Genomic DNA, 144,179 nt, shown 5'->3' with positions numbered 1-144,179 from the left:
GATCGATTTATTAAAATTGGACCAGCATTGTGTCACTACAAAGGCATATTATATACCTCTATATAGGTAAATACATTATAGATTACCTAAATTGAAAAAAAAAAACAAGTAATTTTGGCTTTGATGTGGTCGGGTCAAAAATGTAAATGTAATGCAACAAGTCGTTCAAGTACTAACAGAGAAATATTTATTTATTTATTTGGTTCACAGGCAGATGGCGGACCTACGTAATTTGGTCGCGTTATTTCAAACTCAGCCGACCACGAATTACATTGAATTGACATAATCCGACCAAATGACTTAGGTCTGTCATCTGACTATGAATACATTTCTTTAATTGTACTTTATAAGGCAAATAATAATTTTTTGACTGCCGTCAGTCCCATGTCGTGCTATTTGGTAATGCAGCTTGCTATTGTGTGACGAACAAACGGCTTGATTAATCCCAGACCTAATTGAAGGCATGAACATACATTATAGTGCTAATTAATTAAATTTGGTACAGCGCTGGCTCCGTAGTTACTAGCTTTGAATTCAGAGTAAAATAAGCATAGAATTTTATACCGCTTAATTGAAGACTTAAAATTCTAATTTTAACTTTTGTATCAAATAATTTTTAGTAGCGTTTATTTCAGATACTTTTAGATTTTTAAAGTTATATTTTGGATATTGGAAATTTTGCGCACTGTACTCTGGAACGAACTGTCACCAATAGTATTTCCGAACCTATACGACCTGCAAACATTCAAGAAGAGAGCGTATTCCCTCTTAAAAGGTCGGCAGCTCTTCTGATGTTGCGAGTGTCCATGGGTGACGGTAGTTGCTTTCCATCAGGTGACCCGTTTGCTCGTTTGCCCCCTGATTTCATTTAAAAAAAATAGATGTTGGCTGATTCTCAGACCTACAGTAGGTATATTCACACAACATTTCTACGACATCGGTCCAGCTTCTTGGCAAAAAAGTTTGAGAAATTATTTTTAAGGTTTTTTAAGCACGCCTTACACGCATAAGTATTTTATCGACCACCAGTCTCCTTTTATCTACATTTGGACTTTATTTCTATAGCTATAAGATCGAAAAGTGCTATTAATATTGCGTACCGTATGTCGGTAGTCGGTACATCCCGGAACCGTGTTAATTTCCTGTGACGTCACACGGCCTAAACGGTCCCCCGTATTGACTCCTAACAATAACCCTCTCTGAATAGGATCCCTGTGAATCCAACCTAAAATAATGTCAACAGGTCATTTCTACCGTAAAAAGGGGTTTTGTAATTGAAATCTTTTGTGAAATATGAGTATTATTGAGAGCCCATATCGAAAAGGATACGATGTACTATCGAAAAAAATGATTCAAAAGCTAAGATTGCTTTCTTAAAATTTATTCTAGCTAGGCCAGGCTACGAGGATGGCTGTCTCAGTTTCAATGTTAGTCTTGATGTCAGACTCGCGTCGTGTGTCGTGGCTAGGTTTGTTACGCGACACACGATTTAAAATTCTCAGATGTAATGTGTGCGTTAATGCTTTAGAGTTAAGGTTGGATTTGCTATGTTCGGTTTTGATAATTCCGTCGCGTATAATGTGTTGCTATTAGGGTTGCTGAGGATTCCTCTTCCGCTTCCTCATAATGAGGAAGTTCCGCAATATTTTGGGTTCCTCAACCGTTACCGCATCCTCATAAATAAAAATAAAAAAATCCTCTTCCGCTATCGCTTCCTCAAAATTTAAGAGGAATTTATGAGGAATTTCACTGCGCATGCGTGTCGCGTATCCAATCATGGCAATGCACACGCCAGAGCCAGAGATATTATTTACTCATCTTTTTTTTGTGTGCGTGGTGTGTTGTGTATGTTTTTTTTTTTATTGCTGAAGGCAGGTCATCTATTGTGACTCCTTCGCATTTAGAGTACCGTCCCCAACCCAATGCTGCTCATAAATTGAACGATGTGGTTATGGTTGGTGCCACGAATTTCCTCTGTGGACGAGTATTCGTAGCGACCAAGGTGCCTGTTCCTGCTCTGTAGTAGAGCAGGACAGTCAAGGAGAAGGTGTATAGGTGTCTCATCCTCCTCCTCGCAGAATCTGCAAGTCGTTAAGCTACTAACACCTATTCTGTTAAGGTGCCTATTGAGCTTGCAATGCCCAGTTAGGCTTCTGGTAAGGATTCTTAATTGATTCCTACCCATGGTGAGCACTATTTTTGACAGTTTCTTGTTAAAGCCAGCAATTAGTGCCTTGGAGTGTTCAAGGCCTGGGACTCAACCCATTGCTTTCTGCTTAGTTCGCGAACCCATTCCTCGAGCACTTGCTTTGTAGTACTGGGAGATATTCCGCAGACCGGTTCTGGGCCATATATGAGACTCTCGGCCTCAAGCCTAGCCAGTTCGTCTGCGGTTTCGTTGCCGGGGACGTTACTGTATTGTCCCTCCCTAGCATGTTCAACGTCTCAATGCATTCCAGAACCAATTTCGATGAAACTTCTGCAGCAGTCAGTGCTTTAAGTGCAGCTTGACTATCAGAGAAGATAAAAAATATTTTTGTTAACTAGTGCCATCTCTAGGCTTTCTAGTAAGCAACCGATGATTGCGAAGACCTCAGCCTGAAACATGGTCGCAAACTCCCCCAAACTGGCATGTTTGCCTCTTGGTGGCTTGCCCCCGTAGAATCCGGCTCCCGCACGGTTCTTTCCTTGATCCATCCGTGAACCAAACTATATCGCTAGGGCGAATATTAATTGGGATATTCCTCCATCTGAACAAGCAGAGGAAGCGGAGTTAGGTTGATCAGGGCCTCGAGGGAAGCGGTGGGTATTGACGAAAGCGCACCCGTGATTATTAGGCATGCCAGTCTCTGGACGCTGTTCAGATTTTTGCGACAGTTTACTTGTTCAGCCTTTTTTTGCCACACTACGCAGCCATAATATGCGGTAATCGGTCTCACTACGGCTGTATAAAGCCATTGTATATGTTACTGAAATCCTCCTTAATTGCTGGACCAATTTTGATGATTCTTTATTGTGTGTGTGAGAATGGTTCAGATTCATAGTTTGGTCCACTGGAAAATGCCCTTTTAATTAATTTTTGTGTAATGTATGTACCTAGTTATGTACAGACAGAACAAAGACTTTTGGGTTGGGTCCGCTAGTATTTATAATTTCCTATCATCCTCTTCCTCATCCGCTTCCTCTTCCGCTTCCTCATCCGCATCCTCTTCCTCAAAAAATATCCTCTTCCTCATCCGCATCCTCTAAATTTGCGCGTGAAAATTCCTCTTCCTCCTCCTCTTCCTCATAATCACTTCCTCAACAACCCTAGTTGCTATACAAAACATTACCGCCGAATCGCTGCCGAACTTTACGCTCGACTCGGCTCGACGGAAATTCGGCTCGCGACGGAATTTCGGCATAGTGTGTCGTCTGTCGCGTTCCGTCCGTATTTTGTATGCGTTTGATAAGCGGCGTAAACGCGGCGAAATTTACGTCGGCGTAATTCAGCCTAGTGTGTTTAGACACTATGAATCAACTTCTCTGATAGTACATTGTAAAAATTGTTTGTTGCTTAGAGAAAGTTTACTTACTAGTAAAAGTTTCCAGAAAGCAAATAACTATAGTTATTTATACAAGATCATGACAAACAAATTTAGATGACCAGAGGGAAAATAGATATAATAATTGTTAATTACTTCAAACTTGCATAAAGTTTTGGTATAATAAGGGGGAAAATAAATATAATAATTGCGTTGTCATTAATTATTTCAATGAAAAAAAATGTAGGGGACTCGGAGCCCGCCGCGGTAAAGCTATTGCATAACGTTTTTTGTCAACTTATAAAACTATAATTCACATTCGTCTAGTCGCACGCACACAAACACCGTTACCCGTGCCGAATCTGTCGATGCCGAAATCTGGAAACGCCGCTGTGCCGGTGGGAGTGTTAGTTTTTTTTCGTAACGGAATTTCTTGATTCGGTCGCCGCGCCCAAAGCTCGTGATAAAAGTAAAGCCTAAGCCCTAAGGAATTTATACTAATAAAATGGGTTGGTATAAAATGATTTAGGAAATGTATACGTGGGAGAGCCATGCTTCGGCACGAATAGACCGGCTCGACCGGAGAAATACCACGTTCTCACAAAAAACCGGCGCGAAACAGCGCTTACGCTGTGTTTCGCCGAGTGAGTGACTTTACCGGAGGCCCAATCCCCTACTCTATTCCCTTCCCTACCCTCCACTATTCCCTTCCCTTCCCATCCCTACCCTCCCCTATTACCCTATTCCCTCTTAAAAGGCCGGCAACGCACCTGCAGCTCTTCTGATGCTGCGAGTGTCCATGGGCGACGGAAGTTGCTTTCCATCAGGTGACCCGTTTGCTCGTTTGCCCCCTTATTTCATAAAAAAAGGAAAACTGTGCCCTTAGGCTAATAAAGAAAAAAATATTTTTCTTTAATTTTTTTTTATATCGTTCTACAACTCTAGAAGTAAAGTGTAAAACTAGTATATGCGGGAACGTGAACGAACTATCAGTGAGAACCAAGAAAAATATTTTAAATCCCATTCTGACTCGACTCTTAAATAAATTCTGTAAAACAAATCTACATTTTGCGAAATTTCGCTACCATTGTAAGTTGTATCCATGTGGAATATTAAGCAGATACTTAAGTCAATGAACTTTAGAGATACCTCGAAATTGAGCAGAAAAGTAATCAATACCTACACACGTCCAATTCTACTAATAATTAGTGCGCGGCTGCAATTCTGAAATTGGAACTTAAGCTTAGAACAATCCTACGCGTCAGTGACGGAGTGTCAAGTTGCGTCAAGTTATCAAATGTGTTTTTGTATACACACATATTTTGACAACTTGACGCAACTTGACGCTCAATCACTGACGCGTAGGTTAAGCCTCAGCTTAACGCTGCCAGCCCATAAGCGTCGCTCAAGAGGCAGATATGATCAAAACTGTACGGTTACAGCATTACCAACATATTTATGGGTTAAAAATCAAAATACAAAAGTTTCCTAAACTACTACCTACCAAAGGTTTCCGTCTGTTATTCCGTCAAGTTTTGTCATAATATTATGACCACAATAGCTGATATTTAATAGTATTTTATATAGTTTAACGTATCAATAAAATAATCAACTGCATAATTTCCATTGCAATGACACAGTTTTTAAACATTCTGCGTACCTATTATTTCATACGCTCTGCACACGAGTTCTAATGACATTTTTTAATCGAAACTGCTTTCCGCGGTTATCTCTCTGACTATAACAATAGAAGTATGAACAGAAGCGTAACTTTGTTGTGTTTTAAAATTGCAATACATAGACAAGCTTTACGCGCACGACGTGATAATAGGTATACTGTCAGAGAAGTTGATCCATAGGCAGATGGCGGACCTACGTATTTTGGTCGTGCTATGTCAAACCCAGCCGACAGACCACGACTAACATTTTATACAGTGTGTAATAAAAATAAGTGATAATACTTTAGGGTGTGTACGTGTTCCTTGTAGAGAGTTCACTCCGAAAGTTGCAGCGCTGAAAGACGAAATGTTTTTTTTTTCACTTTTGTATGGGCAAGGGCCCGAGCGACACGATTTTCCCCATATAAAAGTGAAAAAAAATTTTGGTCTTTCAGCGCTGCAACTTTCAGAGTGAACTCTCTACAAGGAACACGTACACACCCTAAAGTATTATCACTTATTTTTGTTACACCTGTATAGCCCGACCAAATGACGTAGGTCTGCCATCTGCCTATGTATCAATTTCTTCGATGGTACATTGGTCTGCTCTCTAAAGTTATTTGAAATTACGCTTATGTGTGCGTGCACCCGATCCGGCCGGTCATGAGAAGATGTTCTACTGTATGTCATTAAACTGTGGCATAACACACGCAAGTAGGTCACCATGTCAAGCCGACTCTTTGTACATAATATCATTTTCCCGTTGCTATAACAGCACCGACGGCGAAATAAAAATTATCATTTCTATGGAAATTGCGATAATTAATTCAAAAATAAAATAATTTTAGTTGATTTATTATATTTTCATCGGTCACGTACAGAAAGACAAAGCTCCTTGGCCAAAATCATAACTAATGCCGTCAGCCTATAAAATACTAGAGAGACAGTGTTTGCACACTATCTCCCGTTAATAAACTACAGTATTACATTGAGTCAATGTCTTGTAAGTTCTAAACGTTTCTTTCACTTGATTTTGGTTATTTTAGATCAGTTTACACGCGCGTGCTAACAGCTTAAGTTTCAAACTTAGAAGTACAATAGATTACCCCAACTTACTCAGGGAAACACGAAAAAAAAAGTGAAGTGTTTTTGTTTTGCGTCGCGATGCGCCTTGTTGACCGTACTTGTTGATCATCGCAACAGCGGAGTAACTTGTTGATCACTTTCCGTGGTCTAGTGACCGCTTAGGGTAGATTCAGACCGCAACGAGACGAGGCGAGGCGCGGCGCGGCATTTTGTATGGATTTTCAATTGCACAAGACATCTTGCGAACCTGTCAAATCCATATAAATTTAGAAATGCATCTACGCGTCCTGTTGCGGTCTGAATCAACCCTTAGGGTCAATTCAGACCGCAACGCGACGAGGCGAGGCGAGGCGCTTTGATGAAACTTTGGTTGACAGGACAATTTTTTATTTATTATCATAAGAAACACATAATTTCCTATAATTACTCCATTACTCCATAAACCACTAATCAATTCAAAATGAACTATTCAACAGGTGTTTAAAATCTAAATCTTTTGTAGTAAGACCGACATTCTTTTACACATGATAATATAACAAAATTAAATATTTATAATCACTACATAAGAACACAAAACATAAAACTATTAAAATAAAATTAAAAAAAAAAATTCAATTACCAAACCATTTATTACATATTTTGGCAAAAGTATATTATATACGAGTAGGTTCTAAACTAGTCTGAGCTTATATGTAATTGATTGTACCGTTGGTTCTTGGTGGAAATGCATGTTGAACACTAATAAAACAATATTTGCGTGCACTTTTTCCACTATATTAAGAAATTATTAACATATTACACGACCGGTTTCGAAATCATCTTCAGGTGTACTTACTTTTGTACAGTACCAGTAATTCAGCCGTGCTTGCCGATTTAATATATGTAATTGATTGTACCGTTGGTTCTTGGTACTGTACAAAAGTAAGTACACCTGAAGATGATTAATTTCGAAACCGGTCGTGTAATTTGTTAATAATTTCTTAATATAGTGGAAAAAGTGCACGCAAATATTGTTTTATTAGTGTTAGCCTGAGCTTTGTTAAGAAAATGACTTATGTACCAAGTGCTACTCCCACAGCAATCAAACTGGAATCCGACTATCAGTTAACCCTCAATTTACCTACTTGGTCCGTGGGACACACTGGCCACTATTTTGAGCGCATAACTTTTTTCGGTTTGTTCCGTTGGTGTCGCGCGGCTTAATACCTTCATTATTTGTCGCGCCAAACGCGGTGGCGAGCAGACGTGTCGGCACGCGGTTTGGATCGGTTTTGTACTAGTTCCAAGTGTGTCCATGGGACCACAGCGGGACACAAAAATCCACCGGGTAAACTGAGGCCTAAAATCATACCCAAGATATATACAGCGGGGCTAAAATGGTCGCTTTGGAGAGTCATATTACGAATCATAATAATATGATTCATTTTTTTAAAATCGCAAAATGCTGACTGTACTTGCAATTCATATATTGTCTAGTAATTCGCACAATAATTCTATTCGTCAGTATGACAGTTTTGACAATTCATTTTCTGAATTGATTTGAGAGGAATTGCAAAATGTGACCATTTTAAGTCCGCAGATGTGCATAGAATTATTTACACTTTGATACAATAATGATGTGTGTATGCAGCATAAATTAGAACAATCTTTTTAACCGACTTCCAAAAAACGAGGAGGTTATATATTCGGCTGTGGATATTTTTTTTTGTATGTCCAACGATTGCTCCGCCGTTTGTGAACCGATTTTCGAAATTTTTGTTTTGTTGTAATAGGTTTCACTCCAATTTGGTCCCATTTTCACAAAAGCGGTGACCTGATGATGGAAACCATGAGTAATCGAGGAAACTCTTCGAAATTTATATGGAAACATATGGTGATTTTGGTTTTATGAGAAGCATCCTAAGCATATGCTACCAAAACGCAAGATTTTGCACCGAGGTCCGGATTCTTTATAAATACAAGTTTGGGGGTTTAGGCACTGTTTTAAGAACTGAAAGCATATGCTACTTTCCATATAAATTTCGAGGCCGGCCGTGCCGCCGGTACAAGCCGGCGGCATGTGTAGATACGCCATTAGGCCGGGTGCTCACCAAACCCACCTTAACCTATATCCGTACCATTATAAAGCAAAATTAGGCAAAAATTTGTGTTTTTTGTATGGGAGCCCCCCTTAATTTTTTATTTTATTTTAATATTATTATTAAATATTAAAGTAGACATATAACTAAGGACTTTCAGAAAAATTCAAGTACCTACCTGTTGCCATTATTGATATAGAGTAAAAAAGGCCAATAAAATCACGTTTGTTGTTTGGGAGCGCCCCTTAAATATTAATTTTATTTTGTTTTTAGTATTTGTTGTCACAGCGGCAACAGATATACATAATCTGTGAAAATTTCAACTCTCTAGCTATTACCATTCCTGAGTTACAGCCTGGAGACAGATAGACAGACTTACAGACAGACGGATAGACGGAAAGACAACGAAGTCTTAGTAGTAGGGTCCCGTTTTTACCCTTTGGGTACGTAAGTACGTAAGTTCAAAGAATAGTCGTAGTCTTAGCATTTCTTTGCAAATATTTAATTAATAAGAGTATTTCATTAATAATAATAATAATAATTAATTACTTAGCTATCAATCTATTTCAAGTTTACAAACTTGAAACAGATTGATTAGGAATTTTAGGATAATTATTAGTATTATAATAGGTCTTCAAATATATTTTTTATGCAAACTTCAATTTACGATTACGGTTAGTTAAAGACAAAAAAAAACATCGATAGCGCGATGCAGGTGCCCAAAAGTGACATCTCGACATTAGAGTGCATTAACAATACGTATATGAAACTGATCGTTCTAGCTATACCGCGATGTAGACGACCAGCAGCGACATCTATTATTATCAAAAGGAAATAATAGCAAAAAATCACGTTTGTTGTATGAGAGCCCCCCCCGAAATATCAAATTTATTTTGTTTTTAGTATTTATTGCTATAGCGGCAACAGAAATGCATAATCGATGAAAATGTCAACTCTTTAGCTTCTACTGTTCTTGAGATACATCCTAGAGACAGATAGACAGACAGACAGACGGATAGACGGACAGCGGACATACATCGAAGTCTCAGTAATAGCACAAAGTACTATAATACTGGTAATAGGGTCCCGTTTTTACCCCTTGGGTACGGAAACTTAAAAATAAGGTGAAAGTTTATAATTTATATTATGATAGTCGGTCACGACGGCCGTCGCTAGATGCATGAGTTGGTTGGAAATACACCAAAAAAAAAAAATGGCCCAGTGCCAGTCGGACTCGCGCACGAAGGGTTCCGTACTGTTATACAGCGAAAGTAGGTAATTTTTCGATTCTTTCAATTGTTATACACGTTATTAAATAACTCACCTACCAACATAGATATCAGAAACAACAGCCTACCAATAATAAATCATAAAGTTAATACCTACAGGTACATTAACTTTATGTAATAAATACTAAAAAGATTATGGGTAAAGCTAAAGTTGTGTAAAGATAAATAAGCTTTAAAATTTGGTACTTACTTATAAAAAAGTTTAATTAAAAAATATATATATTATGTGCACACTGCACGGCTGTTTTGGGTATTTTGATTTAAGGGGTACCAGGGTTTTGACACCAATTTTGTTGACACCGCGCGCTATAAACTGAAGTCCACGCGGACGAAGTCGCGGGCAAGAGCTAGTGTAGTTTATATACATTTTAGGATAAGTACGTTTATTTTAATACGGGAACTAATTTTTTGAGCAGTTATTTAAATATTTGAGATGTTATTATAATCAGTTAAAAAAATATATTGAGCAGTTATTTAATTTTATGGCGGTTGATTAATTATTGCGACTGTAAAACATGGAAAGTAATAAAAAAATAATTGAGCAGTCCAATAACTGAATGAGAGATAAAAATGATGGAATGAGCGGTTCGATAACGACTTAACAGAAGGCCTACTTAACCACGGATACCGTAGCGTATAATATGAACTAAAAAGTATTAAATAATTTTTCCTATCTAATAGTGCCTTTTTTCGTATTCGGCTAAAACTCAACTATTTCTGTACTCAATCTTCATCATTTTGAAGTCGGTACCAGATATAGCTGAATCTTCAGTCTGCCAGAATATTTGAAACTTTTGTAACTGGCACCGACTTCAAAATTATGCAGATTGAGTAGGTACAGAAATAGTTAAGTTTTAGCCGAATACGGAAAAAGGCACTATTAGATAGGAAACATTATTTAATACTTTTTAGTTCATATTATAAGGATGTTATTATTGTTTTTACCCTGGAAGTCGGTTTTAATTTTTTGTTAAAAATAATAATCAAGTTTAAAAGTATCTTCAACTACAATATTTTCTTTTAAGAATTTCTAATTCAAATAAAATATATTTACAGAACACGTTTCATATAACTGAACACTGATATTCAATTGGGTCTTCGCTGGAGGAGTTTGTAACAAACTTCAACACACTTGCAACTCCACAGGTGTGACACATGCAAAGCATTGTTGGGAACTATTCGCTCAAACTACGGAACTTCCTCCATCTCATTGGATACAGAGTGCAAACTCCAGGAATTTGTTCACAATTATAAAGTTACAGTCAATTTCAGGGTGTATTATTTTGCTTTATAGTGTGTGTCTAATTTTTAATTGTGTGAAAGCAAGGACAGAATATTTCAAGTCTATAATATACTTTTGTACTGTCTTCCTGTCAGTCTGTAAATTGATTTGATTCAAAGGTATGGGAGAAAGTAGTTTTATAATCTTTCAATGACATACGGACTGTTTCTTCTATTAAATAAATAGTAATTATTTAAATGAAAATTACTTGTTAATTTTGTTATTAAAGTTAGTAGAACGGCCGGGGCTGTATTGATTTGGCTAATCTTAGTCTCGAAATGTTTGTGAAAGTCCTGAGCAGTTTTTTTATTAGGATATTAAAAGTGATACGAAGTTTACCGAGTCATCCGGTTATTTAACTTATTTCTAAAACAAGCTTACTACAATACAAATTGCTATAGTTACTCGTGCGTAGCACTATACATTTTTCCACGCGAGGATAATGGCTACTAATTTGTATCGTAAAATATGAGGTAGGGTAGGGTATAGGGTAGTTTAATTAAAATGGATACCTCAACCCGACAATGGGATATCGTATAATGGGACCGCTTGAGGGTTATAACGTGCGTAGCTGTTTAGAACGCGGTCGTAAAGACCCACTTGTAGATTTGTCGGTGCTGATTATGTTTTACGACGTTTTCATACTGATTTATGTTGGCTCTACAGGTTGGAAGGTTTAAGAATCAATTTTTTTATTATATAATATGTATAATAGTGAGCAAGGTATTATAATACTTTGAGGATATCTAATATATAATATTCTCGTGTCACAATGTAAGATAGCGTACTCCTCCGAAACGGCTTTACTGATTTTAACCAAATTTTATATGCATATTCAGTGGGTCTGAGAATCGGCTGTACTGGGTACTTTTTATATTGATAAGTGCATTTGTTGAATAAATTATAGTAAATTATTACAACTCGAGACTAACGGCGACCATTGTTTGTGCAACGGGATAGCGATGGACGTTGTCATGGTGACATACTTATTTAGTCACTTCAATAAAATAATATGGGTGAAATACACACATCCATAAGTCTAGCTCAGTCTTACCTACATCGCTTATTTTAGAATTATTTATATTTAAATTCCTAGCAAAGCTCAGACTACCAGGAACTTCTCTATATACCTAACATGTCAATAAACCACGTTAACTTTACTTTATCCTTATCAAACCCTCTCATATTTCGTAAGGTCCTCTTAGTAAACGGCATCCTTAAAAGTGACAACCACGATTTATCGCAAAATCCCGTTAAGGAATTTGAAATAAAGGCATAAGGGTTAAAGATATAAAATATTTATAATGTTATTTATTACTTTGCACCCCGATGGCTTCTCGCCCAATAGCTCGCGCTAAAGACACGAAAATTCCATTTACCTTAGGAACACCAACAAAAGCCTTTGTTTGCAAAAAGGTAAACGAAATTCTCAATGGGAATAGCGTAACGGGATATTTTCATATAATTCTTTTATCGACGTGCAAATTTATGTTCTCGAATATTTTAAACGATATTAGCGGGGATGAAGGTTAAAAAAATATTGCAAATTGGCCAAACGACAAAGTACAAACGTACAACGTGTAAATATTGGAAGAATATTTATTTGACGTTAGTATTTTTTTTGCTGTTCAATATTTGCAAAAGTTTATGTAGTTTCTCTGAAGTTGATTTAAAGGCAGGTTTTTTTATAAAATAAAGCGGCAAACGAGCAAACGGGTCACCTGACAGAAAGCAACTACCGTCGTCCACACTCGCAACATTAGAAGAGCGGGTGCGTTGCCGGCCTTGCTATTTGGTCGGGCTCTATTGAAAAAGTCCTGTCATGTCAATTTACCTCTGAATCAATTTCTCTGAAAGGTCATTGTATAATATTTTCATTTTCATTACTTAAGATATCATTTTCACTCTGAATTCTACAACAATGATAGAAAATGATTCTCCAAACAAGAAAGTCCCAAGTTTGGGAATCTTTTGTTCGGAAATAATGGGCTACGAAAATTGTAATCCGTAGCTAAGATACGGGCATTCGTTTAGTGTTACTTACATAAATCTCAGAGCTGATGATAGCACTTTAAAAAAAGTAGTAGCCGGCAGAAGTGAAATACGAAAAAAGTAAAAAAAAGAAATACTTACGAATATTAAAAAGCCTTTATAAACATACGAACAGACGCACAACAAAATGCTCTTGTGTTTAAATTTTTCTTCACGAAAACATAAAAATGGTTCATAATTTTATATATTTTTAAATTATGTTTTGTAAAATTAGCGTCATAGTTTGTCAAAGCATAGTGCGGTACGCTGGAATATTTTCCCCGCAGCATAGTTTATGTGTTGGCTAACCGCTCAAGTTGTAGTTTGAATTTTTCTATACAAGTTACTGCTGTTTCAAGTTTATACGAGTAGATAAAAAAGCACTGTTTCGCGCTTAAAATTAGGCATTCCATACATGATAATAAGATATTTGATTTAACGTTGGGCTCAATGGAATGGCATTCTTTCTATCCAATTACGTCAGGAGGGTTATTGTTTCTCACAGGTTGCAAATGTTTTTGCATATTTTTATATTTTTTCCCAGAACTCTAAGTATTCCCGTATCAAATTTCATCATGGAAAAGGTGCCACTTCTGGCAGACAGGCAGGTAGAAAATATAGTATTAGTATGAACTTATATGCCAAATTCTAGTTACATTCTCAAGGATCTTTTTTTTATGAAATAAGGGGGCAAACGAGCAAACGGATCACCTGATGGAAATCAACTTCCGTCGCCCATGGACACTCGCAGCATCAGAAGAGCTGCAGGTGCGTTGCCGGCCTTTTAAAAGGGAATAGGGTAATAGGGGAGGGTAGGGATGGAAAGGGAATAGGGTAAGGGATTGGGCCTCCGGTAAACTCACTCACTCGGCGAAACACAGCGCAAGCGCTGTTACACGCCGGTTTTCTGTGAGAACGTGGTATTTCTCCGGTCGAGCCGGCCCATTCGTGCTGAAGCATGGCTCTCCCACGTATAAATCTCTCATATGCACACATTCTTTTCGTCATGTGTAATGGAATTTCCCTTTTGTATCAAAGTATATACATGTTTCTTTATAATTTATGGTGTAACAATGAATTTTCACGTCCTTTGAAGTCCGTGCGTTACCCGCCCCGGCATACACCGTGAAATCGCGCAGACAGGTCAGTGCGCCTGCCTTACTCGGTAACAACCTTTTCAGAAAAAAAACAATTCGTAGTTCTTTTATAGTTAGCTATTTGTAGCTATTTGCAATGAGTTTCATAGAATATCATTGGCTATTTGAGTCTTTATTAGTGTGCACGAGGTGCTACTTACACAACTGTTAGAAGCGGGATCATGTTTGAGTAGTTTTTCTTTGGTCTAAAAGATTGTGACTTGCGACAGCAATACAACAGGTGATAGACGGCAGATTTTGTGAAAAAAATGGCCTGTTGCATACCTGTCGCAAGGTACAAAATAACTCTGCGTATTTGAACTTAAGGTACGAAAAGCTGTCTCACTCTCCGAAATCAAATGCCGATTTTTTTTTCAAGAGTCACAATGAATTGAAATGTGTTAGGTTTTTTTATCCATACTAAAATAATGAATTCGAAAGTGTGTCTGTCTGTCTGTCTGTTACCTCTTCACGCCCCAACCGCTGAACCGATTTTGCTGAAATTTGGTATGGAGATACTCGGAGTCCCGGGAAAGGACTAGGATACTATTTATCCCGGAAAAATTAACGGTTCCCGCGCAATAAACTAATTTTGGTACAAAGGAGTTACGGACGTCATCTACTTATTTATGTTATCGTTAATAGAATAAAACTTAAATCAATAGAAACGAAAATATCCTATTCTTTATATTCTCAACAGTAAAACATCATAACGGTACGAATGAGCCGGCTCGACTGGAGAAATACCACGTTCTCACAGAAAACCGGCGTGAAACAGCGCTTGCGCTGTGTTTCGCCGAGTGAGTGAGTTTATCGGAGGCCCAATCCCCTACCCTATTCCCTTCCCTACCCTCCCTTATTCCCTTCCCTTCCCATCCCTACCCTCCCCTATTACCCTATTCTCTCTTAAAAGGCCGGCAACGCACCTGCCGCTCTTCTGATGCTGCGAGTGTCCATGGGCGACGGAAGTTGCTTTCCATCAGGTGACCCGTTTGCTCTTTTGCCCCCTTATTTCATAAAAAAAACGTGTGAAGCGTATAATATCTGATATAGGAAGCAAACTTTACAACTTTCCAATTTTTCTCCCATCCCGTAAACCTTCGGGTAAACTATAAATCAATTCCCGTAAAATCCCGTAAATGGTTCGATTATGCAGAATCATTTGTATCCGCCCGGACCCTACCCTATGTGTTCTTTATAATGTAAATGAAGATTTTATGTTGCTTTTATTTTGTTTCTCTTCCAAATGATTTCGCTTTTAATATCTCTTTTGCATATTTATGTGATGTCACTTTGATTTACATACATCAGTATTATCTTATGAATACATTTTGTTGAGCCAAGAGTTTTTAGGCTTTCAGGCGTTATTTTATTTAACGAGAGAGGACGCCTCAAATTCACCCAAAACTGTACATTTTTTTTCGGAAGACACTTATGTAGTTTTTTGGGATTCCAAATGTCTTCATAACAAATCATCAAAAGTCAGAAATTTTCAATTTTAATTTAAGAATGGAATGAATATAACTGCTTTTATTTTAATACTTAAATCCATTTGTAATGGACGACGTTCTAAAATAATATGTTAAAATAAAATCCACCTCTTAGCCTACGCTGATCCGATATATTAATATAAAAGCCAATAATCTCATAATGTTAGGATTATCGTGAATCTAAAAAGAATGTATTATTGAATGTTCTTTTATAACCGTAATTCATGTACAACATATTTACTAAACAATATTTTCGTATTAAAATAATGTGTTTATTTTACATTCTCCTGTAACTTTAAATTTCTAAAGCTTCAAATATTAAGTATTTAGAATTTTAATATTCCTGTGAATGTTCAATAGGTATTCATAGTTGTAATATTATTATTTGTCTACGAAAATAAAGAAAGACTTAAAAAGTAACTGTCCGTGGTCTAGTAGGTAGACATTTGGTTCACACTCGCAGAGCGTGCAGGTTCGATCCCAGGTCAAGGCGTGTACCAATGAGATGATGATAATACGGAAGAAAAACATCACGAGGAAATCCGCAGATGAAGTCCCAGGCGTATTGACCTGCTTATTTCTCTGGAGTCTGGACTAAGTCAACTATGTTGCTACAATGCCGTATGTGCTTGGGCAACTAAACGGACGTATTTTAATTCATGTCCCAGGACTACAGTATTTGAAGAGTGGTTACTTCGCTTAGAAGGTGCATACTAATATGCGAAAGTGTGTCTGTCTGTCTGTTAACTTTTCACACTCGAACCGCTGAACCGATTTTGCTGAAATTTTGCATGGAGATACTTTGAATCCCGAGAAAAGACATAGGATAGTTTTTATCCCGGAAAAATATACAGTCTGGGCGTCATCTAGTACTGTATAAGTCATCCACAATGGATGCAAAGTCCTAGTTTTCTTCAAAGAATTGCACTCAGGGAGTGCTAACAGAAGCAAAAACAAAACATCATGAGCAGGTAGGGGGGACATTGCTTCCACTACTACGCCGCGCCGGTCTACTCTAAATCCGTCTGACGAATTTTTAAGTTTAACATTTTCTAGCCCATTCCAAAAAAGATACACAACACCTGCACTAAACAAGTTTTTAGTTCAAAACTTTTAACCTCATTGAATAAAAGACTCATAACTTTTTTCTGATATAAATGTTTATTCGAATAAAAAACCAACCAATAGAGTCACGCATACGAGCGAATGAAATAAACTGGTCTGAATGCGTTAATGATGTCGTTACTAGCGGTAAAACCATTTTAATTGCCGCACCAATATCGATCGTAATCCTTGCGGTGTATGATACATAATCCTTTGTGCAGCCATGGCAACTAATTAACTAGAGTGAATGCCACAGAAATGGTTCAAAGCAGCACAAAGCTTAATAGCTCAATGACCAAACCAATAGTTTGCAATGTGTATTGATTTACATCTGCTATTTAGTTTCATTAGTGTGATGTTGGATATTGAATCAACCTCTAGTAAGTATGAGCACATCCATACATATTCATACTAATATTATAAATGCGAAAGTGTGTATGTCTGTCTGTCCGTCTGCCTGGCTGTCTGTCTGGCTGTTACCTCTTTACGCCCCAATCGCTGAGCCGATGTTGCTTCCAGGTTTTTCTAATTTTTGTGTCCAGGGAAAGGACAAAGGATACCTATAGGATATTTTTATCCCAGAAAAATGTACGGTTCCCGCGGGATGAACCAATTTTGGCACCACGGAGTTGCGTTTACATAGTAAGTATAATATTATGCCACTCAAGAAAACTCGACATGTCATTGACTGTAACGTTCAACACCTTGACTGAACGTCATTTTTGGCTACTATTGAAACCTACCCTGGCAGAAAAGTGGCAAGCGATTATCGTAAACGCTAACAAAATGTATGCGATTCATAAGTCATCGCTTCGCTAGCGAATACTAATGTCAAATCCCATATATTTTGTGGCGTTGGCGTTGGCGTTTACGATAATCGCTTGCCGCTTGTCTAGGTCCTCTGGCCTAGCAAGACAGGAGTAGTGTATAGTGCCTGAGTATAAATTATGTGTAGTGTAGTATATGTGCAATGTGCAGGCTTCGGGGAGACTATTAAAAGATGTTATCTTCACGGTTAACCTTTATTGAGTGCACTTACTAGCTACTTAGCCTAACTTATATAGGGGGGAGGTGACACATACACTACAGTAGTTCAATAGAATACAATCTATCTCTTTCTCTCTCTCACTTTATTCTCATAACTCAGTAGTGTAACTGTATCCGATATGACCATCCAGTTCATTATCGACATAATGAAACTTTTGAATAACATGTCCTTGATGCGGCAGTCAGACACACGACCTCCGAGTCAAAAGCTATGTTCTAAGGCCTAACCCTGGTGTCCTCCAAAAGCGGTGCCGTCATGCAGCGGCCGCAAATGAGCGGTGAATGACGTCACAAGAACATTGTCCCATGTAAGCAATTTGGCGCGGTTTCCTAGAGAACGGAACACCGATCTCTAGGAAACCGCGCCATACCGCCCACATAGAAAACGTTCTATTGACGTCATTCACCGCTGCAACACGACCGCTACACGACGGCACCGCTCTTTGACGAAACCAGAGCTGCTACTGTACTACGAAGGCGTTGACATTATAATATCTAATATTATACTTGTCTCTAGAATTGTTTTTAAAGTAATTTACATTTAGAAAATAGAACAATGTTGTATTATACGTGATAAAAATATTGTATCTGTGTTTCACGGACTTTATCACGGCTCTAGAGCTACTGCAGGACTGATTAGACAATCCATAATGCATACGAATTTGACTCCGTACTTTTTCAACCGACACAAAGAAAATATTATGTTATGTACTATCAGAGAAGTTGATTCCTAGCTAGATGGAGAACCTACGTAGTTTGGTCACATCAAACCCAGCCATTTAACATTGAATTGACATGATCCGACCAAATGACGTTGGTCTGTCAACTGCCTAGGAATCAATTTCCTCGATGGTACAAAAAGGCAACTTAAATTAATATTCTCATAGTAAGTATAACATTGCCCTAAAAATAAAAAACATAATTGATATTTTGCTGAAAACATCAAACAATGTAATCAAATTGTCATAACCGAAAATTCCCGTAAAACCTAGTTTCATTTGCAGCTAAAAGAATTTTCATTCAGAACCTTTTGTCATGAAAAGCTTTATCTTAAAAACTATTTTCATTTCACATCGTTATGAATTCTGTTATAAAACAGGTAGGCTTTCAAATATGAGCTTTCAACCGCTATGCACGCAGCGGCACTGTATTTGAAATGCATATTAGTAAATAGAATTCTTCAGTTATTATCATATTTTAAATCACACTAATAAAATTAACGCAAAGTGTGTATGTGCTTTTGTTATTTATTCAAAGAAAAAACTACTAAATGGATATTAATCAAATTTTCCATGCCAATAATTTAGATTAAGTATTTCAAAATTAACATCGACAGTGAGTGGTTTTAAATTACATTTGTTACCTAAATTTTATTTACACAATTCCCGTCGAGTAAGTACAATTTAACAATAGTAATTCAAATTAATCTAGATAGATTACAGCTGCTCATTTTGGTACTAAATAGATGTCTCATTTTCTAAGTTGACAAATCCTCTGGGTACTAATCCTAGAAGAAACATTATTCATATTAAGTTTGTGACAGACGCGCTTTGTTACATCAAATTTCTATATAATTGACTAGGACAGCTCCCGGCAAACGTTTCTTTGCCATATTGTATTTTGCCCGTATTATTTTGTTGAAGTGACTAAATAAATATGTCACCATGGCAACGTCCATCGCTATCCCGTCGCACAAACAATGGTCGCCGTCAGTCTCGAGTTGTAATAATTTACTATTATTTATTCAACAAATGCACTTATCAATATAAAAAGTACCGTACCCAGTAGCCGATTCTCAGACCCACTGAATATGCATATAAAATTTGGTTAAAATCAGTAAAGCCGTTTCGGAGGAGTACGCGGCCTAACATTGTGACACGAGAATTTTATATATAAGATAAGACTAGAGGATGCCCGCAACTCCTTAGTAGCAAAACTCGTTTATCGCGTGGGAACCGTACATTTTTCCGGGATAAAAAGTATCATATTATGTCCTTTCCCGAGACTTAAAGGATCCCTATACCCAGCAAAATGGGTTCAGTGGTTTGGGCGTGACGAGATAATGGACAGAGACCCTTTCAGATTTTTAGTATGGATTGATACTCATTTAAAGGCCCCTCTCCACGTTGGACAATACGTCATGACCATCATTGCAAAGCTGGCTGTAACATGCATCGACGTCGATTATGGGCAATCGTTAGCAAATATCTACTCTTCTTCTTATCTTCACCTAGCCCGTAATCGGACATTTGCCAAAAAGTTGCCTAAGGGTCAATTCAGACCGCAACGTGACGAGGCGAGGCGAGGCACGGCGCGGAATTTTGTATGGATTTGACAGATTTCAATTGCGTGAGACGTCTTGCGAATCTGTTAAATCCATCTATATATTAATACGTGATCTATATATTAATACGTGAGCCAAAAACTTTGTATCCCTTTTGACGAAAAATGGGGAATCGTAGGTGAATGAAATTTTGCACAGTTATAGTTTATATGGTGAAGGAGTGCATCGAACTAAGTAATATTATTTTGAAATTATGCTTTTATCGTACATTTTTTTAACAAATAAAACATTACACACACTACAACACACACACTAAGAAAAATGTCAGATTTTTGAGTGACAAGCCTATACATACGAATTATACTCTTTTATTTTGAAGTATAGGTTGAAGTCTGTTGACAACGGTTGAGAACAAGGTGACAAATTGAAAATGGATTATAGTCTTTTTTTCATTAGACAATGCTTACACGGCCAGTCTGAGATCAGCTGAGTCCCAAAGACAAGAGTTGAAAAAAATATGATAATCAATACTATTTTTTTTACAAAATATAGGTACTTAGTAGTCCTAATGTCATTGAAACTAAGGTCGAATTTCGACCATTGGGCGATCTCTAGTATAAATAGAAATGCATCTGGACGGTCTGAATCAACCCTTACCAATCGGTTAAGTGGTTTAGGCAATGTTGTTAAACTGAAATAATTTTGGGTACATTTGTGATTAATAATCTTGTTTGTCTGATTTATTTTAAAGAGTCATCGTTAGCATATTTATAATCTTGATATAGGGCCGTTTAGCTACAATAAAGAATTAGGAAAACGTTAGAAAGCAGTTTTGAAATAGCGCTGTCACGGGCGAGACTTCTATACCGGAGTCACAGAGCAGAAAATAACACTTCCATTTTCACACTTTGATAAGCACTTCCTATAGTTTTAGTCCACGCAAGTCATTCCTGGATTGAAGGTCGATTATGGCTGCTCTAATTCCTTTTAAATGTTTTAAGGTTTCTTACTTACTGTCTGAATAGTAAATAGTAAACCTTTAAAAAAATCTAAGTTTGTTCAATCAAGTGTATCTAGCGCAAAAATAATTCTAGCAGGAATGTAATTTCTTATTTGTAATAACTAGAGATCGCCCAATGATCGAAATTCGACCTTAGTTCCAACGACATTAGGACTACCTACTACCTATATTTTGTAAAAAATATTGACTTCATCATATATTTTTTTTCAATTCTTGTTTTTGGGACTCAGGCCGTGTAAGCCTTGTCTAATAGTGTCTCAGATTCAATAAAAAATACTATAATCTTTACAAATTACAAATTTTCAATATGTCACCTTGATGTCAACAGACTTCAACCATAAATAAAAGAGTATAATTCGTATGTATAGGCTTGTCACTCAAAAATCTGTCATTTTTCCTAGTGTGTGTGTTGTAGTGTGTGTAACGTTTTGTTTGTTAAAAAAATGTATGATAAAAGCATAATTTCAAAATAATATTAGCTCGATGCACTCCTTCACCATATAAACTTTAACTGTGCAAAATTTCATTCACCTACGTTTCCCTATTTTTCGTCAAAAGGGTTACAAAGTTTTTGGCTCACGTATTAATATATAGATTATGCGAAAGTGTGCCTGACTGTCTGTTACCTTTTCACGCCCAAGCCGCTGAACTGATTTTTTTTTTAATTCTTTTGGAACCCGGGAAAGGAATACTTTTTATTCCTTAAAAATTTACGGTTCCCGCACGATCAACTATTTTTTGGGCGACGGAGTTATCTAGTGTGTCTCTAATGTTTGAGGATAAATTTGCAAAACATAATATCATATCAAAACATTTTCCCGCTTTTACCCCTCGAGTCTTGTAGCTCGAGGGGTGGCGAAAGCCCGTATACCAATAAACAAAATAATGTCAAACTTGAACCACAATGGAGACGTTAACACTACACAACACAACCCTCTACTTGCAACTTTTTGTAATGAACTTTGTTTAAGTATTGATTTTTATCAGTTTTCTGTATATTGGGGAGAAAATAAATGGGGCTGAAAATATATAAGTAAAGTATTCTTTTAATGAGATATTATATTTACACGTGAGCTATGTCATAACATAAAAATATAATATATCAGCAAGTAGTACTGAAAAATAATACCTGTAGCCCTAGTATGATTGTAGTAGATGTGTAATCCTTATTATTTTATTACATGTTATGAGCATGTAGGTAATTTGAAACATAAAATTTTGTAGATCATTTGACATAAATTACAAAGAGATATTTTATCTCGATATTATTATAATGAACAAAAAAAATAAGATAGCTTACGAAAAATCTAAAAAATAAACAAAACAACCATCAGTCAAGAAAATTAATATCGGTAAGTGGAGATTTGGTGAATAAAATAATCTAGACAGCGGCTGAAAAACCACTACCATTAGCAACACAGGTGGGAGCTACAAATTGCTGTCGAGTCGAGACGAACTCCTTGATTTATACACTACACCTGATACTGAGGTCTTAGTGACACATCGTGAGAAACTTATCTATGCTTATAATTAAATACCTACATACTAATCGACGGAAAGCTTAGTTAGTATGTAATCCCAAAAGATATAGCCAGACAAAAATATCGGTGGTACCAAAAAAAATTGTTGAAATCGGCAAATTTTCGTACAAATGCAACGTCAGAATCTCGCGTCAGAAAAAAACCCAACACAGCTGAAGGCACATGAAAATAATAATAATTTTCCTTCTTTAAATTAACGCTGGCAACCCCTCGATCGATTTTTTTTGTTGGGTGCACCGGAAGTACAGAGCAACTGTTTTGAAAAAAATAAATTCGCTGAAACTACATTTTTTTTCTTTTTTTTTCCCCACCCTATTACACCCACACCCATCGCCGTCCGCCCACGGCCTGCCAGCTCGCAGATTATCTGAAAATGTTATTCAGGGAAGTAGCTAACGGAGTTTTAATACAGCTGAAGCCACATGACTGATTTGGTCGTCAGTTCTAAGTCGATAAGGGTCAATTCCGACCGCAACGCGAAGCATTTCTAAATTTGTATGTTTTTGACAGATTTGCAAGTCATCACACGCAATTAAAATCTCTCAATTTAGTACAAATTTAGGAATGCATAATATACGCGTCGCGGAGCCATGCCATACGCGGTGCGGCGCGGTGCGGTGCCGCGCCGCAGATTATCTCGTGGGACTACCGACAACACGGTGAGTACGGCTCCGCAACGTTTTGAAGTACCGTAGCACTAGGCCTACTACGAAACTGTTTTGATACTTAAATAATCAGACGAGAATGCCGCGTCCCGCTCTAACAACGTCATTTCACGTTTGTTAGAGTATGATGCGGCATTCTCGTTCGATTGTTTGAGTCTCAAAACGGTTTCGTGGTACAAGCCCAGCAACGGACTCGAGTTACATCAATACATGTACACCCCTCCCCGCCTCGTCTCGATTCCGGTGCGCGTGCGGTGCAGCGCCGGAGCACACCCGACGGCGCCGTGTGCCATTACTGCCACACCCACGGGCCATACCATAGAAATGTGCCAATATACTGTATACATATACATAACTCAGTGTGGCTTGTGAGTTGTGACATTATGAAAACTTTAACTAAACTTAGTTAGAAACTAAATATTATAATAAAGTGAAGGTCTGTAGTCTAGATAATTTTAAATTCTTATTCAGCACGCATTATGCAGTATTCATACCAATAATATTAAAATGCGAAAATGTATCTGTCTGTTACCTCTTCACGCCCAAACCGCTGAACTAATTTTGTTGAAATTTGGTATGGATATTGGATATTTGAGTCGAGGGCAGCACATAGAATACTTTTTATCCCAGCAGAATGTACGAATGCTGCGCTAAACGAATCTTGCGGAATTCATTGATTTAAAAACATCAAAATATTAATTAACACGAAAGAATAATCAGTGAAATCCATACTTAATATTATAAATGCGAAAGTGTGTCTGTCTGTCTGTCCGTCTGTCTGTCTGTCTGTCTGTTACCTCTTCACGCCCAAACCGCTGAACCGATTTTGCTGAAATTTGGCATGAGATACTTTGAGTCTCAGGAAAGGACATAGGATACTTTTTATCCCGGAAAAATGTACGGTTCCAGCGCAATAAACGAGTTTTGGTGCAACGGAGTTGCGGGCGTCATCTAGTAATATTATAATTATAACAGTACGAAACATTTGTTAATTATTCTTGTTATTCGGATACAAACTGGAAAGTATAATATTCGGGTCATACAATGGTAGGAATACTTGAAATTTTAAAATGCACGAACATTTTCAATTGATTAATGATCTCGAGAGCAAGCATATTTTTAATATTTTATCATGTTTCAACATGCTTTTAATTGACATAATATACGGACGCTTTCAAAACAAGTTTTACGGGGAACCAGACGTATTTATATTTCACGTTAAATTTGTTTAATTATAATACGTTTTCCCGCAAAGGCATTTCCGTCCTTACAGTTCAATCATTATTACGAAATTAACAATATGGTGGCCAGTGGTATTTTGATTGTTAAATTCTTTTGTATGAATTGTCACACTTTATACAATAAGGGCCTGTTTCACCACTTTCTGATAAAGTGCCTAATAGGCTATTTACAACTTTTTTAACAGATTCTCCATACTTGATCTATCAAGTTAATTGGTTGATAGCCTTATCAGTGAAACAGACCCTATGTGTTGCTAAATTAGACAATAATTATTTACCAATTAATATGGAAATCTTTGCGTCAAATAATAATACTATAATTGAAGACACAAGTGATTGAAATGGGTAATTAGCGGAGCCCTAGAACATTTTTTTATATTACTATCTATTTTTATGTGAGTAGCTTCATTTTGATAAGACGAACAACATTTTTATTTACAAAAAATCTTGAAAGTGATAGCTAACAAAGATAGAAAGGATTTCATACTTTGAATTGAATGTCCTAAAAATAGACTGTTTTATTTGTAGGACAATATTACTCTTAAATTGTATGACTATTAATCTATCAATATACAAAAAAAAAATCAACTCATTAGGGTTCTTTTATAGGGTTCTGTAATCAACAAAACTTGGTTGACTACTGAACCCTAAAACGGAAACCGTTTTGGAGGAGCTCGCGTACGAGAATTTTATATATATTAGATGTAAGTGTACAGATATTTTTCGTCATTTAAATGTAACGAATTGCTCCTTCACTTTCTCCAAGAATTTAACCACGGTGTTGTAATCTTATACCAGTATCAAGTTCGGGTGATGATTTAATACTCCTCCCTTCACACTTGGGCCCAATTTCACCAACGACTGTTTTTAATGCTCGAATTAGTATCACGTTACCTCTTTTGTTCTTCATATAAATTAAAGTAAAGACATGACTTTTGAACAGTCCGATAACACTAACAGTCATTGGTGAAATTGGGCCTTGGTATTATTATATTATCAGTATACGGTTAAGATTTTACATTAATATAAGACACAAAAAAAAATATAGCAAAGCTTACAAACCTTTTAAAAATCCATTTTATGTTATCATAGAAATATATTTTTATTTGAATTTACATTTCATGTTAAACGTTAAATTACGGTTTACGTTAACATGCCATCTTTGTTTTGTTCATACATTTAAACCATTTAAACTGTCTCTTAATAAACCCCAATTTGTTATTCCGTGACTCCCGGTTTACCTAGTTCCAATATAATAATAAAAATGTAAAAAATATGAGATATAATAAAGCACAATATTTAAAATACCTTAAACCATAAACATTTTAATAAAACGTAATACTTTGGCTGTAATTAATTTACAAACTCACCTCCGACAAAAATCTATTTTATCGAAATATAAGTATTAACTAGGATATTTATTTATTTATTTATTTATTTATTACGCTTCTTGCACATTGTACAATGGCGGACTTAATGCCATATGGCATTTTCTACCAGTCAACCATTGGATGGTAACAGAGACAAAACTAACATCACAAGTGCTTTCTGTGTAGAAAAAAATGAAAACATTCAGATAAAACATGATAAAATATACTTTATACACTTATAAATATTATAATAAATACTAGACCTACTATAAATCCGGTTACACATACGCTTACATATACTATAATACTACAATATATATTGTCATAATATAATATATAACTTAAAACCAAAACAGTAATTTCAGAATTTTCTATAGCTACTCTTACATCGTGAGTAACCTTTAAAAGAGCAGAGGTCGTACTATGTCCAGGTCTGAATCCCGATTGCAGTGGAGATAAAATGTCATTCTGGTTAACAAACCTGGACAGTTGTTTAAAAGCACAGGCTTCGAGGATCTTAGAAAGATAAGGGAGGATGGATATGGGTCGATAATGAGAAGGATTAGTGGGATTAGGAATTTTTGGTAAGGGAAGTACGTAAGCCTTGCGCCAATGAGATGGAAATTCGGGTGACATTAGAGAGAAATTAACAATATGGGTTATAATGGGCAAAAGCTCTTCTTTAACTCAGAAGTGACCATTTGTCGGCTAATCTCATCGCAACCCATAGCCTTAGAAGTCACAGACATAATGGTCTTATTGATCTCGTCTGTGTTGATTGGGGAAAAACGAAAGGGAGATGTTATATTACTTGGAGGTAAACTATTTAAAAAACTAATGGTCCGGCACTGGGTTTCAATATCAAGCTTGTGAGTTGTGGAGAAGTGTTTGTTGATATCTTCCAAACTAATTGTCAAAGGGATTTCCTTGATGAGATATGCCTATGCCGGAGAATTTTAGGAATTTCCAAATATTTGCAGGTGAAGATGACAAATTTTGAAGAATATGGCGGCGTTTAGCATTGCGTATCATTTGATTGCAGCGATTTCTAGCTATTTTGAAGTCCATCCAGTTAGATTCGATTCGGTTCCTCTTAAATTTACGATAAGCACGATCCCTACGTTTCATTGCATTACGGATATCATCCGTCAACCATGGAGCAGGATGCTTTTACTTAATTCTTTTAACAGGCGCATGTTTATTATAAAGTTCAATAACATTTTCATTAAAGATCCTGACCTTTTCATCAACAGAAACGGCGTCAAATAGCGGGACCCAGTCGATTTTTCCGGCGTCTGAACATAGTTGATCTATGTCCATTCGCGCAAAACAACGTCTGTATACAAACCGAGGAGGTGGTTTGGGAGCCCTTAACATGTACTAGAGAAAGATCAAGTCGTGATGAGAAAAACCTGGAGCAGGGAGTTGACCGTGGTTGTGAACAAGGTATGGATCGGAGATGAGGATTAAATCAAGCCAAGTATCATCACTATCAATGTTGTGATGAGTAGGCTGTAGAGGTAGAAGATGGAGACTGGAAGATCTAATTAAGTTATTTAGCTTAGACGAACGGGGAGAGGAATGGTTGGAGAGGTCAGTGTTAAAATCTACCATTATGATGTGGTGCGCGTATTCTGAACTCAATGAATTTAAGACCAACTCGATATCAGAGAAGTAGTCGGCGGTTGGTGGGCAGTAAACAACTCCAAGGGCCAGTTTAGTCCCTCTAACCACGGTCATTACGGATCAAAACAAGACCAGGTGTCGAGAAGGGGGTGGACAGGAGGTGAGGTTTAAGCCAGCTCTCGGAAATCAGTATAGCGTGAGTGTTATTTCCAGAAAACGTTTCAAGTATGTCACTGTAATGACTTGGTATGCTTTGCGCGTTTATGTGACATACGTTTAGGAGTCTACTGTTCTGTACGTTAAAATATTGATCTAACGTTTCGCCCAAAGTTTTACCTACAGAATCAAAACTATCATCTGTATCTGTAAGTGATCCTAAAGAATCGTTGGCAGAATAAAAAGAATCATCTGATACTATAGACATACTTAAATATATTATATTATAAATATATATTATTTACAAAATATGATAATATTAATATTTAATAAAAAATAGTTTTTTTTTTTTTTATCTAAGAGATTCATGAACGAATATGATATTAATTATTAACCAACAAACAAAAAAACTGAACAAGTTTGGCATAGAAAAATTAACACGATGTTTAGGCCTTAATTAGTATTTAAAAAAAAATGACAAATGTCAAATGTCATTGTTTGACAACTATCTCTAAGGTGACATTTTTGATTTTGACAACGGTACAAACAAACAAACGGTTCGTTGATAATGGTTGATAAAATTATGCTGAGAAAATGCATGCTTACCCTGAAAATCGTGAATAATGTGACGTATAATATTCTACAAACAAGCAAACAAGTGAAAAGTACTGTCTACTACAAACATATACCTACCTTAATCAGTGACTACAAATTACAATAATAGCGAGTTACTTACTAGGTACTGAGAAAGAAATGTGTAGGCAATAGAAGGTTAAAAACAAAAAAGATAGACGAATCACTAAACAATTATTACATACCGACTCGCTCAGCTATTCTACATTATATTAAAAAACTTAGGATGATGTCCCTGAGGATGCCTTAGGGTATTTCGTCGTAATGGTCTGAAGCTCTTCAATAGTGAACACCTTATGCCGCTTGCCATCTGAGGATTTTATGGTGACAACTCCATCTTGCGTCCAACAAGCCTTCACACCAAAGTGCATCCGTGCCATATTGAACATTTTATACATATTATACATTTTATCTGCATAACTTGTTAGTAAATCTATATTAAAATATTCTGAACCGAACAATTTTGTTTCTTAACATTTATTTCCAAAGATATTTAAAAAAAACATGAAAAATAGAGAAGGTCCGCCCCTAGTAACTACAGTTTTATGCTAAGCTAAAAAGAATTTTATTGCGATGCGTATAAGCTTGGTCTTTGGTTGTGTGCAAGGTTATCGTTTTGGATTGAGATTAATCCCCGCCTTAAGTATTCGGGTTTTTTTTTCAAGCCTTATCTACACAATTTCTGTGAACTTGTAAATAATGGAAGAATATAATATTATATACTTAAATTGATTTAAAACATACTTAGAAACATTACAGAGTAAGTTAAGGGGGTGACTAATAAAAAATTTCGATTTTATAATTCATTTCATACTTACTTGAAAATAAGCTGCGAATTGTTTCATTTTCTAAAATTAGATACTATATTATATTTCCGAGAATTCGATCTGAGCAAAAACACGATATGTTATCTCGATAGAAAAAATCACAAAGATGCATCTAATCTTAGATGCATCTTTGTGATTTTAAATTGCCATAACCGTGCATTGAACTCAGTTAACATTAATTTAACACAATGTATAAAATTTTATCATAGAGAAACCGACTTAGCAGCTTTTTAAAATGTTGTATATTTATCGAATTATTAAGAAAAAACTAATTTGGCGATGAATCCGCGTCGACCTTTTCCACCTGGCATAAGAAAGACGGACATGAGTGTGAAGAGGGAAGGACGATGTTTGATTGTTTGGGTTAGTCGCCCTCTTAAATAAAAGCTTTTAAAACGAAATGTCATAAGAAAATTTCACCTCTTAAATGTGTACTCTCATACATAAACATCTAAATGTTTTAGATTCTGCTAACAGAATTGACCTACTGATATTTGATAAGTACATAAAAATAATCACGACGAGAACCCGAACGATCTAAATTAATAACGTTACGGCGTACTCCTATGTATTCCCCTAATTAGTTTCTTTGAACTGATGGAATCATGAAATTGCTCTTATTACGGTTACAATCTTGTAGTTGGTTAATTAAATTCGTGCTTTTGGGCTTTACCTCGAGCTTTGGACTTACACTAGCGTATTCTAAACAAAAGCTCTTCATTTTCAGTTCTATTCGCTTTGATCCTGTGTGTTTACGACACTCGAACTAAAGAAATTATTTACTTAGCTTTTGTTATTTTGTTTCCGTAAATTTCAGGTTTGAATTAAATTCTATCACTTCATTTATTTATTTATTACGATTCATCAACATATCATCTGGTACATTAAAATAAAAGACAAACAATGGTAACTTATAGGTTACGATGACTTCCAATGACAGGTGAAATACAGCACGCAATAGCGACCTAAGAAAATGAGTTGAGATGAGAAACGACTGATATATAAAATTTTAACTTTTAAAACAATATTTGGGAATTTATTCTACTAAAATGTATTATAATGTGTAAATGTATAATGTGTAATATAATGTGTAAAATGTATAATGTGTAATTTATTCTACTATAATTTTTCCGTGGTCTAGTGGTACAGAGCGCAGCTCTTGACTCGGAGGTCGTGGGTTCGATTCCCGCGTTGGAAACATGTTATTTCCAAGTTTGGTTAGGACATTGCAGGCTGATCACCTGATTGTCTGACAAGTAAGATGATCCATGCGTCGGATGGGCATGTAAAAAGTCGGTCCTGCGCCTGATCTCTCGCCAGTCGTGTCGGTCTTCCGTCCCACTGGGTTATGAGAGTAAAGGAATAGAGAGTGCTCTTGTGTACTGCGCACACACTTGGGCACTATAAAATTACTCCTGCGTAGCTGGCCTGGTTTCAATGAAACCGGCCACCGTCACCGAAACCGGTGTGGGAGCTATTATTATATACATGAGGCAGGCATAGGCATAGAGGCAGCAGCTATTGGCGAATAATAATACTATTTTGTTAGCAACTAATTGTTTTAATGACCAGCAGATGCCGTTATTAAGTAACACGAAGTCAATGCGTGTTTGCTATGCCGAGCAAAGCTCGGTCATCCAGGTACTTAATAAAATAAATGAGCTTTTATCTCTACTTTACGCGAACCACAAAGCGTAGTTAGGCCAATGAAAAATGTTATTGTTTAAATCAAAGCTAGAAAGGCTCCATAAAAGCACAACTTTACCTTTATAGCTTTGACGTTTAAGTTCAACAATAAAAGCAACACACTTGCAACTAATTTTAATTATTAAAAAGGGAATAAATGTAAGCTTCTGCAGGGTAACCGTTTAGAGCTTTAATCGCTAACTTTGTTTAAGTCTATTTCATTTTGAAGCTTGTCTTTTCATTAAATTAATTCTTTGTTAAAAGGATCTCATAATAAACACGACTAGGGCCAGCGGGATAACTTAATATTCTCTTTGTCTTAGAGGCTATAAGCAAAGTAAAACAAATCTGAAATATTTTTAGAAATATTTTTTTAAAATAAGTATTTGCGTAGTTCGTTAACGTGTGACTAAAAGTTTAAATATGTGTAGACCTGATTTGATTAACTTTTATGGGCATCAGACGGAGATTGAAGTCATCAGTTTTTTTTTCAATACCAACTGAATTGGATTCCGCCAAATAATGTCCTTCGTTTTAACACTATTTAGTTTTTGAACTATTATTAAATTATAATCTTCTAATACTTATATAAAATTCTCGTGTCACAATGTTAGATAGCGTACTCCTCCGAAATGGCTTTACTGATTTAAACCAAATTTTATATGCATATTCAGTGGGTCTGACAATCGGCTACTGGGTACTTTTTGTATTGATAAGTGCATTTGTTGAATAAATAATAGTAAATTATTACAACTCGAGACTGACGGCGACTATTCTTTGTGCGACGGGATAGCGATGGACGTTGCCATGGTGACATACTTATTTAGTCACTTCAATAAAATAATACGGGCGAAATACTTTATATGGCAAAAAAACGTTTGCCGGGACAGCAAGTATTAGATAACAATTCCAGCAGTAGTAGTAGTAGTAGATATATATTGCCTGCAACTCCGTTGCGCCAAAATTCATTAGTCACGCGGAAACCGTACATTTTCCGGGATAAAAAGTGTCCTATATCTTTTCCTGGTATCTTCATACCAAATTTTATGAAAATCGGTTCAGTGATTTAAGTAAAGAGGTAACAGAAAGACAGGCAGACAGAAACACTTGCATTTTTAATATAAGTATAGGATTTAGGAATAACACATGTTCTGGCCATATTATGTTACTGTAGTTGTTACAGTGTCAATTTTACGATCAATAATGAAGTCGTCCACATGGTACATACAAAAACTTTTTTAGTATTAGAGCCTGTTTCACCACTTTCTGATAAAGTGCCGAATAGGCTATTCACAACTTTTTTCATAGATTCTCCATACTTCACCTGTCAAGTTAAGTTGTGGATAGCCTATTCGTCACTTATCAGAAAGTGGCGAAACAGGCCCTTAATATAATATTACAGCAGTAAAATAATATATTATCATTATTGTATATCCCACAACCTGAGCACTTTTGTCGTACACTTTACGGAAAAACTATCATGCCTATTAATTTGTGCTTTAACATAGTAATTTTTATTTTTAAGTATAACGTGTAGATGTTATCATCGGTCATTTAATGTTTGGTAACGATTAAAATATATTTAAAAAACTGCCTTTTTTTATGAAATAAGGGGGCAAAAGAGCAAACGGGTCACCTGATGGAAAGAAACTTCCGTCGCCCATGGACACTCGCAGCATCAGAAAAGCTGCAGGTGCGTTGCCGGCCTTTTAAGAGGGAATAGGGTAATAGGGGAGGGTAGGGAAGGGAAGGGAATAGGGGAGAGTAGGGAAAGGAATAGGGTAGGGGATTGGGCCTCCGGTAAACTCACTCACTCGGCGAAACACAGCGCAAGCGCTGTTTCACGCCGGTTTTCTGTGAGAACGTGGTATTTCTCCAGTCGAGCCGGCCCATTCGTGCCGAAGCATGGCTCTCCCAACTGCATATTATTGCAGAACTACGTTGATTACTTAGGTATACATGCATGGAAATAGCATAAGATTCCAACTATACCGTCATATATACGATTTGAGTGAAATCATTAGCGAAACTAAATACGAACTGAACTAAATTTTAATTAACATCAAATAAGCATTTCAAACAGAATTTGGCTGCGTGCAAATGTATTCTCTATTGTTCATTGTATTCAATAGCTTAAATTATTCATACTTAATAATATTAATGCAAAAGTGTGTCTGTATGTCTGTTACCTCTTCACGCCCAAACCGCCGAAAAGAATTTGCTGACATTTGGTAAAGAGATTATTTGAGTCCCGGGAATTACATAGGATACTTTTTGTCTCACAAAAATGTACGGTTCCTGCGCGATAATCGAATTCCCGTGCAGTTGAGTTGCGGGTGTCATCTTATATGTGTGTCATCGTAAATGTTGCAAGAGCAACATTTACTCACTTTTAGCCCAAGTAAGGATAATAGGTATTCTGCTTTTTGCTTGGCAAAGAGAGCAACCACGTGCTGGGAAGTAACGGCTGTTTTACAGTAGCCAGCAAGCCTCCCAGCACGAGGAGGAAGCGCAAGGCTCCCTCCAAGGCTCGGCCGCGTAAGCGGCCTGGAGCCAATAAGGCCGGGGCGAGTGAAACCGCAACCCGCGATGGAGGTTTAAGCCTAGGCCTGTGGGTGGTTGATCGGGGGATCACCGCCCGCAACATAGGCCCCGAGGAGAAAGGCTCCCCCGATGCCCGGGGAGCCTCTCGGTGCAGACAGGCGGCGGCGAAGGCTGCTGCAGCCGAAGAGGTGCCGGAAGCGGCAAGCGCTGTGGAGGACGCGGTTGAATGCACTGCGATCCCGCTCCTTTACGTGTATTGGGGATGGGAATGGGGCGAAGGGAATTGGGGATGATATTGGGCCTCCGGTAAACTCACTCACTCGGCGAAACACAGCGCAAGCGCTGTTTCACGCCGGTTTTCTGTAAGAACGTGGTATTTCTCCGGTCGAGCCGGCCTATTCGTGCCGAAGCATGGCTCTCCCACGCATAAATGCATTTCCCCTCCTTAAAAAAAAGTATTCTGCTTTCACACGAAGCAAGGTACAATATTCCTGTGAGATATATTTATTGAGGTAATAAGACTTAAACTATTTATTAACTAGGTAGGTACTTCGTTCAGTAGTTTTGCATGCGTTGACAACGATTTTGAATTTCCGATGATACAGTACTTGAAAAAATCAAGTAAACTACCCCAAATCAATTACAAGACAATAATGAAGAGTGGAAGAAGCAGAAAAGTAACAGTTTTGTTTTAAAAGTTTCATAAATGTAGGCTTTGGAGCTAGGAAAATGATTTGATCAAAATTAAAAAAAAATTGATGTCATGCGAGGTGATTAAGTAGGTAAGTTACAAGGTTTCTTCAAATTATAAGGACAAAAATAAGTTCTTGTCCTTATGTTATAAAATGTTAAGTATCTCATTCTTTCACTATCGTCTTTAATTATTTCTAGCTGTCCCGGTGAACTTCGTGTCACTTTAAAACCTTCCCTGGGCTTCTACGAATATTTTAAGACTAAAATCAGCCCAATCGGTACAGCCGTTTTCGAGTTTTAGCGCGACTAACACATTTGAAAATCCATTTTTATATATAAGACTAGCTGTCCCGGTGAACTTCGTGTCACTTTAAAACCTTCCCTGGACTTCTACGAATATTTTAAGACTAAAATTAGCCCAATCCGTTCAGGCGTTTTCGAGTTTTAGCATTACTAACACAATTGAATATCCATTTTTATATTTATAGATAAGTACTAATCTCCACTATCTATCGAACGATCTACTCTCGATATTACATTTCTATTAAAGTAATTAAGCGGGAACCGACCACTAAAACAGACTACAATAATTTACATCCATCCCAAACCAATAAAATTACACTTAACGCTTCTTAATAGAGCCTTATCGGCGTTTTATGGAGCTAAAATTGGTGTTTAGTATTAACAGAATACGAAAATAAAATAATGGTTTTCATTTACCTAATAATAATGTAGCCTAAGATAAAGTAACCTACGCTGTCTCTTATGAGGGCCGTCGAAACTTTTCCTCGCTAGATAAGCTGATAGTGGCCTAAGTTTTGTAGCCTATTATAATATTTTTGCAAAGAGCTTTCAAGAAAAGAGCGTATTCCCTCTTAAAAGGCCGGCAACGCACCTGCAGCTCTTCTGATGATGTCCATGGGCGACGGCAGTTGCTTACCATCAGGTGACCTGTTTGCTCGTTTGACCCTTTTATTTTATAACAAAAAAAAGAGCTCCCCTAATGTATTTTATTACTTTTTTAGGGTTCCATACCCAAATGGTAAAAAACGGGACCCTATTACTAAGACTTCGTTGTCTGTCCATCTGTCCGTCTGTCCATCAGTCCGTGTGTCCGTCCGTCCGTCAATCTGTCTGTCTCCAGGCTGTATCTCAAGAACCGCTATAGGTAGACTTCTGAAATTTTCACAGATTATGTATACAGTTATCTGTTGCCGCTATAACAGCAAATAAGTACTAAAATAAAATAAATATTTAAGGGGGGGTCCCATACAACAAGCATGATTTTTTTGGCTGTTTTTGCTCGTAATCAATTATGGCAACAGGTAGGCACTTGAAAGTTGAAATTCTCACAAAATCTTCACTTATGTCTGCACTTTAATAATTAATAATAAAATTAAAATAATATAAATATTTAAGGGGACTGCCACAATTTTCGGCCTATTTTGCTCTGAAATGGAACGGAACCCTTCGTGCGCGAGTCCGACTCACACTTGGCCGATTATTTCTCGTTCTGTATTATGTGTGTACTATGTATAAATAATCGCCTTAATGTAGAGAATAAATTTGTACAAAATTGAAAATTAATTAATTTTGAAAATGTGTACATACAGGATCTTTTTATTCGAAGATAATATTAAGATGAAGTAAATTGAGTATTTTAGTAAATTTACTAAAATACTCAATTTACTTCATCTTAATATCTTCGAATAAAAAGATCCTGCATTATAATTATTTTTTCATAACTGACAGGTAGTATTTTATACCCTAGACCAGTGTTTCCCAACCTTTTTCAGCTATGGACCCCCAGTAAGTCAAGCACGGTTTTCACGGACCCCCTTAATAAAAAAAACAGCAAAAAATCGGATTACGTATGGTCCAGAGATGACACCGCGGACCCCCAAACAAATACTCGCGGACCCCCAGGGGTCCGTGGACCACAGGTTGGGAAACACTGCCCTAGATTGTATTATTATTATTGCTAATTAGTTTTCACCCATGACACCTTGTTACTAAACTTGTAGTTATTCTGACAAAAAATTAATTGTATTGTTTTTTTTCTTAATTACAATGAAATAAAATTAAATATCAGTTCTTCTAATTAATTGTAAGTTCGTTTATATTAATTTCATTAAAATTATAGTAAGATAAGCATTTCTTATGACACACTTCTAGTAACTTATTTTTAATGTAAGGAGCAAATACCTCTAAAACAGTTGCATACGCCTGTAATTAACTATTGTGTTAGGTTAAAACAAAAATGTATTAGTTTTTAAGTTATTTATATGTTGTCACAATATGTTGTTGGTGTATCTTTAAATAAATAAAGTAAAATAAATAAAATATTTTTTCGTAGCATTAAATCTTATGGTCACGTTATATTTTTTTTTAAACACTGCCCTATAGATAACTGAAACGTATATAATATAGTGTACAGTCTGGAATCTGGGTTTTGTATTAGTAATGGGCTTAAGATATACGCAAACAGTTTCGCCAGTAAATTCTAAATACATAAATAGTTACATAGAAAGTAAATCGTCCGATCTACATTTTAGTCACGTTGCCACACACATCGACTAGGCAAAACATATCCGCTGAAATTTATGTCTATCCCGGATTAGATGGAACGATCAATAAAACCTTAATATTTGTGGGGAGATTGTTTCACAACAGACTTTCTGATACTATCATCGCTACTATAATCGTCTTTAAGGCGACGCCTTGATAATTTGGCTGTACCGATATCGATTTTTCTCAGCAATGACTAAAGCTAAGAAATTAAAGTGCATTGTCAGTATTCATCATGTCTCTATCTTTGAATTACCCAGAGCATAACACGATTGGTCAACTTTTATAACACAGAATAATCAATCAAAAATACCTCTGTAAAAAAAGGGATTCTAATTTTGCCAACAGACGAGAGTGATTAAATCTTCCAAAATTTGTACATAAATTGGTTCAAGCATACACTTTAATTTGCCCATAGCTTATATGAAATATATTTATGGTTTTTAAATTACGCGACAAAAACCATTATTTCGCTTACGCCCTTTCCATTTCTTGCTGTTCTATTGCTTGTTTTTTATGAGAGGCCGGGTCTCTCATAAAAAACAAGCAATCTAAAACATATGCAACACGATTTTTTACTTTAACGCGGCGTCACCTCAACACTCTATCTCAGCCCTTAGACATTTAAAAGGGACTAATAAGTTGAGGTGAATTTTTAAATTTTAGGGTGTTTGTGCACTACACCCGTTTGTGCGCCACGCCGGACGGTAAAATTCCGTGTAGTGCAAAAACGCCCTTATTCTATTATCTTTTCAACATTTTTTTCCAGAGTAGACGGAATTATAGAGTATGCCGACTTAGAACTGATGTTGAAATTTTTAAATGTTACCTACGAATTTAAAACTATGACATATTTGCTGGACGTGTTCCTCTTTGGTCGTATTGTTGTTTGTGTTTTGGGCTTTGACACATATGCGATTAAAATTGACAGAATCCAATTTTGAAATCTTTATTTTAAATACTTAAAAATAAATTATATCAGCCAGCACGAGGCACATTCCGTTCATAATCCTAGTGAAAACCGACGAATTTGACAGATATTGAAACCTGTCCGTTTCTTTGCAGTCGAACTACTGGTAGTTATGTCTATTGTGGTTTTTCCGTCTCGGATTTGACAATACTTATTGATCAACTTGGTTTAATTTCATTTACTTTTTAAAATTGAATTAGGCATTGGGAATCTTAGCTAACATTAGAGTAAAGCAATGCATAGTAACGTCCCGCTCACGAAAAATTCGCCTCTTTGTTGCGAGTTTTTCATTTCAAGCAAGACAGCTAAATTGGACCAAGACTCAAGTAACGCTTCTATAAATATATTTCTAATATAACTATGTGAAGTGCGTATTCTCAAACACACCGGATCAGAGTAATCCAAGATTAACGATTCTGCGATTATCTGACGGTTTATGAAGAATCCCAAAACAGCCTTATTATTTAATCCGAGGATGTTTTCTTTGTATTTTGAATGAAGACACTGCGTAAACAGGATAATTATACTAAGCAGTAGCTCGTGTTGCCGCCTAGAGCGAAAACGTTGTTTTCACTTTAACGGCAAAGTTTCTGTCAATATTCTGATATGACGTGCAATTTTTTTTTAGTCAAATAAAGGGGCAAATGAGCAAACGGGTCACCTGATGGAGAGCAACTTCCGTCACCCATGGACACTCGCAGCATCAGAAGAGCTGCAAGTGCGTTGCCGGCCTTTTAAGAGGGAACAGGGTAATAGGGGAGGGTAAGGAAGGAAAGGGAAGGGAATAGGGGAGAGTAGAGAAGAGAAGGGAATAGGGGAGGGTAGGGAAGGGAATAGGGTAGGGTAGGGGATTGGGCCTCCGGTAAACTCACTCACTCGGCGAAAAAATGGCTCACAACGCGTTGTGGTCACAGTGAAACAGCCACGGCGCGAAATTCGCGTCGTGGCTCTAATGAACACGGCCACGATGCGTTCTGGCAATCACAAAAAGACCATAACGCGAAATTCGTGTCGTGGCTGATATGCTATTCGTTTTTATTCTGGATTTGTTCTTGATTGATTAATCGTCCATAGTTATGGAAGATTATACTTATTTAAATTACCACGCGTACTACAAAATATTTTTTCTTTCACTAAATCACTGCATAAAGTGTTTCTCATTATTATTTGAAAATATCCATAGTTCCATAATATACGTGCTAATATTATTACTGTCTATCTGTCTGGCGCAACGTGTTATTTGTTTGTTGTTGTTGTTTTTTATAAATATAAGGTAATCTGATCTTAATAAATTATAAAAATTTTGCTTTATTTTTATTTATATAATTTAAATAATAATACTACTAGTTGATGCCCGCAACTACGTTGCGCCAGACATACAGTAATAATATTAGTACGTATAGTATGGAATTATGGATATTTTATAAATAATAATGATAAACACGTTATGCAGTGATTTAGTAAAAGAAAAAATATTTTGTAGTACGCGTGGTAATTCAAATATAATCTTCCATACCTATGGACGATTAATCAATCAAGAACAAATCAAGAAAAACGAATAGAACACGAATTTCGCGTTATGGTCTTTTTGTGATTGCCTGAACGCGTCGTGGCCGTTTTCATTAGAGCCACGACGCGAATTTCGCGTCGTGGCTGTTTCACTGTGACCACAACGCGTTGTGAGCCATTTTTTCGCTCATTGAGCGATTTCGGTCTTTGAGCGTAACATAATAAAAATGGATTTTCATTTGTGTTAGTAACGCTAAAACTCAAAAAACGGCTGAACAGATTGGGCTAATTTTAGTCTTAAAATATTCGTAGAGGTCCAGGGAAGGTTTTAAAGTGACACGAAGTTCACCGGGACAGCTAGTAAAATATATATTGTGGATTTTGTGGATGTAAAGCTAGATATATTAGCCAGATGATGAAGTAGTAATAGATGAAGTATAAATTATAAGGAAAAAAGAATACTTTTGCCTTAACGTAATAAAATATTGGAACGTAGTACCATATCGCGCGTTGCGCCTTGGGCTGGACTGAAAAAGTTGTAACGACACTTTTTTATTAGTACCTGCATGGTAGGGGCAGAGGGCGTTATTCATGTGCGTCAACTAGATGGCGTTTTGTGAGAATAAACAGCGATACGTTGTCAGTATTCCTGGGCGTCAGTAGATGGCGTTTTTTTAATATATTTTTGAGTGTATATGTATACAGGTTTTTTTAACATTAGAAATAACTTTGTTCCATTCGGGTGTCCCTTGACACCTTTCAAGTTTTTTTATCCTCTTCATCCATTTGCATTTTGCATCTTCAATTATCAAACTCATCTTGTCTGGTTTAACTGCTACAGTTGTGTTGATGATAATGTTCGTCTAAATACTCGAAGTAAAATCCAAAGCAGTAACGGATGTAACATAACGACTTTGCTTAGTCGCAATTAGTTTAGTTTTGAACAACATTACTTAACGATCCAACTGCCATGAATACCAGGTAATTTAACCACTTTTAAACTAGACTTTGAGCTAACGCTATTAAAGTTACGTTCTTTGATTTCGAAGGGTAAATACAACCTGATAAATGCGATATAATTTTATCTTTATCATAATGGAAGATTATAAAATCGAAACGTTCTTAAAAATTTAGTTTTAATTAAATATATTTTAAGTCGATACATAAACTGTATCACCAAATTAACTTAAGATGCCCGATGAAGTCGCACGCGCGTAAAACGTGTGTACCTATGTGTTGAGCGAGTAACATAAAAGACATGGTTATAAAATATTATAATCGTGTCTTTTATGTATATAAATAATCTACTGCATAAAATTAAGGCTCAATTTACACCGCCGTGGAATTGAACGGAATGGAAGCATCAATTTGCGAATGAATTGGCAACGGAGAATTCTCGAGAATTCCGTGGAAGAGGCGCGTCCAATTTTTTGGCTCGTATTTAATTCTTTCTTCAATACTTTGTTGAAGTAATTTTTGTAATATCTTTCCTTATACAGGCATCGATTAGTTTTATAACGTTTTCGTTACCTACTTTGTTTTATAACACAAAATGGTAGGTGGAATAGGTACTCGAAATGATCGCCTATCAAATGCGTTCACGTTCAAACTTGTTCTATATGATGTGTATCCCCTTTGATAATCGTGGAAAAACCGACACAGGATGGTTCGCAGTGATCATGTTTGTATCGCGAGATAGTATCGTGATACAGTATCAAAATACATCCATACCACCGATGCGTCCAAACTACCGATCATGATACGTGTTAAAGCCACGCAACGGTGATACGATACACCGAAATGCTACAAATGTGGACGCAGCTTAATATTATCATCCCACGTGACGCGTAGCAATGATACACGTGTCACACTTTTGCGTACTTCAAGTTAAATACCTCATTTAACTTGAAGTATTATTTTTAACATTTCAAAGAAATACTTTATATCTATATATTAATACGTGAGCCAAAAACTTTGTATCCCTTTTGACGAAAAATGGGGAAACGTAGGTGAATAAAATTTTGCACAGTTATAGTTTATATGGTGAAGGAGTGCATCGAGCTAATATTATTTTGAAATTATGCTTTTATCCGACAGTATATTGTATATAAATAAGTCTATGCTTTTATCATATTTTTTTTAACAAATAAAACATTACACACACTACAACACACACACTAGGAAAAATGACAGATTTTTGAGTGACAAGCCTATAAATACGAATTATTATGGTTGAAGTCTTTGACAACAAGGTGACAAATTAAAAAAGGATTATAGTTTTTTTTTATTGAATCTTAGCTACTATTAGACAATGCCATGGCCAGTCTGAGATCAGCCGAGTCCCAGGGAGAGAGTTGAAAAAAATATGATAAAGTAAATATTTTTTTATAAAATATAGGTAGTAGCCCTAATGTCGTTGAAACTAAGGTCGAATTTCGACCATTGGGCGATCTCTAGTATAAGTAAATTACTAGATTATGCTCGCAACTCCGTTGCGCTTAAAATTGTTTATCGCGCAAGAATCGTACATTTTTCCGGGATAAAAAGTATCCTATGTCCTTTCCCGGGACTCAAAATACCTCCATGCCAAATTTCAGCAAAATCGGTTAAGCGGTTTGGGCGTGAAGAGGTAACAGACAGACAGACACACTTTTACATTTATAATATTAATACGTAAGTACAAGTACATGTACATTATGTTAAAAACTGGGGATTAAAATTAATAGCAAGTATTTCACATTTAAGCCACCATTGTTTTGACCAAATGAGACCAATTTCCTTAAGCAAAAAGTTAAACATGAAAAGGCAAAAAGTAAACAGACGATGATGTTCTTTACTTAGGTCTCATTTCATCCTTTACTTTATATGTATTAAAAAAGTTGCGGCCGCCTCGCGTTAACAATAAAGGCAAGTTTTTTATGTCTTCGTACTTAAAAGAAGAACACGAAACCTTAATAATGTCACTCAGAGCTCGCCCTGAAGTTAAAGGGACAACCTTATTAAAAAGAAAATGTTTACTTCAAATCTACTGGCAATATTAAGTTGGAGAAATATTACGGTTTCACGACAAAAACATTTATCTTGTTCTGTATTTACTGAAAGCTATATTGTTCTTATACGGGTATTTCTATTTACTTTGGAACAATTCTTGGCTATAAGTTCACAATAATTTTGAAATTGAGTTTGAAAATAATTTTACTTTATTTTCGACTAGAATAATGTCCTGCTATTCGAATGTGAAAATAGAAACATGAGAACCGATCATTTTCTACAACAACCTTATATTTTTTTTTTGATTGATTGATGATTCAATCCATATTTATATTGATTTAAGAATTTATGTACACTATCCAACAAAAAAATTACGTTTAGGATATAAATGCAGTTATATTTTTTAGATTACTTAGAACAAGACCGCGTTCAAAATTTAACAAAAAAATTGCGGGTTACTACACAAATGCTAAAGAGCCACCAAGCTTAAACCACTGCACTGATTTCTGAAGAATGGGCATATAATTTTATCCTGGAAAAACGCGAGCAACGATATCGCGGGTAAAATCTAGTTTCAATAATTATAAGAAGCTGCTTATATAACCGAGATTGCAATCTGTTTTGGGTCGCGGCATAGATTCGAGAATTCATTTCTTCCTCCTTTGTTACAGATGCTGGTTCAGACAATACTCTTGGAGTAAGATTCGGTGATATTTTTTATGAAAAATGTAAGTATATTTTCATAAAACTTCTTTTATAAAATTTCTTACTTATTAATGTATGTACCACAGTCAGCGTTACTTTAATTGATAATAAATTAAAACGAAGAGAGGTTGTAAGGGCCTTTCCACACGACGTATTTTTTGGCGTACTGACGACGCGTGTTCCTGATGCGCTCGTCTTCTGCGCGTTTCCATCGCGTTTTGGTAGATATAACGGTTTTTCCACACGACGTATTTTTTGGCGTACCTACTGACGACGCGCGTCGTGTTTTGGCAGATATAAAGTTTAAAACGTGTCGGCTTCCTTCCGTTTACTGAGCGTTCAATTTGCGTTTCTATCGATACAAACGAGCGTAAAAAAACGTCATGTGGAATGGGGCCTTTGATGCGTCTTTTACAGATTTTTTAAGACAAATCTGAATTTCTGAAATTAAAAATAATATAGAGGTAGGTAAATACACTTTTCGGTAAAATGTACAATAACACTTACTAATACACTTTTCGGTAAAATGTACAATTACTAATAAAGAGAAGAGATATTTACGCAACTTATAATTATTTAAGGTTCACTGTCTTTCTCTGTAGAGTGATTTTTCCAATGTGCCAGAAAATATCAGAAACCTTGAATACAAGTAATAATAATTCGTTGTGTTATTATTCTTATTAGTAATTAGAGGTCATTATTTAATGAATAATGAATTTATGAGGAAACAACAAATCACAGAATTTTTATGACACTACAAGTTAACATCATTATTATACATTTCATAACAAATAAACTTACGATTACAATAATAATAATTTATGTAGATTATCTTTAAATTTTGTTGATGAAACAAAGGCAGTAAAGAATAAGACTTTCAAGTGGTCTGGCGGTGGGAAGAAAGTATAAAAAATGTCCGGCCATGGAAGGTGAGATTCATTTTACACAGTTATCCCGATAAAAAGAGATTAAAAATTGAGCTTCATACTTTAACGAAAGTAATTAATACCTCCTTTTAAAGTTACTTACTAATAGTAACCGCGACCAAAACTCCATAGTTGCCGTTTACATCTATTATTATAGGACATGTACAGAAAAACGTTCAGGTCTTATAAATGATGAAGTTGGCTCTTTCTTCCTCTAGGCCAGGTAGACACGTACATAAAATGATCAAAATATTTATTTTAAATATACAAAGTTAAATACAAAGTTTTAAAATTTAAAAACTTATTTAATATTATACAATATACATGCATGCGGTGGTCGCGGTTTTTGGTCCCTACCAAAATACAATAAAATATTCATTGTTTCGTATCCAGTGTATAACAAGTAAGATATTATGCTTTTAAATGTTAATCTGATATGTAAGGTAATATCGTATGGTAATACTTTAAAAGTTTATTATATATAAAATTTCTACTCGAGTTTCATTGGGATATACAAAAGTCAGCTCACAATATTTTGTAAATACCCAAACTTTATTTATTACGTGGGAGAGCCATGCTTTGGCACGAATGGGCCGGCTCGACCGGAGAAATACCACGTTCTCACAGAAAATCGGCGTGAAACAGCGCTTGCGCTCTTTCACGCTGAGTGAGTGAGTTTACCGGAGGCCCAATCCCCTACCCTCCCCTATTCCCTTCCCTTTCCATCCCTACCCTCCCCTATTACCCTATTCCCTCTTAAAAGGCCGGCAACGCACCTGCAGCACTTCTGACGCTGCGAGTGTCCATGGGCGACGGAAGTTGCTTTCCATCAGGAGACCTGTTTGCTCGTTTGCTCCCTTATTTCATTAAAAAAAAAGCTATTGAACTTGACTGTTTCGTCGTAGTTACATCACAATTCTTACGACAGCTTTCGAGCTCAACACGACGAGCTGTTTAGGTTTAGACTTCAGAGCGGGATAGGCTAGATAAAAACTTGCATTTTAATATATACAGTCTACAGTTTTTTTCTCTGATAAAGTTCAGTGCACAGGTATTATAGGTACACTATATTATTATCATTTAATGGCACTAAATACCAATCACACAATATAATTTACACAAAATATACAACAATTAAGACAAATTTACATAAAGTTCCTCAGAGACGATCTTTAACGTAAACGCTAAAGCAACAAAACGCCCCCAGACTCGCAAAGTAAACGAAAACTAGGTAATTTGAATCTGAGCGCTTCTGTAATTAAGACTTCGTTAGTAAATATATACAATTGTAAATTATGGTCTTATAATTGTAAAAGGGCTGAACTTACTCATTTAAATTCATTAAAATTGGCTTATAAACCTTTAGCATAATTTACCACAATTTCGATTCATTAACTTTCATTTTGTTAGTCCTCTTGTCGAATTTTAAAGAGCTTTCTATTTAAACATGTTGAAGCATTTTGAACTAAAATGGTTGCACAAATGTTTGAAATTTGTAACGGCTGGATCATAACGCAGAATATTATACTATAGCGGCTATACCTTAAGGCCATCCCCCGAACAAACGACCTTGACCATACATTTAACGCGTTGCCGAGATCGTACCAAAATCCTATTTTTTTTACTTAACTTAGTTCAAAATTGACATAGAAAAATTCAAACGGGGAATATATAGCAAATGAAGTTGTCTATCAATTGTCGTGTGTTTCAAATAATAAAAGTAATTTGTAAATACTAGGGAGACGCTGAAAGTACGCTTGAATTTTGATAAATTGGTATTTCTTTGGAAGCTAATATCATGCGTATAATGAACAAAAATAGTAAATTAATAACGTGGTAAAGAATGTTAATATACTGAATATTTTTGCTGTATTTTGATTATATTTTTGTATTTTTCAAATTATAATTTTATAAGGCTTTAAAATAATTTTTACTTGATCAGATACCTACTTACTTCTTTTTTATTGTATTAGTTTTCTATCACACAAAGGAAGTAGGTAGGTAGGTAGATCTACTTTCCCTCTAGAACATAGTATAAATAAGATAATGTTTTATGTACTTTTGATCTGTCAACTAATTTGCCGCTATTGCTTTGTTTACGTAATAGTAATTTGCCGATTTCTCTGTGTCGTAGACTGTATATACGGTAAATTACGGCATCTCCGTGGGGGGAGCGCGTTAAACAAAAAATAAAACATCGTCCTTGTCTTTTCACTGTTACGTCCGTCATATGCCAGGTAAATAAGAACGATGTGGAATCGGCGCTAACGTAGTTTTTCCGTAATGACTCTATAATTAAATGCCATATGTTTAAAAAATGAAATAATACATGGCTTATTATCAAGTATAACAATGAATTATACAATCGTTAATTTTGCTTTCTGCGCCCTCTGAAGTGCTAGGCCGACACAAGGGCACTTATGTTTCGAAGTATTTTTTTAATACTATTAACAATTTTTATTATAAAGTCAGAAAAAATATGAGAGCTTTAAGTTTCAGCAGTTATAAAATGACTGAAAATTTGGAAAATATTAATGAGCGATATAATTTTTCGCTAACGTTCGGAAAGGTTCAAAGTTAGCAAAACAAAATATGAATGTTCCATTGCGACCTTTTTCATTCGGAAATGAGAGATTTCTCCCTTAATTAAAAATATTGCTCATGTTAGAATTCAAATTGTCTATTTTTTAGCACAGCCTGTTTTTAAATATGTATCGCATGGCTGGGTTTGTCGTAATTAACAACTTAGTTCGTCCATGTTTTTATTGCTGAAAGAATTTTAGATGGTACGACAGAATATATTGTTTTTGTACAATTAACAACGACAAAGTTCTCGTTACAATAATAATTGTAAGGACCTTTTTGTTCGTAACAATCATCACCGATGAATGGGATACCTAATAAAATATTGTAGATGAAGAAAAAAAAAACAGATTTCAGATTAAGATATTATTCGATTCTTTTATTTTTTGCAAAAAAAACAAGTTTATTTTAAATAAATTACTTTAAATGTATTGTAAAGGTAAAGTTAAAATACACCCACGCATAACTACGATTAAAGTAAATAACATGAAACAAAATTATTATTACATTTAAACTATTATTAATATTTTTACTGTTTTCTTAAACATTTTCGCATTGTAACAAATTTTTTGAAAAAGTAGAAACAATTGAAGCCCGTCCGTTTGAACCCGCTCAAGCCCATCAATCAAAACGCAATCTAAATTGGACAATATTTCATTTCCGCACTCAATTTTTAACTTTGACTTTGAAAATAAATTAATTTTCGCTCATCGGCTGGACGTGTTTGCCTTGGCTGTAAATCATTTACAATGGAGCAAATTAGGAAGAAGTTTTTTATTTCAATCAAATAAATCCCTTTTTGATATGTTTTATATCCCCAAAATAAGCCTTATTATGCAAAATCTATATATATAAAACTCAAAGGTGACTGACTGACTGATTGACATAGTGATCTATCAACGCACAGTCCAAACCACTGGACGGATCGGGCTGAAATTTGGCATGCAGGTAGATTTTATGACGTAGGCATCGGCTAAGAAAGGATTTTGATAAATTCCAACCCTTTTATACTTTTATACTATACATATATTTAAGATTTTTATTATATCATACACATATTTAATACACATCCAGACCCGGGAACTTTGAAAACTCTTTGTTTCGTCGGCGGGATTCGAACCCGCGACCTCCGGCTTGAGCTACCGAAGCGCTCACCACTGAGCCACAGAGGTCGTCATGATTGCAAATATTTATTGTATAATTAGTACAATATGATAATAATATTATAATATAAAACGAAACTTAGCACTTTAAGTACCGAGAAAGAACAAAAGTATGTTACATATTGTATTATAAATATATTATATTCATAATTTATACTAGTACTTATAAAACATTACCGTAAGAAGAAGCAGCGAGCAACATCTCGTTTAAAATAATCCTAAAATCGCCTGTCCTAAAATGACTCCGACGGCTTTTTGATGTTTGAACAGTTATTTAAATTGGTAATTGGTAGAAATAGGTACTCAATGAAATCGAGAGGCCCTCGTTAATAGAAAACATGAGACATTTTATATTTTTATCAGAAATTTAAATTGAAAATATTGAATTAAATAATATTTTTAGTGACATTTTTTACTGTAATCGTTTTCTAACACAATTAAACTCTGCTTAGATAATAATAAATGGCTGCACTCTATCCGTGTGACAACGACCTCCATACCGATATAGAGCAAAAATACACTAAAAGTTGTGTTTATTTTTTTACTTTAGTTTGATATCTTATCTTATCTTATTCTTATATCTTTAAACGAGCAATTCTTGTATATTTTCATGAAATGTAGTATATAGGGGGTTTCGGGGACGATAAATCGATCTAGCTAGGAATCATTTTCAGAAAATGTCTTTTTATTCGTGTTCTATCGATAATCGATAAACTGAAAAATATGACTCTTCCTGACATCTATTGGCAAATAATAATACTATTTTGTTGGCAACTAATTGTTTTAACGACCAGCAGATGTCGTTATTAAGTAACACGAAGTCAATGAGTGTTTGCTTATACCGAGCAAAGCTCGGTCATCCAGGTTCTTATTATTAAATATTAAAGTACATAATAATGTGTGAAAAATTCAAGTGCCTCTTGCCATTATTGATATAGAGCGAAAAAGGTCGAAAAAATCACGTTTGTTGTATAGGACTTGGGCCCCCCTTAAATATTAATTTTATGTTATTATAATCTGAGAAAATTTCAGAAGTCTAGCTATAACGGTTCTTAAGATACAGCCTGGAGACAGACAGACAGACAAACAACGAAGTCTTAGTAATGGGGTCCCGTTTTTACCCTTTGGGTACGGAGCCCTAAAAAAGTGCTCTGAAAACTATGAGAAAAATCTCGTGTAAACCTGAGAAGTATCTACAGTACCAAGTTATGATCTGTAACTTTAGTAATGAAGCTCGGTGCACAGCAAAAATAATTAAAATTAATGACACAGTCAATGAGGGTGTTTGATATTTTATTTGCCACCGTGCCGCTATATAGTCTAAGGTTGGGTTGCACCAACTTACTTTAACTATAATTGTAACTTTAATAACTACAATGCAAAATGTCAAATCTTGGGTTAAGGTTAAAAATGGACGCCATACGACGCCATATTTAACCATAACCATAGAGTTCAACAAGGCTTTAAATGCACGTGGCGAAAAAAGTAACCAACGCTGTTATCATACAAAAACGCATTTTTGACAATTCTCCTTTACCAGCTGCAGCAGCGCCCCCGCCCACCCAGGCCAGCAACGCATTCTGTCAAATTCTGTGGTCAAAGTTAAAGTTAAATTAGCCTTAACTATAACCATTACTTTGACTATAACTTTAATTACGCCTCTGGTGCCTACCCTTAGAATCTTTCGTGTCAAACTGCTGTCATAATATGTCCCGATATGCCTACTTGATAGACCCTAAGGCTACATAGCGGCACCTGGTGGCAAATAAATTATCAAACACCCTCATTTTAGTATTTCAGAACCAAATAAATAAACAGAAGCGCCATCTGTTATTGGTACTAGAAAATACAAAGGATTCACCGCCATCTGACGGAAAATATTGAAACTGTACAGGCGGCGGGAAAACCTCCGAAAAGTTTTATCCCATTTTCCCGCACAGGGTCGCTTCTATTGTAAGGGCATAGACTGAGAGGCTGCTTATTTTCAACTAGAATATCCATAATATCTATACTAATATATCCATACTTCTATACTAATATTATAAATGAGAAAGTGTGTCTGTCTGTCTGCCTGTTACCTCTTCACGCCCAAATCGCTGAACCGATTTTGCTGAAATTTGGTATGGAGATAGTTTGACTCCCGGGAAAGGACATGGGATACTTTTTGTCCCATGAAAATTCCCGGTTCCCGCGTGATATACGAGTTTTGGTGCAACGGAGTTGCGGGCGTCATCTAGTTATGTTATTAACTTCACATTAAAACTGTACTGAAAGTAATAATTTGCCTTACTTTAATTACGAGTATTATTAGATTACTTGATAAAAATATTTTCTGGATGCCTGTTTCATCAACAAAATTAAACTAATGAAAATAACAGTCACAAAACACACATATAACACTGAAATGTTTCTTTTAATAATATAGAAAATTTGAAAATTCAAACACAAACGGCCACAATTAGAGAGTTTTGATGATACTTAATTTTATGTGACGTAACTTTAATTAAATAAACGTTTTAACATAATCCGTCAAGCTTATGAATAATTATGATCTGTCTTGATTAAATTAAACAATAGAATTAATAATTAGTCAATAATATCAAATGTCTCCAAATGCGGCCGGAATTCCACACAATCGGCTACCGTACTAATTTTTATTTATTGTTTCAGATTTACAAAGTGTTTGATGTGATATTCTGTGTCGGAACCCTGCGTTACCCCCGCCCCTAATGCCCCGGCTTTCGACATGCAATCCCCATCACCTCGACTTCGCCATTACAGGTCCCCGACAAGTCTCCTAGCATGCATTATGTCCCAAAACCACAGGGCTATACTACAGCTGATGTTGCCACGATATGGCACCGTCGCGTCGCCATACTATAGTATTTCCCTATAAAGCTCGCACAGGCCTACCGCGTAACTTCATTGCGACGCAGCGATGATTGCATCGCTTTATATTAATGGACGCTGTTAAGCATTCGTGTACTAACCAACATAAAAATTACGTATTGAGTTATGAATGCAGTTATGTTCTTTAGATGATTTAGAACAAGACTGCATTCAAAATTTATCAACAAAAAAAATTGTGGGTTAGGACACTAATGCTTAACAGCGACCAGTTAGCCGTGGTGTGTTTTACAGCACGGCTAAATATTCTTAAAAATTATACGAGATATACCGCACAATACGTGGCGTCGGAACTATGCCACAATTAACTCCAGTACAATGAGATGTGACGTGTCTCGCTGCAGTGTAGTTACGCCTAGCGAGGTTACAAATTGATAGTGGCTATTATTTCAATCCAAAATCAAGAATTTATATAATAAGTGGCTAAAATGGCATACTGAGCTAAAAAGTATAGCCCAGGCGTTATAAATAACTCAAAGACGAGAAATACTTATAACGTATAGCGTGAACTAAGTCGTGTTGTGCACATAGACTATCATCTCACGCCTACTAGAGGTATAGTGAAGGAGCACATACGAGTACGAATAGTTCACATATATCGAAAATCATTAATCATATTCGTTTACTTTTTTAGTCTTTAATTTTTTTTCTCATGATTAATAGAAACGACAACTGTTTACTTACTAATCACGTTAAAAAATTAAGGTTTTCGATATTTCTTTTGCTAAAATACAGATCCTACTCCTATAAAGCGCCATCTATCTTCGTGGTTTCGGAAAAGTTCAAACATCAGTCGGATTTCACAAACTTAAAAACCCTGTTCGTTTCGTGAATAATTTTTACCATAATTTTATGTTTTCGTTCATTGATATCATCATGCTTTGTAACATGCATGACATGCAAACGCGCACGCTATCCTATGCCGTCTTCTTATTTGTCAAATGCTTAAATATTTCCCAATTTTTTTTATATAAGTGCATGATATTAAAAGGCAAAATTATTCATTACAGAATTTTGCGTTACAAAAGAAACAAATATGGCCGAATTTCTGCCTTTTTCGTGACCGGGCTACTGCTCTTTAAATTCTGTACTGACAATAATATTAGCCTTCTTTAAAGTTACTTTTATTTTGGCTTTATCGAAAGTTCCAAAACATTTATTTCAATAGTTTCATAAATCTGTCACGAATTTCTACACTCATTCATTCATACACATTACACCAATATCCATACACTAGAATCACATTAAAATCTCGTTAAATACACGAGAACAAAAGTATTTAGACACTATAATCATAAATTAGATTTTACGCTAGTAACTTTTAGCCTAGCATTAAAAAACATCAAAATATTACGATTCTGTTAGCTGAAAATTACTAGTGTTCTAAATAGAAGTACTTATGCATATTTATGCGTATATTAGCTAACCAAGATTATGGTATTAGAATAATTATTTAAGACTGATGGTAAGTTCACAATGCGACGTGATTTTATCTGATGCATTTTATAAGGAGCCTTAAAAATTGGAATAGTAGTAGTAAAAAGTGCGTTGATTGAATTTGTAATTCCTGTGCAATGAATAAAGTTCAGTTTTGAATGGCACATTAAAAATGCATCGCATTTCATCCCCTCGTCACGTTGCAATCTCAACCCTTAATAGTAATTACCATAATAATAAATAAATAAGTTTTTTTTTTTTAATTCGTGGTATTTGAAAGATATTGAAAAACTTCGGTACTTTATTTCACATTCACATTTCTCTCATTATAGTTAAGTTTCTGTTTCCATTTCGGTTCATAACCTTCTTTCCAGCCGTTACCAGATTTCTGCCCAAAAACTGTCTCAAAGTACTTCTAAATTAGAACACAATAGCACTGATTACTGATACCAAACTTATGATTGCGTTGTATTCGATTCAGAGTCATTGAGTCCGAAATTTCAAACGATTGAACACATTGAGTTTCCAACTCAACAAATAGTACATCTTCATTATTTCATCTTACATGGGTAAATGATCGGTAGAAAAAGGTAGGTATATGAAAACTTGTTTGTACTCGTAGAGGTGGCGTGAAGCGTGGGCGACGTCATGGGCGACAGCTGTTCACGGCCTCGTGCCCCTTGGATCACAAGGTTTTTTAGTTTTAATACTCAAAATATTCATAAATAAAAAGTTTCAAAAATAAATGTTTCAGTACTTATCAAAAAATTAATTCTCTCAACAAATCCGTCCTCTTGCGTCATCCATCAGAGGGCCTCGCAAGATATAATATCTTGCCCACATCAAATTTAGGTCTTGCCACGCCACTGCTTGCTTGTAGTCTTCGCGGTCACCAAAGAGAATATAATCACTACGTGCGGTCACCGTCGAGAACGGAGATGTTGAGGTGATAGGTATAATTTGTAAAGCTATAATGTAAAAAATAGATAGAGAACTAAAAATTCAGTGTTAAATCCTTGGGGATGGTGTTTATAATCCTGGTAGATTTTTTTACGGATCATCAAGTTTATTCTGTCTATAATTTTATCATAAAAGAAATATTAACTTTTCGGGATTTTTATTATTTTATACTTAAAAAGTTTTCTCTCGATCAAATATATATTTTTTTTATATTTTATTATTGTTTTAGGCGACTGAAAGTAATTAAATTCACAACTATGCATGAATAAACTTTTCAAGCACAATGACATGCAACACTCGAAAATGCTTGTAACAGTCAAGTACATATTTTCACTTGACTGTACATTGTACAAGTTATGGCTGATAACTGTACAATAATTTTTCTTTATCGCGTCGAAATTCAATTAGCGATGTTATAAATAACACTTTATTTGATGCTTTACTTTACTCAAAAAATAAGGCAGTTTGATTCAAAAATATTTCAAATTTTAGTACGGTAATGGTAATTTAGTTACTTGAATTTAAAATAAAAAATCTGGAATATGTCTTGACTCTTGACCTTGAGCGCTCAAACTACAAACCAGGCCACGGAATGAATCTAAGATTATCAAAATGTCGAAAATGAAATGTAATATTGTATGATAGTCAAAATATCCACCATACCTATGCTACTTCAAATTCACAAAAATAAACGCTTACTGACAAAAATAAAGTGAAATAGATCATACCCAAAGCTGATGATGATGAATTTATTGAATGGCATAGAGAACTCATTGCGGTGTTTATTGAACAATATATCGTCATGCATGGGAGCGGTGAGCGGTCGTTATCGGAAGGGGTACTGGCGCGGCAACAGTCACAGATAGCGCGCAGACATGTACTACACGCGCTTTCGTAACAAGGCGTAAGTTTTTCATAACGTCATTTTAGTTCTAACACCGCGTAAATCACTTTTTGACCATTTTGAAATTTTGATGCCATTCGCTAGAACAGGGGTCACCAGACGGACCGCCGACCCATTGTGTGCGGACCAAGGATGTTCTTCTTTAATTAAAAATTAATTTCAGTCTCGACATACCGTACTGATGAACTTGTAGCAATAAAAATTGTCACTTTTCTCATTGATTGATTGAATAAACACCTTTGTAATTTCCGTAATTACATTTGTTTAATAAATATTTTTTTAAATGTGTGGACCGCAAAGGTCATTTTAATTCTTAAAACGGACCCCGAGTGAAACTGCGCTAGAAAGTCGGAAGACGCATCGTATCAGCTAATCATGAAAACTTAACAAAAACTACTAAAATAATGAAAAAGTAAACCTGCTTTGGTATCTATACAAAATTATGCAATTAAACTCGCTCTCCTGAAAAGTTGATGTTTTTGAATTACGCGGTATGAGAACTTAAACCAAGAAACTTGGAGACAATTTGTAGAGATTTGTGAAGTTTTATGAGTAAAAATTATAACGAACTTAGGTAGATTAAAAACGAAATATATTTTTTTCATAATCGCACATAATATTATGTAGTTTCAAGAACACACAATATAGTAAGGAAATACGGGAAAATTAGATATAAGAATAAGTTGAGATCAGTAAAGTTTTTTGGGCAGAAATCATGACACTTAAGAAATAATTTTTTTTTTTTTTTTTTTTTTTTTATGAAATAAGGGGGCAAACGAGCAAACGGGTCACCTGATGGAAAGCAACTTCCGTCGCCCATGGACACTCGCAGCATCAGAAGAGCTGCAAGTGCGTTGCCGGCCTTTTAAAAGGGAATAGGGTAATAGGGGAGGGTAGTGTAGGGAAGGGAAGGGAAGGGAATAGTTGTCATCGCGGAGTAGTTTCAGACAATTAGCACGAATTCAAAAAGAAAAGAATTAACTTAGATCCAAATAAAACATCCATCAGATCAAGATAACAAAAACTAATCCTCTAAAAAAACTCATCCACAAATATTTGATCTGTATTCTCATCAACAGGACTATGACGGCAATATGTTTCGTGTGCAACCTGCCGATACTGTCCCACCAAGTGGGGCTGGTCTGGGCGGGCGGGAACGGCTGGGACGAGCTCACCAGGTCTACCCTGGAGGAGTCCACCCTGAGACAGCGACTGGGCAGCAGGAGAGACTCCGCTGCGCAGGTCTCCTGTCTCTCGCCGCCGGAACCCGATGTGGACCAGCCACGAGGTTTGATTAAATTCTGATGAAATACAAACAACTAGAACTAAGTTTTGATTTTTAACATGTACTTACTACCACAAACTATTAACAAAGATACTTTTTGTAGATTTTCTACTAGTTTTAGAATATGATGTATTGAATATAGTTTAATTTATTAAAGCAATTAAGTTCAAAAATGGCTAGGTACCATACGTACCATACTGAGTACTGACTACTGATATTAAAATAATTTGTAACATTAAAAACAGCTACATAAAAAAAATTGTGTTTGATACATAGTTGCTAAGTTACAAAATATGAAATATTATTTAGATAAAGAAATTCATATTATCTTTATCAAAGTTATTTAATATACGGAATTCCTTGGCTATAGTATCGGTATGATAACATAACATTTTGTCGTAGTTGGCCCTCGTCGTCGCCGCTCGTCACTGGCGCAGCTGACAGACATCCTACGCGAGTGGGGCGGAGGCGGCAGCGCGCCCCGCCGCCAACGCGCGCCGCTCTCGCGCCGAGAAACGCTGGCCGATCTCGCCAGATCACTGCCCTGGACCAGACACGAGCCCCCGCCGCGACGGCGACGCGACTCCTCCGCCGATTCCGGCATCAAATCGATGGCCTCCAAACGCCGCGATTCGAAAGCGCCCCAAGATTTCAAAACCGATTTCCCACCTCATCTCGATCGAAAAGATTCGATAGCTCACACCCGAGAACGCCGCATAAAGAGACGAAGTTCGCACGACAAGGAGAGACGAGACTCAGTCGAAGGTGGCCGCCATCGTCGGGATTCGCTCGCGGCCCCCACCCCACGAATTGTGGCGACACATAAGAAACGACGAGCGTCGCCGCCTATTAACCCTCCGCCGACCATCGTCGATGCCTCCTCGGATCCGGGGCCCTCGACGCCCCAGCCGCCTTCGGTGACGATCGTCGCCGTACACGAGCCGAGCCGATCCGATGGCGAGTGTCCTCCGATGACCATGCCGACCATCATCACGTCGGCTGTGACACCGTCACCGACTTCCCCGACGGTACCGACCGCTAATGCATCCCAATCAACACAAGCCACCCAAGCCGTGCAGGCTCAGGGCACTCAGGTAGTATCTCCCAGCGGAAGGACACCGCCGAGTTTGGGTGGGCGCCGAGATTCGACCACCCAATGCGGACGTGCCCGAAGGGACTCAAGAGCCACGGCGAGTCCCGAGCGTAGACTCGGTAGATTACAGCGACAAGCGACCGCATTCGATGATCCGATTGGTCCGCCTGGTACGAGACGAAGAGACTCCGGGCCCTCGTTAGAGCCGGACGATGCGGGTCGAGCGAGACGAGATTCCTTGAGTCCAGATTCCGCAGCGAGACCGCGTCGTGAACGAAATCAGTTGAGTCCGGATCGCGCCGGGGGAGGCGAGCTGAGTCCATCGGCAGCTCGTCGAAGGAGCCGCTTGAGAAGACAAGCATCGTGTGCTCGTGTTGGAAGGGCTCGCAGCCCCGAATCCAGTTCCTGCTCAAGTCGTGATCCGAGCCCCTGTGCGCGGCCACCGGAGCGAACAATGTTTCGGCGTCAGTCCACGACGGAGGAAATACTTATAGCGCGGGGTTTCCGAAGACAATCGACGACTGAGGAAATGATAAGATGTCGAAACTTCAGGAGGCAGAGTTCCCAAAGCGACGACGCGTGTATGCGAGCTCGCGGACGACGGGACTCCTCGACACAGATACTAGATGGCACCATCGGTACCATGACTGTGGAGACTACGAGTACCTTCTTCGACTCCAGTACGCAGACAGGTTAGTTGCATATCTAATTATTTCATACATCGTTTCAACTAAAATCATAATATGTTATAGCTTAGATTTTTTAATTTAAATTAAAATCCGAAAAATTAACTACAAAAATATATCGGTCTAAACTCTAAAGTAATAAGGCAGATAATAAGGGATATTTGGATATAATTAATATCGTCAATAAAATATAAGTAACAATTCCTATTTGCAAAAAACAAATAAAATATTAAATTAAACCACATTTTTAAGTTCATCTTCATAAAAAAAAAAAAAATTCAATTCATAAAAGAAACAATGCATAAAAACAAAACTTTCTTAAAGACTTTTGACGACCTCGACAAAAATGTTTAAAAAACTTTCAGTTTCATAGAGAAATAGAAACGTGAAATAGGACATGCCACGTGCTCGCACCCCGCCCACATTATTTAGCCAATCGATTCGCTCCAAGTTCCTGTATCTCTTTCCCGCGGTGCGTGTGCTGTTTTACCGTCAGGATCGCCTCGTGGTCTGGGACTGCTTTACCCTCGTGACAGTGGCGCCCTCGTATAAGGGCTCGTCGGCCGGGCCGAGGCACACTAGAGTGGAGCTCTAGAGATGAGATGACGTGAGGCGCAGGCCCGGCCCGCGCCCGTCATCTGTTGCCCGCTGCCATGTTTATAAAGCGAAAGTGACGTACCGTACACAACGAATAACCTCATCGCATTGACATTAAAAATAAATAGTGGACCAGTGGTTGGAGACTGTACATCGAATTGGACTGTCCCATCGAACTTGACGATTTTAACGATAATGTCCGTGTAATAGTGTTTTTGTCGAATTTTATATTCATTATTCACTGAACAACACCAATTTTTTGTATTTAATTTACTTAATAGAAATCTGAGAAATTTTACACTATGGTAAGTGTTGCTTGTAATCATTGTATTAGTGTTGGTTAATTTTTTATTGGACAGGAAGAGGCCTTGATTGATTTTTAAATCCATAATTTTTAAATCATGCTTTAAGTAGAATGATGAGCGCCAAATTAAAAAATATATGTCCCAATTAACATTAACATTAATAAAATCAGGTTAGAAAAACTACAGTCATTGAATTGATATATTTTACAATCTGTAAAATGAGAGAAAATGTATTTTTCACTGTCATTTTCAAAACAAAAAATATATTTTAAAATAAGATAAATAACGTAGTTATTTTACGTTAAAATTAAATCTGTGGGCAATTGTAAGTTTGTAATTGTATTTTTTTTCCTTATTCAATTTTCAAATACTGTAAATAAGATTTAAAATGACTCATGACACAATTAATGATTTAATGATGATCGCCAATATAGTTGTAAAAGTTTAAAATTATACAATACTAGACGACGCCTAGATACAACTCTGCCAAAACTCCTTTATCGAGTCGAAACCGTAAATTTTTTCGGGATAAAAGAATCCTATATCCTTACACGGGCCTCAAAGTATCTCTATACCTATCAACATCGGTTAAGCGGTTTGGGCGTTAAAAGGTAACAGACAGACAGACACACTTTCGCATTTATAATAGTATGGATTACAAAGCTCCTCTCTCAGGTAGAAGCACTTCACTTACTATCAGTTTACACAGAAACGAAACCAGATAAGACGAGGTGAAACGTTTCATCTGGGTGCACGGTAGTGCCCCCGCCAAGACGAGCTAAGCGAAGCTCAAGGGCACTACCTACCTTTTCTGGAAACGTTTCGTTGTATTTTTGAACCCTCGTAACATTCAATCACCAATCACTTACAATTCCGAATCAATCTTTTTTGAATCAACTACACTAAAAAACCTGTTTCCCCTTTTTTAAAAGAGAGAAGCAACAGAAACAATGTCTTAAAATAATTTGGTAATCTAATATATAAAATTCTCGTGTCACAGTGTTTGTACGTGTACCTACTCCTCCAAAACGGCTCTACCAATTTTAATGAAATTTTATATACAGTACATTCGTTCGGCCTGAGAATAGGTTTTTATCTAATTTTTATATCGATACTAGAAATTATTTATATGGCAAAACAACGTTTGCTGGCTCAGCTAGTATTATTAATTTTTAGTACTATAGTATAGAGACAAAATTATAGCAAAAACACAGTTATGTTGAGAATCAAATGGCATACCCAATTTTGAAATTATAAAAAATCATCTAAGGCACTTTTGAAAACACTTTCATAATTTTTTTTTAATTTATAAGGTTATGTTATAATTAGTTTTATATTAGTTTTTACTAAAGACTGTAGCATTCAATGGAAACCCTAGTACAGTGGAAATTCCAATGAAAAACAAAGCCTTTGCAACGAACTAATCAAGTGACACAATTATTTTCCCCACTCGTCTCGCCTTTTCCTTATCTCGCTCCAGTTTCTTCGAATTAAAAACTCTATCAGTGCCTCCCTTGTAAGAGACTTTAGTTTCAAAGTGTCTGTTTGAGTTTCAATTTAAGATTATTTTCTTTCTAATTGTTACGAGGAAAATCTTTGTAAAACGTAAAACAACTATCTAATATTTATACCATACCATACATAAATATTTTATTTCTATGTGCCATAGTTGTTGTACGAACGAACGGAGTATTGTGTAAAGAACAAGGGGCATTTTTTTATGGAACCTGTACCCAAGCTGTAGCACGTCCACATATATATCAAATGAAAGCGTTTGAAAAGCTGTAAATTTTTTATTGTATTACGTAAAATCTCTAAACCATAGGAGAAAAAAGTTAACGAGGGTAGAAAGTAAGAAAAATTACAAAAAAAAACACCTGTATTATTTGCTTCAATTAAAATGTTGCTGGTAAGGAATCATTTCTGGAAAGTAATCATATATTATGGCAAACTTGAGGAAAGTGTTGTATTTTAGTAAATTGTTTCATAATATTTTAAAGAAATGTATCAGGAAACAATAAAACCTTAAAAATCTAAAATTTCCTGGATTTTATCGTATGTAATCACTTTGGAGAAATGTTTCATAATTAACAATATGTACATAAGCGAGTGGTGTAATAATACAGGATATTTTAATTATTATTTATAATTGAAAAAGGAAGTACTACCTATATAAGACTTTTTTTTATAATTTAGCTAAGTAAATGCCCTATTACTAGTATAACTAAGCATGTGATTTTTATATCATAATAATAAACAATTGTACATTGTACATATTTTCAAAATACATACGAAATAATTTGTTAAAACGCCTTTTAGGCGTAGTACTGTAGACGTGCTACGCGTCCCTCTACATTTTCGTAGCACCTTCGTAGACAATGCGTAGCTCTTTGACGCGAGCCGAGATGTGTAATTATAGGGAAGATGCGACATTTTTATTTTTGTGTTTATTTTAAAGAACTCCATGTAGAATAGACCATAAGTATATTAAAAAATTGAAACACTGGAAACTGAAAAAATGCGGCTTAAAATTGTCAATTTAAATTTTGGCGCCAAAACGGAGCTATAGTCTGTATGACGTCACTACTGTCCTGCCCCACATTCTATTTAGCGTTAAAAACGACCAAAACGCTCAATAGGAGGCATTTTGAGCGTTTTGATCGTTTTGATCGTTTTTAACGCTAAATGGAACGGGGGATAGCAGGTGTGACGTCACTGACACTGATTGGTGTTTTGAAATCCGTTCCGTTTTTTTTTTAAATGAAATAAGGGGGCAAACGAGCAAACGAGTCACCTGATGGAAAGCAACTTCCGTCGCCCATGGTCACTCGCAGCATCAGAAGAGCTGCAAGTGAGTTGCCGGCCTTTTAAGAGCGAATAGGGTAACAGGGGAGGGTAGGGAATGGAAGAGAAGGTAATAGGGGAGGGTAGGAAAGGTAATAGGGTAGAGGATAGGGCCTCCGGTAAACTTACTCACTCGGCGAAACACAGCGCAAGGGCTGTTTCACGCCGGTTTTCTGTGAGAACGTAGTATTTCTCCGGTCGAGCCGGCCCATTCGTCCGGCCCCGTGCCGAAGCATGGCTCTCCCACGTATGTTTCAAGTTACTTTTAATTCATAATTTGCAGTGGTCCTTCCTTTATACTTTTTAAACATTTTAATAACAAAATTTTCATTAATATTATATTTGCATGTTCCCTATTGTTTAATGTGTTTCTTATATTATGTTTTATGTACTGTACTGTAGGTTCTACTTCTACGAATAATAAAAACTAAGGAAACGTAACTCCCATACTTCAACCGTTTTGAATTGGGTTCCTTTTCGCACACTAAAATATTGTAATAGCTATAAAACACTTACACTCAAATACACTAAATAAAGCCGTTGACATTAATTGTCACTTCTATATTTACACAAAATTGTGTACTGAATACATGCATAAAGTATGCCTGTATTCGGGTCACATCTTTAGACTCGTGAACAATTTTTTTGACACAATTACTCTTCCTTAGTTTTTATTATCCGTTTTTCTACTGTTATGATTATAATATACAAAACAAAATAGAATAACTGGAACGTAAACAATATCAAATAGAGTATTTTATTTTATCTAAAATCTTTAATCCTTTAATAACCTCACAAAATCTAAAAGAAATCCTCTATCACACGGTGTATAAGGTAACGATCAATGTTTTGTTACGGACAGGAATTAATAAGGAACCGGTCGCCCGGGGAACAAAAGCGTTTTAAGCTTTTAATTAAATCGGAATGAGGTGTGAAGAAAATCACATTAAAACTACCACCTCCATCCACGTATTTTTCGCAATCCTGCTCTTTGTATTAGGTTATTTTTTTTATTTGATAAAAGCTTTATCATACGGAATTAATTTTCTTTAATTTCCTACATTAGTTAAAATTTACATTCATCATCATCATCATCAATTCATCAATTTATTTACTTCAGATTTTCATCCATAGTGTTAGTAACAATAGGTCCTTACTGTAGTGTTAATACTATACTATATAGCAACTAATTGTTTTAACGACCAGCAGATGGCGTTGTTAAGTAACACGAAGTCAATGAGTGTTTGCTTTACCGAGCAAAGCTCGGTCATCCAGGTACTATTTATTTAAGGACAATTTGAATAAAAATGTGTGTGATTAAATTTATTTATTCAAACAAATAATGCATGTAAGTACTATCATAATGTTATATTATCTCAGTAACTAAATAATTGTAGGATTTTTTAGTTACAAGACATTGAGAAAGCTTTACTGTATATGAAGACTTAAACTTTATGGATAGAACGGTTCATAAAAAAACGAATTATTTCTTATGGTACGTGGGGGAAATAAACTCTAGAGAATTTACTTTAATAAGGCCACAGACACAACCTTAAAGATCGCCGTAAAGATAAATATTCGCCTTCTAAACGATGAAATAACATCAGTATTGCTTTCCCCGTAAAATACCTATTCAGTGCTTTACTACCGCACTAATTATGGCTCATTTTTTCCGTTTTATAACTCAATATTTCGATAACATTTTATGACCTTTTTATTGTTATCACCTTTTCTACGGTTTTATTTAAAATACGTTATGGACATCCATCAACAGTAACTCGACTGCCTATCTTATGAAATACTGAAATACTAACGCCTCCGTGGTCTAGTGGTACAGAGCGCGGCTTTCGATTCCCGGCGGTTCGATTCCCGCGTTGGAAACATGTTATTTCCAAGTTTGGTTAGGACAATGCAGGCTGATCACCTGAGTTTCTGACAAGTAAGATGATCCATGCGTCGGATGGGCATGTAAAAAGTCAGTCCTGCGCCTGATCTCTCGCCGGTCGTGTCGGTCTGCCGTCCCACTGGGATATGAGAGTAAAGGAATAGAGAGTGCTCTTGTGTACTGCGCACACACTTGGGCACTATAAAATTACTCCTGCGTAGCTGGCCTGGTTTCAATGAAACCGGCCACCGTCACCGAAAACGGTGTGGGAGCTATTATTATTATTATTATGAAATACTATACGTTTCGCACAACTTTGTTGCAAATACTTTTATCCTTATGTCCCGGGATTTAGAGTATATTCGAATCCATAAAAATGTACATGGTGTAAGGAACAGTCAGACAGATAGTCACACTTTTGCATTAGTAGTTAGCATGAATCTAAAAATTTACATTACATTTTATGGTTTTCAATAATAAAATTAATAGATATGTCTAAACTATTATAACATTAATATTGATGTGTAATGCTTAGGTTATCTCAAAAAGGTATGTCTGGGATCCACATTTCTTCCGTTCCTATTCATCATCGTTCATCATATTACGTTAGGTGTATTGTATGAATAATGACCGACGAAATAACAATGTTTATGATTCAACAAGGTTAAGCCAACATTATTGGTGTAAAACATGAGACAAACGAGCAAACAGATCGCCTGATGGAAAGTGATTATTGTTACAGCGCTAGCCGCTGCAAAAAGATGTTTTAATAACTTTTATTATAGAAAAATATTGCTCACGGCCTTTGTATCTTTAAACACAATTAAATTAGGTACAAACATTTCAATAATACTAAACCTAAAATCCACTCTACCGCGAAGGAGTCACAAAAGATCCTTAAGAGGATACAACAGGGGCTAGAGAAATGAAAAAAAAGTACGTGTAATATCTATAGCTGTCTCCCTTACCTCAAGCCGATACCGCAGAACGCGATAGAGACAACTGCAGAAAATCCAGAAAAAACGATTCGTTGTCCCCTGATTCCTTCTCCAAAACTTAACCGATTTAAGTACTTTTTTCATTAAAGATTAAAAAAAGGCTTGAGCTGTGTTCCTATGTTTTGCTTTTTTTGTATAATCTAGCCAAAACTGTTTTCTGGACGTTTGAACACAGCGGAAAATCTGGCCATTTTTATGGGTTTTTGAACGTTCATATCTTATTTAATAATTAAATTTTGAAAAAAAAGAAAACATAGGGACATTGTATTAGTGGCCGTAGATATTCAGGAAAAAAATTATAACTCTACTAGCATTATCCAGGGAGGAAACAGGGGACAACGTTTGTATGGAAAAAAGGGCGGTGTGGAATCCTCTTAGGGGTCACAGTGACATCAGGAATATAATACAGAACCTAAAAGCATGAATGAGGGCTACGACAATTTTCGACCATAGCTATTGCTATCAAAACAATTGAATAACAGAACTTCTTCGGAAGCTTCTAAAGAAGTTAGTAGTCACTAAGAGCGCCGCTTAAACAATTACCGACAGCACGTCATAGCTTCGCTCACCGTATCAGATCGCTGATACTGAATAATTGAGTTTCACTTAGCTGTTCTACTTGCATAAGATCGGGGTATTAAATAGCTTTTTAACCCTCAAAAAAGAGATTATTCTATTTTCTTTCCCTCTTATTCTAGACTAGTTGATACTAGCAACTACAAAGAGGTAGACAGACAGACATACAGAATTGTTATAATATAATATTAGTATAGTATAATTTTAGTAGACTCAATTAAAAAGTATCTTAGCTATTTAATTAAGATGCATAATATTATGATTCTTCAAGACCAAAATAAAAAACATCTAGAATTGTGTTATCTAATTCAAAAACATAATATTAGTAAATATAGCGTCGTAATTTTTATTAAAGCGTTGGTCATATTTATTAATTTATTGTTTGTGACATGACAGAAATTTGGAGCAATAATTTATATAAAAATAAGCACACCCTAATACTATAAATTCATTCAGCGCAATTAAAAATTTTAACCACGGAACTTTTTAATGGCAAAGGACAGAACGTGTGGCAATTCTACCAAATGTGGTGCACCCTTTGGCACATAGCCAAATGAGTTTTTTCGGCTAGTCCATAAAAGTTTGTAGTGAATCCTAAATTAAAACAAAGTTCAAAACTTTATTTTCTAACTAACATAATTTTATCATTTTATGTTACTTTTTAAAATTTTAATATTTAGTGTGTAATAAGAATGATTCACGTTACTGTGCTGTAATACTTATCATATTTTGTAGTTTGATAGCCGAAAAGTGTAAAGAGCTGAAAACAAAAATTCGAAGGCCATATTTTCCCTGGCCTTAATTACTGGAACTTTTAATAAACGTCAAGACTTAAAGTGTTGATTGTGATCATTAAAACTTCAAATATAAGAGCTTTCATTAATTCTTGACTCTAAAAATTATAAGACGAAAAAAGGCAAAGTATTTTATTTCAAAACTTTTAAATGTTAAAAACGAGAGCAAGTACAATTTCAATTTTTGTATTTGATGTAAGTACTTATTTAGTTGATACATCTATAAATAAAACTTTCATTAGTACTTTTTTCTTTTTTTCGATTTGACTATTTTTGTGACCAGATGAAGTAACTGTTCTACAGTTATATGGGTGCAAAAAGTTTGTAATTTTTTCCTATGGCGCAATAAACTGTTTTAATTATTTATTATTATTATTAATTTGGTGTCCGGTTATGGCGGCTGTAAAAGTTGGCAATCCTGGTTGCACCAGAGGCGTGGTTAAAGCTAAAGTTAAGGTTAAAGTTTTGGTTATAGTTAAGGCTAAATTTTGTTTTAACTTTAACCTTAACTTTGACCGGAGAAATTGACAGATTAGACAGACAGACAGCTGGTCCAACAAGGTTATAAATGAACGTGGGCGGGGGCGCTGCTGGTAAAGGAGAACTGACAAAAATGGCGTTTTTGTATGATGACAGCGTCAGTTCCTTTTTTCGCCACAAGCATTTAAAACCTTGTCGAGCTCTATGGTTATGATTAAATATGGCGTCTTGATGGCGTCCACTTTTAACTTTAACCAAAGATTTGACATTTTGCATTGTAGTTAAAGTTATAGTTACAGTTATAGTTAAAGTTAGTTGGTGCAACTCAACCTTAGATGTTCGTTCATAAATGGGCAGATTATGGGCGATCGATGGACGATAAGACGCGGCTATATTCCTCCGCTCGACTACTTATTGATGAATAATCACATCACATTAACCCAGTTCTTCCGTTATAGCTTATAGACACATGCTTCGAATAATACTTAGATCTAAAGAAATCACAGTAAAGACAAAATACCAAATCTTCATAAATAAAACATATTTTTTTCATTTTTGTTCGTCCCGCTGAAACTCGAGAACGGCTTAACCGATTTGACTAATTTAAGTCTTGAATCTTTGTGGAAGGCTCATGTTAGGAGGAAGTGATACAAAGTTCACCGGGTCATCGAATTCATGATGTTAAAATTGATAAATTAAGAGTTCATAGATCATCTTACATTTTTGTTTGAAAATAATAATAATAACTCCCACACAGGTTTCGGTGACGGTGGTCAGTTTCATTGAAACCAGGCCAGGAGTAATTTTTATAGTGCCCAAGTGTGTGCGCAGTACACAAGAGCACTCTCTATTCCTTTACTCCCATAGCCCAGTGGGACGGACGACCGACACGACTGGCGAGAGATCAGGCGCAGGACCGACTTTTTACATGCCCATCCGACGCATGAATCATCTTACTTATCAATCAGGTGATCAGCCTGCATTGTCCTAACCAAACTTGGAAATAACAAGTTTCAAACGCGGGAATCGAACCCACGACCTCCGAGTCTAGAGCCGTGCTCGAAACCACTGGACCACGGAGGCGTTGTTTGAAAATAATAGAAATGCCAATAATGTAATTTTCTAAAGTGCCAATAATTGGATATTTTTTTTCGGGATAAAAGTATCTTATGGCCTTTCCCGGGACTCAAAGTATGTTCATAACAAATTTCCGATAAATCGCTGCTTGATGCTGCTGCGTTTTTAATAATACAACTTTGCCTCATTAAATTATTACCCATCTTCTTAACAAAGTAACGAGGCTTTATCATTATATCTTACCAATAACAATGTATCGTGAAAATATAATCTTAAACGGTAACCAAGCATATGAGACATAAAATTTTACTATGATCGTTATTTTGCTCTTATCACCCTATAATGCGTTTAAGTCGTCCCCCGTAACAATGTTATCTATACGATCCTTGATTAAACTGTATTAGTATCTTCACGGTTAAACTTTACTTAATCCTTTTTTCTAAGTAATCGTTATATCTGCGATATCGTACCGTGGTGGCGTGGTCTACCATGTGGTTTTAAATTATTGTCCCCACTTTCTACCGATACTAAAGGCGCGTTCAGACGTGTGTGTTTTCGGCGCGTACGCGATTAGTGGAAGTGTATGAAAATAAGCTTTATGTAATTTAGCATAGAACCTCAAATTACTTTAGCATTTGGAAAAATACGCGACGTATCGTGACGTAGAACGATTCCAGTCTACATTATTTTATAGCTAAAGAAAAAAAAAGTTACAGATCTATTAAATCATTCACTCCACAGAAGACAACCACAAAAATTTACTATTTGGTCAAAGACGACCAAATAGTTGTCGTAATTATCATAATAATATTAAGCACTATCATATTATCCTTAAGAATTATGTGATTTTGCGATTGAATTGTCCAATTATCCCGCAGAGCCGTCCCCGCTGTACGACAACAACCACTACCACGAGGAATGCCTCCGCTGCAACTCCTGCGGGCTGAACCTCAGTGGACCCAACCAGGTAATGTTCATAATATCATAATACTAAAAACGCGGAATGAGGGACAAATGGCGCTATGGCTACCGCTATTTAGCGCTATGTAGGGTTTATCGTGTCAAACAGCTGTCATAATATGTCTGTCGGACACGACATTTGACACGAAAGACCCTACCATCACTCAGCAGGCTTGGCATGGCCACTATAGAAAGGTTTATTCCGTATATATTAAGTCTATGATTCTAACATTAAGTCTATGATTCTAACGGTAAAGTAGAAAAAGTGATAGATTAAGGGCCGGGACACATAAACACGATACGACGTCGTGTTGTACCACGATGCAGCATCGTTTCACGATGCGACGTCGCGTCGTAGTTTTTTACGACGTCACATCGTGGTATGACATGACTTCGTATGGTGTTTATGTGTCCCGGCCCTGACAAAGGAAATATGTCAGTTTGTCCGCAAAAACTGTCTGCGTTTCTATTATTTCGTATTTCTACTGTGGCCATTCTACGCTTGCTGGTGGCAAATGATATATCGACAATCCTCATTGTCGGCCTTTTTCTTTTAAAATATTCGACTGACTACACTGTCCAGCAAAACCTTAATCTATCAATAAGCTCTGTACTAATGGCTTGAATGAAAGGATTGCGAGCATACCTAAATTAGCATATTCATTTCTTTTAAAAGGCTTGTCCATCTGTGCTCGTTTTAAATAATGGATCACCATGATTTCTAAACGGTCTATGCATAATTGTAGTCATCATCATCATCAGCCTATTGCCGTCCATGACTGCTGAACGTAGGCCTCCCCCAATGAGCGTCAACCACCCGCATCTTCCATACAATATTTGTAGTCGGTCATAGTCATATGCTCTGGTCATCGCCAACATTGGTTTTATAAATATTATGAGACGAAGAGAATCTATGAAGAAAAGTTATTTCTGTAATTCACAATTTACGTGATTATGATGATAATATACTCCTGATTATTATTATTATATTACGTCTAGAATATTGTCTTATCTAAATTCAAAATACTATGGACGTCTTCACTCTCCGGAAAAGTACCAATTTGGTCATATTTTACGCTCTAAGCTCTTTCTCCTTTTACCTGGGAGTATAAAGAAATACTCTCGGCTTATTTATGTGGAATACACCAAGGACACAAAGGATGCTCTCAAGAATTTATTTTGCACTGGAATATATAATATTTAATATTGCAATTTCAGTCAAGCGAAGGATATCCCGTCTGAGAGACTTACAAATCGCCAACTTCGCTATGATGTTTAAAAATGGCTTTTGATAGGTTGATGTGATAACGACAGACAGCATAAATAATATTATTATACTGTGAAAGGTCGAGTAAGACCGCCTATATTTTGTACAAAGTTTTTTTGTTTGTCTTGAGATAGAAAGTATCCTATTTCCTTTTTCGGGACTCAAAGTCCCGATATATCCATAACAAATTTAATCAAAATCAGTTTAGTAATTTAAGCGTGAAGTGGCAACAGATACACAATCACATTTATTATATTACTATGGATTTTCATTGAATTTTCCCCGTAAACTCAACATAATATTATATTGTGTGTACAGACTGTAGGTAATTTCAATCAAGATCGAATTTGACATCAGATTGTTATAACCATCGTTTCAGTGTAATAAGAGACTACATAGTATTGTCTACGTCTCGTATCTCTAAGTATAATACACGTATATCAATTCCATTGTGGTGGAGATCTATTTCGACTGAACGCCGCACATAGTGACATTTATATGATTCCATTAAAGGCATATTATGTACTGGTGCTGAAATTAAATATCTTATGTTGTACCTAAATCTAGTAGTTCTAAATAGTTTCATTCGCCAATGTTAGAACCTAGCCTGCTAAGGCCCAATTTCACCAACGTCTGTTAGTGTTAACAGCTTGTTAAAATATCTAATATTCTCTTTCATTCAGAAGAAAAATGAAAAAAGAAGCGTGATACTAATTCGAATGTTAACTTTAACAGTAGTTGGTGAAATTGGGTCTTGGTCTGCTATGTTGTTAGAAAAACGCAAAATGGTAAAAAACTTTTGTAACCTCCTAATTTTTAGTAGCAACGATAATTGATTTGTCGTAATGTCGGTGAGTATAACTTGTCTCTACACACTAAATTTATTGAAAATGGCCATTTACAAATCTTAAGAACCACATTTTGGTATGTCCGTTGTCAACTGCCCAGTGTGACTCTCATAGTAAACACGAATCTAACGACACCTTTCAAGCTAAAATATACCAAGCCATTCGAGCTGCAGAGCGTGTCAAATAATTAATTCTACATACTCTCGAGAAACATAACCCTCCTTTTGATGAAGTCGGGTATAAGCAACGTAATATAACATGGTTTGCCAATCAAATTTGTAGAAGAGTCTAAATTAAGTGTGAACTAATAAAGGTGAAATTGTGTTAGTCACTGTTTGTACAAACCGTAGTTGTAACCTCAGAGTTACTGCGAAAATTATCCTTGTGTAGTTGAAATAGAGGTTCTCCTACAGGTAAAATAACTACAAACGGACTGTACGGAGTAAAGTTGTACACTGACGTAATGTGATGTGCTCAATAGAAAGTACAACCCGTGACCGATTTATTTTACCTTTGAGTCAAGTCACATGAGCTTTTAGTCAAACAAATAGACTATTTTCCTATAAACTCCCTATCAAATAAAATAATTTCTATTTCTTTTCCTGAACGTCCACAACTTGATTCCAACGGTCGGTTCTGAAACTAGCCCGTTTAAATAAAGCGGCGTAGAAGAACCAGTTTAAGAAACTTGCAAGCATAACTTATGTAGGAAATATATTGAATACTTACCAAATATTCATAAAATAAGAAAAATACGTTTTTCATAGAATTCCTTACCCTGTAATGCACACTTTACATGTACCCGGATGGAGTTACTCAAGGAGACAAGGATCGCATAAATAGCGAAGAAAGTGTTGTTAACTCCCTATTTATATCATATAGTGTAGCAAATTTTCAACCTTACTGCCAAAGAAATAAGGTAGAAAAGCAGCAAAAGTTCAAACTGATCGGTACCTCCAGGTAATAGTTAAACCAGCCTCAAGTCTATTTAAATATAATCAGTATCACACTAGTTTCCTAGAGTTATACATTTTAACCCTTTTTCAACAAAATATATTTAACTAGATGACGCCCGCAACTCCGTTGCGCCTAAATTCGTTTATCGCGGTGGAACCGTACATTTTCCGGGATGAAAAGTATCCTATGTCCTTTCCCGGGACTCAAAGTATCCCCATACCAAATTTCAGCAAAATCGGTTCAGTGGTTTGGGCGTGAAGAGATAACAGACAGACAGACACTTTTACATTTATAATATTAGTATGGATAGTATGGAAGTATGTATTTTACATCGCGCCGATTTCTTTAAAAAGAGGACCAATGAATATTAATCTGGTTTATTATTATTACGAAATCGAAATACAAAGATTTGTTGGTTCGATTCCCAAATTGTTGCTTTTAGTTGTTACTGACTAATCACATGATTGTTACGTGTGGGAATGTCGGTTCTAGATTTATGTATAGACAGTACAGGCCATGGCCTAAGGGCGGCAGCGACCTATGGCTTCCTAGGGCCGGCAAAATTGAAGTGGTCTATACTCACAAAAAATATAAATCCGGCCCTGATGTCGGTCTTTGCACCTGAACCAGTTGTGTCAGTCTATCTTTCTTCTTTTCACCCAAACAGAGAATAAAAGAGTGCTCTTGTGTACTCCTCACACAAGGTATCTTATATTATCTCCTGCTTTGCTAAAACCTATTAAAACTAACAACCGTCACCAAAAGTGGTAGCAGGAATATAACATTGGTTTTCTAAAGAAAGTTAAATGGACGACCTCGAAAATTCTATTTCATTTGGACCAATTAGGACGTGGAATTCCGAAAGCTTTCTAACTTACCGCAACTTAATTAGTCCAAAGACCGATTGACAATTTAGAACGTACTTACTTAACTTCAATTGACTAATGATTCAAGGAGGTCAGGTGAAATAAACGTATATACTTATAATATTATAATTTTACCGATTCACAACAGTTTGTACAGTGCTAAAGGAGGGTAATGATTTGGATGATGGGTAGTATATATGATGCCCAAGTACATACAGCATTCTCGGAACATAGTCGCCCAGTCCAGGGGAGTGAACATCGTCTGGGACTCTAACCATGTGCTGGTTTCCTCGCGATGTTTTCCTTCACCGTACAAGCGTCAAAGTTATGTACTTGAGCCTCCACCCGAGATCGAACCAGCACCCTCTCGAGTGCGAACCAAACCAGAGGTCTACCCACTAGGCCATGGACGCTCCTTGGTAGATATTGGTAGTATAATGTACTACCTATGTAATATTATGTGTATATTCTGTTTTAATAATATAGAAGCGGATGCGCGTATCGCACACTGTGTCGGGGCGCAGCGGATTTTAGCTTCCATACAAATTGTATGGAGGCGGATTTTTGCGATGAGCCCCGGCACGGCCCGTCTCAGTGTGCTCACTCCTTTAAGCTACAAAAACTGCAACGATACAACTGTACTGAACTGTATGACATAATAATATTTCTCATAAAGTTCTGGATTTCATAAGCTTTATACTTTATAGTATTTGGGTTACAGTTTTATTTGTGATAGAGATAGATATAAAATATAATTTAATATAGTCTACAGCTAGGCTTTTATACAAATACTAGATTTATCATGCGGGAACCGTACATTTTTTCGGGATAAAAAGTATCATATATGTCCTTTCCCGGGACTCAAATATTTCTACGCCGAATCGGTTCAGCGGTTTGAGCGAGAAGAGGTAACAGACATACACACTTTCGCATTTATAATATTAGTATGGATATGGATATTTATTGTTTTACAACAATAATACGAAAATTTCGTAGTTTGTAGACACGATATCGAATTGACATCTCCATTTCTGTTTCACCATAATATGCCCTTCTCCCCCGAGTGTTTTCAGTAAATTATGACTTATGCACACCCCAAGTCGTGAAATAAGATAGATAGTTAAACTTCGCGACTTCCAAACAATAATATTCCCGAACCTCTGATATTAATTTCAAAGTTTGTTCAAGAACTATCCGACGTATGCCTTCGATTTGTTTTGTATAAAAACTTTTATCACACTGGCGACTAGCCCCGGCTTCGCGCGAGTGCAAACGATCCAATATTCGTTTAAAAAAATCCTTTCGGTAGTAAGTTAAGTATTGAAAGCAAAGTATTTTTCGGCATAAAATAATAAAACTAATAATAGTAAAAAAACGAATACTTTATTGAACCCCTCAAAACTATATAACCTAACATAACAGTAAAAGCAGGAAAGAACAATACAATTCTAACGGCCTTATCTCTAAATAGCATCTTCCAGGCACCCATCTAATGCTTACTCACATACGGTTTTGCTCCATCGAGCAATAACGACGAGCAGAACCCGCGGCTCGGGATTTTGTCCACACATTCAGCATTGCTCGATAGTTTTATTCTAAATCGATATAATATTTAATTCCATCAAGCCGGCTCGATGCGAGTCTTCGAGCTGTGAGTTTTGCGGTCCACACAGTAATTATTGCTCGATTTGGAGTAAAACTAGCTATCGAGGAAAACCGCATGTGAGTACTTAGCATTTGGACTTAATCTAATATATAAAATTCTCGTGTCACAGTGTTTGTGCACAAACTCCTCTAAAACGGATCAACCGATTTTAATGTTAATTGTACTATCAGAGAAGTTGATTCCTAGGCGGATGGGGGACCTACGTAGTTTGGTCTCGTTATCTCAAACCCAGCCGACAGATAACAATAATTAATTTTACATTGACATCATCCGACCAAAATATGACGCGTTGGTCTGTCAACTGCCTAGAAATCAATTTCCTCGATGGTACATTCGTTAGTCCAGACTCCAGAGAATAGGTTTTATCTACGTTTTATATTGATACTAGAAATAATTTATATGGCAAAACAACATTTGCTGGGTCAGCTAGTAATAATATTTATAAAAGGTAGTTTCGTAAATGGAAATGAAAACTCGAAGGAAGTGTAAAACCCATCTGATACAAGTTTAATTAACCTGAGAGGCCGAGGCAGAAATATTGAAACGGTTCTCGGGTAAAAAGGAAAACACTTCACTTCATAGCGAGCTTACTTTTCTACCTCTATGGAAACTATTTAACGTACTAAATTTAAACTAAGTATTTTTTTTATGAAATAAGGGGGCAAACGAGTAAACGGGTCACCTGATGGAAAGCAACTTCCGTCGCCCATGGACACTCGCAGCATCAGAAGAGCTGCAGATGCGTTGCCGGCCTTTTAAGAGGGAATAGGGTAATAGGGCAGGGTAGGGAAGGGAATAGGGGAGGGTAGGGAAGGAAATAGGGAAGGGTAGGGAAGGGAAAAGGGTAGAGGATTGGGCTTCCGGTAAACTCACTCACTCGGCGAAACACAGCGCAAGCGCTGTTTCACGCCGGTTTTCTGTAAGCCCGTGGTATTTCATGCTGAAGCATGGCTCTCTCACGTAAGTGAGAGCGAGAGCTAAATCCATACTAATAATTTAAATGCGAAATTGTGTATGTCTCTCTGTTAGGTAACAGTCAGACAGAATTTGGGCGGTCTTCACGCCCAAACCGCTGAACCAATTTTTTTTGAGATTTGGTATGGAGATACTTTGAGTCCCGGAAAAGGACATGGGATACTCTTTATCCCGGATAAATGTACGGTTCCCGCGTGATAAACTAATTTTGGCGCAACAGAGTTGCGGGCGTCATTCACTGGCTTCAGTCACCCTCGGTCGAAAAATTTTCCCTTAGGTATCACAAGAGTATACATCAATATTATTTCTTGTTATAAAGTTCGGTCGTGGAACACTTAGAAATTCGTATCTACTATAGCGTCGGTGCATTTTCTGCGTGCTCCACCACTCTTTTAAACCTCTTTTCCAAAAAAGAGTTATGTAATAATGTTCTTTGAACTGTGTGTTCAAAGAATGAATTTATAATGAAAGTTTATTCATACTGTTTGTATCATTGCGACCGAAAGATAAACAATTATAAGTGTATCGTAATTGTGAACAAATGTTGTCCCACGTCCGTCAAAACGTTAATTACAATGAAGCTATCAAGTTGATAGGGCCGAAAAGTCAAAACTTGGCATACAATGATTGTATTTCGTTGGTAACTTGGTAGCTCAAGCCGGAGGTCGCGGGTTCGAATCACGCCGACGGAACAAAAAGTTTTCAAAGTTCCTGGGTCATGGATGTGTATTAATTAATATGTGTATCATATTATAAAAATCTTAAATATATGTAAAGTATTAAAAATATTTTTGTTGTTTGGTACCTGTAACATAAGTCCTTCAGGTACTTAGCACGGGGCCAGACTGACGTGGTGTGAAGCGTCCATAATTATTATTATTATTATATTATTAAGTATGTCCTTTCCGGGGTCTCAAAGTATCTCCATACCAAAACTCACAATTGGTTCAGTGGTTTAAGTGTGAAGAGGTAACAGACAGACAGACGGTCACACTTTGGCATATTTATATATTATTATTACTTAGGTTGGATAAGGATGTTAGTTGTTACCCGCATATACGTAAAAGGAAATCTTGCAGGAATGGTTTTTGAGGTAATGACTTCTTCATTAGCGTAATAGCGGTGTTGTGCAATTTTTAATGAGTTAAAATAAATCTTTCGTCAGAACATGTGACAAGCTTAATTTTTTTTCACAACTTTGACGATAAAACATAGCGTTACGAAAACATATTATTTAGATACGAAAAATAACATTATACGTAACTAATTCATAATCTTATTTTTCGACAATATTTTGTGTTATTATGTATTATACCTTATGGTATCCTGTTATGTATAAAAGCTTTAAAGTGGAAGCTAATTGTTTTTATGCTGATTTACTTTGATTTCAAGAAAACGACTAAGGTACTCTGCTGTACACAATTTATATTGTGACATTAGCCCTACATATAACGAGGCGATTGGCGACGGCCATCGCGCGATGAATAACACATCACACCGCCATTTATGTGTAACGAGATCTACTGAATACTAAATATTTTGTATTTAGTAGTTAAACGGGCATTGTACGTAATATAATCATTTTATCAAATAAACAATTAAACTTTTGACTGTCGTAAAACTAACATAGAAATGCATGGATTTTATGAATACCTACACCGTTAAACATCAGTTAAAAAATGAAGGTATGCAAATCATATTCCACCATAGTGTTTCATATTTTAAAGTCAAAAATTGGTGATACATGTTCATATCCGATACGAACAGAGTCAGTCAAAAGCTGGTATAATCCGCACCGTCAAACCAAAGCTCACCAATCAATATCATTTAAAACTTAACGCCATCATGAAAAAGCAAAGCTCTGAAAAGCCCCGCGGGGTATATTAATCTCAAAGGAAATTTTTTGACATGAGCCGTTAATAAAGCTCTCAGAAACGTGAAATACAAAAGCAATGTTGTGTAATAAATCCGACAGAGGTGCACATCGTTTGCACTGGGCTTTCTGAAAAAGCTTTCCAATTTTCATATGATATTTCACAAAGCATTTTGTTGCATCACATGATCACCGTGCCTTTTCCGTGTATTGAATATTGTGAATAATATAATATTGAATGAATATTTAATATTGTGTTCGAAATAATGTGACTTCGACAATAATGAAAATTGATATCGTATTATGAATAGTAATAATTTTATGAATGTGTGTGCCGCCGCAGCTTCTTCCGTTATAAGGCAGACTATAATTTTCATTCTTTTTTATATTAAATCAATAATAATTAAAGTATTTAATTGAATAAGAATTATTGCCGTATTGGTTAAAAATCGCTTCGAAAATTAGCCATTATTTGAAGTTAAAAGTAAATGACAAAAAATATGGTAGTGTGGGATATCCATAACAGATAGACATATACCATCGCGAAGTTTTCTGTAGACCTTTTCATAGTGTACAATAGTACATTATTTTAATAAATCTCGCCTGCGCTTGCCAAACCCCCAAAATTAACAGTATTTCTCCACTATGTAATGAATGCTATTATACTGATTATAAACCTTTCTCTTGAATCACTCTATCTATTAAAGAAAACCGCGCCAAAATCCGTTGCGTAATTTTAAAGATTAAAGGGAACAAAGGGACATGAGGGAAAAGAAAGCGACTTTGTTTTATAATATTATGTAGTTATAATCTACTAAAGTCGGTGATCGTAACTCCGTCGCGTAGAAATTCTAAGTTGCAACGGTTCAGGCGCACGTTTTTTGCCAATATTTTCATGGTAGCAACTCTAGGAAACAATTTCTTATTAGAATATACAACATTCTCATTAAGGAAATATAAAAACGTGCCCTCGTATTTTACACAGGAGCGTCGGGTGGCCCAGTGGGTTTTTGTGGGACCTTTTATTCATACCCGGTGTACGTTTGATTTTTGACAGGTGCCAATTCTTTCGGCAACATTAAACGGACGCTCGTTAAATGAAAATAACAAAACTTAGTGATGAACTGATGATACTTTAGGATGTGTACGTGTTTCTTGTAGAGAATTCACTGTGAAAATAGCAGCGCTGAAAGACCAATTTTTTTTTTTCAATTTTATGGGCAAGCGTCCCGGTGGCGTCACGAGTTTCCCTCTACGAAAGTGAAAAAAAAATTGATCTTTCAGCGCGGACACTTTTACAAGACTCTCTACAAGTCTCTACAAGTAACACGTACACACTACACACCCTAAAGTATTATCACAGATTTGTTACACCCTGTATAAGTGAGAAAACCCGTCCATAGCTCTACCAATAATTAATTATTTTAGATTAGGCTATTTTTTTATAAAATAAGGGGGCAAACGAGCAAACGGGTCACCTGATGGAAAGCAACTTCCGTCGCCCATGGACACTCGCAGCATCAGAAGAGCTGCAGGTGCTTTGCCGGTCTTTTAAGAGGGAATAGGGTAATAGGGGAGGGTAGGGAAGGGAAAAGGAGAGGGTAGGAAAGGGAATAGGGTAGGGGATTGGGCCTCCGGTAAACTCACTCACTCGGCGAAACACAGAGCAAGCGCTGTTTCACGCCGGTTTTCTGTGAGAACGCGGTATTTCTCCGGTCGAGCCGGCCCATTCGTACCGAAGCATGGCTCTCCCACGTATGTCTATGCTGATTATTCATACTAACTTATATCAGGCACAGTTTTTGAAGAGTTAATTGGACAAATAAATCATCTACAAAGGACGGACTAAAATAATGTACATTGTACACCCATATAACATAATTTGTTGATAACTTCCAGCGCATAATCCACAAATGAGAGAGATTAAACATGGACCCATGTTTTAAGATAATGAAATTCAAGTTGCACATTAAAATATCCATTGTGATATATTTGTTTTGCTCCTCCCTTAGACAAGGGTCGACGTTGTCCCTACACTAATATCTAACGATATTGTGTTTCAGGTCGATTAGACCACGTCTCATACAAATATTTGCTTTTACCTGATTGCTGTGTGAATTGTGTGATCCGTCTTTATCCTGGCCTAAAATTTTATGAAAAATGTAGGTTTTTTTATTTTTTTTTATGAAATAAGGGGGCAAACGAGCAAACGGGTCACCTGATGGAAAGCAACTACCGTCGCCCATGGACACTCGCAGCAGCAGCAGAAGAGCTGCAGGTACGTTGCCGGCCTTTTAAGAGGGATAGGGGGTAATAGGGGAGGGTAGAGAAGGGAATAGGGGAAGGTAGGGAAGGAAATAGGAGAGGGTAGGGAAGGGAAAAGAGAAGGGGATCGGGCCTCTGGTAAACTCACTCACTCAGCGAAAAACAGCGCAAGCGCTATTTCACGCCGGTTTACTGTGAGCCCGTGGTATTTCTCCGGTCGAGCCGGCCCATTCTTGCCGAAGCATAGCTCTCCTTTTCAATAACATATATTCAATAATATATACGGAATACCTTATAAACAACGGTAGAACCTCCTCTTTTTTAGAATTCAGTTTAAAAAACGCTTCTTTTTCGTCATAAACTGATTATTGTAACTTTGTAGCTCCGAAAATCGTTTATAATGTAGGAATAGTAAAGTTTTTAATAGATTAAAACTGTAGTGTGTTGTTTCTCGGGATTCAAATATCCCGAGAAACAACACACAAATATAATTGAATTTGATGTAATTTGGTATGAAGATCATACCAAATTACATCAAAATTTACTCCGAGGCGTGGAAGAGGTGACAAAAACAAATAAAAACATAGTTATAAATGCAATGTTATGATAATATTATGTTACTACTTGTAACTGAATGTCATAACTAAGTTACTCCGTATGTAACTGAATGTCATAACAGTACTCCGAACTACTACAATAAAATAAAATTAAATACCAACTTGGGTGACCCAAGGAAATATTCTGTAAAATATATCATAGGTACAAAATATTGGTTTTAATAATGTTTTTCACGGACGGAAATAATCGTAAATTTTAGTAAGAAGCACTTGAGAATTGCGGACGGGAAATTGAGATATGAACTTTGCATCTTTATAACTTACAGTCTTACAGAAGTAATAAGATGCGAAATGAAAGCATCCGTTTGCTTGTATTTATAAACCAACTGGGCCAAAAGAAAGTTATTTGAGTGAATAAGGTAAGTACTTCATGGACCCATGATGGACTAATATCTAAGTGATCATAAAAATCTAAAAGTGTCTTTAGGTAATTGTGATTCTAGAGTTTTATTATACAAGAACATTTTTAAAAAGCTGCAGAAAGAGCTGCTTTTAGAGAAATCATGGCCCTGCGTGAAGGGCATTAAAATTAAATAGCTTTAAACGACACTCGTAGTAAGACAATCAAAATGCCAAACCTATGATCGTCTATGCCAGTTTTTTTTTTTTGCCGCAGAATAAAAATTTCCGTTACTGTCCACAGAAACGGGCGCGGCGGTTCAAGAACCAGATCCTGTGCGACCTGCACTTCGCGGACGTGGCGCTGATGGAGTGCAGCGACTTCATGCAGCAGCTCCGCAGCTTCAAGCCGCAGTCGCTGGGCTGCGCGGTCGCGCGCCGCAAGTCCTCCACCACGCTCATCTTCCCGCTACCGCCGCAGGCCTGCTCAGGTACGCACGGGCGACAAATTGTCGCCATCCTCTATTTTATTTTTTCTAACATAGAGACAGCCACCACTATTTAGTTGTGTTTTGTGAATAGAACTGCAGTATTTGTGAAAATTGATACATGTATTAACTTTTACAAATACTTACTGCCACCTGCAAGTGTAAGAAATCAATTCTAGTACAAATAAAAATTAAATGTGCTAGGTAAATTTGTATTTAACTGATCCACATGTATTACGTCCAAATCTAAACTTGTTTGCTCTTATTTTTTGCTGACCAGTGTAATTTGAAAAATGTGTCTTAATACTGAGAATAATTGGACTTGAACTCTAGTGCGGAAATCAATCTCCCAGACACAGTTTTACCTAAAAACTTGGGTGAATGATACCATTAGAGGCCGAGCTATTAATAAAACAAAAAGCAACACAAGTCGTAGTTATTTATGTCGCGAGGGACAGTAATCAATTTAGGCAGGTGTCGCGGTCCATTGAGTGTCTACTTTTTCAAAGTAGAGCGCAGCCACATTGCTCTATCGTGGTGCGTTGCGTCGTTCAAACGAAATAACTTATTGCTATAAAAGCGTTGTGGCGTGCGTAAAGACAACACGAGCGAAGTCAGATTAGTTCCGGGGTAAAGAGGTGCATTGTGTCGTTAGAACTTAGGGTCAATTCAGACCGCGACGAGGCGAAGCGAGGCGCGGCGCGGCATTTATTGTATGGATTTGACAGATTTCAATTGCGCGAGGTGACATACCAATCTGTCAATTCAGTACAAATTTAGAAATGCAATCACGCGTCGCGTTGCGGTCTGAATGAACCCATCAATCCCCAAGCGGCCGCCGGCTTCTGCATAATAATTGAAAAATCCGTTGTGTCTTCGATACCCACGATGGAGGTGTTAATAACCCATTGCGTGCCTCACTTGCGTTGCAACTACGCGCGCCAACGCAATACGAGACAGTAACAGCACCGTTGCACTTCATCTCTTTCACTTTATCTCCTATTCGTCATCACAAAATCATTGGTTTCTATGAAGCAACTCATTTAAATACGGTATGTCGTATTTAAATGAGGTGTATAGCATCGAATCCGTCATCCACCTATGAATCAATCATAGGTGGATGACGGACTTTTAGACGGCCTATATCAATTCAATGTTAAGCGTGATCTATTTAGCTGGGTCCGCTATCTGCCTATCAACTTCTTCGACAATACATTATTCGAAGCGTTGAATACTGCGGTGACGCAATGCAACGTTATTGCGTGCCCTCGCTCATAATAAAGAAACGGAATTTACGTAAAAACTTCGGACCGAGTGTCATGTTACAATTTACATCGGAATGACAAATTCACCCGGAACAAGTTAAAAGTTTGGCGGTATGTTGTTCTCAAAAATTCACATTCTGCGAGCGAATTGAAGTTCGCAACTTAGTAATTGTATTTACTTTGGGTAATGGTTGTGTGTGTATGTTTACGTTATGTAATTATTTATCTTCTTATTACAATATGTTGTTATAAAAATCTACGAAACAAATTATTTTTAAACTTATATCATATCTATATAAAAACAACTAGATCAAAATCGGTCCACCCGTTTGGATGCTACGATGCCATGGACAGACACACACAGACAAACAGACAGACAGACATACAGACACGTCAAACTTATAACATCCCTCTTTTTGTCGGGGGTTAAAAAAAATTGGTATAAGCGACAACACAACGCAAAATACAAACGTGTAGAAGGATCGTCTATAATTGGACGATCATTGTCAAATATGCAAATAGAGTCTTCGCGGTTGTGGATCGTGGTCATCCAACAGCCAAACGTGTAGTAGTTCCTTGGGCCAACCCACACGTACCACAACCACACGACAACCACAGCCACACGACAACCACACCACGTGGTCGGGCGTATATTTCGTATTGTAAATGAACTGGACTATTCACACGTACCACATTTGCAGTCATTGTCGACCACTTGTGTGACACCGACCACATCGCAACCACGGCCGACCACATCGCAACCACACAACGTTGCGTTGATGCAATGACAGTGCGCACACACCGCCCGCGCTCTGCTCCCCTCAATTTCATTGACTTTCGTACATAACCACATCGCATCTACTGGAGACAATGCAACCACGACCACAAAGCAACTACAAAAAGCTGCAGCGACACCATTCACCCGTAACCACTGCTTGACGACATTTGTCGTTGCGACTTGGTGTGGTTGTGGTACGGTTGGGTTGGCCCTTAGGTGTAAATTAGCTTAAAGCAGGAATAAATATAATATCTATGGACGCTTCCCACCACGTCAGTCTGGCCCCTGTAAGTACCTGAAGGACTTGTGTTACAGGTACCAGACAACGGAAATACGAGTATATTTAATACTTTTGTACTATACATATATTTAAGATTTTTATTAAATATGATACACATATTTAATACACATCCAAGACTCAGGAACTTTTGAAAAACTTTTTGTTCCGTCGGCGGGATTCGAACCCGCGACCCCCGGCTTGAGCTACCAACAGCCCACCAACTGAGCCACAGTGGTAGTCAAATGAAAGGAATGTAGTTGAGTATTTTCATTTCACATCATAAATCAATTGATGTCAGTCAAATACCGAATTGTACTCGCAATACATCAAATAGATGTATGGGGGACCACCATCTACAAATTGATAACCACAACCAATATCACTGATGAATTTCAGCGATTCCAAAAGTTTCTGTAAATAATGTAAGACTGACATTCACAAACATATTACTATTATAATTATTGTCTTAATATTTTGTTACTGCTCTACAACCACACTACAACGCTCATACGTGGGAGAGCCATTGCTTCGGCACGAATGGGCCGGCTCGACCGGAGAAATATCACGTTCTCACAGAAAACCGGCTTGAAACAGTGCTTGCGCTGTGTTTCGCCGAGTGAGTGAGTTTACCGGAGGCCCAATCCCCTACCCTATTCCCTTCCCTTCACATACCTACCCTCCCCTATTACCCTATTTCCTCTTAAAAGGCCGGCAACGCACCTGCAGCTCTTCTGATGCTGCGAGTGTCCATGGGCGACGGAAGTTGCTTTCCATCAGGTGACCTGTTTGCTCGTTTGCCCCCTTATCTCATTAAAAAAAATGGCGGGCGGCTATAATTAGAACTAAATGCTTAGGAAGTTGAGATACAACTGTGTAGCGGCGTTAGAGGGGGTGACGCTGGGCGACCGCCCAGGGCGCCGGATAAAAGGGGCGCTGAACGCAAACAAACCATTTTGTGCCAAATTTTTTCAACACTATCAGAACCCTGAGCGCCGAAAAAATCTCGCCCAGGGCGCTGGTAGTGCCAAAACCCGCCCTGCTTACGTCCATCTGTCTTTTATATAATATAACTCAAAGGTGACTCACTGACTGACTGACATGGTGATCTATCAATGCATAGCCCAAACCACTAGACGGATCGGGCTAAAATTTGGCATGCAGGTAGATGTTATGACGTTGGCATGCGCTAAGAAAGGATTTTGATAAATTCCACCCCTAAAGGGATAAAATAAGGGATGAAAGATTGATGATTGATATGTAGACGTGGGAGAGCCATGCTTCGGCACGAATGGACCGGCTCGACCGGAGAAATACCACGTTCTCACAGAAAACCGGCGTGAAACAGCGCTTTTGCTGTGTTTCGCCGTTTTGAGTTTACCGGAGGCCCAACCCCCTACCCTATTCCCTTCTCATCCCTATCCTCCCCTATTACCCTATTCCCTCTTAAAAGACCGGCAACGCACCTGCAGCTCTTCTGATGCTGCGACTGTTCATGGGCGACGGAAGTTGCTTTCCATCAGGTGGCCCGTTTGCTCGTTTGCCCCCTTATTTCATAAAAAAATATATATAATAAAACTTCTTAACGCGAGCAAAGCCGCAGGCAAAAGCTAGTAGCATAATATAAGTATCATGTGGCAAACACGAAGCTTTAATTCTAATGCCAACTTGAGCACAAGTTACTGTTGAGAGTCTTGGTCCGAATCCGGATCATTGTAATACTCGTATCATTTCAAATAATTTGTAGTTTTCTGTTTCATGTTTTAATTAGCATTTATCTTATCATTTACCCTTATTTAATAAAATCACTTCTATTAAATGGAACGAAAAGGGATGAAACTAACCTTAAATACTAAACCATAAAATTGTTTTATCTTAAAAGTTAATCGAGTTTGACGATGGTTTTAATAGCTTTACCAATCCAGTTACGTTGTAAAGGTGGTATTATTAATAATTATTAAAATAAAGGTACTTATCTAGAATTAATATTAATATTTTTTTTTATCTAAATCGATTCAGTATGCTCAAACTATTGCTTTATTGGACCCAAAAATTGTTATTTTATTTAAAAAAGCTTACCAAGTTCTTATGGTAGCATAACGCAGTCAGGTTAGAGCTGTCAAAAGTGTTTACAGACTACAGACAGAATGAAGAAGATTAACAGTCAGAGGAACTTATGTGCGCTGATTCCAGAGCTCTATGTTTCTAATCACAAGTCAAAGTATTTCATACAAATATTATTGCCATTTAATAAAACGAAGTTGTGTGATTTTCCTCGTGGTTTAGCCCGGCCGCACATTGTCCGAATTCTGATCAGAAACAGTTGAATTTCGCGGGACCGCCACCCCGCATACTATCCGAAATATCCTTCCGGCGAGTTCGAGCTCACTCGGCTCAGCACAAAATGTAAGAGACAGCGCGGACGTTCAACTGTTTCTGATCAGAAATTTCGGACAATGTGCGGCCGGGCTTAGGGTCAATTTATAATAGAGCAGAGTCGAAGCGCAGCGAAGCGAATTCCCAAAATCTGTACACAGAAAATTCAACAAAACTAAGTGGCAATACTTTAGGGTGGGTGTATTCCTTGTAGAGAGTTTTCTGTGAAAGTAGCAGCGCTGAAAGACATTTTTTTTTGTAATTTTTATGGGCGAGCACCCCATCGAGATTTCGATACAAAAGCGAAAAAAAATTGCTCTTTCAGCGCTGCCACGAGTCTCATACACACCCTAAAGTATTATCACTTATTTTTGTTACACCTGTATAGTTTAGTAGGATATAAAATATATATAATATAACTGCAATATTTTCACGCTAGAGACATCATTATAGTAACGCAACGTTTTCATTCGACGATAGAAAACGTTTCTGTTAATATTCTGATATGACGTGTGCCATGGCCCGTGTCAGATATTGGTAGGACTATTTACCGTGTTCTCTACTCCGAACTTTGCGTTATATACCCAATTCGAATACAATTATGTCTGTTGACAAAACTGACTAGACCGTGCAGCTTAGTGTCACCGCAGACTTACAATTTCGAGTTGACAAAGTAAATCGTATAGTATGACTGTTAGCTACGGCGGCTTATGAGAGCTCCCACATTGTATCCAACTAAATTGTACAACTTTGAGTTGGATGCAATGTGCGAGCTCTCATAAGCCGCCATAGCTAACAGTATACTATACGATTTAGTTTGTCAACTTGATATTGTAAGTCTGCGGTGACACTTAGTTCTTCGTCTACACCTAGTTTTACTCCATCGCACCATTGAATCGATTTACCCAATGGGAATCAATAAAGGAAACCAGATAATTTTCCCTACACCCGTTACAGTTATGATAAATATTCATTGCGATGCAAACATCGTTACGGCTTCGCTGGAATTCATAATTTATTACTGAGCTCTCGCTCGGAATGCTTACGAAAAATCGTTTCTTATATTTTTATTCTTCGATGAAAACATGTTATTTAATTAAGTTTCTGTCTGTCTGTGTGTATGAGTCTGTCCCGTTGTATCGTTGCATCCAAACAGATGGATCGATATGGGTCAAACTTTTTTATTTGTAATGCTAAGTACTCACATACGGTTTTGCTCGATAGTTTTACTCGAAATCGAGCAAAAACCGCCGTGTGAACCGCAAAACTCACAGCTCGAAGGCTCGCATCGAGCCAGTTTGAAGGCTCGAATCGAGCCGGCTTAACAATTTTTTTGACACTAGTTTTTATTATTCGTAGCTAATTTCCTTCGAACAGGAGTAAAACTATCGAGCAATGCTGAATGTGTGTACGAAAGCCCGAGCCGTGGCTTTTACTCTACATGATTTCTCGATCGAGCAAAACCGTATGTGAGTACTTACACTAAGGTGACATGATCGAGAGTATGCTTATTTTGTCATCGTCACTGCTGACAAATTTTGGGCTTATGAAGTCAAAAGTTTTTTATCGAGGGTTTCTTAAATTTCTTTATTTATTTTTATCATTAATTCACTACATGACCTTAATGGCAAATGTAACTATCTATTAATTTCTATCCCTTGGCCTGCAACTTAATGTTTCTTATCATTAACCTAACGACATGCTTTGTATGACAAAGTTCATTGAATGCATTGCCTCCTTTTGTCAAACCATAATGCAAATAGGGCAGTCCGCAGTATAGCTGTTGTAAACAAATATATTATATTATACGCGATGCCTTGAAAACATCTTCCAATTTTTTCGTTGGTTCACCTTATTATATATTTTGTACTTTTTTTAGAGTTAGACAGATAAACTTTGATGCTACAAATTTTTTCAGGTAATTTCATTCAAAAGCGCATTTTCAACACAATCTACAGATTATTATTTTTAACAAAAAATTAAAACCGACTTCCAAGGTAAAAACAATAATAATATGAACGAAAAGTATTAAATAACTCTTAAGTCTATAATAGTGCCTTTTTCAGAATTCGTCTAAATCTCAACTATTTCTGTACATACTACAGTCTTCATTATTTGAAGTCGGTACCAGCTAATTTTATCGTGAGTTGAGTCAATGTCAGAATATCTGAAGCTTTTGGGACTGGTACCGACTTCAAAGTAATGAAGACTGTAGTATGTACAGAAATAGTTGAGATTTAGGCGAATTCTGATAAAGGCACTATTATAGAGTAAGAGTTATTTAATACTTTTTAGTTCATATTATTATTGTTTTTACCTTGGAAGTCGGTTTTAATTTTTTGTTAAAAATAATAATTTCACTCTTTTTAGTCATCTACAAGATAAGGGTTTACGCGTAAATAACCACTAGGAATGTTAACTATTCACATTATGTTACTGTAAGCAAAATTGTGGTAAATGCTTGCAGTTATCTAAGCGATGCTGCAATTTAAAAACTTTTATCTTTAAAGGTTCAGGAGTTCTGTTCAGTGCCTTTGGACCAAGAGACCGAGGATTTCCCTCGATTGCTCATAGATCCCATCATCAGCTCACCACTTTCGTAATTATTATACAAAATCAAGATTATATCCTATACAAAAACACAAGAATTTTGAAAATCGGTCCACAAACAGTGAAATAATCATCAAAAACATCTGCTTCGATGCAAAATATCACGAAAAGCATCAATAATTGGGTCATAATGTGATGACCCATGGCATAATTATGATTTTGATGATGATGATCAAATAAATTGATGTGTTGGCTTATGCTTTCAGTTGTTTAAACAACGCCGAAATCTCCGAACCTGTATCTACAAGGATTCAAAAGTTCTGTTGGGTACCTTCGGATCCAGGGTATAACCTAGTGCGAAATCTTACTTTTTGGTAGCATTTACCTCGAATGCTTCAGAAAAAATTGAAATCACTATATGTTTCCATACAAATTTCAAGGAGTCCCCTCGATTCCTCCAGGATCCCATCATCAGATCAACATTTTTGTGAACATGGTACCAAATTCGAATTTAACCCTATACAACACAAAAAAAAATTGAAAATCGGATCACAAATGGCTGAGTTATCGTTGAACATAAAAAAAAGATACAGCCGAACGTATAACCTCCTCCTTTTTGGAAGTCGGTAAAAATAATGTGTTAATGTTAGCCTTTTTATACCTATAATAAGGCTAAACATCCTGTGAAAAAAACTTTTTGTGCAAAAGGCCAAACATTTGGGGTATTGATCAATCAAATTCGTTCAGGATCCACGTCACGTGAAGACGGCATGATATCTGATGGACTCGTCGAGCGTAAAATTGCCTTTTTAGTTTTGACATTGAATCCCTAAAACAACCGAAATTGAGCCTTTCGTTTGAGAAGCCATTTGCAGGGTCGGTGGAAATTATCATCTATCACAAATATTATAATATTTAAAATAATATTAGTCGCTCTCTGTCTGTTACCTCTATACGCTAAATCGATTTTAGAAATGGAGATGTTGTCTCCCTACTAAGGATTTATCCCGGTTTTTATCCCGGCCAATTAACAGTTCTTATCTGATGAATGCAAGTTACAAACAACATGTTTTGGTCAAAATTAACAAAAGTAGTAATTGACCAGACCAAACACTATTTCCTTATAGATTTTCAAAATGCAATGTACATATTTTTTTTTATGAAATAAGGGGGCAAACGAGCAAACGGGTCACCTGATGGAAAGCAAATTTCGTCGCCCATGGACACTCGCAGCATCAGAAGAGCTGCAGGTGCGTTGCCGGCCAAACTATATTATAACTTTCCAATGTACAAAAAAGGATTTCCAATTTTTGTTGCTTTGTAAAGAAATTCTATAGATGTTTTTGCTAGCTGTATGCATTTTTCCCCTCGCTGTTCACAAACGAACCGGCACGCCTTGGGCGAAACATTCGATTAATTACCATTAGAGGACTGCGAATTGCGATTTCAAACTCACTCACTTGGAATGGGATTTAAAAACCGAGTTTATTTCACGTGTTCGTGAATCTGTAGATAATATAAAATATCTTTAAAAAGGGTAACCTTTTTATGTATTATTATATCCGTAAGGATATAACGTTTTTTAGAGTATCGTGTTATAATAGCTTTAGAGAGCTGTATAATAGCTTTAAAACAATAATATGATATTCTAAAAAAAATATTATATACGTAACCTAGGTCCACCGTAGGTAAAACTCGCATATTATAGTATCGTAATTCCTACGGGAACATTAAATTTTTCGAGTTAAAAATTAGCTTACAGTCTAAACTTTTACTATGTCTTTAATTAAAATCCGTTCAGTAGTATATTGTGTGTGAAGTAGTGACAAACACACACAATCGCAAAGTTTATAGTATTACTTACTTAGTTATATTATATTATGTTTATCTAGTAATATGCAAAGTAGTGTGATATAAAACGTTTTTGGTCTTATCATAAAATAGTGATGGCTTAGTTTGATTTACATTCATAAAGTTAATATACCTAGCGGAATAGAGCAACAATCTCGAGCTGTCAAACGAAACCGAAATTGGTTTACATAAATTATGTGTTCGTACCGTATACTGTACACACTTACACAAGCATGATTGAATATTAATTCTATGAGACTAAAGTGTCAACGTGCCGAAAAGTGCCGACTGGACGTCAAAAAAAGAGTTCTGCTGTCATGTATCACACGTCTCTTTTCACCACGCAGTGTTACTGATAGTGACATCTCACTTGCTCAGGCCTTTGTTTCTCTATTCCGCTAGGTATATTAACTTTATGTTTACAGTGGAGATATTTGAACTTTGGAATCGATCAGGAAATGTTTACCTCCGAACCCTGCTCCATGTGCCACACTAATAACATTTTAGCAGCTAAAAGCGGTTAAAGTCTGCTAAATGGCTAACCATTGGTTGAAAGTCTGCTCAAACAATCATCTCTAATATATAAAATTCTCGTGTCACAGTGTTTGTGCACGAATTCCTCCAAAATGGCTCAACCGAATATAATGAAATTTTGAACGTATATTCGTTAGGCCTGAGAATAGGTTTTTATCTATTTTTTATATTGATATTAAATTTTATATTGATATTAACGCCGACGTGGTCCAGTGGTTAAGAGCGTGGCTCTTGACTCGAAGGTCGTGGGTTCGATTCCCGCATTGGAAACATGTTATTTCCAAGTTAGGTTAGGTTAGGACAATGCAGGCTGATCACTTGATTGTCTGACAAGTGCATGTGCAGGGCATGTAAAAAGTCGGTCCTGCGCCTGATCTCTCGCCAGTCATATCGGTCTTCCGTCCCACTGGGTTATGAGAGTAAAGGAATAGAGAGTGCTCTTGTGTACTGCACACACACTTGGGCACTATAAAATTACTCCTGCGTACCTGGCTTGGTTTCAATATTAAATTAATATTAGAAGTAATTTATTTCGCAAATCAACGTTTGCCGGGTCACCTAGTCAATAGAATATGTATGAGTGAAGTATTATTTCTTGTTGGTTGTTTTACTTTTTAAGTGTAAGTATATTATACTCCTTGCTAAAGTAACAAAATAATCTAAAGATAGTTGCAATTGTTTATTTCTTACTTAACTTCTTCTTACTTACTAACTTAGTATAAATCTCTTGTACTATTCTAGTTTAGTGCCTATAAAATACAGTCCTAGCGCTATTACATCTAATATTATGTTGTAAAACAAAGTAGTTTACTGCACATGGTTTTGTTTTAAATCCAAGCTAAATGTTATGCTAATGTAAAGCTTTTGTACCTTTTCTAACAATCACTCATTTAGTCAATACGTGTCCGAAATTCAAAAGAATTATTATTACTTACCCACTAAACTGTATTTCTTTTAATGCTTTACATAATAATATATTTTAAAGGCCTATTATCTAATCCACGTTTATCTATATATATAAAAATGGATTGTCAATTGTGTTAGTAACGCTAAAACTCGAAAACGGCTGAACGGATTGGGCTAATTTTAGTCTTAAAATATTCGTAGAAGTCCAGAGAAGGTTTTAAAGTGACACGAAGTTCACCGAGACAGCTAGTACTATATAAAACTTTGATCTTTTAATAACTTAATTGTAAAAACATATTTGACAATAATTTAATTTCCCAACCTCAAAGTCCGTCACTAAAGGGAGTGTCCCTTTATACACTTACAAATCCTTTTAAAATTACAGGATTTGGCCCAAAATTTATAATCGAACTTGGTTAAAGTTATAATTCGGTAAAGCCTTTTCATATTTCGAGATAAAGAAGGGTCTGAAATGTCTGCAAATATTCTGTTAATTTGTTGTCATTTCTTTTTCAAATTTTTGATTGTTTAGATGCGGAGAACGAACACCGAAAGGCTAGACGTTTGTAGGTTGGAACCGTACGGATCGATCGGGTTAAAAACTGTACTTTATTCTTTTCGGGACACAAAGTAACTTGTCAACAATTTTTTTTCAGTTTTATAGCGGTTATATATGCATAACCGCTATAAAACTGAAAAAATTGCAATGTTAGTATTGTTTGTAATAATATAGTAACCACTCTGTAGGCTAAATCCTAACATCTGAAAACTTAAGAACACCCACCAAATAGTATGAAACATAAACACAAAAGTCATTTAACAAAAAGTGAAAATTCTATCAGATTTTTTTCTAACAATTATAAATTATATTAAATTAATCTCGTTATAAAACCGCCAAAACACACGCGTATTAATTAAAACCTTAAAATGGAATGATAAAGCACGAACTTTGTGAAACTCCGTGAAAACCTTTTGCCGCATCATTTAGTCGACAAATAAAAAAACATATCCACAGATAAAATATTATGGCGAAACCATTAATTACTTTTTATCTCGTTTGAAAAAGTATGAATATATGAGTTTTGAATTGAATGTTTTGTTTGCTTTAGAGTAGCAATAACGAAGCTTTAGAAATAGGTCAGTATGGGCTTATTATCACCTACAAGTACAATATATTGTGCTAACTAATGTATCTGTAAAGTTTAATATTTGAACGTTCCGCGCGGCTTCGCCCGCGGAAATTAGATGTTTCACAGACAAATTAGTCCACAAAAAATATCCTATGATCCTTTACGTGGTCTACTTCTTATCTGTGCCAAATAACATAAAAATTGCTCCAGTAGTTCCTGAGATAAGCTCATTCAAATAATTTCCCCCGTTTTTCCACATTTTCCTCTACTTCTTCGCTTTTGAAAAATTCTTTCAGTGTTAGATAGCCCATTTATCGAGGAAGGCTAAAGGCTAAATTTATTACGCTAAGATTAGTCTTGGGCTATCTAACACTGAAAGAATTTTTCAAATCGGACCAGTAGTTTCTGAGATTAGCGCGTTCAAACAAACAAACAAACTCTTCCGCTTTATAATTAAGTATAGATTTGTACTATTTTAGAATAATAATAATCATTTAGAAAAACATTTTTTCAAATATTTCTTGCGTTGGATTGAGCGGAGTGGAAGAACTTGGGAGGCTTTTAAGAGCAGTACAGCAAAGATTCTTAAAAAAACTTTCAGAATATTATCTCGATTAGCTGTATCATGATCCATGATAAAAGGCGTTGCCCAAAAATGGGCTAGTTGATGAACATTGTTTTAGTATGTAATAGACCTTAATGCCGAAACTTATATTTTAATGAAGATATTCCTAAGAATATAACACAAACGATTTAAAGATCTAAATTAGAAATCTTCTCTCACAAAACCGGCCAAGTGCGTGTCGGGCCACGCGCAATATAATAGGGTTCCGTAGTACCGCTAGTTTTTGATAATTTTTGTATGATCAATGAATGTTCATTTAAAACATGTTTTACGAGTACACTACTAACAACATCATCTCAGTTACGTTCAAAGAAATTTGAACGAAAAGTTCCTTTGTACTTCGCCGAATACATTTTTTTAGTTGATCGACTATTACTTTATAACTTATTAACGGCCGTTCCCAATATCTGATCTATCTCTGGTTTTGCCCTACTAGAGATAGGAATAGCTCACATTAGACATAATTTTATGTCAATTGTGAGCTATTCCTATCTCTAGTAGGGCAAAACCAGAGATAGATAAAATATTGGGAATGGCCGTAAGTCTTCTTTGCCGTGACAGTTTTTCTTTTAAATTTAGCATATTTCCTACTCCTGTTAATTTTTTTTCGCATTTGCAGAGTTAACCGATAGAAGGGGGGGGGGGGGGGCGACACTGGACTCTAACGATTTTTTCCACTTTAAAACTTCATATTTCATAAATGGATACCTAAATCGGAAAATGATCTTTGAATACTTGTAATATTTTGAAAAAAAAACCTATCCAACGACACCCCACATGGTGGGGTAGGCGCGAAAAAAACTCATCCCCGCTTTATATGTACAGTGTAGGAGAGGTACCATAAAAAATATTTTTTTAAGATTTTATATACTATTTTGTCGGCATTCTTAATATGTACATTTATGCGGAATTACAGCTTTGTAGGTTCTATAGTCCGCAAAACCGCGGACAGACAGACATACAGACGGACGGACAGACGGACGGACAGAGCGAAACTATAAAGGTTCCTTGTTGACTACGGAACCCTAGAAAATACTGTAACGGATCTGACCAAAACCATTTTCAAGCAGGAACGTGACAGGCGTTACTGTGGCATAATGTAGATTGTAGACATTTCACGCCAGCATTTGAGCTATTTTCCCGTTGGACCCAAACACAATACTCCAAAGAGCTTGTCCGCGGACGGAAATTAATATTTCCTTTGTAAACCCTTCACCGGCCGAGTATGTAGGTCACTAATGTTTTTCATTCTATTCACTTAGAGTAGTCTTAGTTTTCTTGTTACCATGGCAACCAGGGCCTCTATCATGAGCTCTTAAATCCATTCACTTTACGTGCTTATACAGTCAGTATAAGGACGTAAAGAGAATGGATTTAAGAGCTCATGATAGAGGCCCAGTACGATAAAACTAAGTACTTAACAAATAAGTATTGGCATTGAATGTAACAAAAGAAGATAATAATACAACTACAACTACAAAAATATTTTAATTAGTGTTTTCGCTTAAGTTTTCATTTTTTCTGTAGATAAGATAGAGTTTTGGAATAACTCGCAAAAACTATGTCTTCTTATTTACACTTTTCAATAGATTTCTTATATATTTTCAAACAAAATTAAATTTACAAAAGCTGTAGTACAAGCAATTATATTTGTACCATCGAGGAAATTGATTCCTAGGCAGTTGACAGACCTGACAGAACTACGTTAGTTTGGTCGGATCATGTCAATTCAATGTTAATTGTGATCTGCCGGCTAGGTTTGACGTAACGCGACCAAATTACTTAAGCCCCCCATCTGCCTAGGAATCAACTTCTCTGATAGTATTTACTTGTATTTATTGTAATTGTAGCTGTAGTACTAAGTTTTAGCGCCGTTCAAAAACATATTAAATTGAAATTAAATTGACAATGTTCTATCAAGAAGCTGCTGTTTGAAGACACAAGAACAAGACTCAAGATAAACATTCGAACTTTCGGCTCACTCTAAGTATGAACGCCAAGCATATTGCTTAAAGTTTGGTGTTCTACCTTACAGTGAATTGAGGGTTTGGGAACAACTGGAATACAATGGAGTGGAAGATGAACAAGACACAAGAAAAACATGAAGACAACGGGGAAACTAATGTAACAAAAAGGAATGTATTAAAAATATATTCTGATATATTTTTCAACACTGGTGGAGCCTAGTAGTTACATAACATTTACTACGTTACGTAACAACTAGGAAACCAATAGTAATTAAAAATAGTTTTTTTTCACAAACTTTTGAAGAAGATATTGAGGTTTTTAGAATTGTAAATAAAATAAAAAAGAATAAGAAAAAGTTACAGAGCGTGTAGTAAGTAAAAAAAGTTACAGAGCATATAGTAAGTATAGTTCCATGCAATACGGATTATGATGCTGGTGTTAGTATTTGCTTATCTTGTTTAATATATTAACGTTTGTTGGGGGTTTATATGTTTACGAAAGTATTACAAGAAAATGTTTAGAATACCATCTAAATCATCCGAATCTCTTATAGATGAAAATCATATATTGGTTAGAATTCCCACATGGACCGGTGAGAATAGTAAAGATTGTAAATATAAACGTAGCGCTTCCCCGATAGTATTCAAAATATTTCACAGGTAAAGTATTCTTGCAGGATCTTGCATCAAATGCGGTTCGTATTTCCCAAGTTGTTGCTGGTTTTGTAAATATTTTATTAAAGGTTGCTTTCCTATCCTTACCGCAAGCTACCGCGACCGACAAAATAAAAATAGGCTACCTTACACTTACTTAACATGGTGAGACATGTTCAATACAAGGAGAGTACTCGATTCTCATTATAATTATGTAATATAATTAGGTACTTAATTTTTTACCAAATTTCCCTTTAAATAAAGGAATCATGGACACTAAGTAATAATTTACTTAGGCGGCTAGGAAAATAGGCATACTATGCGGCCGGCGCGGCGGCGTGTGCCACCAAAAAGCACCGCACCGTGCCGCTACCCTTCACGCGCGCAGTGTCCATGCGTTGGGTAAATAATTATTTAACTTTAAGTAACATTTACTCAGTGATCAATTGATATTATTTTTTTTCAACTAATATAGCCAAATACCACGTCCTCGAGTATTGAACATGTCTCAACAGTATGGTATTGACATAAGCGTTCGTTAATATAATCGAACGTCAACGTCATATTAACGAACGCTTATGTCAATTCCATACATTTTCATCGGCGATTCTATAACGAAGCGAAAACGAAAAGATTTTGGCTCACCCCAGTCATGTTTATAACATCAGTTTCATTTTTCTCGACACCACTAAAAGCAGCAGCGGCATGAGTCGCTGGATCAATGTCGGTAGAAAATTAAACTATAGTCTATGTTATAAAGTAACAGTTTATTTGAATTTTTGTCGGTCGCGGTCGCTTGCCGCGTTGATTGGAACAGTACCTAAACCATAAAGTTAATAAACCAAACGGAATAGAACAACAATCTCGAGCTGTCAAACGAAACCGAAATTGGTTTGGTTAGTCACTTACACAAGAATAATTGAACATGAATTCTATGATATTAAATTGTCAACGTGCCGATAACTGCCGACTGGACGTTAAAAAAAGAGTTCTGCTGTCATGTATCACACGTCTCTTTTTACCACGCAGTAGATGTGGCATCTCGCTTGCTCAGCCCTTTGTTTTCCGCTTCCGCTTGTTTAGGTCATAAAGTTAATATACCTAATATTAACTTTATGACCTAAACACAGACCGGTAACGGAGTCAGTGTCAGATTTATCAAACGCTTTTTAAACGTTTTCAAAGGGTCCATTTCAAATGTAATTTGTTTGAAATCTAATCTCTTTTACATATTTTGGTCTTTTAATTTGCTGAATAAATTAACGGTCAAGCCAATTGTAACTTAAAACAGTTATGTTGTGGGTGTATTTTGGTTTAGAAATGGGAAATGTTTTTGTTTTGTACACAGGTTTTTTTTGTATTCCCATTTTTTCGATGAGTATTATATTAAGCTTGCTACCTCGATCGTGGGAATCGCAGACACAATAGATTTTCAATTGTTATGACGTGATAGCCGGGTGCCGCTTAGGGATTGATGGGTCAATATTCTACTTTAAAGTCATTTTTTTCAACCGAGTTCAAATAAAGAAACATCCTACGAAACATCATAGTGATTCAAAAGTGTGCAGTTCCCGGGAAAAACGCACATATCTTATCTTATAACTAGATGATTTTTCCACCCAACACCAAATACAAAATTGTATGAAAATACGTTTGTAGCCGTTGCTCAAAAACCGAATACATAAGCATATAGGACTACTTCGCTTAGAGTATAAATACGAGTATATTTACCTCTACAAAGGGACGTTATCTATTATTCAAATTCAAAATATACCCTAGAGGTTATCGTGAGCACTTAGGTACTTTCAGATTAGTCCTGCAGATGAATTAGTAAGTTTGCTCTATTTAGTTTTTCCACTTAAAGTTACTGTTAATTTACTACGTAATCTTAGATCCTAAGAGTTAATAAAACATCTTTTCTTATATCACGAAAGCTTAAGCTTTCCTTAGCTATAAAATGTATCATTAATGTTGCCAGCATAATATGCAATTTGCTTGGAAAATATTAAATTCCATTAAATAGTGTTATAGTGAACCTAATGTATACCCAATTCGTTGGAATGCTCCTCTACAACCTAAATGACTAATTTTTAAGGACGACCTTCAAAGACTAATTCGAGGTTTAAACTCATCTTGGTTGTGTGACCCAAGGTAGTTAGATCTAAACAAATGTCATCTGAGTAACCACTTTTTTTTTATGAAAGAAGGGGGCAAACGAGCAAACGGGTCACCTGATGGAAAGCAACTTCCGTCGCCCATGGACACTCGCAGCATCAGAAGAGCTGCAGGTGCGTTGCCGGCCTTTTAAGAGGGAATAGGGTAATAGGATAATAGGGGAGGGTAGGGATGGGAAGGGAAAGAAATAGGGGAGGATAGGAAAGGGAATTGGGCCTCCGGTAAACTCACTCACTCAGCGAAACACAGCGCAAGCGCTGTTTCACGCCGGTTTTCTGTGAGAACGTGGTATTTCTCCGGTCGAGCCGGCCCATTCTTGTCGAAGCATGGCTCTCCCACGTATATTTATTATATTGTAATGTAATGGGGCTTAAATTTAAATGTCGTCCGTATAATGGTTGCCCAAGCGCATATTATTACGGCATTCTGGTACATAGTCGGCCTAGTCCAGAGGAAAGAACTAGTCAATACGTCTGGGACCAACTATGTGCGGGTTTCCTCACGATGTTTTCCTTCACCGTACGTGCGCCGGTATAATGTACTTGAGATCAAAAAATGTCTCATTGGTACACGCCTCCACCCGGGATCGAACTTGCACCCTCTGCGATTGCGAACCAAAAGTCTAGGCCTAGGGCCACGGGCGCTCTTCTAGGTTTTCTCATCACTCTACCTGAACCATTACGACTATAATAGAGTACGAACTAACGTATACCTCTCTTCCAGATGAGTTCTGCGAGGAGTACCCTCACAGCCTGATCCCGACTCCGGGCTACTGGATCGAGTGTTCCCGACAGAAGATCGCCACAGACACCATATGGGACGAGTCCGAGTCAGAACACGATAGTGGGCCCGATAGAGATGATCAAGGTATGTTTATTCTAAGGGTCAATATTGCAACATAACGAGACGATGCCTTGCATTTTTTTTTACAAAATGAAGGACAAACAAGCAAACGGATCATCTGATGGAAACATAAAGTTAATATACCTGGCGGAATAGAGAAACAACGGCCTGAGCAAGCGAGATGTCATTATCAGTAACACTGCGTGAAAAAAGAGACGTATCATGATAGTCATGTAATTTTTTTCTCATCTGTTTGACGTCCAGTCGGCACTTATCGGCACTTTGACAATTTAATCTCTTAGAAAGATACTTGTGTAAGGGTATAACACAATTTTTTACACATAGATGTAAATCAATTTCGGTTTCATTTGACAGCTCGAGATTGTTGCTCTATTCCGCTAGGTATATTAACTTTATGGATGGAAAGCAGCATTATAAGAGCTGCAGGTGTGTTGCCGGCCTTTTTAAATGAGCTATTTAAAACTGAAATTTATAACTCAAGAAGTAATTTGTATAGGGTCTACGCAAAGGTCAGAGCAGAGGGCGCTACTGGCAAATACAGTAAAAAATCTGAAATTCAACATAATATTGCACACATATAATATCAAATTTATCATAATATCAGAATTTTGACAGAAACGACGAATCGAACTTTTTGTTTAATGTCTATGCTGGTGCCTCTTTTGCAATAATATTACTTATATCCTATTGATAGATTTGCCACCCGCGGTTTGGGGCGGCCCATTCCAAATTTGAATGTATCATTTAAAGATGCACCGCAAAAAACAATCATTGTAATCAGATCTATTGCAAGATAATATTTTTGGATTTCATTTAATTCTAATAATAATAATCATAACATTCCCTACTTCGACTAAAGTTGATCACTTTTTAATACATAAAATGACATTTATAATTAATTTAATTCACTATCAATTTTACACAGCATTGTTTTCAAAAAAATCATTCAGTAAAAAAACATAAAGCTACTAAAGCACAAAGCGCAATGTTAAAAATCAATAGAGCTTTCAAATTATTTAAGCTCATTAAATGAAAGCCCCGAAGTTTCCAAATACCCACAAAAAGCTATTTTCCCGAATCAGACCTTTTACCTGTCACTGCCGAACACCACTTAAAATATTAAAGTCGCTGCACTTTTGTCAAGCATTAAACTTTGAAGCTCAAGTATATTTTAAGCTTTACAAAAAGCGCCAAGAAATGTCTACGTGTTTTGGGCTTTATGATTTGGAAAATTTATTTTCAGAGCATAATACATTACATACATAATGTATTTTAATATATATAATTTACATTATTATTATGAAGTAGGACTTTGAAAGAAAACTCCTGCACTGGGATGCCTAAATTATTTAAAAACGAACTACAGCACACTGTTAACGAGGTTGAACATCAAACATTTCATCGGAGTCGGTTCAGCGGCTAATGCATTAACAGAAATACAGGCACACTTTCAAATTTATGAGTATGGATAAGTAAGTACTTAAAAAATTTGGGGCCCGGTTCGAATCCAACAAATCTGATTTATAGGCACGCAAACTTTATTTTCATAACCCATTCAAACCTTCCGCTATCATTATTATTCATTGTGTGAAGACGTGAAGAATATTCCGAAAAGGACAAGGACTATTGTTGAAAGGGTCTTCTTTAAGGGCTATCAAATGGTTAACAATAAGAAATAGTTTCCGTGTTAATTTATGAAAGTACAGTTACGGCTGTATTATGGGTATATTTTAGATCAAATATAAATAAATATCTATGGACGCTTCACACCACGTCAGTCTGGCCCCGTGCTAAGTACCTGAAGGACTTGTGTTACAGGTACCAGACAACGGAAATATATTTAATACTTTTATACTATACATATATTTAAGATTTTTATTATATTATACACATATTTAATACACATCCAGACCCGGGTATATTGAAAACTTTTTGTTCCGTCGGCGGGATTCGATCCCGCGACCCCCGGCTTGAGCTGCCACACACTCAACCAATTGAGCCACAGATATCGTCATCAAAATATGTGTGTCGAAAGAAGATGCACTTTGTTTCTCTGTACTGCCTAAAGTATCTACTAATTTATTTTTTAAGACACAAATATATTTGTAAAAACGCTTTATGTTTATTTGTATTGGTATTTGTATTGTCGGGTTAAAAATTCGAGTTTCTTAACGAAGGTTACGAACACGTTTAATTTGTTTTAAATACCATTAATTCTTCAAGCGTTTTTGCGTCATTATAGTATTGCGCAATTATACACGATTTTATACGAAAAAGGCGGTTACTGCCCCCAAAAAAAGTAGCAAAAACATATTTCTTTTATCATAGAAAGTGCACCGTAAAATCGGTGAACAAAACGAAAACCGATCACGAAATCGAATCTATTTTACAATGCGAGAACGTTTCAGCTACTTTATTAGCTTGTGAAGTGTGGAACCATATCTAAGCTTGCTATCTGCTAAAATACTAGGAATAGAGAGCGTTTTCAAATATTCTTACTTTTGGTTTTACTAAAGCTAAGAAATTAAAGTTCATCGTCAGTATTCATCATGTCTTTGTCTTTGAATTACCCATAGCATAACACGATTGGTCAACTTTTAAAACACAGAAAAATCAATCAAAAATACTTCTGTAAAAAAAGGAGAGTGATTTAAGCTTCCAAAATATGTACATAAATTGGTTAAAGCATACACTTTAATTTGCCCATAGCTTATATGAAATGTATTTATGGTTTTTAAAATTACGCAACAAAAACCATTGTGTCGCTTACGCCCTTTCCATTTTTGCTGCCTTTTCCTTTCACTCTTCATCTTTGCATCTTTTGTCATCCATAGAAAACAAGCAATATAAAACAATAATATCCAACACGGTTTTTTACTTTACCGCGGTGTCACTTTAATTCTTCTGTGGAACTTCATTGAAGTATGGATTGAGTATATATACCTAGGTATAGTCTGTATAGTATTTATTTCCGCAAAAAAAAAACAATATGCTTGCGGTCAAAACTCTCAAAAATTAATTGTTAACTTTCCACGTAAAACCACGTGTCATTTTGAAGTTCTATATTTATTTTTTAAAACCAATGAGTTTCTAAAATACTAGAGTAGCAATGTCTTACAAAAGATTCTCAGAAATGCGTAACCACTTTTTTGTTCAAAAGACAATGTCAAGTCATATATTCGTTATGTCATTATGTATGTGAGATATGCCTGCAGGCATCTTCGAAGTGGCAACGCGTTGCTACCGTAAACTTCCAATCTAGTTACGTTAGTAACATAGAATATCATTGTTTAAAACTATATCTTTTATGACACTTACGCGATAAACAAAATATAAAAAGTTTAGTTATAAATTTCGGGTTATATTATTATATAACCCGAAACTTTACCAAAAATAGTCGTGAATTTCGTACACTATTGTCAAATATTATTTGAATCGAACGTCTACGGTTTCCTGAGGAGATGAAACATGTCACCGGAAATGATAGATAGGCGGCGACGTGATCCGTCACCGCCGATGTATCATGCAAAATGTTTGGCGCCAAGTAATTGAAAAAAATGTTGTGTATCCCTGTCGAATGTTTCGCGAAAATGCTTTTGGCGTCTGGCAAACTTTCAATTGATATTTTTTTAGCCAAAATAGTAGAGTACTTGATATGAAATTATTAAACGAAACTCAGCACTCAATAATTACTGTGCTGTTGAATTGTTACTTAAGCTGTTTTTAGGTGTACTCAAACCTTAACTAAGTGTTTGAAAGTTTATTGATAGAGGCCTTAAACCCGTATAAATAGTCAGTACTTAAGATGCGACCCGGTCTCAAGACGCGGTTCGGCCCTGTGATTGGTCCAAATTTTGACAGCCAACCAATCACAGAGCCTGAACCGTGTCTTGAAACCGGGATGCATCTTGAGTGACTGACTATTCATACGGGCCTTAGATTCAAACCATATTTCTATTGTGCCCATTCATCTTATGCCTATTTACAAATTAACTATACTAACTAATAACTAACTAACTTTTAATTAGAAAACTATACTTTTAATTAGAAAAACAATAATTTTTCTAATTAAAAGTAACTATACTTTAATTAGAAAAACAAGTAATAAAATACTCGTAATACCTACACTACGACACCCCAAAAGGCACTTAGTGTAAAAGTTAAGCCATCTTTTATTTCATCAAACATTAGTGTAACTTGAGAGGCCATTTCATTTTTCTTCCGTTCCGTTTCTTCAGGATATAAATATTGATTTTGCGATAATTTACTGTGCTCGTAAAACAGTATTTTGAGCAGGTACGGGAAAAATTACGGAGGCTCGGAGGTATTCAAGTTACAATTTGTATTTAAGGGAGAGTTGGTAGCACTGAAAATATATTCAAGAGCTCGCCGACGCTTGAGTTTGGAAATGGTCTTTATAAACGAACTAGAGTTTTCCCGCAACTATATTGCGCGAAAATTGTTTATTAAGTACACGAAAACCGTACATTTTTCCGGGATAAAAATGTCTTATTATTTTTTCTTCTGTTTTGTGTATGTTGTGTGTTAATGATAAAATAAATGTATTCTTATTTTCTTTTACGGGTCCCAAAAAAATTATCACAACGTTTGCATACGTTAAACTTAATAAGAGACTTGAATAATTAGATTGCACGTGTTCGATTTATAGGTAACGCTAAGCGTTCTTCCATAAAACAATTATTATGCCATAGTAATCGTACTATTAGAAAAAATATTCATAGACAGATTGGAAACAGATACGTTTTTTAATCGGGCTATGCCATATCAATGTTACCCGTAATCTGTCGGCACTCGGCTGGGCTTAACATACCCCGACCATATTACGTTTGTCCGTCATCTGGCTATGAATAAATTTTTCCGTAATTCGTCAGCGAAATATTATATCATTTCTATTCCTAATAATTAAATTATTGTTAAAAGGTAAATTAATTATGCCTCGTGCAATAAATCTATTCAAAACAAAGCGTGTGCAATATTCGCTTAACAGTTTATTATGCTAAGAGGATTATTTTACAATATCATGTCCATGTTAGGCAAAATATTTGACGTTGTAAAGGTATAAAGTTATAGTTAAAATCAATTTGTAATATAAAATTAAGTAGTAAAATATAATAATGTTTCATTAATTATATTGCAGTAGGACACATTAGGAAAGAATGAAGAAAATAAGAAATACGGTGGATATACAAGGTTATTTTATAATTGCAAAATTAGAATCAATGGCGCCATCTTGAAAAATATCTATGAGTTATGACAATCTTTGTAATTCTATACCTGGATGAGACTTACTATTTAATTTCTATCTGTAATATTTTCTAAAAACAATAGTATGTATGGCTTGACAGTTTCGTTACTATTACTTCAGATCAGAAACTAGATATTCGCATCATCTCCACTACGGTAGCGAAACTGCAAAGCCATACATTTATTGATATGTAGAATTTGTTGAAGTAAGAGTTGGTAGAGTGCTTGGCTCTATACAACATGACTGGTGAGACATGTTCACTCGAGGACGTGATATTTGGCTATTATATTAGACGAAAAAAAAATTAAAAAATATATCAATTGATCACTGAGTAAATGTAGTTTAAAGTTAAATAATTATTTACCCAACGCATGGACACAGCGTGCGGGAAAGGTAGCGGCGCGGTAAATCTTTAATGGCGCACTCCGCCGCTCCGGTCGCATAGGTATACCTACTTGCCTAGCCGCGTAATTTACTTAGTGTCCATTATTCATTTATTTAAACGGAAATTTGGTCAAAATTGTACCTAATAATTTTATTACATAACTAGCTGTTGCCCGCGACTTCTTCCGCGTCAACATAGTATAATAACGAAGATGGATAGTCCGCAAACAATTATGAAAAAAGTAAAATATAACCTCCTCCTTTTTGGAAGTCGGTTAAAAAATAGCCTAAGTTACACCTTACTACATCAGCTATCTACCAAAAAAAAGTCCCGGTAAAATAGCTCCAGCCATTTCAGAGATTAGCCGAACAGACAGACATACAGACAAAAATTGTAAAAAATGTTGTTTTGGTGTAAGTAGCGTATATAGATTCATATGCATGTAGTAAAAAACGGTTCTTTCAATATTACAAACAGACACTCCAATTTTATTTATATGTATAGATTAAAATAAGAATCGAGTACCGAGTACTCTACTTAAGTATTGAATATGTCTCACCAGTTAAGCTGCATAAGATCTTATATCTTTTCACTGGGCAAACCTTATTATCTTCGGTCGTCTTGGCAACATTTTACATGAAAAGTTTTTGGTGGGATTTCTTTTTCTTGAACCCATAAAACCTCCTTAGCGATCCTACGTAAACATGTACAGTCGACGACAAACGTAGTTCAAACTTTATACTCAAGGAATAAGGTTGCAAGTGGCTAAGTCTTTAATGTCGTAATTATCGCCGATTCTACACACGTAACCCATTTACAGTAGCTGGCGCCAGTCGCCTCGTCGCCCTATCTGCCCCATCTTAAACCTATCCTAAGTGCGTTTGCTGAGATTCTTCAAGAACCTTCTAGAGGGTGTTCTGTTCCTAAAAATATACTAGCTTCGCTGAACCTACTTTAGCAGTAAAGTTGTTGCCTATTTAACCAGTCTTTATTTTACGTTACTATTAGACAATGCATACTCATATTATAAATGCAAAAGTATGTCTGTCTGTCTGTTACCTCTTCACGCCCAAACCGCTTAACTGATTTCGCTAATTTGGTATGGAGATACTTTTTATCCCGGAATAATATACGGTTCCCGCGCGATAAACGAATTTTGGCGCAACAGAGTTGCAGGCATCATCTATTAATATATAACTTTGTTACGGAATTGTAGAATAAATACTATATCGGAGGTTGTAAGCGTAATGGTCCCGAAAAGCTTAAATAACCTACAGAGTACAGAGAGAATACGTGGGAGAGCCATGCTTCGGCACGAATGGGCCGTCTCAACCGGAGAAATACCACGTTCTCACAGAAAACCGGCGTGAAACAGCGCAAGCGCTGAGTGAGTGAGTTTACCGGAGGCCCAATCCCCTACCCTTTTCCCTTCCCTACCCTCCCCTATTACCCTATTCCCTCTTAAAAGGCCGGCAACACACCTGCAGCTCTTCTGATGCTGCGAGTGTCCATGGGTGACGAAAGTTGCTTTCCATCAGGTGACCCGTTTGCTCGTTTGCCTCCTTATTTTATTTAAAAAAAAAAAGCTTAGAAGTATTATCAAAGTTGTGAAAATGTGAACAGTAACATACATGTTTGCCTTGATCTAGAGATCAATTATGTGCCATACCCTATAGATCTCTAGATCAATTCGAGTATTTTACTCATCTACCAAAAAGCTGTTATTACAAAATTACACACAGATCTCAAGGTGTAAGGGATTTAAAAATCCTTAGCCTTATCAACCATAACCAAGAAGCACGTAAAGATATTAAAATTTAAAATTTCAGCTAACTGCCTTTTACGCGAAGAGAAAAATAAATTCTCGAGTTCGTTGCTTTAAAATATTTTTTATTTACATTTCAGAAGTGTTTACATGTTCGCATATTTCGTATATTCCACAAACAATTTCGCGACATGGAATATTCATTTCTCATTTCTGAAGGGGAGGTGTAGGTGGGAACTTATTTTTCTTGTGACACTCTCACCATTAATAATGCATACTCTGTGAAAGGATTTCACGATATTCAAATTGTCTTATCCTGTCGAAATAACATTGCCGAACGAAAAAAAACGGGAAATAAGACAACGATTAGTCACTCCCACGAGCAGTCACTTTGTAACTCAATTTTCGAATTTGTTGTCTGAACAAACATTCTGTGTAGAGTTATCCTGTGCTTATAATACGGGAGCTCTAGAACATTTTTTTTGTTATTATCAAGCTATTTTTTTGTGAGTAGCTTAATTTTGATAAGACGAACAACATTTTTATTTGCGAAAAATCTCGAAAGTGGTAGCTTACAGAGTTAGGAAGGATTTCATACTTTGAATTGATGGTCCTAAAATATGAACTGTATTATTTGTAGGACAATGTTACCCTTACAATGACTATTAATCTATCAATATACAAAAAATCGTCTTGTTAAGGTTCCGTTATAGGGTTCTGTAATCAATAAAACTTGGTTGACTACTGAACCCTAAAACGGAACCTGATAGGTTAATAGGGCTCCCGTACTAAATTTTTCAACACGCATAAAATGGTCACTACACTGCATATTGCTTAGACTTAAACGTGGGCTATAAACATCCAATTGTGCTGTTTACATTGACTAGTAAATAGGAACAGTATATAGGGAAACTATGTTAACCCTCCCGCTACTGTTTTTGTATTGTACGTCGTCTACAAACCCAGTGTACCACTTTTGAGCCTTACTGTCAAGGAATAAGGCCGGGATGTGGTTTGCGACTAAACAAAAAGGGGTCAGAGCTTGATTTACGCATTGTCCAGCCTCTGTGATTATAAAACATTACGAAATAATTGTAAGGGATACATTTCGATTTTCCGACGACACGGCGCCGCCAGCTCAAAAGAGATTTTGCGAAATTGATTCTTATGTCAATAGCACAGAGGCCCTTTTAGAGGTAATATAACGTTAAACAGAGTGTAGTTTGAATCTGCACACAAACAAATCGTAAGATATTACCATTTTCAAGGTTTTCTTTTCCCTCCACTTTATTATTATTGTTACTTGTTAATATCTATGGACGGTTCACACTCCGTGCTAAGTAGATGAAGGATGATGCGGCGACCATAATTATAGTTTCACCATACTGATACATAAATAATTATTTATGATTTAATTAAGATATACGTGATTTCATATTATCAAAGAAGCATACATAATATTGAATAGAGCTTAATTAACGTTAATTCAATTGTATTAATTAATTATGATACCCTCACCCCGTAAGGGCTACTGGCGCCTATGTGCAAAAAAAGATTTTGGCGCCCCTTTAGGCAAATTTTTTGGATCCTTGATTTTGGCGCCCCTGAAGATGGCGATTTGGCGCCCTTAGAGGATGGCGCCCCTAGAGGATGGCGCCCCTAGAGGATGGCGCCCGCTATTTCTACAAACAATAAAAACTAAGTAAACGTAACTCCCATACTTGAACCGTTTTGAATTTGGTTCCTTTTCGCTCACTATGACAAAGGTCCACAATATGACTTTACGAAATAAGCCACCACGAGATAAACGAGTTTTTAGTTGCGGGCGTCATCTAGTGAGGACATATTTTCCTGCGTAGTTTTTCTAGTTTCTACCAGGATCTGATGACAATTTTTGACAGCAGATTTTCAAAAAATATCCTTGATCACTGGATAATTTTTTATATTTGCACGTTTAACACATTACGCACAGAATCAGCCGCTAAAAGAAGAAAAAAGGGTCAAAATGTTTTGTTCCAATTACAGCGGTATTGCTAGAGTCAATTTACTCTCTCACTTTTTGCCATCAGATTCTAGTAGACCTATAACTACGTGCTACACCGGCACTAAAATTCCAATGCAAACTACATTGTGATTTATTTGAAATTGGATTTCGCTTCTATTCAATTAAATTTATCGTCTCATATGAATCCGGGTTGAGACAGGTTAAGCTTCGGGGCTCCGGCCATGTGTCGGCTCCATGATAACAACGGCTTACGGACTTTACACTATGATATCACAGTCAATAGTAATCCTCTATCCGAATATTGTTTCTCAATTCACCGTCATTTCAACGAGGTTGTATTGGAGTTTGGAGATTGAATAATAGTGTGCGTAGTTTACAAGGAGAAATAAAGACAGTGCTAATAAAAAAGTTTACCATGCCATGTTATAATGTATGGAGCTTAATCTTTGTTAATCCATACTATTACTTTCCTTTACTAATATAAATTCGATAGTGTGTCTGTCTGTCTTTCAGCCTGTCTGTCTATTTGTCTGTCTATCTGTTATCTCGTCACACCGATTTTGCTGAAAGGGGTATGAAGATTTTTATATGGATCCTGGCCGACCTACTGTCCGTCATTGTGTTTTTCCGCGTTCGCGACTATTTTTTTCTTTACGTGGTTTTATCCAGATTATTTTTTGTTTGTATTGATGTTAGCTATCTATTTTTGAAAAAATATTCGTGAACGCGAAAAAACTAGTGACCGACCGAACTTTCGGTTTCGGTTTCGGCCAGTTTCGGCCAAAAAATCTAGTTTCGGCCTTAGTTTCGGTTTCGGCCAAAATATAGCCGAAACTTTCGGCCCCGCCGAAACTCATGCGTCGTTCGGTAAACTTCATAGTTAACTCGACGTGCTTGCCAGCGAGGCCCCGGCTCAGTTCGCCACCATCTATTTATTTAGTTTTGAGATTATATTGTGTTCCAGATTAGTCCCGAATCAGAAATTAGCACTTGGTTTTATTTTCATTAAATTGTCTAAACTTATTTTTATCGAAATTATATTATTGAATTTTATACCTACGACAAACGCAGGCTTATTTAATATGCATAACTATTGGCAAATTACGTGCTATTACATATAACAATATAACAATGTTTCCGAAACAAGCGATTTAGCAAATGCTATGATAAATTGAATATATTGTGTGTGAACTTTATTTACTTTAGAATTTAGTTTTAATGTCAGATTATAGGATATATCTTGTGAGATTTATTAGTAAATCATCTCACCTCACTCTTTTACTTTTACCACGCGTTTTATTTAAATATTTAAAATTAGCTTTTAACTATGGACACGCAATCTCTTAGACCGTTCCTACCCTGCTAGAATCTTATCTAGCCCACTTCCCCCTAAGCTTCACTCTTGCGGCCCTCAGTATATTTTTCAGGATTAGTGGCAAAACGCCTTCTGGAGCAAAAAAATGTGACGTCAACTGCAAGTTTGCTCAGTAATTTCGTTTTGAACTTCAATCGTGGTCGTGTCCATGTTTCCCATAAAAATAATATACTGAATTGATTGTGTTTTCAGTAGTACGTCGTTAATGTCTAAAGGTACAATTCCGTGCATCGCGACAGTCGTAAGCCGCGCGCGGCCTACGACTGTCGTTGTCTGTCAAAGTTAGAAATGGTGACATACATTTTCATTCAATGACTATTGTCGTGAGCGGCCGACGACAGTCGTAGGTCGCGCGCGGCTTACGACTGTCGCGATGCACGGAATTGTACCTTTAGGGAAGATTGCACCAATCACACAACTTCATTTTATAAAACTTAGTTCTCATTAAATGTGTTCCTACGGGGATGTAAATCTCGTTTTTTTTTTCAAATGGATTTTAATTTATTTGGTGAAATCGCACCTACTTGGAATCGTATAAAAAACGGATTTTAGTAGATAAAGGAACGGATTATAGTACAAAAAAGTTTCTAGGGATCATATTCCAGTCTAAGATTAATAATATTTGTTTTAAGAAATGTCGCAAAAAGTAAAAAATTCAATGTGGTACTTTTTCTGTAGTACATATAAAAAGTTGTAATTTATGTTAAAAATCAATAAATTTCAGTAAATAATTGTAATTTTGAATGTTTTACCCAGTTTCGGTTTCGGTTTCGGTTTCAGCCGAAACTGAGAGTAAGGCCGAAAGTTCGGTTTCGGTTCCGGTTTCGGCTGAAAAATCAGTTTCGTTCGGACACTAGAAAAAACACAATAGCGGACAGTTATGTAGGTCAGCCAAAATCTTCATACCCCTTTGGTATGAAGATACTTTGAAACCTAGGTAAGAATATAGGATACTTTTTATCCCGGAAAAACGTACGTATCTCGCGCAATAAACGAATTTTAGTGCAACGAATTTGCGGGCACCAACTAGTTTATATTGTGTAGTCTGCTACGACGCGTAGCGCTGCTACGACGTAGCATTACTGCTACACCATAGGTCTACGAGCATCTCGTAGCATTTTTTAGTATATTATGGCATTTTTTAGTATATTATTTATTTATAGTGGCAAAAAGCAATAAGTAGCGAAACCAGAACAATGATTACATCGACTCGCACCGGGAATAAAAAAAACAGATGCAAGTGTTTTCCTATGATATAAGACATAAGGTTGTCAGATAATAAACACCGACAGTCAATAGTAAAAAAAAAGTATATTATGGCAGGTTCACATTCCATTCCAGTGCCCGTTTACAGTATCCCAGTAGCAATATAGCGCTGGATAGGATTACTGGATTGGAGTAATGTGAACCGGCCATAACGTAGAATATTATGTTGATATGAAAATAAACGACAATCATTACTTCCACTCTTCCTTTTGTCTTCGCTCATATTGGAAAGAAAGTAGCTAATTTTTTACCTAGGAACCCAACATATCTTTATCACCTAAACGTGAAATAAATACAATATTAACATCTTACCTCCTGTATATCAATCAACAATCAATCATGGGTGAAACTACTTAATAGAAAGAATGATTACATTGCTTGGAACACCCCCGGGAGCTCCGTTCCACTCCGGAACACTTTCATTTACTATATTGAACCAGAATAATGTACGAATTTTGGCAGTGACTGGTTTGTACGTGTGTCTGTATGTTATAGTTTACAGTAAATTCGGAAATGCTTCTTTTAAACATGAATGAACTATACTTTAGCCTGGGCTGGTTTGATTAGATATTATTGCAGTTAAAAATACTGTGAAATAACGCTTGTTATTTGTAATACTTCTTAACATCAGTGCAAAATTACAAAATTAAATATTAGATTACGATTGAGCTTCTCTAATACATATATACAATAAAGTAAATCAATTTTTTTTTAACATCATTTAGAGCCAGTCCACACGGCGCGCTGCGTCGTCACATAGCACACATGACGGACAGCAGCCCCCGAGTCGAAGCGGGAGGGGGTGTTGACGTTAAGACTGCTTCGTAATAACATAAAATATGCGTCAAAATGTTTGCGTTGCGACGACGCAATACAACGCACTGTGTGGACTGGCTCTCACATTTACAACAATACATTTCCTAATATTAGCATAAACAGAACGTATTCCCTCTTATAAGGCCGGAAACACACCTGCAGCTCTTCTAATGTTGCAAGTGTCCATAGGCGACTGTAGTTCCTTTTACTTTTTACTTTCCATCAGATGACCTCGTCGTTTGCCCTCTTATTTTCTATAAAAAAGCTACTGATTCCCACTTAAATCAACAGATCGCCGCAGAAGATCGGGCTCGCTGGACGAGGCGGCTGAAGATAGCAGTGACAACGGAGGCAGCACGCCCAAGAAAAAGACCGCCATAGAGGAGCAGTGGGAGAGGTCTGGAGGCTTCGAGCTCACCTCGGTAGAACAGGAGACATACGAAAAGTACTTCTACGGCACAGAACATTGGAACTATTTTACCAATGACGAGGATCTTGGACCAGTTATACTGTCAATCAAGCAGGAGACATTGAACGCGAGAGATCAGTTTAGGTAAGTGTTTACAGATTTTTTAAGCTATTGTATCTGAGCTTTTATCGCTTTGTGGGCGTCAATAGATGGTTTTTTTTTTATTTTTTTATTTTGTGTATATGTATACAGGTTTTTTGAACATTAGAAATAACTTCGTTACATTCGGGTGTCCCTTGACACCTCTCAAGTTTTTTTTACCATTTTTACCTTACTTTTTACAGGTAATATAAAGGTAAGTATGCATTCGTAGCACATTACCATACAAAACAAGCAGGTATCATTTGGAGCCGGACCAAAATAGACGCGATCGATTCTCATCCCGACGATTATAAAAGTTTTTTCTGTGTAGAGAACGGATCGTGTCATTTAAATTAAAATTAACAAGGTTTTGTTACGAGTAACTTGTTAATGAAGTTTGTTAAATACCTATATGAATGTTACAATATACTTAATATTCTTTGCGTGAAGCATTTAAATGTTTATATTAAAGAAGGAAAGAAAATCTTAAAATTAAAGAAAAATAAAACATACCTACTAATAATTAGTACGCCTATAGAAAGTGCAAACCTAAAAAATACGAAAATTTTAATGGTTTTCGTACACACTTTCAATGTCATTCCCATCCAAAATTCAATCAGACGCGTAAACAATTTGTATCGATAGGAAAAATATTTGCATTTATAGGCTTTGTGCACAGGTGGGTAATGTAAAGGTTAATCTTGGTGAGGTAAGCCTGCTTGACTAGGGCTTATCCTACTGAAATCAATTGACTTATTGGCTCGCGTCCAACTCTGGATTATACAGTTTAGGATATATTAGACTTACCTAGAATAAGGTCCACTTGCGCAGATCCAGGTTAAAGTTGATACCGGGTTAAATAGTGAATCTCTACATTCTTTATACTCTTATTTTTTAATTTTTTATTTTATTGAAAAAGCACAATACACAGTACAATCATAACAATACAAAGCTGTTGTTTACAATATTATCTAAGCTGGATTGCAACGTAATACTATGTGCATGCAACTAATCTAAATTTATTATTCTTCATATATTTTACGAAAGAGATAACGTTTAATCCGGGGTTAACTTTAACCCAGATCTGCGCAAGTGGGCCTAAGCATGCTAAAAGAACGAATGTGAATAGATCACCCCCTTGGTTTAGAAATATACACTATACAATTGTGTGTAATATACACTGTACAAGTGTACACTGTACAATTAATACGCTATACAAAGTTTTATATTATGATACACTTATAGATGACGCCGGCAACGCCGATGCGCCAAAACTCATTTATCGCGCTGGAACCGTACATTTTTCTGGGCCAAAAGTATCTCCATGCCAAATTTCAGCAAAATCAGTTCAGCGGTTTGGGCGTGAAGAGGTAACAGACAGACATACTGACAGACAGACAGACAGACAGACAGACAGACAGACAGACAGACACACTTTCGCCTTTATAATATTATTTCAGCAAAATCGATTCAGTGGTTTGGGTGTGAAGAGGTAACAGACAGACAGACACACTTTCGCCTTCATAATATTAGTATGGATTGAACAAAGAAAAACCATACTAGTTAGCTTATTAATTATTGTGTAACTCCCTTTATTTGTATGTATACAGTTTAGTTAGAAAAGTGTCTCCACAGGTAACATCAATGTAATGTAAAACTTTAATATAATAATCACACACACACACACAGTTATATTCTTTTTCATTAGTAAGCGTACAGTTTCTTTATTATTTAAAATAACATGGAAAAATCTCCGCGACATTTTCGCTAAAATACATCAAAACTAAAAAATATATTCGATAAAACTTTTAGGACATTACATTTTCTCTGGAGAAAATCTTTAATATTCATAAAGTTATTACTTAGTTGATAAAAACAAAATTGTTTCTTAATCCAATAATAGAATTGTAAAATCGCTAAGCCTTAACGAAGCTTATCAAAATCTTTATTGTAGATATTAAATTTTCCATTTTAATCTGATTTTACTTTGTAATTTTCGTCGCTTTTTTAACTCCAAAGATAAAATTATATACAGCATACAAGATTTGTGCCCTTTGTTGTGTCAGAGTCATGCATTTTGTCGCAGTAAAAATTATCCTATATCAGGATGTGGCAAGTGTACTGAACAATTGCTGGGGCTCAAAGTATCTCTTTACGAAATGTAACTAAAATCGGTTTAGTGGTTGAAGGCTGAAGCATGTAGAGACGTTGCTTTAGACGGACAGATAAAATTAGACAGATAGTGTATTTTGTTAGTATGGATGAATAATTATGTTACTAGTAGGTTAGCTATGTTAGCTGTGCTTTCCTTTTTGTCGACGCAACTTCACCGCGTAGCCACGTGCTAAGGCACGTCTTGAAATTTGATGTTTACTTTTTAGTTTTTTATTTGGGGTAGTTCAGTCAATGAGTTCTCGGAGCTCACGCGTTCTTAATGCGGCCAATATTATAACTGTACCCCAATGAATCTACAGCTGTAGTACCCTTGTGACTTGTATAGCTGTAATCTCGGCATCTCATTACGATAACACGGTCCGTACAAGTTCCGTTAATTACCTGAGCTCGTAACTCCCACTTCCCGCGATAAATTCCCAAATTCAATTACGACGTTATGCCTCGCTCGTAAAATTTTAAGGTCCGATGTTATCATTTTGATTTCTATCATTTTGGACCCTTGTGCATTAAAGCCAATTATGGTAGGTTAAAAATGGCACCTTAACAAGACATAAAGCTCTTTAAGACCATCAATTGCTATCTTGGATGATAGGAGTTTTCTATTAATCTTTTTACTCTTTTACCATTTACTACACAAAAGAAAGCTATGTACCATTGGACACATTTTCAACTAATAATTTTATAATAACTTTAGTGAAACCAAGAATGCGATAACTATGCCAGGTGTCTGAATTTTTGATATACTAATTTTAAAACGTATACCAATCAACCATAATGTTGAATAAATAAACTCCTGTAAAATATAACACAAACCGAGCATAAATGCGTAGATGGAAGTGTTGAAAAACTGCGTTAAAATAAAGCCACTACTTAGTGGGAATAATAGAAAGAATGAAAGAAAAATAATAGATTTCAACAAAGGTAATAAGAAATAGAGGAGTCGTTAACAATGATCGTAGAAATGACAATTTAAAACAAAGGCGCCTTGATGAAGTAACGGTGGATGAAGAATGGAGAGGAATTTTCTTCATTTATAAAAGATTATTCTTAATTCCTTAAAGATAAGGGGTGAAATTGAGCGTTTAAATTTGTAGGAAAGACCCTTAAGGGTTATTTTGCTCATAACTTTCATAAAAAGTTAAGTCAATTTATTAAACTTTGTAAATATGAAATAACTATAATATTTTTAATCAAAAATTTTTGCTCTGAACTTCAACAAGCTATACCCAGTGCTAGTCCGGGGAAAGAAGGAGGAAGTGTTGTGTAAATTATTTTTCTAACATTAAAAAATTTTGGTTACTTTACGTTTCAAATTATGTAAAGGAGGTTGCAGACCACAGCTTTTCTTTTGTTCACAAAATCTTGAGATACGCTATTGTCTAGGTAGCCTGAATCTATTAGTTTAAACCTAATACCAAACCAAGACCCCAAAGTTATATTATTTTAAAAGCTCCATTCTTTATCTGACCTCATCATACTCTACATAAAACGGAATAACAAGAAGTCGCAAAAAAATAAAAATATAACGTCATATAAAATTGAGACATGCCATAAAAAATGTCTCCTTTTACGCAGAAATTATTCGCAGCTAGGGCTGACAGAGTTAAGGTGGAGGAGGGGCATAGTTTTTACTCACATCATTTTATCTTAAATACACAAAGCAAAACTTAGTTATTAAACAATTAATTTCGGACCTGAAAACTTCCAATAAATGTTGGCATACCAGTACGTTTGACAAAAATCTAAATCTAAAAGCATTAAGATAAGCAAGCCTACAACATATTATGTACTTCCATTATAAAATCCTCTGTGAGCAAGATTGGACAGCAAAAACAAAAAAAACTAATAAAAAATATGTGCCCAGTATTACCGTAGCATGGCTACAGTAGAAATACGAAAGTATAGATAAACAGCGTAGATAAACTGAAAGTGCCGTTACGATCTTTACCGCGGCTAGTCGCGATCGACAAAAATTAAATTAAAATATAGTCTTCGTTATAAAGTAGAATTTTATTTGAATTTTTAGGACTATAGTATATGTCATAAAGTGGGATTATATTTGATTTTTTGTCGATCGCGGCTTGCCGAGATAAAGATCGGAACAGCAGCCATGCTTGGTGCTGGAAGCAATTTCTTTCCATCGAAGCCAGGTTTTCTACATCCCCGTCTGTATACGAGTACCTGACTTGAATCGGCCTGTGATCAATCCGAACTTACCGTATATGGGGGCTATTCTACTCCATAAAAATGTGTGTTCACTGTTCAACCCTTCATCAGTGAGATACCGGCCATGCCCAAGGCATGGCGTGTAATGAACTGAAAAAAAAGTTCAGTAAAATCGGCCTGCGATCATTCCGACCTTACCGTATATGGTGGATATTTCTAATATATACAAATTCTCGTGTCACAGTGTTTGTCCTCCTCCTCCAAAACGGCTCAACTCATTTTAATGAAATTTTGTACGTACCTTCGTTTGGCCTGAGAAAAGGTTTTTATCTACTTTTTATATTGATAATAAAAATAATATATATGACACAACAAGTTTGCCGAGTCCGATAGCTACTCCATAGAATATGTGTTCAACCCTACATCGGCGAGATACCGGGCATGCCCATGGCGAACACCGCGCGGCATTTTCATTACTCTTTGTCATAGGAAAACTGAAGCGGGACAAGAAAATAGCGAAATTTAATTAAAAATACGCCTTGTTTCTCTTATCAACTTATTACGTGTTCGAGTAAGCTTACACACAAATAGAAATGAAGTTATTAAAAATGTTTAAATATTCTAGCGATAATTTAAGAATTGTAACAATTATTATTATAAATTTTACGAAATTAACTGAAAATAATTTGACAAACAAAAGATGAAGAATGAAAATTTTGGTAAAACTTGAAACACATACCTACCTCCTGCCCTATAAGAAATAAAAGTCCTGAAGGTACCTACAAATAATAACAATATATTTAAACACAATATTATCTAAAACTGCTCTAAAACTTATTTATTTCTGTTTAACTTTTACATATTTTCATTATACTTAAACATCAGATTACTACCTGTATTAGGAAGAGATACTACCTGTATTAATATAAGTGCAGCGAATGAAATAGGAAACTATTTACAAAATAAATGGGTATAAATACAGAAATAAACTATGATTGATCGCACAAAGCAATTCGATGAACTATGAGCGAAATGGATTTGGCCGTCTAAACTGATGTATGGCTTTAAAGTAACACACAAACACCCTTTATTAATATTTTATAGTTAGCTCATGGGTCTTATTTTCTATTTTAAAAAGTTAGGAAAAATGAGCGTCGAAGTTTCTAACACAATTTTATGTTGCGTTTGTCCATAGTACTTTTTAGTTAGATTAGATTTTTTGGAGATAAAATCATAGCACTGATAATATTGATTAATGTTTACACTTTTTCTCTGAGTATTTTTTAATACTGACAGAATTTTCCTCCTTCAAGGAGTAGGAAAATTATGTCAGTCTCCAGGTAAGTTGCTGAACCGATGGTAGAGTCAAGCTCTACCATTGTAACAATTAAGTTCAGCAACGTATCTGAAGAGAAGTTCAATGTTTTAAGAAGTCCTTCTTAAAGCACTCGCACAAGTCACAAGAAAAGAGAAGAACATTTTGCTTTTCAAAAATTAATGTAACAATAAAATATTTTAAATAAGCTTTAAAAAATTTGATAATTATTCATACTATTTAATATGAAGATACATGACTTATTTTCATCAGATTTTCTTCTTCAAGAATCTTATTAATCTTTTCATCAATAAAACCTCACTTGGATGTAATTTGAATTGTTTTGTGATATTCATGGCTAATGGCTCGAGTTGGGGTTCGCCGGTGGTTTCTATTTTAAAATAGTAACGAAAGGTCAAATCGTAGACGGTCCGCTGGAGGTGAATGAATATTTTAAACAATCGATTTTCATCTATTTTTCATCAACCGTTCTGTATTCCATTTAACTTTGAAATCACAAGCACCAATACCTTTTTTATCTGTGATTTCACTTAGGTTGGGTTGCACCAGAGGTGTGGTTAAAGTTAAAGTTATGGTCAAAGTTATGGTTATAGTTAAGGCTAATTTAACTTTAACCTTAACTTTCACCACAGAATTTGACAGAAGACGTTGCTGGTCCGACAAGGCTTTATAAGGAAGGCCGCGGGCGGGGGCGCTGCTGGTAAAGGAGAACTGTCAAAAATGGCGTTGTTGTATGATGACAGCGTTAGTTCCTTTTTTTTGCTACGTGCATTTAAAGCCTTGTCAAGCTCTATGGTTATGGTTAAATATGGCGTCTTGATGGCGTTCATTTTTAACATTAACCAAAGATTTGACATTTTGCATTGTAGTTAAAGTTATAGTTAAAGTTACAGTTATAGTAAGTTGGTGCAACCCCCCCTTGATTGAGTAATCCATTATCATGAGTTTATAAATAAAGAGATGCAATTCTAAATAATATTTTTTTTCAATTTTGGATCTACATTGGATACACAATGTTTATCGTCGCCTATTTTTTTTTATTTATTTATTTAATTCAGGCATCTTGGCCCATATTGTAAATACCTTATAGACTTACATACATACAATTATACTAAAACTAACACTAACACTAAACACGTATTGTCTGCGACGTGGGGCGCGACGTGTTCGGAAGTTGTCCTCGGAACCTCCGCCTATACACACAATACAAATATTTTTATCACTAAGGCGAACAATCTTAAAGAATCTTCATTTAAGGTCTTTAAAATACGCAAATTGGCAGTTTTCACTCCAAGAGAATATTATTCATAATGTTCTTTCTCGAACTATGTTGCTTTACAAACATTTTAGGCTAATTTCAATCAAGATAGTCCATAATCCACCAGATTACTGCAGCAAATGTCGACAGCTTTTCATTTTAATATTTAATACACTTTAAAAGTCTTACTGCAGACTTTTCATTACTTACTTTTTCCGTTGTATTTACTTCTATACGTATTGGTCCAATAATAATTAACGATTTTAATGTTGATTGATTTGAGTTCAGAAAAGAATTTGTATTTTCTTTGTTACTTTGTTTTTGTTGTAAGTATAATACTTAAACGATGTATTTTTCTTTTATCGTGAAATAATTCTTTGTTTCACTTGTCTTGTTTATTTTTGAGACTAGCAATCGATACTTCATATTTCTGTAGGTGAATTGGATCGTCATATTGATATTTTATACCTAAGCTTAGGCCTCGTCGATATAATTTGCAATATTGACAATATCACAGTTGTTAAATTTAAAATTGGTCTTGTGAAATTACTAAACTTATGATCGCACTCAGGGAAATTGAATAACTACTTATCATTAATTTATAATTGACGTTAACTCCATATATCTACAAAACTTGTAATTAAATTTATGTTGAGTAGCTTATCATCACAATGAAAATACAATCAAAATACAATTTTCCACTTTTCTGCCGTTTCTTACCGAACCGATGGTAGTATGGCTTTATATATTAGGCTATTCGGAAAAATACATTTTTCATTTTATTAAATGCATCTGAGTGCGGTCGTTAGTAATGACGATATTTACAGTGATAATGATGACACTAATAATTATAATGATGCTTCTGTCGATCCTGACGAGACAGGCGATACTGTGGTGAAAATGTGTAGTGGGCCAAAGCCCGTTTAAAAAAATATCCACAGCCAAACATATAACCTCCTCCTTTTTGGACTTAGGTAAAAAAGTCATAATCAATGATAACGTTCTCCCAGGATACTAGTACGGGCCATCAGCTACACAGTCCACGGTCTGATACCGGCGTCATGCGTGTTCGCTGACCGGTACAACCGGGAAGAAGTGGTGCGGTCCCTGGGCAAGGAAGTCAACATCAACCCGCCGCTGATGCTGGGCCAGCTGCCTGATACTCCAGAGGAGTTGCTGAAACTTGATCAGGTAAGTCTACACAAAATTTTAAAGTTTAATGTCAAAACTAGGCTGGCAACGCACCTGCAGCTCTTCTAATGTTGTGAGTCCATAGGCGACTACTACTTGACGTAAAGTGACAAAATTTGGATAAAATTCTGATATCAGTGTCGTCGTTTTGAATATCTTAAGTTGCTGGATCATGTAAGTCCGAGGCCTGTATAAATGTTACTGAGATATTTTCTTAAATTGTGCCACCATGCTTGATCAGGTAAGTCCAACATTTGTAAAGACGTCAATAAAATTACTGAATAAACTCCTTTATTAGCTCGTTAGTGCGTCATAGGCTTATGAAATTGCACTTGCACTCTTTTGAAAGGATTCAATCATGTTACTCCATTAATCATGTTAGCCTAGCATTTTAAAAATAAAAGTATGTGAAATTGCTCAACAACGTTTGAAGTAGGATAGTAAAGTAAGTAGAAGAGAATATTGTATTAGATTAGAGTTAATTTTTAGTACTAGGTTATATAATAATTATGTTATATTTAACAGTAAACATCTTATATGATAGACACGTACGCAATCTAGTATCCAATAACGAGGGTTGTTACAACAGCCATATAAACGCTATTAACCAACCGAATATCTTTAAATTTGGCCTATATCGAGGCCAAATTATAGTCCCACAACTCACCTGATATTGACTAGTATTGCCAGGCGATAAAATTGTATTGCCACATATAAAATCTATAAACCCGCCCCTAGTTATAAAACATCTTATCATGAATATTTCAATATGTGATCTACTTTAATTATAAGTTTACTATCATACGCCCTTTTCACATAGTTATCTTTTTACCAATAATTATAACCTGACCGATAGCATAATTTTGTTTTCAATAATACGTCTGTCGTTTTTGGTTGTACTGTGTAAATTACAAAATACATTTGCAAATGTCCGCAAATGTCAGAAAAAGACGCAATTAGCGTTAAAACGATTTAGCAAATTCAATAAAATCCTTACGGATTCGCGAAATCCTAAAGAAACTGCTAACACATTATATTGTACTTTAGAATGTTCCACATCCAGGAATTTAACTTCAGACGGTATATTTACATCACAATATAATCCAGCCAACGCCATGTAAATGTCATATAATAGGCAGCCAAACCGTGAAATCGGAAGGGGAGAAAACGTCTCTCATCTCATATTGTAAGTAGAGACATGATAATAAATAATAATATTGTGTTTAGGAGCATGTTATTTTATGACAGTCTTTAGAAACTGGATAAATAGGAGATAGAGGAAAGTTTAAACATATTTGACAACCAGTAGATACTCATAATAAAAGGTATGTACTTTTGTTATGAATCGACAAAATATAGTTTGATATAAACAGCCAGCGAACTAGAATCGTATCAGGTCAATAATTCAATTTAATGAAAAACTTGTCGAAGAAAGTTATTCCACTTACCAATTCTAGCGTTCTGAAATAATAATTGTGAACTACGGGCGATCTCTCCCCTCTCAAAACTTGTAAGTAATCATGGCAATTAACTAATGACAACTCGACAAACTTCCCTCGACATGTATCCACTTTATATGAAGTCTTAATATGTTCTTAAACTTTATATTAACTTTATTATACAACCGTGTAGTTCTCGGTACCATTACTTAATGACGTTCCTATACCGTAAAATAACTTTAATTAGTTGAATACTAATTTGCTACCTTTAGTAAAAGTACAAACTTTGATTCAAAACAATTCTGCAATTCCATAATTCCAACTTTTCTTATCATATTTCAAACTAAACTATTATGTACATTTTTTTTAAATCTACCTGTAGAAGAACCTAGAATTACAGATAACGCCTAAACTAGCATAACTAAAAGCATCAAATGCCACGAAGACATCATTCATACGAGAATTACACTGCTTTAAATAATTTCCGAAAATGTTCATCCATTTGAAATATTAAGCTAATAAGCGCGAGCATTCAAAAAGGAATCCACACGTGACATAATAAGATTGCTTTTCGCTCCTCCGTTGTCTGCTCATTCCACTGATCTGCCAGTTTTCATTAGGAGCAGTCAGAGGTAAGTCGGAAGTGCGCCGGTCGCTCGTCTGTACATATCTAATTCGCTCCGTTGTGAACGAATATAGCGGACCGTTGAATAATATATTTCCAAAATGGAGGCATTCTTTGTTTCAATACAGCTTATCTTGACTTAACACCTTGGTTGTTTAGTTTGGTTTAAGTAATTATAACCTTCCATTTGGGATGGCAGTTGTTCATTTAAATTCTAGGGATACTAGGGCTATCAGAGAATTTGATTCCTAGGCAGATGGCAGATCTTTGTAATTTTTTCGATTATATTATCAAGCCCAGCCGATATAATTATGACGACTGACAAAGGACGAAGGTACTCGATCTGTATATGAATAAATTTCTCTGATGGTACTGTACTATTCATGATAGTATCTGAGTCTATCTAAGATGTTTGCTAAAGGCATTGTTTCCAGCTCAAGATTGACTGAATACAAGTTTAATCAAACGCCTTGTTTAAGTCGAAAGTGAGAACAGAAGATCAATAACTGCGTTAATTGAAGTTTGATTGTTTATGTTTTACTTTGAACTGAAAAGGTTTCGTAGACCTTGAGGCATTTCTGTATTGCTGTCGTCTTTACTGAAGTCGACTAGCTTTTTAAGCGTTATTTATCCTGTTAATTTTTTCACTTCCCCTTAATCTGATTTTTTTTCTCTTCGTTTTATTATATTAAAAATTCTAAGGAAATAAGAAAACAGTAGCCATCAGAATTCGTATCTAATCATCTATTCATGATCTACTGCATCAATCTGTAGGAGTCATTCCATAGCGTAATGATCTGTGAACAAACAATTTGCTTAATGTTTGGTACATGATAGGAATATAACCCTTCCTAATGTTTTGTCCTCGCTCCGATGTCCTTTAACGGAACCACCGTTCTTTCGTTCCGTTCATCTTATAATGTTTATATTATTAAGCCAACATTAATTTTTATTACATTTATTTAATTATCTAACGTTTTATTATTATTATGTTTATTCACTCATCATTATTAACTAGATGACGACCGCAACTCCGTTGCGACAAAATGTGTTTATCACGCGGGAACCGTACATCTTTATTTCGATATTCGAAGATTTCTATTTCCTTTTTTATTACTCAAACTACCTCCACACCAAATTTCAGCAAAATCGGTTCAGTAATTTGGGCCTGAAGAGGTAACAGACAGACATGCAGTCTAGACAGAAACACTTTAGCATTTACAATATTATTATTATTACTTTTTATGAAATAAGGGGGCAAACGAGCAAAAGCGTCACCTGATGGAAAGCAACTTCCGTACCCGTAGGGAAGGGTAGGGAAGGGAATAGGGTAGGGGATTGCGCCTCAGGTAAACTCACTCACTCGTGTGAAAGTGAAACACAGCGCAAGCGCTGTTTCACGCCAGTTTTCTGTGAGCCCGTGGTATTCCTCCGGTCGAGCCGGCCAGTTAATGCCGAAGCATGGCTTCACCACGTAAGTATGGATAATTTCACACGTATGCTAATAATAATTAAAGTTAAATTAAAAGTTGAATTATTTTTCTAATAATCAACTATTTAAAACTAGTGACCGACCGAACTTTCGGTTTCGGTTTCGGCCAGTTTCGGCCAAAAAATCTAGTTTCGGCCTTAGTTTCGGTTTTGGCCAAAATATAGCCGAAACTTTCGGCCCCGCCGAAACTCATGCGTCGTTCGGTAAACTACGCAGTCAACTCGTGCTTGCTTGTCAGCGAGGCCCCGGCTCAGTTCGCTACCATATATTTAATCGTGTTTTGAGATTACGTGTTCCAGATTAGTCCCAAATCAGAAATGAGCACTTCGTTTTATTTTCATTAAATTGTCTTAACTTATTTTTATCGAAATTATAATACTTATTATTGAATTTTATTTCTACGGCAAACGCAGGCTTATTATTTAATATACTTAACTATTGGCAAATTACGTGCTATTATAACAATGTATCCCAAACAAACGATTTAGTAAATGCTATGATAAATTGATTATATTGTGTGTGAACTTTATTTACTTAAGATTTTTGTTTGACTGTGATATAATAGGATATATTAGGATATATCTTGCGAGATTTATCTAGTAAATCATCTCACCTCACTCTTTTCCTCTTACCATGCATTTTATTCAAATATTTCAAATTAACTTTTAACTATGGACACGCAATCTCTTAGACCGTTCCTATCCTGCTAGAATCTTATCTAGCTCACTTCCCCGTAAGTTTCACTCTTGCGGCCCTCAGTATATTTTTCAGGTTTAGTGGCAAAACGCCTTCTGGAGCAAAAAAGAAATGTGACGTCAACTGCAAGCTTGCTAAGCAAAAATTAAGCTAAATTTCGTTTTGAATTTCGACCGCGGTCGAACCGTTTCCCATAAAAATAATATACTGCAATGGATAGTGTTTTCAGTAGTACGTCGTTAATGTCAAAGGGAGGATTTCACCAATCACACAACTTCGTTTTATAAAACTTTGTTTTCACTAAACGCGTTTCTACGGGGATGTAAATCACGTCTTGTTTCAAATGGATTTTATAATCTTCTCTTAATCACGATTAATAAATCTAAGTTTACGTTACGTCACGCGTTGATTTTTTTTCGCGATTGACGTTTTTATCATCTTGGAGCCATGTCACGTTATTTTAGTAACAAAATAGCAAAAAACGATCAATAAGCTAACCAAACGCATCTGTGAAAACTGACATCTTAACAATTTTTTCGTCTATGTTTTCGATCTATTATTACACTACACTGACAGGACTTAAATGTGTTTTATAAAGTTAAAACTCGAATATTGGGCGTTCAGAAGATAAAAATCGGATTTGCTGTGAACAAGTTTAGTTATGTTGGTGAAATGCAATTGAGTGTTATAAACGTGTTTATAAGTTTAGAACCGGTTTAGTGTGCGCTAAGCGCGTTCAATTTCTTTGGTAACATCGCACCTACTTACCTACTAATCTTATAAAAAACGGAATATAGTACAAAAAGTTCCTAGGGAACATATTCGAGTCTAAGATTAATAATATTTATTTTAATAAATGGCGCAAAAAGTAAAAAATTCAATGTGGTACTTTTTCTTTAGTTTAAAAAGTTGTAATTTATGTTAAAAATCAATAAATTTCAGTAAATTAAATCGTAATTTTGAATGTTTTACCAAGTTTCGGTTTCGGTTTCGGTTTCGGCCGAAACTGAGAGTAAGGCCGAAAGTTCGGTTTTGGTTTCGGTTTCGGCTGAAAAATCAGTTTCGGTCGGACACTAATTAAAACTATTACCTTCCTTAAATTATTTTATTTTAATATCTCAACTTCGTTAATCTCTTTTCCAATATCAACTTTGATATTCTCTATATGGGGTTACAGATACAAATTGATTGAAAACTATCGCTAGTTCCAAACTTCGATAAGTTACACTAGTTGAAGCGAACTTTAACGTGAACGGTGATCACCTGCTACCCACATAATGGAGTACCACAGGGTTCAGTTCTTGGCCTTACCCTTTAAAATATGTTTGAGTAACTCGTAAATGTAATATATATTTGATTAATGGTAGGGGTTCAAATTAATATTTGGTTAGTTACTAACCTCAATATTACAAATTATTACTTCTATAACATTATGTTACAACTAGAGGCAGTAATTTATGTCACAGTTTCTCATAAGGAAGAAATTATTCTTTTTGTCTCAGAAACTTCTTCATAAAGAAGTTATAAAGCTCTAACGATAGTCGGATATAGACTCAATATTTCCAGAATATTTGATGAGTCTATCCAGGCCGAATGCTTTGAGCTTTATTCCATTCCCATTTTATTGACATATTCTTCATAAGTTTCGCTCATCGAGATCAATCAAAATGATTTATATTGCGAAGACAGGCAAAAGTTTTTGTTAACTCCTGAAGTGCCTTGTCACAAAATCTTTGTGTACTTATTTCAGAGTATCTAATAAAATACCTGGCAATATTTTAAACATCATAACATTATGCTTTGATAACAATAAATATATATTTATATTTTATTGTACGTTATTTCATGATCTATAGATATCAGAATAATTAAAAAATCTACTCTTTTTTTAATTTAAATGTCAAGAAAAAATATAATTTATCGAGCTTAATTTCAATTAAGTAAATTTCCCTTGTGGTATTCCACTTAGAGGCTTTTTTTTTTTAATTTTACCAAGGCAAATTACAATATATATTACTAGATGACGCCCGCAACTCTGTTGCGCCAAAATTCGTTTATCGCGCGGGAACCGTACATTTTTCCGGGATAAGAAGTATCATATGTCCTTTCCCGGGACTCAAAGTATCCCCATACCAAATTTCAGCAAAATCGGTTCAGTGGTTTGGGCGTGAAGAGGTAACAGAGAGACAGACGGACAGACATACACACTTTCGCATTTCTAATATTAGTATGGATTTTCCTTTCGCAACTCAGATGGGAATTGAAAAGAGTTTGTCTAAAAATAACCACCAAATTTTTTGTCCTACACTTTGAAATTGTACACTGTTCTAACAAAAAACGCAATTTCCCTTACAAAATTCGTTACATTGTTAATTCGAAACACCTTAAAACTTGTAAACTGTAGATCTCTTTTATGTAGCTATTGTTAGCGGATGGCCGTTATTTACTACTGGGATTGTAACACAGATTATGTACACTGAACATTTTAATTAACATCCATAAATATAAGTTTAATCACTTGACGTAAACCAGCTCGTACAAGTTCAGGAAATTTAATGGCTACAAATGAGTTCGCTGGGTAAATAGAGATATTGTTTTGTTTAAAGAATGTTTCCGAATTTATGACTTGTATTATTTATAATTTAGATGAGGAGCCACTGTATCCAAGTACTTAGCAAAGTCCACATGATTAGGAATAATTTTGTATATTATAGTTGTTCTGTCGTATTTGTAATCTATGCATCTATATATACAAATAAAATCGTAGGAAACTCAATTCTATACATTGAATATTTTTGAAAAATAATACTTGGGACGTGATCTACAATCGATATGGAAGCCAAAAATATAGTTTTTAGAATTTTTGTCTATTTGTCTGATTGTCTGTTTGTCTGTATGTATGTCCGGGATAAACTCAGAAAGTACTTGATGGATTTACTTCAAATTTTGCACGAATATTACTTAGAGGTCGGGTCAACACATAGGTTATATATTATTACGATATCGCCTAGGGTGGGGGGGAGGGGCTCAAGTTTCAATATTTTCCGTTTTTTTGCTCATATCACTAAAACGGTGCGTTGTAGAGAAAAAAAGTTCTGTACATAATGAAAGATCATAAAAATTCCTACAAATTTACCTACTATGCTGACGCGAACGTTGTCGCGGGCACCAGCTAGTAATAGATAGATGACAATTTTTATATTATGTTGGCAAAGATATTGTTTTTATCCTTAGTATTTAGATAAATATACTGACGCAAAGATTTAAAACTGATCGTGTACGATATATTTTATATAGTTTTTAGGGTTCCGTACCCAAAGGTTAAAAACGGGACCCTATTCATGAGACTTCGATGTCTGTCTGTCCGTCTGTCTGTCACCAGGCTGTATCTCAAGAACCGCTATAGCTAGAGTTCTGAAATTTTTACAGATTGTGTATATCTGTTGCTGCTATAACAACAAATACTAAAAATAAAATAAAATTAATATTTAAAGGGGGCTCCCATATTATAACAAACGTGATTTTTTTGGTCTTTTTTGCTCGATATCAATTATGGCAACAGGTAGGCACTTCATATTTTCACAAAGGCCTTAATTATATGTCTATTTTAATATTTAAGAACAAAATTAAAATAAAATAAAAAATTAAGGGGGGCTCCCATACAAAAACACAATTTTTGGTCTATGTTTGCTCTATAACAGTACGGAACCCTTCGTGCGCGATTCCGACTCGCACTTGGCCGATTTTAATACACGTTAAGCATTGAAATAATTTTAGTAATAGTTGTCTATATCTAAATTCAATTTCATAATTCCTGTACATTAATACAGTGTCGCTATAGATACTCGTACACGCTAGCTCTGCCGGCGTACACCGTAATCCAATAATAAATTATTGTTGGGACTAATGAGGAAGACATTGATATTAATAACAATTATTACTCTCCTCCTGTGACAAATTAAATCACATTAAAATATGAGTGTACCATTGCGTGAGATAAATAGGCTTTTAAAAGTAGATTTATGTACACGGGAAAGAAAAAACGTTGAGGTTCTTTTCATAAGTACTCATATTTTATTCCACCTAGATTTTGGGGGAAAACGGGTTGATTTATGAAAGGCTTTATTTTATGCAGTTCTTATTTTGTATTTTAGGCATTTTAAACCGTTTTGACTAAATAACTTCAAATTATAAATGACTAGGCCTCATCGCCTGCAACTTAAATTATTTTATCGAGCGGAAACCGTACATAATATTATATTATGTGTATTTTGACTTTTCCCGTCTCTCAAAGTTTGTCCTTGCCAAATTTCATCTAAATCGGTTCAGTTGTTTAAGCCTGAAGAGGTAACAGATAGACAGACAGACACAATATAATTTTTTTAATATTGGTCTGGATAATACTATAGTCAAGTTGTAGTTATCTCAATATAGGATCAAAATATTAAGTTCTTTTGCTTAATTTTTTTTTAGTTTTAAAATATCAACTTTTTTCTTTTACAGGTGTTCATAAAGTCAGAGCTAAAGGTGGGCGTGATTTACGTGAAGGAAAATCAATACACGGAAGAGGAGATTTTAGACAATAACGAGAATTCGCCGCTTTTTGACGAATTTCTGCAGGTCATGGGAGAAAAGGTCCGGCTGAAAGGTATGCAATTATATTTGAAGACGTGAGTGGAAGAACACGGTAATTTACATTTTGTAATGGACAATGGACATAATTACTAATTTGAACAAACCTTGTAACTTATTTAATTCATCACCTGCCTAATATATCTGGCACATGCACATATATTTTTTTTTTCAAATCATTTTCCGGCCCTAAAGCCTCAATTTATGCAAAGAACCATTTTTTTACTGTCAGTTATCGTGTTCTTCCACTAACGTCTTCATTTATGACGGACATCTTTTGTCCTATACGTGACTTTTTATTTCCCAAAGAATTCTTTGATGGTATGCTCAGGTCAACGCCCACAGAGAATTTTCTTAATATTCTTTTATAAGTACCTACTCGTGCAAAAGAGTGGGATTTTATGCCCTAAAAATTTTACAGCTGTAGTAGTTACTAAGCAGACGCTAGCCGTAGAACTCTAGAGTTTAAATCTATGGTAGCTCCTAACATTGATTTGATATAGGTTATTTAGAAATGGCAAGTAAATGTCACTTATCAAGGGAATGTCACTGACGAAACTGAATATAATATTACTAAGTTTAATTTTACAAAGTGGATATTTTGTAATGTATTCCTATGCGCAACCTGATTGGCGGAGACAAGCGCTAATTTTCACAATCCTTTCATACTAATATTATAAATGTGAAAGTGTCTGTCTGTCTGTCAGTCGCGACGCGTCGTTTTGGCGTGAAGAGGTTGATAGACATCTGTCTACCAACCTCTTCACGCCCACACACCTTAACCGATTCCACTTAAATTTATTATAGAGATACTTTCGAGTCTCGGGAAAGGATATGGGATACTTTTTATCCCGAAAAAATGTACAGTTCCCGCGCGATAATCGTTGCGGACGTCATTTGGTTGACAATAAAATCACATTAGCTCCAATGGCATGTTTGAAACAAAAATATCAAATATTCAAACCCAAGCTTCGCTCAATGTTTTTGTCTTCATCTGTTCAAGAGTTTTTCACAACTCAAACTTTTCTTGTTTCAAACTTTTTCGACTGCATAAATAATTTACAAATATCTTATCCTGTCTTGTTTTGTTTGCAACAGAAAGTCACTTAATAATTCAGGAGCTTAATTTAATTAAATGTTAGAAAACTTAACTTATTCATAGATTTTGAGATATATAACTTAATACTAACAAAAACTGGATAAGCTGGATCTTCTTCGAGATTTGTGTTGTCGGATGAACGTCCCAAATCTTAATCTTGTTATTTCAAATCGCTGAAGATCAGAAGTTTGTTACGTAATCCAATTCGGCTAGGCGCGGGTTCCCGAAAACACAAGTCATCAATGACTTTTATCTCTGAATCAAAATAATTTAATTAATGAAATATCAAGTGAGATGGTCCTTTGTAATCGCTCGTTTTAAAATGTATTTGATTCCTTATAAAGCTACGACTTTGTAAACGAAAAACGATTTTTTTTCTGAAATCGTACATCTTAGCGTAATTGTATATGTTCCAAATTGTATCCCAATCGATCCAGGATTTTCGGAGCTTTTATAGTATAGTCCGTGCAATCCACGAAGACGCGCCCCACTATTCCTCCTAATCGTCTATAATAGTGTACAAGCTTTTGCCAGTGTTTGAGTGTTATCGGTACACACTAATTACCTATAAGTGCACGCGGACACTACAATAAATAGACCAATTAAGAGAAAGTGTCGCGGTCAAAGGAAAGATTCTCACCCAAAAATTGGTGGGGCGCGTCTTCGTGGATTGCACGGACTAATACTTCAATTAAATATTCAAGAGAGTAGACAAACATATCTATAATTTCCCTTCAACCAGTTATGACGAAGACATGTGGCAGCTTATATTAGGGCTCCCACACAAAATACGAATTCGCATCGCATCACATCGCAATGTCATTTTTAGTATGAGTTTTGTTGCAGATAATAATAATTTGCAAATGCGATTCGAATTCGCAGCTATGTGTGGGAGCCCTTATGTACCATAGTCGACTAACCACAACGTACAATGTATGTTTTAAAATCCAATCAGCAATTTCGTATTAATATCCTAATTCCTGCTATCCATAGATTTTGATGATCGTATTTACAAAGTTCCAAGTATTATAAGGGTCAATTCAGGCCGCAACGCGACGAGGCGAGGCGCGGCGCAGCATAAATTTGTATGGATTTGACCGATTTCAATTGCATGAGACGCCTTGCTAATCTGTCAAATCCATATAAATTTAGAAATGCATCGTCGCGTTGCGGTTGAATCAACCCTTATATTTCCATACGTTTAATACCTTAGATATCAAAATATATTTTCAGGCTTCGACAGATACAAAGGCGGTCTCGACACGGTCCACGACCTGACGGGTCTCTATTCTGTGTACACGAACTGGCGGGGCATCGAGATAATGTTCCACGTGTCGACGCTCCTGCCGTACGAGCGACACGACTCGCAGAAGCTACAGAGGAAGAGGCATATCGGCAACGATATCGTATGCGTCGTGTTCTTGGAGGCGGACAATACGTCGTTCTCGCCCGCTTGCATCAAGAGCCATTTTCTACACACTTTTATTTTAGGTATGTTATTTTTTGTGTACTGAAAATTCAATGCAATACAAAATTATTTGTTCGTACAACTTAAAACTAATAAACTTAAACTTAAAAACACAATACAGGAAAACTATGTACCATCGAAGAAATTATTTCATAGGCAGATGGCGGACCCCTCAGACCAAATAAAAAGTATTTTTACTTGGTCTGAGATTGAGTCTCAGACTTTATATTTGGTCTGAGGTCGCGTTAAGTCAAACTCATCCGACCGATCACAGCTAACATTGAATTATTGACATAAGCCGCAATGCAGCCTAGGAATCAATTTCCTCGGGTATACAAACAGGCGGTCTTACCGCTAACAGCAGTTTCTACCAGTCAACCTTTTTTTGTTAAGAAAGAAAAAGATTATTTTTCTTAATAATTCTTAATAAAAACTATGCGTATTACAAAGTTTTAACTAATGTTTTAAGAGCGAGCTTTTGTCACTACGCTGCAAAGAAGTTAACTTTTATTGTTTTACACCTATTGCACTTGTAGTTGACTTCTTAAAGGCGCGTAGGGACACGAACACGTTCCTTTTGGTTTGAACTGCTGAATGTTTTGCAAATGTGATAGTGCAGCTTCTTTTTAAATATAAATCTAAATCATACACTCTAATCTTCACTAACTCAATTTCTGGGACTTTTTGCTTCACAAGTACTTTTGCATTAAACATCAAAATACTGAAATGATACTATTATTACAACGTTGAATGCTAAACGCTATTTCCATTTCAGAGCCCCTTAAATAGCTTGGGTTTCCGAGATAACACCTTAACGGTATATAGCCCTTATTACAAAGCCCATAAAACGCAATTCTCTGATACTTTCTTTCAAATTTATCTGACTTATAATTTGCAAATAATTTCACTTAGAACCGTCTTTGGGGTGCAAAAGAACGTAAGATAACATTAATAACTTTGTTTCCACCCTCGCAAATTATTGATATTCGTTTTAAAATTGGGGTTCACGCCGAAATGAAAGGAGACACGACATAGCGATTCGTAAAATCGAATAACAATAGCTATGTCCACACTATGCGCTTTCGTCTTCAATTTTCGTCATCTTCTTTCATTCAACTTGAATGCGTCAACGAGCTCAACGCCAACATTGTCATTTTTGAAGTTTTGGATACGGTCAGAGGGCATGCGTCGCGGGCATGCCTCACGTTTGCTGTTGACTGCGCTATAACGCATGCCCTTGACGAACAGAAAAAGGCACAGTGTGGACAAAGCTAGTGACAAATACCGTGGCGTCGCTACTCGCTTGGCGCTTGCCATAATTTACAATTTTGTATTTCATCGCGGCAGATGTCACGTATCGTTCTAAACTGACCCCTACGAATAATAAAAACTAAGGAAGAGTAATATCAAAAAAATTGCTCCGATTCTACAAAATGTGACCCGAATACGAAAATTTCTATGCGCATTATCACTTTGGGAGCACTGTACTTTATGCAAAAAGAGGGCCGAATACATGCATACTTTATACAAAAAGAGGGCCGAATACATGCAAACATTTTGTGTAATTATTATAGAAGTGACAATTATTATTGTCAACAGCTTTAATTTGTCATTTTGAATGTAGTGTTTCGTTGCTCTATATTGCCTTATTTTAGTGTGCGAAAAGGTACCAAACTCAAAAAGATTGAAGTATGGGAGCTACGTTTCCTTAGTTTTGATTATTCGTAGACTGACCCCAAATAAAATTATTTAATGTTTACTAAAGAAACTATTTTTATCACGCTTTTATTAGCTTGGGCTGTATACGTCTGTAACAGAATCGTTACAGACGTATACAGCCCAATGTACGTAAACAGTAGATGTTTACCAATCTCCTGTAGTCTAATGGAAATTTTCCATACGTATTAGGAGCTAATGACAATGCAATAATTTGTTAATATTTTTTTTAACGTGTTTTTTTAGCTATTTTTGTTTAACTATGTATTATTATTAACTATTTCAGTGCGAGTGTCAGCGAAGATTCGCCGGCGACCAACCCGGTACGAAGTGTCGGTGGTGACACGCGATGAGGTCGGGGCGTACAAGCCTTACCTGTGGGAGCAGAGTGTCTTCGACAAGGGGCCTATGTTCAGGTAAGACTTTCACACTTGAAACGTCTGTATGACCTGCCATCAACTTTATGACCAAACTTTTTGCGAAAAATATACAGAACAAATCCCATCAGGGCCCTGATTCAGAATGCACAATTCGACTCGGATTCGGAAACTTCATCACATTACATCCAATAAACGCTCGCTGCGCTTGGCATTAACCAATGACCGCACGGTGCAGTAAAGTTTCCGAATCCGTGTCGAACGGAAATCGTGAATCGCATTGCAGAAGAAGTAATGATTACACAATACGAATACAATTCTTTTAACAAAATACATTGGAGGGGAAGGAGATACGATCGACATTCGAAAAAGGAAATATAAAAAAATGAATGAGAACAAAAGACAGATCAATTATAATTATGATAAACTTGGTAACACGAAGCCGTCATCACAGCTTGGTCTAATTTCCGAATTTGAGGCAAATAAATATTGCGCGAGAACTCTACATTTTCTCGAGATTTATCAGCTTTTATAACGGAAGTCTGGAGACTGGATGTCACTGGCACTTGAGTAATATATTTTACGCTTGTTTAGAGCTCCTTAACAAAATTTTACAGAAATCGATTCATTGTCTTTATATGTGCTAAGCACACTATATCCAGAACAGTAACTCACACAGAATTTCAGCTAATCCTTACTTTCAAACGTATTTCGCATTATCAAATGCCTTACACTCCAATCTGATGTAATTTATTTAAATTATAATGAAATTTTATAGGGAATGGCTCCTAACCAAAATCGTGAACGGCGAGCGGGCGTCATACTCGGCGCCGAAATTCGCGCGGATGCAGGAGCGAACCCGGAGTCAGATGTTAGAGGACATCGTCGCTAACTTACAGAACCACGCTGAAACAGGACAGATACCAAAACCGTATAGAAGAGGTAAAGTACGGCTATAGCTGAAGTTACGTTGCTATTAATAATAGAATTCCGCCAAACTCAATTCAGTTATCTACGCGAAAGCGTTATAAACATCCATGAAAGACTTTAAACATCTATAAACTCCAAGAACTTTTACATTTTATAGCTAAGGGGAAAATTAATATATTATGTTTCTTCTTCTTCATTCAAGTATATTATATTTTTTAATTTGCGTAAATTTAGACATACTTACTCCAAACAATCAACATCTTCTAATAGTGACAGAGATTTTAAAGAACGTTCGTACAATATCTATCTTTGTAATGAATTTAAGTACAACATTGTAATAATCAGATAATATAACGGCCGCACTAAGAGACATTTAATTGTTAATTAAACTTCAATTTAATGAAGGATTTGACAGATATTGTATGCTTATGTCAAAATCTTTATTTAATCACAGTTTAATTGAACGAATATTAATACTTAATAAGTAATTAATATTCGTCTCTGAGTACAGCTTAGACCATTAAAATAAAATGCTACTTCATTTCTCAGGTTCCTGGCGCCCAATTGGTCACATGCGCCCATCGTCACCCCTGCTCGACTCCGTCAGAGATCAGTTTGAGGACGTAGAGGGTCTGGCCCGGGACTTTACCCGCGTGTTCCTTAACAACGAGCTCAACATCGCTCAGAACGCTCAACTATTTGATGTGGTGTTCCTCGTTGGACAGTCGAAACAGAAGACTAAGTTTATCGGGGTTAGAGCCATACTTGGAGTGAGGAGTAGGTAAGGAAACGGTAGTACTTTTATTTTTGAGGAAAATACAATACTAAAATCTACTTTGCAAAGTACCTTTTAAAAATGTCATGTCTAAAACATTCTAAAATTTGATCAGATTACAGACCTACGTAAAAGGATTTTTTGAAGGAAGGAACATTCGAATATGACTTGTGCAAAATGTATGATTTTCGTCGTATTATTCACTGTATTTGCTAGCAGCGCCCTCTGCTCCGACCTTTGCGTACTTAATATTTCCTATTAGTTGGGTTATGTGAAGCCCACTGCCCAACTGACAGGTTACGACTACCTTTACAATGGACATGACTGTACCAAAAAACTTAGGTTCGCCATCTGCCTATGAATTTCTGTGATGGTACTTAAAATATTATTTTTTGCTAAACTGGCCATCACAGAAATACTTAAATCAAGATAGAACGGCGACACGCGTGCATTGCTAAGGAATCGCTTGTGTAAATTTTTGCTTTGCTTTTAGTTACAACAAATAACTTACCCGTGGAAAGAAATACCTCCTTTTGACCGATTCACTTTCGTACTTCTGGTTTTACAATTAGACACTGCACAATGAGGCATTTTTGCACAACTGCTCCGGTGTAATCAAGTCGAGACGTGCGCGCTGACTGAATGAACGTTCAACGAATCTTGCACACTTGTGCAAGATTGAAACATGCGTACTCCACCCGCTTAGCCGTTCTATCTTGATTTATTTCCGTGCTGGCCATAGACGGACCGCAAATTGCTGTCGGGACCGGCTGCTATAGAGCGGTCTCGTTGTAATTTGCACCGATAGCTCAAGAACTGCTCGAGCGGTCTGTGTATTGTGGATATGAATTTTGTATGAAAACTGCAGATCGCCGTGCGGCAACCGTATTTTACAGTCGGTTTCGACTACAAGATGCGGTCCGTCTATGGCCTTATCTTATATATAAAATTCTCGTGTCACAATGTTAGGCCGCGTACTCCTCCGAAACGGCTTTACTGATTTTAAGCAAATTTTATATGCATCTTCAGTGTGTCTGAGAATCGGCTACTGGGTACTTTTTATATTGATAAGTGCATTTGTTGAATAAAATATAATAGTCAATTATTACAACTCGAGACTGACGGCGACCATTGTTTGTGCGACGGGATAGCGATGGGCTTTGCCATGGTGACATACTTATTTAGTCACTTCAATAAAATAATATGGGTGAAATACCGCATTTTAAATTGCAAAGAAACGTTTGCCTGGACAGCTAGTAGTATCTATAACTATATTATACAGATGCGTCAATCATACATATTTCCAGGGTATTCCAAGAGATGCTGTACGGCATCCAGACGGGTTTCGGGTCGCCGCAGGTGCCCGTAGCGGAGCTGCTGGCGCGGCCGGCGCCGACGCTGCTGTCGCCCACCCCGGCGAGACAGAAGAGCAGCAACTTCCTGCAGGTCCCTGATATTGAGTCGCCCAGGTAAGAGCCGTATACTTTGCTTAACCATAATATACTTCCCTATCCTACAAGTAACAAGACGGTAAGAAGCAGCATTTGCGTCAAAAAGAGAGTAATGATTGGTGGTGGTAATAAAAGCCTGAAGCGAATTGCTTATAATATGATTCCTTATTGCAATCTGGCAATAAAATTGCCAAAAAAAAGTTTGAATAATTCTGTCTTTAATAAAGGAATGAAAATTTCCAGAATATTTGCACTGTGCAATGGTTACGTCATGTTTTAGCAAACAATTTAAATTCTTATGTCATATATTTTGGTATCTAGAATATTAAGTGCGTTTTAACACATTCAAAAACTCTCATAATACATTGGTTTCACCCTTGGGGCATCATTACTTCTGTAGCACTACATCGTTAACAATTTATATATCTACCAACTTAAAACATTCACGACAATTTAACATTACAGACCCAAAAGCGTCCCGAGTTCGCCGATGGTAAAGCGAGCGTTCTCCCGCCTGGGCACCATCACTGCGGGCTGGGGGAGGTCCATCAGGAAACAGCACTCCCAACTCAACGCTGACGACAAGAAGAAGTGGGCCAGTTCACAGGATTGCTCAAGTAAGTTTAAAAATTTTAGTGAGAAATAAAAACGTATTGATGAAAGGGAGGTCCATCAGGAAACAGCACTGGCAACTCAACGCTGACGACAAGAAGAAGTGGGCCAGTTCACAGGATTGCTCAAGTGAGTAATAAAATTTTAGTGAGAAATAAAAACGAATGGATGAAAGGGAGGTCCATCAAGAAACAGCACTCGCAACTCAGTGCTGATGACAAGAAGAAGTGGTCCAGTTCATAGGATTGCTCAAGAGTAATAACAATTAAAGTGAGAAACAAAGACGTAGGTATTGCAATAATACTTGATGAAAGACCCAGTTTCAATTCAAAATTTGTCAGAGCCCTTGCTAAAGTAGAAACTAAACTAAACTAAACTCCTTTCTAAAGTCTTACTTTAATCTGCAGAAAGTTTCTCTCCAACCATCATAATATGGGCCTCTAATAGGTGCTCGTATAATAAAGTACTGTCATAAGTAGAGAGTAGTGGTTGCGGTGGGTTGATCGTGCCCGTAACTATGCTTAGGCGTTGAGTGGAGCCCCATGGGGTTTTAGTGGATAGTTCCTCGGAGAGTCCCACATACCCCGGCCGATGTCCCCAATCCGCCGGGGATGCGCAGAGCATTTCCTCCTCCCCAATGTAGAGAGTAGTTGGTAGTGATGGAAATAACGCTTTACTTACAGATAAAGAAAACAAAGATAAAGACAAGGACAAGAACGCGGCGCTCGCAGTGCCGCGACTGTCCGTGTGTGCTGATGCGCAGAAGGTGGACCGGGCCAAACTCGCGCAGACTGAGGTAATGACCAGAGTAAACAGAACTTACGAGTAGGCCGACTCAGAAGAGATCTTGAAATTGATACAGATAGGCCGGCGTGCGCCGTACTGCGTTACTCAGCATTGTGAAAGTTGAAACATGTTGAAAATGACAATCGCGCCCAACTCGCGTATATTTGCCCGTTTGTTTGAAGTCGAGGTACTCCTTAGCTGTTCTGTCTACTCTGTAATGACCGCTAATATTATATCAGTAATTGTACAGCGTACTATCAGAGAAGATGATTTATAGGCAGATGGCGGACCTGTGTAATAGAGAAGATGCGATATTTTTATTTTTGTGTTTATTTTAAAGAACTCCATGTAGAATAGACCACAAGTTTATTAAAAAAATTAAAACACTGAAATTTACTGCAAAAATGCGGTTTAAAATTGACAATTTAACTTTTGGTGAAAAGGATCTATAGTCTGTATAACGTCACTACTGTTTGACGATTATTGACAATGGCCCCACCTGATCGTACCTCTCAAAAAGTTGTCATGTCCCGCGTTCCTATTAGCGTTAAAAACGATCAAAACGCTCAAAATGGACGCTCAAAATTTTGATCGTTTTTAATGCTAAATGGAACGCGGGGATAGCATGTGTGACGTCACTGAACGCTGATTGGTGTTTTAAAATCCGTTCCGTTTCAATTTACTTTTAATTCGTAATTTTTGTAAAAAAAAATCTTTTATAAAATATTAACCTTGCAGTGGCCCTTCTTTTATATTTTTTTAACGTTTTAATAGCAAAATTGACATAAATATTATATTTGTGTCAATTTTGCTATTAAATGTCAAACCTATCCGACAGATCACTATAGATCGGTAGTCACCCGGGTTATAACCCAGTTATCACCCATTTAATTCCACCCACTGGGTGTTTTGGGCGGGTGAAAACTAAATATTTTATATTTTCGAGTTTATGTTTATTTAAATCGATACAAATAGGCGCACCGAGTTATTCCTATTGCACTCTCACTTGACAGTGGCAAAATAATTAATACCACGCGAAAAAAAAATGACACTTAAGTATGTGTGCATGTAAAATCGCTTGCGGCTATGTGTGCGCGTTTCTTTGGGATAATTATTATAGTAATGATGTGAGCGCTGTAACATGGGGCTATGTGGGTCTACAGCACTGGGCAAAGTAGCTGTAAGGATTCCTTCAGCACCGTGTACTTCTACTGTTGTAGAGCGGTCCTTTAGTGCCCACGGTAATACACACACAAAAAAAAGAAATTATTGACAACGGAAAGAGCAGAAAAAATTGTATTTTTATGCTACAATTGGAATTTACCCTTAAATCGGCGGATTTTTTTTCGCACTTTTTAATTTTTTTTGTTCATATACCTTTCCTTTAGTGTCTAAAGATGTACGTATAGAAAAATATAAAAAAAAATCCCGATTTGACAATTTCCGAAAAAATTATAGTACTTACGTATCTTATATCTTTAAACGAGCAATTCTTGTATATACAGGGTGTAACAAAGACAAGTGATAATACTTTAGGGTGTGTACGTGTTCCTTGTAGAGAGTTCACTGTGAAAGTAGCAGCGCTGAAATACCAAACATTTTTTTCACTTTTCTATGGGGAAACTCGTGACGCTCGGGCTCTTGCCCATACAAAAGTGAAAAAAAAATTCGTCTTTCAGAGCTGCTACTTTCACAGTGAACTCTCTACAAGGAACTCATACACACTCTAAAGTATTATCACTTGTTTCAAAATGTCGAGTTATGTCAATTTAATGTTTGCTGGTGATCTGAGATCACCAGCAAACATTAAATTGACATAACTGCCTATGAATCAATTTCTTCGTTGGTACCACGCCAATACAGTTCAGCGATTCAGTTATCTATTCATGAATCTTCATAATTTAAAGAACTGCTAGACTTGTCGTATCAACGAATTATATTATTAGATCACTAATTGAATTTAGCCAATTACATCCTAAATACAATTACATAGTTACGTATAGAGCCAATAACGCTTAAAACGTAGATTTTAATGCACTCGCCTAAAATGTTTGCAAAAATGCAGAAATAAAAATACAAAAATTTTAATGCAATACATAAAATTAACTGCAATTGTTTTCAATTAAAACTTTTGTCAAGTATCACAAACAAATCCTATCTGTTAAGTGCTGCAGTACTCGAAATAAAATACAGGAGTTATATTAATCGCTAAACGAAGATTTATAAAATTGTTCAATTTTGAACTCGCTATTTCCTGTACAAATCTATGTTTCAAACAAAAAAGGTTTCAAAACTTAGCTCCATCGTATCATCATAATATTCTATTCTCGCAAAAGTACTATAGATAATTATTACAAGATGGACAATACACAGTGTAACAAGACTAGGTGATAATACTTTAGGGTGTGTATGTGTTCTTTATAGAAAGTTCACTGTGAAAGTAGCAGCGGTGAAAGACCAATTTTTTGTGATTTGAATGTGCGAACGCCCCAGCGGAACATTAAAAAAATCTCTTTTAGCGCTGTTACTTTTACAGCGAACTCTTCACGGGACTCATACACACCCTAAAGTATTATCACTTAATTTTATTACACGTTGTATAATATTCGATCTTCCACAGTTCTCGATTATCGAATTCGACCCGGAGACGTTCCGGATACTGCTGGATTACCTCCACACGGGCAGCTGTCCGCTCACCTGCGCGTCCATACCGGGGCTGATCTGCGCGGCAGAACACTACGACCTGCCTGAACTGCTGCAGGCCTGCTTCCATCACGCCAAACAGTGTCTAAGGATTGAAGTGGTAAGCTACCACTTCAATCCTTACTTTTAAATCAACGGTAGCGGAGTTGACATTAGCAGTGTCAATGTAAAACCTGATGAAGGAACAGTTTGGGGTAATGTGGTACAATACAAATTATGTTTGGTGACATTGTCCCAACCAACCGAACATATTCTAGAAACCTAAATATCTATAAGTATTTATGCTTAGGATTAGAAATGCAATTCAGCTGTAGTCCTTGTATTAAAAGTTTTTTGTTTCTTACATGTCCTTTTTTTTCTCAGGTGTGCACTATGCTCATATCACTAGAAAACTACTACTGGAGGTATACGTCCGCTTCAGAATTGGTGAACATGATTCTCGCCTTCATAGAACAGCGAGCGTACGCCCTGTTCCAAACGCCGGAATTCCTCAACCTTTCCGAATCGATGGTGCAAATGATCATGTGTAGGAACCTAGAAGTGCCGGAAGTGAGAAAGTTCGAAGCCATGCTCGGCTGGGCCAAGAATAAGATTAAATCTAGATCTGCAAATAAGACTGACGCTAAGAATGAATTTAAATGCATTATGGAGAGGCTAGCTAGAGATTTGAAATTGTACAGGATTTCGCCGCAGGAACTCATAAAGGTGGTGCTCCCGTCGAAGGCCATCAAGAACGAACGGATTCTCGAGACGCTGATGTACCAAGCGAACTCGGGGATGTACCGGATCCAAGACAGCTACATCGAGGCGTGCCAGCAGAGGCTCCAGAAACAAGACTCGAGGTTCTCCGAATTCGAAAGTTTCGACTACGGCATTTAAACGTTGAGCTGTGAGGAATATCAGTGTATTAGATAGATTAAGAAGAGCGGATGGACTATGTTCTTCTCGATGTGGTACGTTGACGCCTTCTAAGTATTATTGTTATAGATGTACTTTAGTAGAGGTGCGAGAAACATATTTGTACACTTCTCGGATACCTATTCCTTGTTGTTGTTCATTGATACCTATATATTTTTACATCTAGCTAGGCATGTTCAGTGTAAACATCTATATTTTTGGTACCAAGTATGATATATCGTATGGTCGATACCGAAATGGGTGTTTTGTGATGCTGATCGGAGAAACGTTTTCGTTTCTATCGGGAACGGATTCTAGGTTGAGGGCCTGGGGAGTTACTCTATGGGTATTTCTTTCTTATGCAATAAACCTTATGAATTGAAATTTATCCGCCCTAACAGTTAACTAAATGCGGAATCATTTTGCTCACTATACAAATTAGGCTTTGGATGTCTTTCTATCTTTAAGTACCGATTTAAGATTTAGTCCCCAGTGTGATCCTTGATTGAACCTACGAGTGGCATTTAACAAGCGACTGATCAAAGAGTTTTGGCGTTTATCATAGGAAACATATAATGGAATTCTAAATGTTTAGATATAAATAATTGTTGCAATATCCCCGTATTACCAAATGTATTTAACGAAAAATGTTACAAATGGAGTAGTAGAATATATTTATGTGTAGAGAATCTCAAATAAGAACTCTATTGTAAAAATAGAAATATATGTTGTTGCTCTTATAGACTCAAAATCTTTCGGTAGGATATGTTTTCTAATCCCTTGATCTAATACCTACTATTTGCATATTGAATGTTGGATGTTATTACAATATTTCTTAAGCGTAAAAATATTTGGGCGTACGTCATGTGAAATGTTGAAAATTATAAAAATCTACAATGGGCATTTTTTAACTTTAATAAATGTAAATTGTAGATAGTATTATTTTGTTATTATAATAGTTTGAAGCAGAATGTTTTTCGTGTCGTTAACGTAATCATAGAAACATAATATTTGAACACATTCGTAACTTCTAGATTTTTTGTTTATATAATAGGTGCGTTCCAAATATTTTTGGCCAACAGTGACATATTTTAAACTGTATAAGAAAGCTTTAAAATTTTATCACAACCCTTTGTGCCTCCATTGTTGTAGCTACTTCTAAAGTCATCACTTCAGTAATACTTTTGCGTGGACCTCTGTGATTTATAATATTATTGTATAAGACTATCATAGTTTGTAATTGTATATTACCTAAAGTGTGCGATGTATGTTCTAGAATTTGTATAAAAGTGAAAGTAAAACCTGTTCAGCATTGATATTTAAATTTAGATTCATACACCGTAATTTTTCAAGTATTCTGTTATCTGGGGACTGAGACTCATATTTTGAACAATGGACTGTATTTTAGACGGTATTTCGTTATAGTAGCTGGCACGGCAGTGTCATGAAGTCGACTTATTATGCCCATTGCCCACCACAAACTTTATCACTTGTAAAGTTGTATGTTTGTCATATTTTTATTAATTTTATATTCAACCCAGTAATTACTGATACATCCATCGTCACTCAACTCCAGATCTACTCGTAATAGTTGGGGAGGTGAAGAGGGGATTTCGGGAGTAGCTCGAACGTGTCAGATTAAGCTTGTATAGGCTTCCGACATGTGTCTAGTTATCATGGTATAGAAATCAGATTTCTGACATAGTGGGTTATTTTTTTTTTAAATATTGAAATGTCATCGAATCTGTCAGATTAAGATAGAGGATGTTTAGTATATCTACCCCAAAGAAGATTCCATAATATAAAGCACTGACGATGCAAAGGTTAGGTAAGCCTGTAGGGACATTTTAAAATATAAAAAGCTTCGCAGATATTTTATTTTGCACTAAACTAAATGATGTAGTCCTTGTTGTCTAAAATATATTTTTGTAATTAACCTAAATAAGCAATTTTCTGGATATATTTTCTTTTTCAAAACTTTAAAATGGCTGCAGTTTCTGAACCCACTGTTAAAATAAAAAATTAAAAAAAAAATTACCCAATCTAAAAAGCCTATTAGGTCTCCATGACGCTCGAGTGACTACAAAATTAGCACCTTCCCCTCCCCTACTATAATATAATATTAAACGCATTCTAAAATTATATTGACGCGCTAAAGAACACCAATTTCATAAACACCTAAAATTATTTTACAAGCAATCGTAGTTACGATTGTTGCTACATTAAAACACATTTAATATAATTTATACCGACCAGTGCTATTATTATTTATTGCTTTCTCTTTATCAAAATAGTTCAGCCATAGTTAATAGTAGTAGTTAGTTAGTTCTTTTATTGCTATAAGAGCTCATGGTATTACTTTAATATTACTTTTGAAATTCGCATAAACAAACATGATCTCTATTTATATAAACATATCTATGTTTTTTGTTTGTGCGAAATCTAAAAGTAATATTGAAGTAATACTGCTATAAGAGCTCAAGGTAGGGGGGCAGATCAGGTCAAATAGTTATAACGTCAACTATTTTAAAACAAACTACACAGAACAACATTCGTCAAAATTTTAATCGTATCATGGGAGCACAAAAATTCTAAACTCCAATAAATTAATAAGTAATTAATGTAAGTAGAGCATTAATGTTTAAGCTGGCTTTAAGAAAGAGTTTCTACCTTTTTCCTACCCATTGCATCCAGCATTATGCAAAGAATACATTAAAACTTGTCGCTTTCGAAAAATATTTTTTAAATATAGGGAGTACAGAAATATATATTATGTTAGTGAGTAATATGTACTTTTTATTTTATACGACGTGTCGTTGTAAATACGTCTTTACATCGTTGCCAAATCTTTCATAAAATACATATAATAATAATTATGAATATAAAGTCATCTATATAAAGCTGATGTATGTATTTTTTAAGATTTTGGTTTTATTTCAGTGCTATTTCATTTAAAATGTTAGTAAAATGTTATCTAAGTGTATTAAATATATTTAAACACCTAAAATAAGCCTTAACCCTAGAAAATAACTAATTTGTTTGAAAAGATGACTTGAATGTAGCCAATGTTGGAATCTACCCTCATTAGTCGTTACATGAGTAGAATGTCTTATAATAATCCTCTGCCTATAAATGTTATATTATAAAATTTATACAAAATATTTAATGTTGACTGTATTTTACAGTTTGATCAGTGTTTAAATAATAAATCAAAACAAAAAATACTCCAAAAATATCTTAGTCAACTGAATATACCTTGTATGAAACATTATATTGTATGATGTATTTTACGTTCACAATGTTAAGAGTGTTACACCTTCTTGGAATCTAGTGGGCCTCGAGGAACTCTATAAGGCCATGTGATTCTTTCTCATGAAAACTATTTTAAAGTTCATTGTATAATATATATTATATCTGTTACCAAATCGTTAGTTATCGTTATTATTGGAAATAGCTAGGTCATCGTACGAAGCGCCAAAACTTAGTTTGGTCATCAACGCCGCTAGACCTAAAAATGTCGGTGGCATTAATATGAAAACAACCCTCTGCACGTTTTACTAACTAAATAAGTTGCCTTAAGCTGCACATGATCACAAATG

The 144,179-nt window shown here is 36.1% G+C and overlaps 1 protein-coding gene across 1 annotated transcript; it reads left to right on the top strand.

Annotated features, from left to right (window-relative positions):
- Window positions 1–42,740: 42,740 nt before the first annotated feature.
- Window positions 42,741–141,463, top strand: LOC121734928. Its single transcript, XM_042125574.1, has 19 exons — window positions 42,741–42,778; window positions 50,098–50,208; window positions 54,715–54,923; window positions 55,323–56,705; window positions 67,134–67,222; window positions 79,193–79,379; window positions 97,188–97,331; window positions 110,498–110,759; window positions 118,702–118,882; window positions 127,638–127,782; window positions 130,099–130,356; window positions 132,336–132,465; window positions 133,205–133,368; window positions 133,906–134,137; window positions 135,439–135,600; window positions 136,048–136,199; window positions 136,878–136,990; window positions 139,601–139,783; window positions 140,047–141,463. Exons 2-19 carry the CDS (start codon window positions 50,174–50,176, stop codon window positions 140,560–140,562), a joined length of 4,545 nt encoding a protein of 1,514 aa, XP_041981508.1. The 5' UTR covers window positions 42,741–42,778; window positions 50,098–50,173; the 3' UTR covers window positions 140,563–141,463.
- The last annotated feature ends 2,716 nt before the right edge of the window (window positions 141,464–144,179 follow it).

Source organism: Aricia agestis, chromosome 16 (assembly GCF_905147365.1).
Source record: "Aricia agestis chromosome 16, ilAriAges1.1, whole genome shotgun sequence".
Classification (NCBI taxonomy): domain Eukaryota; kingdom Metazoa; phylum Arthropoda; class Insecta; order Lepidoptera; family Lycaenidae; genus Aricia; species Aricia agestis.
The sequence above is the reverse complement of the archived record's forward strand: the minus strand, read 5'-3'. Positions and strand labels throughout refer to the sequence as shown.

Coding starts and splice junctions, on each gene's coding strand:
- LOC121734928 (XM_042125574.1), top strand. CDS start 50,174: ATGCAATCCCCATCACCTCGACTTCGCCATTACAG. Junction 56,706..67,133: donor CGACTCCAGTACGCAGACAG/GTTAGTTGCATA, acceptor ATTATCCCGCAG/AGCCGTCCCCGCTGTACGAC. Junction 133,369..133,905: donor ACCAAAACCGTATAGAAGAG/GTAAAGTACGGC, acceptor TTCATTTCTCAG/GTTCCTGGCGCCCAATTGGT.